Below are 105,073 nucleotides of genomic sequence, written 5' to 3'. Positions count from 1 at the left end.
CTCCTCTCTCCATGGAATTGCTCCTCTCTCTCTTGCTCCTCTCTCCAGGCAAGAATACTAGAGTGGGTTGCCATTTCCTTCTCCAGGGGAACTTCCCGACCTAGGGATCAAACCCTGGTCTCCTGTGCTGCAGGTGGTCTCCTGCATTGCAGGTGGATTGGATTGTTTACAAACTGAGTCACCAGGGAAGCCCTCCTGGGGATGGGGGAGGGGTAATAAGAAAAGAACTCTGAAAGGAATGTCAGTGTGGAGGGCTGTAGGAGGGGCAGAGGTCTTGAAGGATGAATAGGAGTTTTCTGAGCAGAGGAATGGAAGAAGAACTTTCTATGCAGAGAAGTCTTCAGCCCTCAAAAGAGATTAGAATCACCTAAGGAGGTTATTAAATATTGACATAAAGTGTTAATGCCAAAGTTCCATCTTCAGAAATTCTGCTATATTGGTCTGGGCACTTGGAACTTTTAAAAGCTCCCCAAGTGATTCCAATGTGTAGGTATGGTTGAGAGTTACTGGATTAAGTGGGGTTAGATCACTGACAAAAAAAGTGATTTAAAATCACTGATGTGAAATACAGGCTGTGCTAAAAATGTGGACGTGTGTGTGTGTGTAAATATACAAGCAAATAATTGTGATACCATCAGATGACTGTATGAATGTATACACACATATGAGTGACAAGAAGTTCCATGTTTTTCTTTTCTAGCTTCTCTCCCAATACAGCAGCTTTGATTCTTTTGCATGCACGCGCGCACACACACACACACACACTCCTTCTTGAACGCACATGCATGCCCAGATATCCACCGTGTACATCCCCAGGGAAGAAAAATCCATTTCCCATGGATTCACATTTCATTGGCAGCCTTCTCAACAGTTTGTGTAAATAACCATGCAAAAAGACCCTCACCAAAATAAAAGTGATAAAGAGCTGCCTTCCTGGAGCCTTGAGAGCACTTGTCCTGTTTCAGCTGAGAGTGTGGTCACAGGGCCCCTGCAGATTCGTTTACACACATACCCTCCATGCTCCGTTGTTTGCTCTGGGTCCTGGCTCCACACACTGGGGGTGGCTCAGTCACGGCGGGCGTGTACCCATGTAGGAGGCCATGTGTGTACACACCATGTCCATGTGTGTACCTCTGGTTCATGCTTGGTTCCTGCAGCACGCGTGCTTCTTGCTCTCCAAAGGGCAAAACCACAAAGAAGAGCTCTGGAAGTCGGAGATCCCCCCAAGCTCAAGGCTGAGCGTCAGCAGGCTCTTCAAAAACAACATGCACACAGGCTGCATGCTCCTTCTTGGTTCCGACCTCAGATGGTCCCAGAAGAGAGGTGTAAATTCTGGGGAAGGGTTCTACAAGTCCCTGGGCCACTTTCTGGGGTCATAGCATGGCCAGGGCCCCTGTGGATTCCATCTCCCCACACCGTCCTTCCTCCCATCCCTATGGCCCACCACGTGGTCCTGGACCTCCCCAAATCCCCTCCACTTCATCATGTCCCATTTCTTTCCTGATTAACCCTCCCACTCGTCTCCCCTTCCTCACAAGTCAGTGAGATACAAGAGCTAGTAGGTCCCAGGGGCAGGGAACTGGGTAGCAGAGCTATGAGCAGGGACTGCCTAGGGAGCAAAGGTGCAGACAGGGCTCCTTTGTGCCCAAGATATGGGGCAGAGAGTTGGGTACTACTAACTGGGCTGAGCTGGGGCTATACTGGGGCTTCCCTGGTGCCTCAGACAGTAAAGAATCTGCCTCCAATGCGAGAGACCTGGATTTGATTCCTGGGTCAGGAAGATCCCCTGGAGAATGGAATGGCAACCCACTCTGGCATTTTTGCCCAGAGAATCCCATGGACAGAGGAGCCTGGCAGGATATACTCCATGGGGTCAGAAAGAGTGACTTTGTGTCCACTTAGTCAGACACAACTGAGTGGCTAACACACAACACCACAAGGGCTGTACTGGGTGGGGGGGGGTCAGTCGGGGGGCCCACTAGGGAGCTAGAGTAAATTGCCTCCCACCTTCCACTTGGCTTCCTGAGCTACAAAGTGGCTATTGCCAAGCAGCCCAAGTGACAAATAACCTAGCCCTCTCAAAGCAAGACTCTGACATCTCCAAGTGTGTCTTTCAGCAGATTCATGTAGCCTTCTGACTCTCTGCCACCTACACAGATGCTTGCTGTTTTCAGGCTCCAGGAGGACAGGGAGGCTGGAGGGGGCCCCACCTGAGCGAGGTGGGGAGGGGAGGGAGTGGCTGGCTTTGCCCTTTGCCCCAAGGATCCTACCTTCTCACAGTCTCCTCTGGTCTCCTGGACCCCAGACAAGCTGTGTCTGCCTCCCTGAAGCCAGGGACCCCAAGGAACCTGGCTTAATAAATAACGACTTTGTTTTGCAACTATTTGGGCATATGTCTAATCTGCACATGGCACTGTGAATTCCTAGAGGGCAGAGATTAGGTCAATCACGTCTCCAAATCCTTGAAAAGGCTTTGTACAATGTATATATTGGTTTCTTTGTTGAATGAATGGATAAAATATGAAAAATATGGTAATTCACGCGTTTATTTTCCTCCTTCCACAAATAACTACCAAGCAGCTAATTTGTTAAGACCCAAGAGAACAGGGCACAGGCCTTTACCAAGGACTCAAAGAAGCTCAGGAAGCTTCCCTGGTGGCTCAGATGGTAAAGAATCTGCTGCAGTAGAGGAGACCCTGGTTCAATCCCTAGGTTGGCCCTGGAGAAGGATATGGCAACACACTCCACTATTCTTGCCTGGGAAATTCCATGGACAGAGGAGGCTGGCGGGCTACAGTCCATGCAGTAGCAAAGAACAGGACTCGACTGAGCGACTAACACTTTCACTTTTAAACAGGCTCAAAGGGAGAAGCTCCAGAGCAGAGGGGAGCCCAGACTTGAGGCTTTTTACTCTTTCTGTGGCTGAGCCTTTGCACACTCCTACAAAGAGGAGAGCTTCATTGCACATGTGCCTGGCCCTCAGGAGGTGCTGAATAAATGTTTATCAAGGTGTGTGGATGAATGAATGAATGCAGCCCCACCCCCACACCCCTCCTCAGATATCACTAATCAACTGTGGCTCTTTGTCTGGTGGGGCGGTCTGAAGCTGTCCGAGTTCAAGACAGTGCTCCAGGCAGTCACTATTAACCAATTGGAGAGATGTGCTTTCTTGGTCATCCCAGTCTTAGGGCCATTCTGGAGTGAACTATGGGTGGGAACCCCTCAGGCCAGGCTCCTGGGGTACCATTGGGATGACATGATGGAGGACATGTTAGAAGGTCACCTTGGTTATGTCCACGGGGCTATGTGGCCACTCCATGACTGGCCTCCTCTCTCTGATCTGTTCTTTGCTGACCCTTACTCCACTACTGCTAACTGGAGGTGTGTTGCTAAAGTTCCTCCCCTGGTCCCGTCACCTCTAGGCAAAGTCCAGTCTCCTTAGTGGCCCATAGGACTTGTCACAGATGGTCCCATCCCCTCCTCCAGTGACTCCAGTGTCTCCCTAGACTCAGTGACACATAGTTTGGTCATCTGGGAACGTGGCTGAATCCCGTCCCCAGGTGTTAACAGCCCCTCTTTCTTAGCCATGCCTCAGTGCCCTTTCTTCTGGCTGCCCCCAAAACACGATTCTTTCTGGACGCTGCTGTTTACTGCTCTGGAAACTGTTCCTTTTTGTTTGTTTTGGCCGTACCTCGCAGCATGCAGGACCTTAGTTCCCCAACCACGGATTGAACTCATGCTTCCTGAAGTGGAAATGCAGTTTTAACCACTGAACAGCTGGGGAAGTCCCAGAGACAGTTCTTTTTTAATCTAACTTTCTTCTGTATCTAATCCATCAAGACCCCTGATTCCCCAGAAGGAAGTCTAATTCTCTCAACTCCAGAACCTGGGCAGACAGAGAGGCCCTGCTTAACCCAACAGCAATGGCCTGGGTTCGTGTCCCCCCATCCTAAGGCTCATCTTTCCTGTTCATATGTAAATCAGAACATTGCTTTGCTCCATCTATATTAAGAAGCCCATTATTGCTCCAGATCTCTGAGGATTCTCAAAGAGCTTACATCCCCATGGTTATCTCTTGAGAACTGAGAGTTATCTTTGTTATTTGCCCAGTTGTGTCTGACTCTTTGTGACCCCCATGGATTGTAGCCTGCCAGGCTCCTCTGTCTGTGGAATTCTCCAGGCAAGAATACTGGAGTGGGTAGCCATGTCCTTCTCCAGGGGATCGTCCCAGAGATCGAACCCAGGTCTCCTGCATTGCAGGCAGATTCTTCACCAACTGAGCCACTAGGGAAACCCATGTTTCTGTCTCTCCAATCTAATTATCTCTCTCTCAATCACTTCCTATGGCTGATCCCTTCTCTCTATACTGCTTCAGTTTAGGGAACTCAGGCACTTTCCCTTGATCTCCCCAAAACATCACTCACACAAGGCAGTTGTGTATAGAGGAATTATTAATATTTTTCTCTCTCCTGATGATTTTTTAAAAAATGTTTACACTCCCAGAAAACCAAACAAGACCTTGCCTATTTCTCCCCAATTTCTTTAGCTGATTGCATGTATTTTTGACAGGTTCATCATGTTTCCAGCAGTTATAAATATTTTCCCCTCTGGCTTCTCTCTCTGACACCACATTTCTGCTCTGTGACTCACTGAAGTTGTCCCACAGCTGGGGCTTGAATCCAGTCTTTTTTCTTCAATTTAACATCTCCCTACCCGACCCCAGGTCACCACCAAATCCCAGCCTGAAAACAGGAGACTATAAAATACGATGCCCAGTGGAAAGGTCATACGCAAATACGACAGCTGGCCGGGCCTCTCACCCACACTCAGCTGAGCAGGCATCCAGGTCTTGCCTCTGGGAGAAGTGATGCAGGGCCTAGACCAGCCACATTCCTCTCCCTAGGCTCTCCTATAACCGAGGCTTGTCCAGAGGCAGCTGACTGGCAGCACCATGGGGAGGAGGGGACAGGACAGAGCCTGCCCCTGCCCCAAGAGGCAAGTGGAGCCCTGAGTTTAGCCGGGTGCCAAGGCTATACCCCAAACCACCTTCAAAGACATCTGGTCCACAGACAACATGCGTTCCTCCTCTGGGATTTCATTTCCACAACCAGAAGTTTCTAGAATTTTCCTCTTGCATGCACACATATGTATGCAACTCACACCCCCCCCTTTTTTTTTTTAATTTTAAGTAAAGAACTCAAAATCCTTCCAAGTCCCAGGAAATAAATCACCATTTTTGGAGAAAATAGAAGAAAGTTTGGTACACAGTGGGATAGCTATGCTGACCTTTATTTTCTAAATAAAAATCAGGGTAAGGGGTTTAACAAAAACTTTAGTGCCTCTTCCAGGTGTGAGAGGCAGCCAAGGAAGTCAAATGCTATAATTTGGGGTCAGCCCCAAGATGAACAGGACTAGGATTTTTAAGAACAAAGAGTTCAATGATCCTCTCCACTGGGAACTGTAGCTAATATTTCCCCATCATAAAGGCTCTGAAAAGTCCTGCGAGGTCCCATTTAAAAAAAAAATTTTTTTTTTTTTTTTTTTTTTGCTCTGCTGAGTCTTTGGTGCTGTGCAGGCTTTTGCAATGAGTAGGGGCTACTCTTCAGTTGCGCATGGGCGTCTCATTGTGGTGGCTTCTCCTGTTGGGAGCACGGGTTCTAGGGCACGCAGGCTTCAGTAGTTTCGGCATGTGGGCTCAGTAGTTGTAGCTCCCAGGCTCAGTAGTTGTGCCCCATTGGCTTAGTTGCTCTGTGGCACGTGCGATCTTCCTGGACCAATGATCAAACATGTGTCTCTGTTGGCAGGTGGATTCTTTACCACTGAGCCACCAGGGAGTCCTAAATTTATTTTTATTGAATGAAATATTCTTTAAATTCTATAGCACATTACAATTTTCAGAAGTTTTACATACATGATTTCATTAATCCCATACGAACCCTTTAAAAATAATTTAATTAAATTTTTATTTAAAAATAAATAAAAATTTAAATTTAAAAGGTTTTTAATTTAAAAATTTAATCCCACACCCCTATACTGCCCTTCTATTTATTTGGTTTTTTTTTTCTTTTTTGTCCCCTGCATTTAAATTTGAGAACTCAGTGTCTCCCAAACTTGTTTGAGCAGTACATTAAAAAAAAATTTTATTGCCATAAAATATGTATAACATAATATTTATCATTTAAATCATTTGAAGTGCCCTAAATAAGATATGATGCTGTGAAACCGTAACCACTAACTGTATTGCAGATTTTTTCATCATCTCTAAGAAAAACTCTGTACCCATTAAATAATAACTTCCCTCTTCCCACCTCCTCTGACCCCCACCCCTTGCAACCTCTATCCTACTTTCTATCTCTATAAATTTGCCTATTCCTCATTTAAGTGGAATACAATATTTGTCCTTTCTGGTTGGGCTTATTTCAATAAACATAAATTTTCAAAGTCTGTCCATATTGGGACTTCCCTAGTAGTCCAATGGCTGAGACTCTGCGCTCCCAATGCAGGGGACCCAGGTTTGATCACTGATTAAGGAATTAGATCCTGCATGCCACAATGAAGATCAAAGATCCTACATGCTACAACTAAGACCTGGTGCAGTCAAATAAATAAAAATAAATATTAAAAACCAGATCTATCCATGTTGAGCATGTTCCTATTTATGGCTATATAATGTTCCACTATACATGTATGCTACATTTCGTTTCTCCGTTCATCTGCTGATAGACTGCATTTATTCTTTATTTCATGCCCCTCTCACAGGATGAGCTTCCCCCTGCTCTGCCCCCAGTGGCTCAGTGGTAAAGAATCTGCCTGCAATGCAGGAGACACAAGAGATGCAGGTTTGATCCCTGGATCTGGAAGATCCCCTGGAAAAGGAAATGGCAACCCACTCCAGTATTCTTGCCTGGGAAATCCCATGGACAGAGGAGCCTGGCGGGCTACTGTCCATGGGTTCACAAAGCACTGGACACGACTGAGCACTCACACATGCATCTCACTGGACACCACCGGCAGGCCGAGGGCCATGGAACACAGTTTGGAGACTGCTGGTATCAGGGCCACTAGAACGTTCGGCTTTGGGATAAGCTAGGATTTGCTTACCCATGTGGTTGCCCCAGGCACTGCCAGAGGGTCTCTGACCAGCTGAGTCTCCAAACTGAAGGCAGAGGCTACAGCCATGAGAGGACTTAGGAGAGGGGGCTCAGCCGTCAGCTCTCAGGGGGTTACACACTGGAGAGCCTTGTTCTCCAGCCCTCACAGGACGGTGGAGGGGGTGCTGTGGGGACCTGCTGGGATGACTGACAGCTCCGTGCTGGTGACATCTGTCAGGGCGGCCTCCCTTGGCTTTGATGACAGGACTGGATGGGAGCCAAGCTTGAGGGGAGCAGTTGCCTGAGAGGCCCCAGCCCCCTTTTGGCAGCCTCATAGGTGCACCCTGTCCTGCTCCTCAGGGAGCTTGGACGGACTGTTCCGAACCATTGCCCCTCTCGTCAGCACTTCCCACAGGCAGACCCGCTGGGCTCAACCCCCCTTTCCAGTGGGCTTTCTCCTGTGCTCTCCTCTCCCAAGCACAGGGATGTGGGAAAAGCAAGTAAGGAACTGCCCAGAACCAAGTGCCCTGTAACTGAGGGAGAACATGGCCCTCTGGGAACCCAGAGGCCTGGGGTCCAGCTTGGCCAGACCCTCAGCTCCCTGAGTGACCCGTCTTGAGTACAAGTAGACAGTGGCTCTGTGACCTCCAAGGTTGCTCGCAGCCCATTTCCAACCTGGGCCCCAAACTGCCTGCATGCCTGAATTCAAGGCTCAGATTACAGCCCACATGGGCTTTCCCACCACATGGAGCCTGAGGTCTTGCCTCCTTCTTGCTAGAAAAGCTTTATTTCTCCTCCTGAGGGATTCTTTTGAACCAGGGAATAACTGGAAGAAGCCGATAGCTTCCACAGTCATTAATCAAAACAAACACCAACAGAGCATCTTTAGAGAAATTACAAATAAATGAGTGGCTGTCCTTTTGATCTGAGTAGAGGTCACCTCCCCTGACTCTTGACCTGCCCCTCAGCGAAAGGTCCTTTCACCTTTATCCAGATTCCACATGCCTTGCCTTGGGCCTGTTGGGACACCTCCTTGTCCCCTCGTGGCTCTGTGGCTTGTCCCTCCAACCATCTTGCTGGCTCGACTGTGGGCTCCTGGAAGGCAGAGAATAGGTCTGTCTGTCACCACATTGCAGGACAGTCCTAGGCCCTGAGGCCTCAATGTACAGCCTGGGTTGGGAGGGCTCCTTGGGGTCTCTTTGCCCTGGTGAGAAGCTACCGGGTGAGCCCCAAGGGCCCTGCCCATTCCACTCCAGCCCAGGATGTCTGGCAGACCCCCACAGAGATGCAGGCCAGGGAGGAAGTCTTAACACCGTGCGAGTTCTTAGCAGGAAATGAATAATGAGCGGGAGCCGGATGGAACCCACAGGGAAGGGAAACTGAGGATCTGAGTTCAGTTCAGAGGGTTTAAGTGAAATGGTCACACCCACAGGCCAAGGTGCGGGCTTTCGTTCCTCCCAGGGCCTGTGTGCCGCTTCCTCCAGGTCCTGAGCCCACTGAGACCCACGCTCTCAGACCTCAAGGCCCCTCCCCATGATCAGGAGGAGTCTACTCTGCCAGAAGCCAGGCCTCTCTCTCCTGTGAGAGCCCACTGGCTTCTGGTGTCTCCTGCTTTCCCCTCCCCAGCCTGGTTTCCTCAGTCCGTGGATTCAGGAGGCAGCGCCGTTTCCCAGGCACCCCCTCGGCACGCACAGGTGCCAGGGGTCCTGATGCTACTTCTCAGCCCTGCTGCTCACTGGATGCTTGACCCATGGCAAACACCTCCCACTGTCTGAGCCTCAGTTCCTCCATTTATAAAATACGTGGTTCATGGACATGATGACTTAGGCCTCTTCCAGCTAGATAATTCTCTGTCCAGAAAATGTCACTCAGCCCCAGGGTGAGCTGAAAATCTGTTTCATTTCTGTTTGAAATTCACCATTTTTAGCCTGCCCTGTCCCTCCAGGCATCACCCACAGCAGGAAGGAAGAGGCATTTCATAGCATCTGCTTTTCTCACTCAGGACAGACCTCCGCTGGCCTCTCCCCAGCAACCCCCGTCCCACCCACCCCCACCACCCCGGCTCCTCACAGGGCTGTGGCCTTCCTCTGGCCTGGCCCTCGTCAGGGACTCATTTCCTCCTCCCTGCCTTAGCACTTTTCCGAGGAGCCAACACCAGTCCCAGCGTCCTGGAAGCTTCCTCAGAGGCAGGACTGAGATCAGGCCCCACCCGGCAGCTTGGCAAGCACCGACTTGCTGTTGATGGGACTTAATTAACGCAGGGATCCGCTTTCCTCCTAGCCGCCCAGCCCTGGGTGAGAGGCGGCCTCCTTGGAACTCAAGGACACAGGGCCCTCTATTGTTCTCCAGAGACAGCCAGCTGCTCCATGCAACGGCTTGTCGGGCTCATCAGCTGCTGTCCTCCGGGTTCTCTTTGCTCTTGTGGTTCTTTCCACTTCCCTGCCCGAGGGGCTTGTACGAGTGCCCACCCTCCGTGACAGAAGTCCTCGGCCAGGGTTGGGCCAGCCCATCTCCTTCAGGATGTTGGTCCTTAGTTCTCATCAGACTTGACCTGTCAGCCAGCACACTGGACACAGCCCATCCGTCCCCCTGTGAAACACAGCCAAATCTCCCTGGGTTGCCCCCTACCTCTCTGGCTACTCCTCCTTAGCCTCCTTTGCTGGTTGGGATGCCCTGGGGTCTGGTCCTCAGTTCCTGTTATCTCCCTCCCTCCCACCCTCAAGACTGCATGACCCTTGTAGGTTGTTGACTTCCTAATTCTTGTTTGCATCCCCGAGATGGCAAGATCCCACTCAGAGTGAAGCCAGGTCCTTGCAGTGACCTCCAACTGGCCCACCTGCCCCATTACCTCCCTGACTTCACTCTGCTTCTCTGACACAACGGACCCTGTCTGCCCCTTGGCCTTGGCATCAGCTGTTTCCTTACCTGGAATGCTCCACTCCTAAATAGCCCCATGACTTGTTTCCTCCCCTTCTTCAGTTCTTTGATCAAATGCCACCTTCTCAGTGAGGCCTTCCCTGATTGTTCTAATTCAAAGTGAAATAGAACCCTTCCCCCACCCCCCACACACTCTACTTCCCCTGGCATTTTCTCCGTCTTTCTTCCCTGTTGTGTTTTTCTCCATGCTACGTCTTTTAAGTGTATCTGGGGGGGGGGGGGGGTTGGTTTCCTTTGTTTTTTATTATCTCCTCCCTCTGAAAGGTAAACTCCATGGAATCAGGGATTTTTTTTGTTTTAGTCACTATATTCCTGTGTTTGGCACATAGTAGTTAATCAACAAATATTCATTGAATAAATGAGTGGGTATTTCATTAGATGTCCTTGTATGTATGTCTTCGTGTTCTGTGTTTTGTTTTTTTTTAAACTTTTATAGAGAAGGTCCTGGAAGTAGGGTTGTTCTGACAAATGTACACACAGAGTATTTTTAATTTTCATAAACAACTCTAGATTACTTTCCCAAGAGGCCATAGCAGTTTAAGCCCATTGCACTTGACTTCATGCCAGTATGCTGAGGGAGGGGAAAATCACCTCATTGTTTTAATTTTCATTTTCCTGGCTGATTAGAGAAGAACATGCTTCTTAATTATTTACTTGTGAATTTTCTTGTTTATAACCTTTGCCCTTGTTTTGTTGTTGTTGTTGGAGGTGGGGGAGATTTACCTTTTCTAATGAGTTTGCAGAGGGAACTCTCATTTCTTAAAAGAAAATCCCATACAATTCTGATACTTATGGAAGTGTTGGAGCAATTGTTCTAGAGTGACCATCCTCCTGGTTTGCCACTCCCTGACACACAGCACAGTTCCCCTGTGCATTTTGGAATTAAAGATGTTTTAAAGATTTTTTTTTTTCTTGTTGATTTTTTTTTGTCTCTTCTACAATGTACTTGTGTTAGTTTAAAAAAAGATATTAACAAAGGATCATAGGAAAATCCTTGTGTTGTAATGCCAAGTGGAAAAAACATTTACAATTAGGATGTACTTTTGATGGCAGCTACAAAAAAAGGCTCTCTGTATATAGAAACTGTAGCAGTGAATCAGCCAAAGTGAAAAGGGTGGGATTATGAATAATTTTTCCCTACTATGGGAGACAGGCAAGTGAGGGGAAACGGGGTGGTAGTGAGTCCCTAGCGGAGAAGAATAAGCTGTTGAAATCATGGTACTTGGTTTACAGCACTCTCCCCTGGGCCTTGGGAGACATCACTAATCATTGCTTCAGTGGTTCTTCCCAAGCCCAGACTCAGCCTTAGAACTTTTCTCAGTGCAAGAGTCCAGGGAGGGACTAGTCGTAGATCAGAGCTTGCAGGCAGATTAAACCCACTTGCCCATCCTTGTCCAGTGCCGTCAGCATCAGCCCTGCAAAGGCGCTCTTGCTGGGGCAGTAACATGCTCCCCCGTGTCCTCCTGGTTCCATCATGGCTGCAGTCTGGTTGGCTGTACCTCTTCAAAAATGTCCTGAATGAGGTTCCTGGGGTCTTTACAACTTGAACTGGTTTTCAACCCATCACTGATACCAAGCATCACTTTCTGAAATCTCTTTTCCCCTTGTTCCCTTGGACTCATTGGAACTGTGAACACTGTCCTCAGCATGGACACTTAGATGCTTTGCCCACATCCTGGCACATCCCCTTGGGCACCACACCTTGGCTGCTTCCACTTTTGGACTGACTCTTTGTTTTGACTTCTGTTCTAAAGGCATGCCCCCCACCCCCTACTCAGCTGCGATTTCCAGCCCTGGTACTATGACGACTGGCCCATCCTCACTGTCTAACCAGACCTCTGGCCCTGCCCTCCTGCTACCCTGTGCTTGGCTTGCCTCTGATCTGATAGATTACCCAGCAAGTCTCATTGCAGGACACCCAGGAATTTCTCACCAACATTCTTTCTAGACCAGCTTGGGGAGGTGAGTTGATTAGAAAGGATAGGAAGAAATACTGTGTATGGTTTTTTTTTTTCCTTTTTCTGTTTGGGGAAAAACAGTAAATGATATAGAAAAATGACAGAAATGTATGAAATGACTACCAGTAATTCAATCACCTGGAGAAAACCACAATGACTGGGCTGGCAAATATCCTTTCAATCACCTCTCAGCCTCCGCGCCCATTAAGATCTGTGTCTATCAACTGTCTTGAATGAATTCATGCTGTTATTCGACCTGTGTTTTTCACTCATCCATCTGTCATGAGCATTTTCAAGGATGCCAATGATGAGAAACATGTTTTCCTTTTTCCAAGAACGTAAATTATATTCCACAGCATTCTTTTTTCCCCACCAGCGTATCTGTGCATTTGCTTCTTTGGAGGCAGAAACTTTACTCCTGCACCATTTCCCTCCCATAGTAACAGACCACCCATTTTTGGTTGGATGTCCAGCCACTACAACAAAAACGATACATCCCAGCTCCCCTTGACTGTGTGTGGTCATGTGACTGAGTTCTAGCCAACAGGGGGTGAGGAGAAGAGGAATATGTGCAACTTTCTGGATGTGTCCTGTGGCAGTTTTACATGTGTTCACAAATTCTTTCACATTCATTTCATTAAGGTGAAGCCTAATTCCCACCCCTCCCTTAGATATATGCTACACTTAGGAACTTGTGTCTTTTTTTCCCTAAAAAATTTTTTAATTGAATGGAAGATTGTTTGAATTCTATAGTGCTTTACAATTTTCAAAAGTTTCACACACATGATTTCATATAATCCCATAATAACCCTTTTTCCCCCTACCCCTATACTGCCCTTCTCCTCTTCTTTTCCCCACTGGTAACCACTAATTTGTTCTCTACATTTGTGAGTCTGCTTCCTTTTTGTTATATTTATCAGTTTGTCATATTTTTTAGTTTCTACATATAAGCAATATCATATAGTATTCATGTCTTTCTGTGTCTGACTTGTTCCACTTAGCAAAAGGCCTTCCAAGTCCATCTGTGTTGCTGCAAATGGCAAAATTTCACCCTTTTTTTATGGTTGAGTGTGTGTCCTATCTGTGTGTGCATATATATATATATATATATATATATAAATATATATATATATATAAAACACACACATATATATTCACTGCATTTTAGATTTATTTTATTTTTTGTTATTGAAGTACAATAAAGAAATTTCTTTATTGATTTATAATGTCCCAGTCTCTGCTGTACTGCAAATTGACTCAGTTATACACTTACAGATGTTCTTTTCTTAATATTCTTTTCCATGTGGTTTATCTCCGGAGACTTTGATATAGCTCCCTGTGCTATACGGTAGGACCTGGTTGTTTATCTATTCTAAATGTAATAATAAACATCTACCAACCCCAAACTCCCAGTCCCTCCTTCTCCCTCCCCCCGCTCCCCCTTGGCAACCACAAATCTGATCTCTGTGTGTTTGTTTCTGTTTTGTAGATAGGTTCACTTGCACCATAGTTTAGATTCCACGTATGTGTGATGTGATATAGTGTTTGTCTTGCTCTTTCTGACTTAATTCACTGAGTATGGTAATCTCTGGGTCCGTCCACATTGCTGCAAATGGCATTTGCTCTTCTTTTTTTTTTATGGCTGAGTTCCCTGGTGGCTCAAACAGAAAAGAATCCACCTACAATGCAGGAAACCTGTGTCCAATCCCTGGGTTGGGAGAATTCCCTGCAGAATGGAATGGCAACCCACCCCAATATTCTTGCCTGGAGAATCCCATGGACAGAGGAGCCTGGTGAGCTACAAAGCCTGGGTGGCAAAGAGTTGGACACGACTGAGCAACTAATAATTTCACTTTCAACAATCTATTGTACACATGTACCACATCTTCTTTATCCATTCATCTGTTGATGGACATTTGGATTGCTTCCACACCTTGGCAATTGTAAGTATTGCTTCTATGAATAATGGGGGGCAGATATCTTTTTGAATTAGTGACTTGCTTCTAAAGGGTAGAATATGGCAGAAGTTGTTGTGTGTGACATATGAGTTGAGGAGGCAGAGGGCTTCCTCCTTGTTCTCTCTTGTAATAAGTGCAATGGGGAAGCCAACTGCCAAATCGTGAGGACAATCAAGAAGCACTATGGAACTTTCCTGGTGGTCTAATAGTTAAGAATCTGCCTTCCAATGCAAGGGGCATGAGTTCCATCCCTGGTCCCCACATGCTCAGGGCAGCTAAGCCCGCACTCTAGAAAGCTCGCATTGCAACAACTGCTGAGCCTATGCACCCTACAGACCGTGCTCTGTAACAAGAGAAACCACCACAATGAGAACCCTGCGCACCGCAACTAGAGAGTGGCCCCCACTTGCTGCAACCAGAGAATGCCCATACGCAACGATGAAGACTCAGTATAGCCAAAAATCAATTTTAGAAAAAGAAGCCCTATGGAGTGGCCCATGTGGCAAGCACCAGAGGCTTCCTGCCAACAGTCATATGCCGGAACCGTTTTGGAAGTGAATCCTTAAGCCTCGGTCTAGCTGGCATTCGGAGGACCTTGGTCTTGGCCAGTGCCTCGACTGCATCCTCTGATCTGACTTGCTGAAACTGAGATAATACATGCTTGTTGCTTTAATTAATTAAGTTCTGTGGTAATTTGTTATGCAGCAACTAACACACCCTTAAGAGGATGGCCTCTGCTTCCCCTTCACCCTCTCTCTAGATGGAAGGTGGGTGTGGGGTGTGCCATCCTGGATCTTTCAGATGAGGGCAGTGTGTTAAGGATGGAGGAGCAACAATACAGATGGGGTCCAGGCCTTTGATGGCTTCATAGAGCAAGAGTCAGCATAACAACTCACTCTTCAATCTGACAGGGAAGTGAATGTCTACCTTAATAAACTCAAAGCTTCCCCATCAAAGTTGGGCCTCCCTGGTATGTGGGTACCAGGTGTGTGAAGCTACTGATGATCTCCATCCTTGGTCCAGTGGAGCTATATACTGGGCTGGCCAAAAAGTTCATTCAGATTTTTCCACACAGCTTACGGGAAAAATCCAAATGGACTTTTTCACCAACCCAATAACTGTTGTCATTTTCCCTGAGTGCCAGGATGGGAATACAATCGAGAAAGCTTTGGATCTTGATCATAACAGCTGAATTTGATCCTAAAGAAGACTCTGCAAAGTGAGCTGATACTTTGACACGTGCTTCTCTCCTTGATGGGCTCCTGGGTAGCTCAGGCGATAAAGAATCCACCAGCAATGCAGGAGACTCCGCTTTGATCCTGGGTTGGGACAATCCCCTGGAGAAGGGATAGGCTCCAGTCTTCCAGGATACTCCAGTATTCCTGGGCTTCTCTGGTGGCTCAGATGGTAAAGAATCCACCTGCAATGCAGGACACCTGGGTTCAATCCCTGGGTTGGGAAGATCCCCTGGAGAAGAGAACCCACTCCAGTATTCTTGCCTGGAGAATTCCATGGACAGAGGAGCCTGGCAGGCTAAAGTCCATGGAGTCGCAAAGAGTTGGACACAAATGAGCAACTTTCGCTTTCTCTTTGATAAGCCTCACCTCCCTGAGTGGTCATGCCCTGACGGGGTCTCTCAGACCTTGGCAGGAGAGAGCTGGCCCCACATCTGCGCAGGGGGCCGGCTCGGCAAACAGGAATGTCCTCCCTTCCCCGCCTCAGAGAACCGCTCTCAGGTGACTTGACTCCTCCCCTCTCCCCACTGAGCAGTCTCCACACCCCAACCTGACTTCTCTTCAGGCTCAGCTTTTCTCTTTCCTGCATCCTTCTTTTATTTGTCCTTTGTGTGGTGTCTGTCATCAAGTACTGACTGGCAAGGTGCTTCATCCTGTTCTCCTGGATGAGAAGGGGAGCTCCCAGGCTGGAGTCTGAACTGGGAAGATATGTCTCATGGAGTAGTGCCATGAGAAGACTCTCTCTTTGGTGACGGGTCAGAAACGCTCACTGTTACCCTCCACTCCCACATTTTGTAAGCCTGCCTAACATCATGCTTTGGTTTTTTTTTCAATATGGCTTCACATTGCTTATTTGATTTAATTCAAACTCTATGATGTAGGCTGGGTGTCAGTAACCCCTTCTCACTCCGAGGAAGCTCAGGCCCAGGGAGGTGATGAGTCTTGCCTGCCCAGGAGGTCAGTGATGTCATTGAGACTGGATGGAGGCACCAAATCCAGGAATTCTATGACCTCATCAGGTGTCTTGAAGGTATCAAAGGTTTCAGGCTCCCTTGTTGCATCGTCCTGCCTCCTCCTGCCATGAGGGGATTGGATAGAAAGATTAGGTTTAGAGAGCATGGACAAATGGGGAAGAATGAACAGCTCTTCCCATTCCTCAGCTTGTGGCAACTCCAACCTTCTTTTGAGCTACCATTAGGGTGAGTCTGGCGCCCTCAAGAGGCCAGGGTGGGAAAATAGGCTGCGTCGCCTTCTGGGCTGCTGCTGCTGCTAAGTCGCTTCAGTCGTGTCCGACTCTGTGCGACCCCGTAGACGGCAGCCCACTAGGCTCCCCCGTCCCTGGGATTCTCCAGGCAAGAACACTGAAGTGGGTTGCCATTTCCTTCTCCAATGCATGAAAGTGAAAAGTGAAAGTGAAGTCGCTTAGTCGTGTTCGACTCTTCGCGACCCCATGGACTGCAGCCTACCAGGCTCCTCCGTCCGTGGGATTTTCTGGGCAAGAGTACCGGAGTGGGGTGCCATTGCCTTCTCTGCGCCTTCTGGGAACTTAAACCTAAAGCCATGGGGCTCAGGAAATGTGCATCAAATTTTATTTTCTAGGTACTTCAGAGAGGAGCTAAAGCGAGGATATGGGGGGAAGGCCTGTTCAGGGAAGGCCCCATTGGGTCCTGCTCAAGTACATATCCAGTAGCCAGATGTGCCTAACAAGCAACTTAAACGTGGCCATCCAAATGAAGGGGCTTCCCAGGTGGTGCTAGTGGTAAAGGACCTGCCCAGAAGATGCAGGTTCAATCCTTGGGTTGGCAAGATGCCCTGGAAGAAGGAATGGCCACCCACTCCAGTATTCTTGCCTGGAGAATCACCATAGACAGAGAAGATTTAAAAGTCTTAAATCATGACTTGATTTTTGTATCTTTAAAGTAAAATATCATTAATGCATTTTTATATGTTAATATTCTTATTGTCTTTCAGTGAAAACATGCCTAATTTTAATATAGTCAAATTAGAATCTTTTTCTCTATGACTTTGTTTTTGGCATGTTGTTTAAGGAATCCTACCCTGTCTAGAAAATAGACATATTTTCCTATAGCATCTTCTATGATTTAGTTTTGGCACTTATATATATATATTTAAAAAAAATTTTAATTGGAAGATCATTAACTCATTTTATATTGATTACATGTTGAAGTAATGATATATTGGATATCTTGGATTAAATAAAATTGAAAAAGAATAAAGCTATAGGTCTGGAATCCTTCTTCTTACCTGTGTAGCTTGCTTTCCTACAGGAAGTGCCAGTAACTGCAACCTTTTCTGAGAAGGTTTCATGCTCATGGTTGAAACATGATGTGATACAAAGAGAATGCAAGGAAAAATCTTTTCTCACTGCTGTCACCAGAAGCTGGTTCCTTTCTTAGAGGCATCAATATTTTCTACTTTTGTATATCTTTTCTGAAAATGTTTTATATATATGTGCAAATACATATATTCACATATGTGTGCATGCATACATATGTATATGTAAATATATCTTTGCTTCTTGTTTTATTTCACAAATAATAGCATATTATACATACTGCTCTGTGGCTTGCCCTTCTCCACACTCCCACAATATTTCAGAGTAATAATAATAAATATTTTTTAAGCAGTTACCATGAACTGGATACTGTCCTAAGAACTTGATATCTATTAATTGTCTTAATTTATTTAATCCTCACAAAAACCCCATGAGGTAACGTTATTATTTTTTCAACCCTACACATAATGGAAACCATGCTAACTAAAAAACACTGAGATAGTATTTTTCCTTCATCATGCTATTAAAGATCAAAAAGCTTGCTAACATACCATGTGGGAAAGGGTGTGGGGAAATTGCCAGCCCATAGATTGTTGGCAGGAAATTTAGTAATATTATTCAAAATTATAAAGGCTCATATCTTTGGCCCAGCAATTCCACTTCTAGGAATTTTCCCTGCAGATACACTTCACCAAGGCTGAATGACTTGGGCACAAATTGTTCATATAGCATTGTTTGTGAAAGTTTGGAAACAGCTTAAATGCACATCAGTAGGGACTGGCTAAATAATTATGATATATTGCCATCCATTGAGTGAAATACTAGGTAGTGATTTTAAAAGTGAGCAAACTTAGCTCCCCTGGTGGCTCAGTGGTAAAGACTCCGCCTGCTAGTGCAGGAGACAGGGGTTCCATTACTGATATAGGAAGATCCCACAAGCCGCAGAGCAGCTAAGCCTGTGCACAGCAACTCCTGAACCTGTGTTCTGGAGCCTGGCAGCCTCAGCTACTGAGTCCATGTGCTGCACCTACTGAGGCCTGCACCCTGAGAGCCTGTGCTCTGCAACAAGAGAAGCCACTGTAATGAGAAGCCCGTGCACTGCAACCAGGGAAAAGCCCTTGGAGCAATGAAGATCCAGTATAGACAAAAAAAAAAAAGTGTAAAAGGCATCAAAGTGGACTCTACTTATTAAAAAAAAAAAAACGAGCAAACTCTTTATGCATAGAGGTGGGTTTCTCCCCAAGAGGGAGAGTGTTTTAGTCTGTTGGGGCTGCTACAACAGGATACCACAAACTAGGTAGATTGTAAACAACAGAAATTTATTTCTCACACTGCTAGAGGCTGAAAAGTTCAAGATCAAGAAGCAGGCAGCTTCACTGTCTGGTGAGAGCCTGCTTACAGTTTGATAGGTGGCTGTTTTTCCCCTGTGTTCTCACAAGGCAGAAGGGACTAGAGAGCTCTCTGGGCCCCTTTCATAATGGCACTAATCCCACTCATGAGGGCTTCAGCATCATGACCTAATCACCTCCCAAAGGCCTCAGTTTGAAATACCTTGGCACTGGGGATTAAGTGTCAACAATTGCATTCACAGAGAGGAGGGGCACAAACATTCAGTCTGTAGCAGAGGGGCAAGGCAGTGCAACATAATGGTTAAAAATCCATCTATGAGCTAGGCTCCTAGGTTTTCATTCTGGCTCTGCTTCTTATCAACTGTTCAAACTTAGACTGTCACTTTACCTCTCTTCACCTCTGGTCTGAAAAGTGAATAACAACTTGTGAATAACAACTTGTGATACCCCCAGCCTACTCAAAGACAAATGATGAATAAGTTGTTCAGTTGCTCAGTTATGTCTGACTCTTTGTGACCCCATGGACTGCAGCACGCCAGGCTTCCCTATCCTTCACTATTTCCCAGAGTTTGCTCAAACTCACGTCCATTGAGTTGGTAATGTCATCCAACAATCTCATCCTCTGTCCTCCCCTTCTCCTCCTGCCTTCAGTTTTTCCCAGTATCAGGGTCTTTTCAGCTCTTCCCTTCAGGTGGCCAAAGTATTGGAGCTTAAGCTTCAGCATCAGTCCTTCTAATGAATATTCAGGGTTGATTACCTTTAGGATTGACTGGTTTGATTTCCTTGCTGTCCAAGGGACTCTCAAGAGTCTTCTCCAGCACCATAGTTCAAAGGCATCAGTTCTTTGGTGCTTAGCCTTTTTTTTTTTTTAATTGTCCAACTCTCACATCAGTACATGACTACTGGAAAAACTATAGCTGTGACTATACGGACCTTTGTCAGCAGAGTAATGCCTCTGCTTTTTAATATGCTGTCTAGGTTTGTCATAGATGAATAAGTACTTACAGTTATATGCCACTGGGATTTTGTGGGTGTTTGTTACACAGCATGATTGCAGTAACAGCTAACTGATACAAGCACATGGTGGGTGCTCATTAAATATGCTTAGTAGGAAACCAAGCAGAGAAGGCAATGGCACCCCACTCCAGTACTCTTACCTGGAAAATCCCATGGACGGAGGAGCCTGTTGGGCTGAAGTCCATGGGGTTGCTAAGAGTTGGACACAACTGAGCGACTTCACTTTCACTTTTACTTTCATGCATTGGAGAAGGAACTGGCAACGCATTCCATTGTTCTTGCCTGGAGAATCCCAGGGACGGGAGAGTATGGTGGGCTGCTGTCTATGGGGTTGCACAGAGTCGGACACGACTGAAGCAACTTAGCAGCAGCAGGAAACCAAGCAAGCCCTTTCCTCAGAATGGGGAACTTCACAGTTTACCTGAAGAGTGGCTCCACACAAGACCCAAAGAGGAAGCTCGCAGTTAATATCCAAAGTATCACCAAAGCACTGAGGTTTTATTTATTCAACAGGCTGTGTTTTGAGTACTAGCCACTCTGGAAGCTAAGGTACATACAAATAGAGTAAGGACTGGCCCTTGTTCTCAGAGCTCACAATCTCTGGAAGGAAAGATTTGCAAACAAGTAATTATAAGGGGAAGAGCACTTGCTATAACAAAAGTGTGGACAAAGAATGCAAAAGAGAGAAAAAGCACATTAGACCAAGGTGAATGGAAGGGTGGTGGTGGCAGAGGCGGCTTAGGAGGGGGATGGTGCCTGGTAAGGAGCGAAGGGATTTAAAGCTGCAAAGGTAAACTGAATCTAGGGTGGGAAGGACCTTGAGGGCTCTGGAAGAGCATCTGAGTGCCATTCTCAGGGTCCGAGAGAAGGCGGTAGGTTCTGGGGCAGAGTAGTGCCATGCTCAGGTTTGTGTTTTGGGGACGGTAACCCTGGAGTGGGTGTGAAGGGGCACCCCTGGATGTGGGGTGCTTAAATCTTCCTGTTGCAGTCGGAACTGACTGGGGACAACTTCTGGGGACTGGATTGATCTGGGGCCATGTAACCTCAGGTGAGGAAAGGGGAGGAACGCAGGGGTTGATAACCAGAAAAAGTCCTTTCTTCCAACTCCCCTGCTAGGAACTGTACAGATAGGAAGGTACAGGGCTGCAAGGAGCAGGAACCCTGGTTATAGAGGTTTACACACACAGGGGGTCTTTTTCTCATAATAAGAAACCAGGAGAAAGAAATCAGAAATCAGCGATAACATTGCTGTTGTAGCTCAACCATTCTGAGGTTTCTTCTGGCCTTAATTATTTGTTTAATTGATTTACAATGCTTAAGGTGTACTGTAAAGTGATTCAGTTAAATATATGGTTACGTCTTTTTCATATTCTTTTCCAATATAGGTTTTTATAAGATATTGAATATAGTTCCCTGTGCTATACAGTAGGGCCTTGCTGTTTATCTATTTTTATATATAGTAGTGTGTAACTGTTAACTCCATATTCCCAACTACCCCTCCCTGCTCCCTTTCCCCTTTGGTAACCATAAGCTTGTTCTCTAAGTCTATGAGTCCGTTTCCATTTTGTATATAAGTTCATTTGTATCCTTTTATTGAGTCCACATTTAAGTGACATCATATGATGTCTTTCTCTGTCTGAGTGACTTAGTTCACTTAGTATGTCCATCCATGTTGCTGCAAATGGCATTATTTCATTCTTTTTTTATGGTTGAGTAATTTTCTCTTGAATATGTATTCTCATATATACCATATCGTCTTTATCCATTCACCTGTCGATGGACACTTAATTTGCTTCCATATCCTGGCTACTGTGAACAGTGCTGCCATGAACATTGGGGTGCATGTATCTTTCCAAGTTAGCCTTTTCATTTTTTTTCTGTATATTTGCCCAGGAATGGGATTACTGGATCATATGGTAACTCTGTTTTTAGTTTTTTTTTTTCAAGGAACCACCATACTGTTCTCCATAATGGCTGCACCAACTTACTTTCCCACCAACAGTGTACGAGAGTTTCTTCTGGCCTTTTCTTTGTGGTCTTAGATGACTGGTATAGCACCATTTCCCTCTCCAGGGAATCTTCCTGACCCAGGGATCAAACCGGGGTCTCCTCCATTGCAGGTGGATTCTTAATCTACTGAGCCACCAGGGGAGCACCCTAGGTATCATGCCCACATTCAAAACAAAACAGACAGAAAGATGAAAAGAGAGAGGTCACACCAGCGGAATCTGGCCCCTTTTATTAAGAAAGCAGAAACTCCTGGACTTGACACTGTGAAATCCACCGTGTCTTCCCACTTCTACTCCAGAGACTCGCTGCAGTGGGTCCCAGCTTGTCCCTATCTCCCCTTAGAGGGGCCCTTAGAAGTAGATCCAGCTGCTGTGTGACTTGTGCTAAGCAGCGTGGGGAGGGCTCCCTGGGTCACGTGACACAGGTGCTGAATACCCCGTGGGCCTTTTCCAAGCTGAGCTGGTGCAGAGGGCCTGGGGACTGCTGCCATTCAGAGTCCAGTTTCCTAGGAGCAGAGAGTTCTAGTAGCAATATGCTCTGGGGGCTGTATTGTCCATATAAGTCTATGGCTTGTCTCCTTTCCTGGCAAGTCCATTGTGCCCTTATGCTGAAGTGAGGGGCCCTCCAAAGTCCGACTTGGTGGCTGTATCAGTCAGGAGAGGATGAGTTAGGTTGTGGTAACAAATGCCCTTAAAAGTGTAATGGCTTAGGGACTTGCCTGGAGGTCTGGGGGTTAAAATTCTCCACTGCCAATGCAGGAGGCATGGGTTCTATCCCTGGTCGGGAACTAAGACCTCACATGCTACAAGGCTCAGCCAAAAACAATTGAAAAAAAAAAAAAAAAGATACATTAAAAAAAAAAGTGTAATGGCTTAAACACAAAGATTTATCTTGTTCATTCTATAAGTCCATCATGAATCCACTCAGAGCTCTGTTCTATTTCTCCCCACTCTGGGATGCAAGGAAATCCAACCAGTCCATCCTAAAGGAGATCAGTCCTGAGTGTTCATTGGAAGGACTAATGTTGAAGCTGAAACTCCAATACTTTGGCCACCTGATGCAAAGAGCTGACTCATTTGAAAAGACCCTGATGGTGGGAAAGATTGAAGGCAGGAAGAGAAGGGAAGAACAGAGGATGGGATGGTTGGATGGCATCACCAACTTGATGGACATGATTTTGAGTAAACTCCAGGAGCTGGTGATGGGCAGGGAGGCCTGGTGCATTGCAGTCCATGGGGTCGCAAAGAGTCGGACACAACTGAGCGACTGAACTGAACTGAACTGGGATGCAGGCTAATGAATGGCCACCATTTTGAACTTGCTGGTTGCTGGAACAGAGAGAGAGGAAAGATCTGGAGGGTCCTGAATTGGCATTTGAATACTTTGACTTGGAATAGACTCATATAATTTTAACTCACAACTCACTGGCTGGGACCAGTCACATAAGTCAGTTCAGTTGCTCAGTCGTGTCCGACTCTTTACGACGACCCCATGGACTGCAGCATGCCAGGCTTCCCTATCCATCACCAACTCCTTGAGTTTACTCAAACTCATGTCCATTGAGTCAGTGATGCCATCCCAACCATCTCATCCTCTGTCATCCCCTTCTCCTCCTGCCTTCAATCTTTCCCACCATCAGGGTCTTTTCCAGTGAGTCAGCTCTTTACATCAGGTGACCAAAATATTGGAGCTTCAGCTTCAGCATCAGTCCTTTCAATGAATATTCAGGATTGATTTCCTTTAGGATGGACTGGTTGGATCTCCTCTCAGTCCAAGGGACTGTCAAGAGTCTTCTCCAACACCACAGTTCAAAAGCATCAATTCTTTGGCATTCAGCTTTCTTTACAGTCCAACTCTCACATCCATACATGACTGCTGGAAAAACCATAGCTTTAACTAGATGGACCTTTGTTGGCAAAATAATGTCTCTGCTTCTTAATATGCTATGTAGGTTGGTCATAGTTTTTCTTCCAAGGAGCATCTTTTAATTTCGTGGTTGCATTCACCATCTGCAGTGATGGCCCCACCCAACTACAGAGGGACCCCTGAGGTGTGATCCTACCACATGCCTGGAAGAGAGAGTGGAAATGGCCAGTGAACAGCACTCATGATCAACATAGTAATTTGGGGAAAGCTGTCTAATTTCTCCAAGCTTTCTTTACTTCGTCTAAAAATGGAGCTCCTAAGGCAGAAACTGTGTGTGTGCTCAGTCGCTCAATCATGTCCAACTCTTTGTGACCCCATGGACCATAGCCCGCCAAGCTCCCTCTGTCCATGCGATTTTCCAGGCAAGAATAGTGGAGTGGATTGCCATTTCCTTGTCCAGGGCATCTTCCCCACCCAGGGACTGAACCCGTGTCTCCACAGACTAAGATTGTTTTTGTGTGTGTGTGTGTGTGTAATAAAGTTTTATTAAAGTATAAAGGAGATAGAGAAAGCTTCTGACATAGGCATCAGAAGGGGGTAGAAAGAGTACCCCCAGACTAAGATCGTTAAGTGTCAGTTCAAGTCACCAAATGAGTTCTGTTCAGCTCAAATGCAGCCCTGAACATCACACATGTGAGAGAGGGAACTGCAGAGCAGAGACTGTGGAGGACAAGCTGAAATCCTCCATGCACAGATACCCATGTGACCCGGGCTGTGTCCACAACAGATTGCTGTGCTCAGGGTGCGAGTGACCCCTGGAAGGCCCCTGACTATGAAGGGTCCTCAGGGATCTCTTTCTGGCCATGAGACATACTCCCCACCCCCCCAACCCCCCCGCCCAGTGTCACAGCCCCTGGGGATGGGGATCAGACCTCTCTTCCTCAAACGGGCACCCAGCCTGTAGCCCAGGCAGCTCACAATCTCCTGGGACCCTAAGATGCTGGGGCTGGGGCTGGCAGAAGCCTGAGATGGAGCCACACCAGCTCCTTTTCACAGGTGAGGGAACTGAGGCCCAGTGAGGGTGAGTGAGTTGTATAGACACACACAGCCAGTGAGGGAAAGAGACTGAATGATTTCAGACTAAGGTGGAGGTGCTTGGGGGCAGATATAAAAGCAGGGATTGGACAAGGCTCCCCGCCCCCGCCCCGGGTACAGCCTGGACCAGCCCCTCAGTCACGGGGAGCCCTCCCCACCCCCATGAAATGAGAGAGGTTTCCAGCTCATAATTTCTTCCTCCAGGCACCGTGGGAGGGGTGGGGGGCGGTGAAGCTGTGGGTCACGAAGGCAGTCGGCCCTCGCCTCCCGCCATCAGCGCCCCACACCAGGGCTGGGGGGTGCTGGGGGAGGCTCGGCGGCCCGGGCATGGGCGCCCTCTGCCCCCCAGGGACCCCCGCGGGCGCCCCAGCCCTGTGTGGGCTGCTTTGACTCTGCGCCGGGAGCCGAGCTTAGGCAAACCACGCCGCACTGGACGCCATTCAAGCTTTTACAGGCCCTCAAATTGGGGCTGGAGCCGGAGAGGAAATACTAAAATCCTGTGTACACAACTTCTGTCTGCGCGCGCCGGGCCCAGGCGCGGGACACATTTGCACTGTTTTAAGGGTTCCACGCCTTTCCCCCTGTCCTGCTTTGAACAGGGAGCGGCTGATGTGTAGCCTAAAACCTAGATTACTAGGCATGGACCTGGGGAGGGGTCTGCGGGGTGGAGGTGGGGGTGGGGCGCGGGCGGAGAGGGGCGGAAGGGAGCGGGGAACTGAACTTTTTCTCCTACTCTTGCATTCAGGCCCACAAAGCTGGGCTCAGAATCCCAGGATCTATGAGCCACAGAGACCATGGCCCAGGACCTTTCTCTGTCAGCGGAAAGAGATGGTGGCTTAGAAGGTCCCTAGAACCAGGCAGGTGGGGGAGGGATGAGGAGATATGGGCCGAGTGTTCTGGGCAGGGGTGTGGAGCCAGGCTCATTACTTTGCTGCTCTGTGACTGTGACCATCTTTCCCCATCTGTAAAATGGGTGCAGGCATGGTACGGTGATAGTACCTCTGAGGTTTCCTGTGAAGGTTAAAGCGTAGAAGATAGGGAAACAGCTCAGAGTCTGGAGCATCGTATTGCTGCCCAAATAGCTATTGCTATTATTTATATGCTGTAATAGGCATTTGCTAAGTGCTGCACACAGTTGAATTTATTTCATGCTCACAGTAGCCGTCATACTTGAACAACATTTTAGGTGAGAAACTAGAACACCAAGGAACCCGATGACTCACCCAAGGTCACACAGCTAGTGATTGGCTGGGTTGGGACTTGAACCCAGGCAGTCTGGTTCAGAGTCTTAGGTGCTCTGCTGCCCTCCTGAAGTGCTGGTCAGCTGTATGTGCCTGTGGCATCCCCAGCCTGACATGTAGCTCCCCACACTTGCCCCCTGCCCGCCTTCCCTATTTCATCCCTGACAAGCGCCTTCGAACATTCCCCACCACCACACGTTCTCCTGATTCTGAACCCGGGCCACTCCTCCCACCTCTCCGCCTGGGCTCAGCCCCTCTCCCAGCGCAAGGCTCTGTCTGCTGATCATCAGTCAAGGTGTTAGGTCCTCCCGGGCCCTCCCCGCCAGACAGGGTACCCCAACACTCTCCTCACCTTCAGGTCTCCCATCCCCTTGGCCTTGGGTCACCTTGAGCTGTGAATGTGTTCATTTCCCTCATCAAAACCCCTGCACGTCTGACCCAGTCTCTTGTGCAGACAGGGTTTCCCATTTGGGGAATTGAATTTTCACTGATGGTAAATCTGGGCTGCTGGTTGACGTCACATTGGTGACCTCCGAAAGGGAAACAGAAAAGGGCCCGAGCCAGTTTGCTCGGAGGAGATGGGGGACAAGGTGGGCGCCAACTGCCTGTTGCTGCCATCAGTTGCCAACCCAGGATCAGGACAGTGAGAGTGTGGCCTGGGCTCCCCTGCCCACCCCTGCCTTTAATTTCCCTAATTGTCCTGTCATCAGGGCCTCCCAGGAGCCCTGCTCAGCCTCAGGGAAGGACAGACACCTCACAGGGTCTGAGCTGCTTCTGACGGGGCTGCCCCAAACAAGCTGCCTACAGTGGGCATCTGATCTCCAGGCCCGTCCGTGCTCCACATGACGCCAACCTCAGCTTGAGCTATGCCAGCCTGTACCTGCACAGTGCACCTTCTAGACCTCTGCTAGGCAACTAGAACCCCCGCCATCCTGCTTCCCCCAAACAGCCCAACCCCCCAGGACCATGTTCAGGAGACTCAACTCTGTTGTGGAAATCACGTGGCCTTTGGAATCCAAAGAGGTCTGGGTTTCAGTGCAGTTCCATGAGGTCTTGGCAAGTCACTTTGCCTCTCCTGTGTCAGTTTCCCCACAGGGTGATGGTCTGTATCTCCTTTCTTTGAGATTAAGTGACATGAGGGGTCCGAGCGGGCCTGGCATACTATGGGAGTGGAATTGATGGTGGGGTTAAGAGGAGTCACACGGTTGCGGTGACCTGGATCCCCCAGAGAGTCTGGAAGCTGGCCTGAGTGGAGACCCAGTGACCCGGTCCAGGGGATGAGACAGCGCCTCTGAAAGGGGGATGGATGCTGGATAGCACATCTGCTTCCTGCAGCTGTGAGGGCTGGGGGCCTCCTAGAGGTGAGCTGCCAGTCCTGCAGGCTGAGGCAGGAACAGTCTGCACGGCATGGCAGTGCCCTCTGCTGGCCAGGCTGGGCTGGCACCGGCTGCTCCTCGGTACAGAGAGTGACTCTGTACCACCTGCAGGGCCTCCAAACCCTGGACTGGGCAGGCGGGCCAGACCCCGGCTTGGAAGGGACCCTGGTAGGTGTGAAACCCATTTCCAGGCGAAGTGAGGTAAGTTGCTGTCAAATGGCTGAGCCAGACCTGCCCTGCAGTGCTCTTGTTCTATTGGTGGTTCAGGAATAGAATTCTCAACTCCCACCCTGCAGTGCTCTTCCTCCTACTCCAGGAACAATCATTTAATGTAAATATCACAGGACTCAAATACTGGAAATAGTGCCCTTCCCTATTTCGTTAAAATCAAATTAGACCTGGGGTGGGGGAAGGATAAATTAGGAGGTTGCGATTAACATATACACATTACTATATATAAAATAGATAGCCAACAAGGACCTACTGTATAGCATAAGGAACTATACTCAATATTTTGTAATTACCTATAAGCAAAAAGAGGGACTCCCCAGGTGGCTCAGTGGTAAAGATCCGGCTGCAGTGCAGGAGGCTCAGGTTTGATCCCTTGGTCGGGAAGATCCCTTGAAGAAGGAAATGGCAACCCGCCCCAGTATTCTTGCATGGTGAATTCCACGCACAGAGGAGCCTGGTGGGCTACAATCTATCTGGTTGCAAAGAGTCGGACACGACTTAGTGACTGGACACACATGCACACATAAGCAAAAGGTCTTGGAGAAAGAATATATACATGAGAATATATATATATATATATATTTTTTTTTTTTTTTTTGCGACCCCATGGACTGTAGCTCCTTAGGCTCCTTTGTCCATGGGATTCTCCAAGCAAGAGTACTGGAGTCGGTGGCCATTTCCTCCTCCAGGGGATCTTCCCAAACCTAGGGATTGAACCCGGGTCTCCTCCACTGCAGGCAGATTCTTTACCATCAGAGACACCAGATTGTAAATCAGCTATACTTCAATTAAAAAAAAAAAAATTAAGTTAGATCTGACTTCACCTTGCCAGGGCTGAAGAAGCATTCACTGTTACTTGTTTTTGGAGGTGGGGTTCCTCCTTCCTAGGCCTGTGCAAGCACCCAGGAGCCTAACGGGATGCAAGAAAAAAGGGGAAGGGGAGGCAAGGGAAATATTCAGTGTGTTGGAGCCACTGTGAGAGCTTCACATGTAAGCCTTCAGGAGTTTCTGCTGCTTCCTCGCCAAGATCAGCAGCCCCAGGGCCTGGACCCACACCCACGTGCTCCCCGGACGTCCCACACAGCTTACCCTTCCAACCTGAGGCTCTGTCCCTTCTGGTGGGCACTGCTACTCTGGACCACCACTCTCCCCAAACCACCTCTTTCTCCTATCCCTAAACCCCTAGACCACTTCCCTTAAATTGTTCAAGATCCTGAAAATAAAAGCAGGAAAGGTAGGTTGAATACAGGGAGGAAAACAGATTAAGAACAAAGGGTAAATGATTATCTCGGGAAAAACTCCTGCCCCTCTAAACTCTGCCGGGCAGCAACTTGTGCCTGTGGGAAAATGCTATGTACTTGAGTGACCTTTTTGCTGCAGTTGAAGCCAACAAGACGTGGCTCCATCAGTGAGCAGGTTCTGTTGTGTTGTTAGTCCCTCAGTTGTGTCCGACACTTTGCAACCCCATGGACTGTAGCCCGCCAGGTTCCTAGGTCCATGGAATTCTCCAGGCAAGAATACTGGCTGCTGCTGCTGCTAAGTCGCTTCAGTCGTGTCCGACTCTTTGCGACCCCATGGACTGCAGCCCACCAGGCTCCTCTGTTCATGGGATTTTCCAGGCAAGAGTACTGGAGTGGGGTGCCATCGCCTTCTCCAGGGGATCTTCCTGACCCATGGTTGAACCTGGGTCTTCTGCACTGCAGAAGAAGATTTTTGAGAGTCCCTTAGACTGCAAGGAGATCAAACCAGTCAATCCTAAAGGAAATCAGTCCTGAATATTCATTGGAAGGACTGATGCTGAAGCTGAAGCTCCAATACTTGGGCCACCTGATGAGAAGAACTGACTCATTGGAAAAGACTCTGATGCTGGTGAAGATTGAAGGCAGGAGGAGAAGGGGACAGCAGAGGATGAGATGGTTGGATGGCATCACGAACACTATGGACATGAGTTTGAGCAAGCTCCAGGAGTTGGTGGACTACAGGGAAGCCTGGCATGCTGCAGTTCATGGGAATGGGGTCACAAAGAGTCAGACACAATTGAGGGACTGAACTGAACTTCTGCATTGCAGAACTTTTACATTTGAGCCACCAGGGAAGTGGGTGAGCAGGTTGATTGAATCCAACTGAAGAAGCCTGGGGGAGGGAGGGACTTCCTTGGTGGACCAGTGGGTAAGACTCCATGCTCCCAATGCAGGGAGCCCGGGTTCCATCCCTGGTTAGGGAACTAGGTCTCACATGCTGCAACTAAAGAGCCCACGTGGTACAACTCAGACCTGGCAGAGCCAAATGAATACTAAAAAAGAAGAAGAAGAAGAAGCCTGATGGAGGGGTCATGAGGAATGGAGCATGTTAACTCATGTTCCAATTAAGCCAATAAAAGTGAAAAACGAGGTTATGGAAAACTGGGTAAAGGGTTAAATGCCTAATGAGCCTAGGTTGCAAAGCCATTTCTATCTGAAAGGGATGAACTTGGGGGCCTCTACTTGTCATCTCAGGGCTTCCCTTGTGGCTCAGGAGGTAAAGAAGCCACCTGCAATGTGGGTTTGATCCCTGGGTCAGGAAAATCCCCTGGAGAAGGAAATGGCAACCCACTCCAGTATTCTTGCCTAGAGAATTCCATAGACAGAGGAGCCTGGCGGGCTACAGTGCATGGGGTCACAAAGAGTTGGACACGACTGAGTGACAAACACTTGTCATCTCAAAATATACAAAGAGCCTGGTGGATCCAAACTGCAGCCTTTTGGACTCTGTAGCTTCTAGATCCACAATTCTGTCTTGAAGTTCTGACCAAAAAACATCCACCACTTGGCCATACACTATCAGCCATGTTACCAGTTCCCTGAGGATGGTGCCCTTGGCCTGCTGGAAGCAGTGCATTCGATTCTTCAAGGGCCCTTTTCCAACCTGGGAAAGTTTAGGTTTAAACATGAAGATGATAAGATAAAGTAAACCCTAAGGATCAAACTATTAAGTTTAGGAGTAACCCTTGTATTTATTGTAGCCCACGAGACTCCTCTGTCCATGGGATTTCCCAGGCAAGAATACTGGAGTAGGTTGCTGTTTCCTTCTCCAGGGGATCTTCCCAACATAAGGATGAAATCCATGTCTCCTGCATTGCAGACAGATTCCTAACCACTGAGCCACCAGGGAAGCCCAACCCTTGTATCGTGGTTTCTTTAAAGTATTATATTAGTTAAGAGATTCTAGCACATTGAAGACTGATAGATCAGCCTGATGCATTTTAAATATGTAATAGTATTTAGACTTTTGAGTTTCAGTTGGAAAGGGAAAGAAAATTTGATTCCATTTTTGTGAATATTATGAGATTTTAAAGAAAGCTGGTGCTTCACTATATTAATACATCTTATTTCTTAGGCCTATAAGAATTTGTTACTTGGAGATATTTTGCTTTGTTAGAGAACCAAAGCAGAACTGAATTCTCCAGGCAAGAATACTGGAGCAAGTAGCCATTCTCTTCTCCATGGGATCTTCCAGACCCAGGGATTGAACCTGGGTCTCCCACACTTCAAGCAGATTCTTTGTCATCTGAGCCACTAGGGAAGCACCATGATAATTTATTACTTGGAGATATTTTGCTTTGTTAGGCCACCAAAGTGTTTACAAAGAAAATACAATGTATTAAATTTATGAATGCAGTTCAAAGTGTTTAGGGGAATTTAATTAAGTTTGTAAATGAATTTTCAAAAGAGCTTAGTGTCCTCAAGTTAACAGATCATTAATCAAATAGAATTGAAAGACACTAGACTCATGTTGCCATATTTATAAACAGAATAACAAGATTTATAAACTGAACATAACAGCTTGAGGATAACTAGGTAATTTCTATGTTATGAAGGGAATATTAATTTAAAATCTAAGTAGTCCTTTGTGGTCTACTGTCAGACTTAAAAAAATAATTCACAGAGATGGCTATTAATGCTAACAGCTAATATTTATGGAGCACTTTATGCAAATGATCTCATTCCATCTTCTATTCCAGATGTTGTTGTTATCAGTCACTCAGTCCTGTCCAACTCTTTATGATCCTAAGGACTGCAGCACTCCAGGTTTCCTGTCCTTCACCATCTCCCGGAGTTTACTCAAACTCATGTCTATTGAGTTGGTGACGCTATCTGTCATCCCCTTCTCCTCCTGCCCTCAATCTTTCCTAGCATCAGGGTCTTTTCCACTGAGTTGGTTCTTCACATTGGGTGGCCTAAGTAATGGAGCTTCAGCTTCAGCATCAGTCCTTCCAATGAATATTCAGGGTTGATTTCCTTTAGGATTGACTGGTTTGATCTCCTTGCTGTCCAAGGGACTCTCTAGAGTCTTTTCCAGCTTCACAGTTCAAAAGCACGAGACCATGGGAGGTCAGGAACTTGCTCAAAGCCACACGTCTAGGAGGCTGTACAGGTTGGACTTGAGTTGTTTCTTCCAGAGGCTACACTGTTAACCACAGTGCTGGATGATCTCTGGGGCCTGGGTTTCCAGGGTCTGCACTGAGGTTCCTGGGGAATGGCTCACACTTCACTAACCTTTATATCAGTGAATGAGAGCTTGTCTGCACCCCCACCTGCCCCACTGCCTTGGTGCTCAGCACAAATAGGGAAGGGGTTTCTTTTTTTTTTTTTTAAACATCTATTATTTTTTTTATACATTTACTTCAAGTCCAATTTTCCCTTCAAATGTATGTCTTCAGGATTCTTTTTTAAAGATATTGAGATATAGTTGATGAACAGCATTCTTGCCTTGAGAACCCAGTAACAGTATGAAAAGGCAAAAGGTATGACACTGAAAGATGAATCCCCAGGTCAGTAGGTGTCCAATATACTATTGGAGAAGAGCAGAGAAATAGCTCCAGAAGGAATGAAGAGGCTAAGCCAAAGCCTAAATGATACCCAGCTGTAGATGTGTCTGGTGGTGAAAGTAAAGTCCAGTGTTGTAAAGAACAATATTGCACAGGATCCTGGAATATTAGGTCCATGAATCAAGGTACACTGGAAATGGTCAAACAGGAGATGGCAAGAGTGAACATCAACATTTTTGGAATTAGTGAACTAAAATGGATGGGAATGGGTGAATTTAATTCAGGTGATCATTGTATCTACTACTGTGGGCAAGAATCCCTTAGAAGAAATGGAGTAGCCATCATAGTCAACATAAGAGTCCAAAATGCAGTACTTGGGTGCAGCCTTAAATGTAACAGAATGATCTCAGTTCATTCCCAAGACAAAACATTCAACATCAGAGTAATCCAAGTCTATGCCCCAACCACTAATGCTAAAGAAACTGAAGTTTAATGGTTCTACGAAGACCTACAAGACCTTCTAGAACTAACACCAAAAAAAAAAAGATATCCTTTTCATCATAGGAAACTGGAATGCAAAAGTAGCAAGTCAAGAGATACATGAAGTAACAGGAAAATTTGGCCTTCAAGTACAAAATAAGCAGGGCAAAGTCTAACAGGGTTTTGGGAAGAGAACACACTGGTCATAGCAAACACCCTCCTCCAACAACACAAGAGAAGATTCTACACATGCACATCACCAGACGGTCAATACTGAAATCAGATTGATTATATTCTTTGCAGCCAAAGATGGAGAAGCTCTATATAGTCAGCAAAAACAAGACAGGGAGCTGACTGTGGCTCAGATCTTGAATTCCTTATTGCAAAATTCAGACTTAAATTGAAGAAAGTAAGGAAAACTGCTCGGTCATTCAGGTATGACCTAAATCAAATTCCTTATGATTATACAGTCAAAGTGACAAATAAATTCAAGGGATGAGACCTGATAGAGTGCCAGAAGAACTAGGGATGGAGGTTTGTAACATTGTATAGGAGGCTGTGATCAAAATCATCCCCAAGATAAAGAAAGGCAAAATGCTTATCTGAGAAGCCCTTTCAAATAGCTGAGAAAAGAAGAGAAGTGAAAGGCAAAGGAGAAAAGGAAAGATAGACCCATCTGAACACAGAGTTCCAAAGACTGGCAAAGAGAGGTAAGAAAGCCTTAAGTGATCAACGCAAAGAAATAGAGGAAAAAAATAGAATGGAAAAGACTAGAGATCACTTCAAGAAAATTAGAGATACCAAGGGAATATTTCATGCAAAGAGGGGCACAATAAAGGACAGAAATGGTATGGACCTAACAGAAGCAGAAGATATTAAGAAGTGGCAAGAATACACAGAAGAACTATATAAAAAAGGCCTTAATGACCCAGATAACCATAGTGGTGTGATCACTCACCTAAAGACACACATCCTAGAGTGTCAAGTCAAATGGGCCTTAGGAAACATTACAACGAACAAAGCTAGTGGAGGTGATGGAATTCCAGTTGAGCTATTTCAAACCCTGAAATATGATGCTGTGAAAGTGCTGCACTCAATATGCCAACAAATTTGGAAAACTCAGTAGTGGCCACAGGACTGGAAAAAGCCAGTTTTCATTCCAATCCGAAAGAAGATTAATGCCAAAGAATGTTCAGATTACTGCACAATTGCACTCATTTCACATCCTAGAAGGTTAATGCTCAAAATCCTTCAAGCTAGGCTTCAACAGTATGTGAACTGAGAAATTCCAGATGTTCAAGCTGGTTTTAGAAAAGGCAGATGAACCAGAGATCAAACTGCCAACATCCATTGGGTCACAGAAAAAGCAATAGAACTCCAGAAAAATATCTATTTCTGCTTCATTGACTATGTTAAAGACTTTGACTGTATAGATCACAACACACTATGGAAAATTCTTAAGTAGACTATTCTACTTAAGTACTATTCTTAAGTAGAATACCAGACCACTTTACCTGCCTCCTGAGAAACCAGGACAAGAAGCAACAGTTAGAACCAGACATGGAACAATGGACTGGTTCCAAATTGGGAAAGGAGTACATCAAGGCTGTATATGGTCACCCTGTTTATTTAACTTATATTCAGAGAACATCATGGGAAATGCCAGGTGAAACTCAGCTGGAATCAAGATTGCCAGGAGAAATATCAACAATCTTAGATAAGCAGATGACACCACCCCAATGGCAGAAAGCAAAGAGGAACTGAAGAGCCTCTTGATGAAGGTGAAAGAGCAGAGTGGAAAAGCTGGCTTAAAACTCAACATTCAAAAAATTAAGATCATGGCATCCAGTCCCATCGCTTCACTGCAAATAGATGGGAAAACAATGGAAATAGTGACAGACTTTATTTTCTTGGGCTCCAAATTCACTGTGGACGGTGACTGCAGCCACGAAATTAAAAGATGCTTGCTCCCTGGAAAAAAGCTATGACAAAACTTGACAGCATACTAAAACACAGAGACATCACTTGGCCGACAAAAGTCTGTATAGTCATAGCTCTGGTTTTTCCAGTAGTCATGTACAGATGTGAGAATTGGACCATAAAGAGGGCTGAGTGCTGAAGAACTGATGCTTTTGAACTGTGGTGCTAGAAGACTCTGGAGAGTCCCTTGAACAGCAAGTAGATTAAACCAGCCAATCCTAAAGGAAATCAACCCTGAATATTAATTTGAAAGATTGATGCTGAAGCTGAAGTTCCAATACTTTGGCCACCTGATGCAAAGAGGGACTCATTGGAAAAGACCCCGATGCTGGGAAAGATTGAAGGCAGGAGGAGAAAAGGAAGACAGAGGATGAGATGGTTGGATGGCATCACTGATTCAGTGGATAAGAGTTTGAGCAAACTCCAGGAGATAGTGAAGGACAGGGAAACCTGGTGTGCTGCAGTCCATAGGATAGCAAAGAGTTGGACAGGACTGACTGAACAACAACCTCAGCACTGAACCCATGCGCCTAGAGCCTGTGCTCTGCAGCAAGAAGCCTGTACACCACAACTGGAGAGGAGCCCACACACAGCAACGAAGACCCAGGGCAACCAAACAAAAAAATTTTTTTAATAAACACATTAATTTTAAAAATGTGCCTAAAATAAGAAATGATGATATCAGCATAACAGTATTGTTTCTTTTTTTCTTTATAATACAATGAGCATCCATGTACTTTAAATTTTTAAAAATTAACTAATGTATTTGACTGTGCTAGGTCGTAGCTGGGGCATGCTAGACATTCTACCTTCCTTGTGGCATGCTGGATCTTTAGTTGCAGCCTGTAAACTCTTAGTTGTGGCATGTGGGATCTAGTTTCCCAACCAGGGATTGAACCCAGGCCCCCTGCATGGGGAGTTAGCCACTAGACCACCAGGGAAGCCCCTCCAGGATTGTTTCTAGGTAACAGATAATTCAGGTCGGATTGGTGATTGAACTAGAAGAGAAATTAACGTTGCCCAGAGATGGAGGCAGTGACTAGGGGAAACTGGTTTCTAATATTTTGTGGACAGAGTGAGTGTGTCCACAAAAGTGTGATGATGGTTGCCTCCTGCTGTCAGGGTGTCATGATCACTGCCACTCAGAAGTTTAAATATGGGTTGTACTGGGCTTCCTTCATAGCTCTGTTGGTAAAGAATCTGCCTGCAATGCAGGAGATCCAGGTGTGATTTCTGGGTCAGGAAGATGCCCTAGAGAAGGAAATGGCAACCAACTCCAGTATTCTTGCCTGGGAAATTCCACAGATAGAGGAGCCTGGCAGGCTACAGTCCATGAACTCGCAAGAGTCGGACATGACTTAGCAACTAAATCAATCAATCATGGATGCTGAGGAGCAAAGAGGTGGGCTATGCTGGGTCACGTGCATTGTCTCCTGATTGCTTGTCAAGACCATCATCTCCACTGCAGGGTCTGGAAATCCAAAAACCGTAGTCCCTGACTCTCCTGCCTTTCTACCTGTGAGGTTCTGGTGATGACGGGAGGCAATGGAGGGAGACTAGAAGGGGAAGATGGGAAAAGCTTTTTGGTGGGGTGGGGGAGCTACTGGGAGCAGCTCTCCAGGGGGCAGTGGTGGTGGTTCTTGTAACACTGTTGCTCTTGCTTCCTGCAGGCATGAATCTGTAAGTAGCTTTAACCTCCACTTTGTTCCTATAGCAATCCAACCCCTTTATCACTAATGCTTTGTGTTCAAGCCCCTCTGTTTAAAATATTTCCAGTGCTTTCCATTTTGCCCATTGGATTGACAAAGGTCTCGTTCTTTGCTTTTTGTGCTCAGCTCTTTGATTTGAAGTTAGATCCATCTTGTAGCATCTACATCAGGTCTGGTTGCCTCTAACTGCTATGTGGTACTTCGTGGGGTGTACATGGACCACACTGGACCCATCTGCTCCTCCAGGGTGGACACCTAGATTGCATCCACCAACATGCTATGATACATATTTTTATACATGTTTATAAATGATATACAAATGTATAAATGATATACATTTTTATACATGTTTCCTTTTTGGACCTGTGTGAGAATTTATCAGCAATTAAATTATATACCCAGGATTGAAATTGCTTTGTCATAGATCAAAGGTCTCTGCTACTTTTGACTAAGCATTATAAGATCATGATCTTGAGTAGCACACTTCCCTATTAGATAATATTAGATAATTAGAATATTAGATAATGCTACAGATGTTGCTGTTTAGTTGCTAAGTCGCGTCTGACTCTTGTGACCCCACGGACTGTAGCCCACCAGGCTCCTCTGTGCACGGAATTTCCCAGGCAAGAATACTGGAGTGGGTTGCCATTCCCTTCTCCAGGGGATTGTCCCGATCCAGGGATTGAACCCAGGTTTCCTGCATTGGAGGCAGATTCTTTACCATCGGAGCTGCCAGGAATTTGTTACCTGTGAGATGTTGCCTATCAGTTGCCTAAACTGAGTCGTTTAGTGGAAGAGCCCTGGAATTTTCTGCATTTGGAGTCTGAGATCCAGACTAGCTGGGGAGGAGGTAATATCCAGCAGGAGACAGACATGCTAGGCTGTGGCTCTGAAGACTTGATGGGGAGGCCCCACTGCAGACCTGGGTGTGGGAGAAAAGAGAGCCAGTGTGACCTGTGAGAGAGGATGATTTCTCAGGAAGAGATTACAATCGAAGGGGAAAAGAAGAGAAGATCAAGAGCAGAGACTTGGAAGGGGGAAGGTGAACCCAAGGAGAAGTGGTCAGAGATAGTGCAGGAAGGAGGGAAGTAACCCCAGCTGAAGAAGAGGCCTGACCTGCACAGGAAGGGGGCCAACCAGGAAGGAGGGAAGTAACCCCAGCTGAAGAAGAGGCCTGACCTGCACAGGAAAGGGGCCGACTCCCTGCTCTGGAAGCCCAGTGCTCTGAGAGCTGCCATACACCATATAGACACAAGGTGGCGAGGTGGCGCTGCGGCCCATTCTACCAGCCACTCCTTTTAGTGTTGGGATTTTCTCCCTGTTGGGCTTCCAAGGTGGTGCAGTGGTAAAGAATCCGCCTGCCAAGGCAGGAGGAGACACAGGTTCAAGCCCTGGATTGAGAGGATCCCCTGGAGAAGGAAAATGGAAACCCACTGCAGTATTCTTACCTGAAAAATTCCATGGACCGAGGAGCCTCGGAGGCTACCATCCATGGTGTCACAAAGAGTTGGACGCAACTGAGCAACCACCCACAATTTCTTCCAGGCTACAATCCGTGGAGTTGCAAAGCACTGGAAGTGACTGAGCGACTAACACTTTCAAAGGGAAATTAATGTGTGCTGCCCTCCCCACAACCCTCCCTCCCCATGCCCTCCCCACAACCCGCCCTCCCCATGCCCTCTTTTTTGTTGTTCAGTTGCTCAGTCATGTCCAACTGCAGCACGCCAGGCTTCCCTGTCCATCACTAGCTCCCGGAGCTTGCTCAAACTCGTGTCCATCAAGTCGGTGATGCCATCCAACCATCTCATCCTCTGTTGTTGCCTTCTCCTGCCTTCAATCATCCCCTGCATCAGGGTCTTTTCCAGGAGTCAGTTCTTTGCATCAGGTGACCAAAGTACTGGAGCTTCAGATTCAGCATCAGTCCTTCCAATGAATATTCAGGACTGACTTCCTTTAGGATTGACTGGTTTGATCTCCTTGCAGTCCAAGGGACTCTCAAGAGTCTCCTCCAATGCCACAGTTCAAAAGCATCCTTTCTTCGGCGCTCAGCCTTCTTTATGGTCCAACTCTCACATCCATACATGATGACTGGAAAAACCATAGGTTTGACTAGACGGACCTTTGTCAGCAATGTTTCTGCTTTTTAATATGCTGTCTAGCTTGGTCATAGCTTTTCTTCTAAGGAGCAAGCGTCTTTTGATTTCATGGCTGCAGTCACCATCTGCAGTGACTTTGGAGCCCAAGAGAATTAAGTCTGTCACTGTTTCCGTTGTTTCCCCATCTATTTGCCATGAAATGATGGGACCAGATTCCATGATTTTAGTTTTTTGAGTGTTGAGTTTTAAGCCAGATTTTTCACTCTCCTCTTTCACTCTCATCAAGAGGCTCTTCAGTTCCTCTTTGCTTTTTGCCTAAGGGTGGTGTCATCTGCATATCTGAAGTTATTGATATTTCTCCCACCAATCTTGATTCCAGCTTATGCTTCATCCAGGCTGACATTTCGCATGATGTGTACTCTGCATAATAGTTAAATAAGCAGGGTGACAAGATGCAGCCTTGACATACTCCTTTCCCAATTTGGAACCAGTCCATTGTTCCATGTCTGGTTCTAACTGTTGGTTCTTGACCTGCATACAGGTTTCTCAGGAGGCAGGTAAAGTGGTCTGGTATTCCCATCTATTTAAGAATTTTCCACAGTGTGTTGTGATCCACAGTCAAAGTCTTTAGCATAGTCAATGAAGCAGAGGTAGATGTTTTTCTGAAGTTCTCTTGCTTTTTCTATGATCCAATGGATGTTGGCAATTTGATCTCTGGCTCCTCTGCCTTTTCTAAATCCAGCCTGAACATATTTAACAGATGAGAAACCCAGAAAAGGATGTAGTTTGTCCCAAAGCATACAGGGGTGTCACGGCCAAAGTAGGGCCGAGTTACTCACCAGACCCAACTCTCCAGCACCACCTACTTTTCAGTCTTACCAGCAGTGAAATCACCTTTCTCGGTTTTTCCCATCCTTTCTGTTTCAGGGTTCCCCACCCAACCCACCTCCATTATCCTTCTACCTGCAGCCAGCCTCTAAGATATGCTTCAGTATAAACTGAAGCAGGTTGAACACACCACGAATACCCTCTGGTGGTTCCATCTCACCCTGATATTCATCCTACCCTGGCCCACAGGGCTTCCTGCCTCTGGAAGCTTGAGCCTGAGTCTATCGATGCTTGCCTTTTGGCTTTGTTCTGATAAAGCTGGTCGTGCGGTGCCACCTCCATCAGTCTGTTTGCTCTGTTTCCTGGCTCTTCCCCTCTCCCCCACCGACCCCTTTGGTCTCAGGCTGACTCCCTGGGCATCCCCTACATTCTCCACAATGCCCTCTCCTCTGCTCTACTGCCTGTGTCGTCATGTTCGGGTCTTTAACGTTTCTTTCCCCTCTAGACTCAACAGTGGGGCGGGAGGCCAGGGTCCATTCTGCAGCCTGCCCGTCAGGGTCCAGTCATGGTGCTAGGAAGGCTGTTGCACTAAGGGTGACTGTGCTGGCAAAGCAGAGATGGCTGGCACCAGGTGTCACAGGACAGGATCGTCAGGGGCCAGCCCACTGAGTACTAAGATACAGCCAAGAGCATCTGTCTGGAACCATGAGCAGAGCATCAGCTGTTTTCAGCATTTGACCAAATGGTGTTCAGTACAGAACAGTCTTCCAGAGTGGTTAGCCAGAGCCACAGAATCAAGTCGGCAGAACGACCCCTCACTGTTGGTCTCACTTTGGTATTCTAGGAGCTGGTATATTTCAGTGTGTATGAAAAACAAACAAACAAACTGAAACTTGGTTTCAATCCCAAGTTTTGGAGAATTTGGGGCTGCACCTGGAGCAGGTAGGAGTCAACATGGCCTTTGTTCTGACTTGGTCAGACCCTCTCCCAGAGATGGAGACAACAGACCCTTGACCCAGACAATGACGATAATGTGAAAGCATGCCATTGCTTGTGGACACACCAACTTTGGTCTGTTGGCCCATAGGATCAACACTTCAAAATATTTCCCTCTTCTTCCTCTCATACAACAAGGCTGGGAACTTTCCTGGTGGTCCAATGGTTAAGAATCTGGCTTCCAATGCAGGGGATGCAGGTTTGATCCCTGGTCAGGGAACTAAGATCCCACATGCCTCGGCGCAATTAAGCCTGAATTGCACAGCTAGAGAAATCCCACACACTGCAACCAAGACCCAGTGCAGCATCGCCCCTCCCTCTGCCACCAAAAAATAAAAATAAAAGAGCTGTATCAATGTGTGTTAATAGAGGTTTTACATTTCCTTAGTGCATAAGCCAGACAGCTGCAGGGTTACCACAACACAAGTTTGTTATGCAAAGGTCATACACAGAGACTTCAAAAAGGCCAAGGAAATAAAAAATGATCTAAATTAGCTTTTCTTCTATTTCATATCTCAATGCTAAATGATATTTAACATTGTTTTTTTATTCTTCCAGAAGTATCCAAAATTGGACAACATAAATCAGACAGTCCTTTGTTTCTACAGGAAGTTTTGACATTTGACAAACAGAAACAAGTCTGTGGTTTTTAAATCTGGCTCCCCACTCCAGGCCAGAAACTCCTCAGTTGTCAGCCCAATTCTGCCAGCTTCCTGAAGAGGAAGGATTCTTTCTAGTTGGAGAGATGCTAAATCAATGTTCAGTACAGGATGTGAACAGGAGGTGGGGTGGGCAGAGGAAAGGGAAGACAGGAAGAAAATCAGGACGAGCTCTTTATAGAGAGAGGATTGGGGAAAATTCTGGAAAGACTTTGAAGCAGCTGCAGGCTGAGATGCAAGGGTCAGGAGAACCCTCTCTGAAAGTTACTCCAAATGTCTTGGCATCAGTACTTTGTGTGTGTGTATGCTTAGTCACTCAGTTGTATCCAACTCTTTGCAACCCATGGACTCTTGCCCACCAGGCTCCTCTGTCCATGGAATTTTCCAGGTAAGCTACTAGAGCCAGTTGCTGTTTCCTATTCCAGGGGATCTTCCCAACCCAGGGATCAAACCCAAATCTCTTGCATCTCCTACACTGGCAGGCAGACTCTTAACCACTGCACCACCGGGAAGCCCCATAAATACTTTTTAAAAAACAAAAAATAGGTCACAAGAAATAAGTATATAAAACAATGAGTATGGTGATTATACTGTTTAAAGTCAAAATCAGGATATTTGATCTGCTAATTGGACAGTGTAATTGGAACTGAGACTGACCACCCCTTCCAGATGGGGGGCTCCAGGCTGGCATGCATGCATGAACCGGAAATGTTTGGCTGTACAGCAAAAGGTCAACCAGATGGTTTCCTGTTCCTGATTAGGCTTCCAGATCATGCATGGTGGTGGTGGTGAGAGCAGGAGAGGTTAGTAAGAGGACAGAGGGTCTGTCCTGACTTCTCCTCAGCCCACCCGTCAGGACCACAGTGCACAGTGTCCCTAAATTTAGGTCAAATTTGCTAAGAAAAGTGACAAAAATGAGCCATGGGCAAGACAGTGAGGAAAAGACCGCTGTTGGGACATTCCTCTCAATCTTTTGTTTTGGGACAAGACTTTTGGTTTACACTGGAATCTACAGTTTTGCTTGTTTGGAGTATGTGTATGCATGTGTAATCTGAATCTCACTCACTCTTTATACTGAAAGAGGAAGCAGCTCCAGAACAAGACCTGAGTTAGAAAGCAGGTTTGTTTTTCTTTTTTTTTGGCTGCCCCTCATGACTTGTGGGATTTTAGTTTCCTGATCAGGGATTGAGCCTGGGCCCCAGCAGTAAAAGCGCTGAGTCCTAACCACTGGACAAACAGGGAATTCCTGTGTCCCCCATTATTTTAAAGACTGCCCAGTTCAAAATGCGTCGTATCTTTCGCAATTTTCTTTTTTGTATATATTTATTCATTTGTCTGCCTCCAGTCTTACTTGTGACATGCCGGATCATCATTATGTCATGAAGGATCTTTCACTGCAGTGCAAGGACTCTCTAGTTGTGGTGTGTGGACTCAGTAATTGTTGCTTGCTGGTTTAGTTGCCCCATGGCATGTGGGATCTTAGTTCCCCAACCAGGAATCAAACCTAAGTCCCCTGCCTTCCAAGGCAGATTCTTAACCACTGGACCACCGGAAGTCACTATCATCTTTTAAAAATAATCTTTATCGAGTAAACCATATATAGTTTTTTTTTTTTTTTTTTAAGACAAATGTGTAGGTAAAATAGAGATGTATTATCTTGGTTTCCAATTTCCATACAATAAACTCATTAAGATTGCCTTGACTGCAAATCATAGAACTTTTGATTCAGAAATTCCTGTTAAGAGTCAGAAACCCCAACCCACACTGTGATACATACCTCTCAGTGGGTCTTTGAAAAGATAAGTTACACAGATTAAACTTCTATTTTAGAAACTTCTGCAATAAATTGGTTTTCAAAAACATATGGACATGATACAGCCATTAAACAGACCTAATAAGCTTTTACATGTTCTTTAAAATATCATTTAAATCGTTAGGATAATTATATAAAGAAAAAGTGATATTATAGAACTCATGTCCAGCTGTTTGATGCTCAAAAATCAATATATGAGGACTTCCCTGGTGGTCCAGTGGAAAAGAATCTGCTCACCAATGCAGGGGACACGGGTTCAATTCCTGATCTGGGAAGATTCCACATGCCACAGGACAACTAACCTGTGCTCCACAACTACTGAGCCCATGCTCCAAAACAAGAGCAGCCACCACAGTGAGAAGTCTGAGCATCACAACAAAGAGCAGCCCTTGCTCACCGCAGCTAGAGAAAGTTCAAGAACAGCAACAAAGACCCAGCATAGCCAAAAATAGATATTTTAAAAAATCAATAGGCAAGACAGAGTCAAGTGTTGGTAGAAAGGAAAGTTACTTTTAGTTAGAGTGCCAGCCGTCTGGGGAGATGTTGGACTCAATTCCACCCCCCAAACCATCTCCAAATGTTATGCTTGGCCCTGAAAGTTTTTAAAGGGAAAAAGGGAAAGTAATCTCAGTTAATCACTAAGATAGGGGGTCAGAGTCCTTGCCATCCCCCACGGTGTACAGCCTTGTTGACTTCTTGTGATTTTTCTTTAGGTGCTCTCTTGTTCACACAGTCTGTTCTCAAGATTTCTGCTTCTTTGATCAACAGAAAGAACCAACATGTTAGGTTGATCAAAAGAACTGAAAGGTGTGTGAGGGCTTGAGGTGAGAAGAGCATGGGTGGCGCCTGGTTTAAAGTTATTGCCAAGGCACCTCCTGCAGAGAGCTCTTTCCTGCCCAAAGCGCTTACTGTGACCACATTTATTTCATTAATCACCTGTATTTCCCTTCTTTTCAGCATAAAAGACTTCCTTAACCCAGCTTATAGACCGAAGAGTTCACCGTTAACAATCTTAAACCATCAGCTGTCTTCAAATTCCATCAAAGATATCAAATAAAATCAAACGTATTTGGACTTCTCTGTGGCCACTTGACAGTGCAGGGGACATCGGTTCAATTCCTGGTCTGGGAAGGTTCCACGTGCCTCAGAACAACTAAGCCCGTGCCCAACAACTACTGTGCCTATGCTCTAGAGCCCTCGTGTTGCAACTGCTGAAGCCCATGTGCCTAGAACTCCACAAGAGAAGCTACCGCAATGAAAAGCCTGAGCATCACAACAAAGAGTAGCCTTTGCTAGCTGTAGCTAGAGAAAGCCCGTGTGCAGCAATGAAGATCCAGTGCAGCCATAAGAAAGAAAGAAAAATCTTAAAACATCAAACATATTTAATGCCTACAATAGGCAAGGTCTTCTTATGGGTGCTACGGTTTAGTCGCTAAGTCATGTCCAACTCTTGAGACCCCATGGACTGTAACTTGCCAGGCTCTTCTGCCCATGGGATTCTCCAGGCAAGAATACTGGAGTGGGTTGCCATTTCCTTCTCCAGGGAATCTTCCCAACCCAGGAATTGAACCCGGGTCTCTTGCATTGCAGGCAGATTCTTTACTGACTGAGCTATGAGGGAAGCCCATTGAGCTATGTGGGTGCTATAGATGGAATAAAGTATAAAATTCTGTCACTAGAGAGTTTATAACTTAGTTCCAGATGTACTCTCAAATTCTCATTGCTTTAGGACTGATAGTCAATTTCTTCCCACCCCAAATGAGTCATCCTGAGAGGATATCTGGATATGTTATAGGTAACAAAATGAAACTACTTTTGAGTTTGACTTTAGTCATTAATTGCTCTTATCTGCACATTCTATCTCTGCTAATTTGTTACCATCTGGTAGTTTAGAGAGGTATTTCATATCAAGGACCTAACCAACATTTTATGGGCTTCCCAGATGGCTCAGTGATAAAAAGAATCTGCCTTCCCATGCAGGAGACTTGGGTTCCATCCCTGGGTTGGGAAGATCCCCTGGAGAAGGAAATCGCAACCCACTCCAGTATTCTTGCCTGAGAAATTCCATGGACAGAAGAACCTGGCAGGCTACAGTCCATGGGGTCGCAAAAAGAGTCAGACAGGACTTAGCACACTAAACAACAACAAACCAATATTTTAAATGAACTCATTGTCTTTATTGTTTGTTTCGGCCATGCCTCAAGGCTTGCAGGATCTTAGTTTCCGACCAAGGATTGAACTATCACCCTTGGCAGTGAAAGTTCCGAGTCCTAACCACTGGACAGCTGGGGAATTCCCTCTTTGTCTTTAAAACCGATTTTCTTCGCTAAATATATACATTTATAAATTATATATATGTGTGTGTGTGTGTGTGTGTTTTGGTTGTAGGTAAATACAGATAAATTCCCTGTTCTGTGAACACAAAAACAGGCTAGCATGGCCTTGGGATGTAGGAAAGAAGAGAAATAGACTGAGAAATTTGGGTCAGGGTGTCTGGCCCTCCAGGGAAGGGCAAGAAGTGCATTGTGTCCTCAGTCCCTTCCCCTGGTGGTCTGTGCTTTAGTTCAAGAGTGGAGCATGTGGTCCTTCTTGAGGGTCAGCATCTGGGAAGCGGGTGTCGGTCCCACAAGCAGCTACCCAGGGACCTTCATTTGTTGTTGTTTGGTCACTAAGTCGTGTCTGACTCTTTGCGATCCCATATACTGCAGCTTGCCAGGCTTCTCTGTCCTTTACCATCACCCGGAGTTTGCTCAAACTCATGTCCATTGAGTCAGTGATGCCATCCAACAATCTCATTCTCTGTCGCCCCCTTCTCCTCCTGCCTTCAATCTTTCCCAGCATTAGGGTCTTTTCCAATGAGTCGGCTCTTTGCATCAGGTGGTCAAAGTATTGGAGCTTCAGCTTCAGCATCAGTCCTTCCAGTGAATATTCAGGGTTGATTTCCTTTAGGATTAACTGGTTTGATCTCCTAGCAGTCCAAGGGACTCTTAAGAAGTCCGTGGCTTGTCAGGAACTGGGCTGCACACAGGAGATGAGCAGCGGGTGGTTGAGCGAAGCTTCATCTATACTTATGGCTGCTCCCCATCACTTGCATCCCCCTGATCCATAGAAAAACTGCCTTCCACGAAATCAGCCCCTGGTGCCTAAACGGTTGGGGACCACTGATTTAGAGCACGTACTGCCTGCTAGAAATGAAAAGTTGAGAGGCACAGACCCAGGGCTGACATTCGCTGAAATGAAAGCTGGAAAGTGCTGGACAGACTGCTTCCCAACGCTGGTGCAAGGCAGGGGCACAGGAGATCACACACACCCATAAGGTGGTGCACACAATACTTGGAAAGCTGTCTGAGTGTTAGGCCCTAGCTGCTTCTTGTCTTCTTATATAAACATCTGGGCTGCTTTAGTTTCCCAGCTGGCTCAGAGGTGAAGAATCACTTGCCATTGCAGCAGACACAGGAGATGCGGGTTCAATCCCTGGGTTGGGAAGATTCCCTGGAGAAATGGCAACCCACTCCAGTATTCTTGCCTGGAGAATTCCCTGTGTGTGTGTGTGGCTGTTGCTGAGTCTTTGCAGTATCGCAGGCTTTTCTCTAGCTGAGGCGAGTGGGGGCTACCCCATAGTTGCAGTGCTCAGGCTTCTCACTGCAGTAGCTTCGCTTATGGGCTCTAGGCGTGCGGGTTTCAGTACTTGCAGTGCTCTGGGCTCTAGAGTGCAGACTCAATAGTTGTGGCACATGGGCTTAGTTGCTCCAAGGCATGTGGCATCTTCCCAGACCCGGGACCAAACCTATGTCTCTTTCATTGGCAGGTGCATTCTTAACCATGGAGCCACCAGGGAAGCACTTAAGTCTCACCATCTAAGGGGTGAGATGTGTCTTAAAGAGTAGAAAGCAAAATCCATAGAAAAATTTTAAGACACAAAATCAGAGAAATGCTATTTTGCTACTCGGGCCCTTCTGAGCTTGGCCCCAGGACCCTGGAGATCTGAGGGACTTGTTCAGGGCTATGATCCAGCTCTTTGCCTGGCCCAGGCCGAGGAGCTGGCAGATGTGGGAGCCACTGGCCTTGGCTGGGGGTCAGAGCTGCACCAGGGCTGTGGGTGACATGAGAATTGCAGGGGGAGGGGGCAGCAGTACCCAGGGAGCTGGAGAAGAGAGAGACGCAGGGGTAGCGGGAGGTCCCTTCCTCCCCTCTCCTCTGTCCCTATGGTGAGGTCCTGCCCGGCAGCAGCATCCAAGAAGGACATTTTACTACACTTATAAACTTCTTTTCTTAAAAAAAAAATTCAAATTAACTAGCTCGTAAGAGTTCCTCAAAAGCTTTTATTCTTTTTTTTGACCGGCACACTGCCTGGTACACACTGCCAAATAGGCATTCAAGAAAAAATTTTTTTTAAATAGGCAACTTATAACACTGGGAAGACTTCATTTCAGTGTTTCGGAAAACATTCCTAGAAAGAGTGTACTCCCCTATGACTCTGGAGAACAGAGGTTTTGTCCTAATTTTTATAAGCCACCTCAGAGAAGACTGTGGAATAATTTGGATGAACACTTAAGTGTTTGGAAGGGCAAGTTAAAAACTCCCAGAAATCTAAGAGTTATCTTAATTGCAGGGAAGATCGTGGCTTCTGCCACCCAAGGCAGCTTTGCAGAACTCAGAGGACACAGAGAGTGTCTCAGTGTCCCACCCTGACCAGGGGCCTCCAGTATATTTCTCCTGCTTGCTTCCTCTAAGACTTCTGGCGGAAGGCAGATCAAGAGAGAGGGACCATGAATTCTCCAAGTGGCCCAGGCCTCACGCACTAGCTTGGCCCAACCAGTGGTTTAACTACCGAGCATGTCACCCTGAAAGTGCGTCCGACATTCGTCCCACCAAATAGACTAACAGAACCAGAATCAGGCATTCGGGACTGTCATCAAAGGAGTCACCTCCCTTCTTCCACTTAATGACCTGGGATTCTGTGTGCAGTAGACAGGAACAGAGCTTTTACAAATTAAATAACTTCCTTACCATACAATAAAACATCATGACATACAATTCTCTTTGCAAAGTCTTTCCCATTCTCAAAATTAACTTACAAAATTTTGTGCAAAAACACTGGCCTCAAATAAATAGGGGGAGAAAGTGGGAAAAGCAGAACTTTTGTGGTTGCTTTTGTTTTTTAAATTAAAAGTTAAAAAACACTGGCTGCACTTCAAAGTACTTGCAGGATGAGATTCATCAAGAAGGCTGTGAAAAACAGCCCTCTGGGTCAGAGCTGCATTTTTTTCTTTTTTGGCTGTGCCTCACAGTATGCGGGATCTTAGTTCCCAGAATGGGGACTGAACCCGGGCCCCCAGCATTGGAAGCACAGAGTCTTAACCACTGGATGGCCAGGGAAATCCCCCGGAGCTGCATTTTCAAGTGAGGTTTTTTGGGTTCAAAATTCACTATGGATGCCTCCGCTGAGATCTCTCACCACGCCCTCTCGGACCAGCTTCAGAAGGAAATTGGTCTCTGTGGTCACATTGTGCATGGTCTGAAAGTTCATGGCAGCCATGCAGAGATTGTCGAAGTAGTGCAAAGGGGTTCTGGGTTGGTTGAGGGCGTAGCTGAAGCCCGCCAAACTGACTTCATCGCACAGATGTGTGGCTAAGACGACGGCAATGACACCAATCGTGGGGACATTCTGCAAAGGAGAAGAGACAAAGAAAAAAGGTCTTAGCACAAGTCATTGCTTTCCAGGTTCGCTACATGCTATGCAAAGTAATGCAAATATGTACTCAGGACTGCAACTTTATATATCACACCATTTTACAGATCACCCAATTCTAAAGTCTGACCTGCCATCCAAGTCAGGAATCTGGACTCTAAAACATGGTCTGTGATGTGAATTCTTCTTTTCTAAAGTATTTATTTATTTGGCTGCACTAGGTCTTAGTTGCAGCATGTAGGATCTAGTTCCCTGACCAGGGATTGAACCTGGGTCCCTGCATGGACTTCCATGGTGGCTTAGATGGTAAAACATCTGTCTACAATGCGGGAGACCTGGGTTCGATCCCTGGGTTGGGAAGATCCCCTGGAGAAGGAAATGGCAATCCACTCCAGTACTATTGCCTGGAAAATCCCATGGACAGAGGAGCCTGGTGCGCTACAGTCCATGGGGTCACAAAGAGTCGGACACGACTGAGCGACTTCACTTTCCCCTGCATTAGGAGCATGGAGTCTTAACCACTGGACCCCCCAAGGAAGTCCCGATGTAAATTCTTTGAACATATCAGCGAAAGGCAGCCTGGCAGGTCCTTTAAGCACCAAGCTAAAAGGTATTCTTTCTAAAACCTTCACCCACCAGCCCTACAAAGGATGACCATAATGGCAAATCAACCTCATGTCCTCTCTTACATGAGAAAAGTCCACATGGGCTGCTCTGGGATAAGTAGCCATAGCCCTTCTTGGGACATGGATTTTGGAGCCCATCCTGTCCTGACTGGCTCCTGGCTCCATACAGCCTCTGCCTGAGAACAGAGGGGACTCAGAACCTGCCCTGTGAAGACTGTGTTCACCCCTTACCTGCAGGTTAAGGCCCCCATCTGTTTTCCCGGCAAATAACGTCCCTAGGTCATTTTCACATGTCCTGTTGCTCAGTCAATTTCTGCTTACTCTCTGATCAAGCAAGTACATTTTTAACCTCAAATTATGGGCTTTCACATTTGGGTTTTTTCCCCCTCAAATGTACCCTTACTGGCTTTGGGCTAGAATGCCAAATGTCCAATTCTGAATTCTGACTGTATCGCAGTTCCCTCTTCATGTCCGACATCTTGCCGCTAGTACACCTGGAAGCGTGCTCTCTGAATTTCCAATGCAGTTTGTAGATAAAGGTAACACACAGGGTGGCAGACAGGAATACAGAGAGCCCTCCTGGAGGCTACTGCCCATCTACTATTTGATATTCTTTTGCATCTACTAACATATTCATCTGAGCGGAGTCTGTGGCTTCTACAAGCAACTGTCCTTTTCTGTCAACCAGGACAACAGGGAACCCTTCAGAGTTCACAGATGAAGGTGGGATTCGGAAACATCCAGGGAGCCCACCATTCGGTAAAAACCGCTTCCTGGTCCCCAGTGTGCCGTGTCGACCTCTCAAGTCAGCCTCCCTTATTATAAAGGAACTCAACAGTCATTTTGCAGGTTTGCAAACAGAAACCAAGGGAAATTGATCCATAGAAAGCCTGCCTCTGGCTTGGGCTTAGGACTCTCAGGTGGTGTCCTGTCCTCTCCAACTGCGGCCAGCGCACACCCAGCAGGTCAAGAATTTGTTGTTGTTCGGTCACAGTCGCTAAGTTGTGTCCAGCTCTTTCGACCCCATGGACTGCAGCACACCGTGCTCCTCTATTCACTATCTCCTGGAGTTTGCCAAATTCAAGTCTACTGAGTCAGTGATGCTATCTTAACTATCTCATTCTCTACTGTCCCCTTCTCCTCCTGTCTTCATTCTTTTCCAGCATCAGTTATCTTTTCCAATGAGTCAGCTCTTTGCCATCAGGTGGCAAAAGTATTGGAACTTCAGCGTTAGTCCTTCCAATGAATATTCAGTGTTGATTTCCTTTAGGATTGACTGGTTTGATCTCCTTGCAGTCCAAGGGACTCTCAAGAGTCCTCTCTAGCACTACAATTAGAAAGCATCAATTTCAATAGGCTATATTAATCCTTGGCTATTTGACCTTGGCTATGATGAACCACCTAGAATAGCCTTGCAGATTATCTCTAATTTCCTTATAATAAAAATTTTAGAGTCCTTCCTAATTTCCCTATTCATATTTTAAATTGATACATACATTGCCAAACTACCCTCCAGAAAAAGTGCCAACTTAAATTCTACCTACATTCCTGCCAAACAAGGACATTATCAAGCGTTTAAATCTCTGCTAAGAAAACATGCAAAAAATGTCATTGTAGCTTTAATTCCCTTTTATTTGATTACTGGTGAAATTGAACATTTTATCATCTATTCCTTGGCTAAATTAATTTCTTTTGTGAATGTCTGTTCAAATTCCTTTCCCATTTCTTTTTTGGCTCATTGTTCTCTTTTTGATTTAATAAAATCTTCCCTGGTGGCTCAGATGGTAAAGCGTCTGCCTGTAATGTGGGAGACCCAGGTTTGATTGCTGGGTCAGGAAGATCCCCTGGAGAAGGAAATGCAACCCATTCTAGTACTCTTGCCTGGAAAATTCCATGGATGGTGGAGCCTGGTAGGCTACAGCCAATGGGGTTGCAAAGACTTGGACACGACTGAGCAACTTCACTTTCACTTAATGTTTTGAGAGTATTTATTCCATTGTTTTTATGATAAATTTCCCCCCACTAACTTTGTTTCTGATACCCCTTTCTATTAGCAATTTCATATTTTATGTAATTAAATTTTTAAAGGTTATTTTTTAAATAAAATCGACCTGAAAACCAACAAATGAGCATTTGCCTGTGCTTAAAAAATACTATGGAGTAAAATAAAGTAAAAATACTCTATTAATACTATCTAATAAAGAAACCAGGCCATTTAAAAGATACAGAAATCTAGGTATATTTATAGTGAAATCTCTTATAACTTAGTTTAAGAGTCTTGCTGCAGTATGTTATCTTTTTTTAGAATAATTGTTTTGTTAAAAGTGATGCCAACAGGTTAAAAATTATAAGCCCACATTCTGGGGGACCGCACGTGCTCTGCATAGGGGAAGCCAGCTAGAGCCAGAGACCTGACAGTCACTGGTAGGGGATGGGGCTGCTTTCCTCTGAGAGGGAAAAGGCACCACGGATCTTGACCATGTTTCTGCAATGGCAGGAATCACATGGCCCTCCTGGGCTCCCCGTGGATGGAGGGCACAGCCCCCAAGGAAAACGGCGGCCTGTGAAGGGAACCACTTCCACCACGTGAACTGTTTCACCTGAGCTGGGTACCCAAGCCCGAGGCTGGAGCCAGAGTCAGATTCAGCTCTTACTGAAGATCCCCCCGAGAAGGAAATGGCTCCCCACTCCAGTATTCTCTCCTGGGAAATCCCATGGACAAAGGGAGGCTGTAGGCTACAGTCCATGAGATCATAAAGAGTCAAACACAACTTAGCAACTAAACAACAACATTCAGATACTTACTTTCCTTAACAACCACAGAATTCTTAATTTAAAATTTACAAAGTTGTGTTAAATCATCTTTTTATTTAGAATTTGCTTCAAAGGGCAAATGGAAGCTGCTCATCTGTCTATTGGATGAGGACCCTCCGGGTCCAGTTCAGTGTTGCAAATTCCCTCCTGGATCAGTCCCAGCTCCTAGGAGGTATCTCAGGCCCCTGGTGTGGGTAGCAGAACCTCACATTAAAAAATTCCTTGCTCTCCCTTATATATAAATGCTTTGCTTAAAATTCTATTTAAAAATGATTTCCACTGCTTTTACAAAAGTTTTCTTTAGAGACACAGGAGGTGGCCCTAGTGGTAAAGAACCCACCTGCCAGTACAGGAAACCTAAGAGATGCAGGTTCGATCCTTGGGTTGGGAAGATCCTCTGGACAAGGAAATGGCAACCCATGCCAGTATTCTTGCCTGGAGAATCCCATGGACAGAGGAGCCTGGTGGGCTACAGTCCCTGGGGTCGCAAAGAGTGGGACATGACTGAGGCTACTTAGGACGGATAGTTCTTTAGATTATGAAGAAACAGGTGATAAAGGCATCTCTGACCAGAGCCACACAAGCTGACTGCAGGTAAAGAATCTACTGCAGTGAACCATCTGCAGCACAAAGGTTCTCAGAGTGGGCTGCAAAACAAAACTACCCAGGGAACTTTGAAAATCCCAGTGTACAGACGACAGCACAGACAGATGAATCGGAATGTTTGGGGTGTGGGACTCAGGCAGCAATGGAAAAGCACTGCTCGAGAGCAGGGTTCCCCAAGCTTTTTGGCACCAGGGACCGGTTTTGTGGAAGACAGTTTTTCTATGAACCTGGGGGCTGGGGATGGTTTCGGGATGATTCAAGCATGTTACATTTATTGTGCACTTTATTTCTATTATTATTATACCGGCTCTACCTCAGATCATCAGGCATTAGATTCTGGAGGTTGTGGACCCCTGATCTACAGAAATTGCCTATTTGCCATCACCTATGTATGTGTGCATGTGCATGCTGTCGTGTCCAACTCTTTGTGACCCTACAGACTGCAGCCCATGAGGGTCCTCGAGAGTGATGATAAACGTCAATTTTCTCTTAAGTGGCCTGTAGTGCTAAAATGTAGACAACTTTTCTGGAGTCTTGGAGTAACTTTTTATGGATTCCTGGAATAAGAATACCTTAAATAACATCTCAGTGATCAAAGTGCTAACTATACTAAAGAGATGAACCACTGGGGGTGAAAGGATTAAACAATGGGGAGCCTCTAAGGTCAAGATGTCGAGAGGTAAACATACACAGAACACAATGAGGTGTCATTTCTGGAAGATCCTCCTGGGTCTACAGCTGAGCCTAACTGAAAGGCGTATAGGCGGCTCCTTCCCAACACAAAGAGGAACAGTTAGGTATCAGCAGTGACAAAAATACCTTATCGCGGCCCCAGAACCTCGACTGAGGCTCTGAGTATTGAAGGATATCAAAGGCAGTCTCTTTGATAATAACTGGATTCAAAATCCTGAACTGTTTCGGCTGTAGTGGGATTTTTTCCGCCACCTGCTTCCAAAAGAAGAGCCGCACCCAAAATGGCTAAGGAAAGAGAGCAAGCAATCATTAGGGGGAGTTAATCAAGTTATCAGAGGAGGGGGAGAATGTGGCCCCTGCTAATGAGGGCAAAGCTGTGGGTGTGGCCCCACATGGGTTTGTGTTCTGCATTCTGTGGCAAAATCACAGAGCCATGCAATGGTAAGGATCTGATTCAGGAAGGTGGCACTGGACAAGGAAAGGAACTGCAGAAGCAACTCATCAGTTTGGGGAAAGAAGTTCTTAAGGTAATAGCCTCAGATGGTAGGTCTTTTCAGGATCCAAAGCCATCATTTCGTCCAGGGAAGATCAAGCAAATAGATTCAGTTTGAGGCCCACTTGTGCTCAGGCCCCACCACGCCCCTGCCCCCAGCCACTTACTCCACTTCCTGTCTGGTGATATCTCTTGTCTGACTATAAATCATTTCATATGTGCTCCATCTTTCAACTAGAAAAACTACCCAGAGGAAATCCAGAGGACCCCAATAAATTTTGGAGACACAAATTCTCCATCATGTGAAGCTTCTCTAAAGAGTTTGATATGTCCTATTAATTTTACAGTCAGCCAGATTGTACAAGTGCATATAAATGCACACACACTCCTTAAAAGTTGACCTCTAAAATTTATTTCAACATAATGGAGGGGGCCTCATAAAGTAGGGTGATAAATTACTGTAAAGAAAAACAAAAGGAATACGGAGCCAGGGCCATCTCATCCACATCTGCCCTTTTGAAACGCTGTGAATTGACTCCAACAAGAGAACCACCAATCAAAGCACTTTTGGAGACTCTCTTTGAAAAGACCCCTCAGAGAATTTATGGATATTCTTCTGAGCAGCCTTGATAATAATTTATACTCATGCACATAAGTCTAATTTCTGACAACAGCCAGAAGCCATGTAAATTCAAGTCTGGTAAATCAGCTGGGTGGTCAACCTCAATCATAGCAATTTTGGTCCCATGCTTTTCATTTCCACTAAGTAATGATACCGGTTTCCATGTGTGACTTGGGTTCTGAAAGCAATTTCCCAAGGGGAGTTCTGAGGGGCTTCAACAAAAGGAGTAGCTATTTGAAAGACAACACAAAAGCATGAATGTTAACTTAAAATCATTTTAAGTTAAACAAAAAACAAAAAAACAAAAAACCCTATAATTCCAGTTAGAGAGTCCTTCACTTTTTACAAAGGCACATCCAATGGATGAATTTCTAGTGCTTACCAGGGTTTCATTTTTGACCATTGCCTGAAGCCAGTTGAAGTCAACACTCTTAAATAAAACAGTAACAAACAAGTCACTGGAATAATATTCAAGGTCAGATAGAGGTGCACCTTCTGGATAAGTCATCCTTATAGTGGTTTTATTGCCAACATGCTCTGAATATCCTTCAACTGGTGCGTTGTTTAACCTATTAAAGTAAAAAGGACAAAGATAAACTGACATTAACCGCTTAATCACGTGCAAAATTCCTGCAGCATGTTTTCCACATTTTTCAAGGACTGGGAATGAGGGTATGGCTGGGGGTAGGGTGCCTCCCCTCCAGCAGCCCCATCATCCCTCAGCTCTACCCTTTCCAGGTGTTGATGAGCGAAGTCTTCAGTCTGTGAACTAGCAACATCTGCCCGGATCCAATCTATGAATGACAAGCAATTCCATCCAGTCCTGCCATGTCAAGCCAACCTAAACACATTACACCGTGTGTGTTCTCTGGGCACTAGTAATGTTTCCTTGAAAGCTTTCCATTGTGCTTGGATATTAGTGGTCCTTGCCAGAATTTCAAAAAGATAATCAGAAAAGAAAACCTAGAAACCGCAGCAAAGCAGACACAAACCATAGTTACACAGACAGGGCTGGGCCCAAGGAGGGCACTGGGCCCAAGTGCAAAGTGAAGTGAAAGTCGTTCAGTTGTGTCCAACTCTTTGCAACCCCATGGACTATAGCCTATCAGGCTCCTCTGTCCAGGGTATTCTCCAAGCAAGAATACTGGAGTGGGTTGCCATTCCCTTCTCCAGGGGATCTTCCTAACCGAGAGATTGAACTAGGGTCTCCTGCATGACAGGCAGATTCTTTACTGGCTAAGCTACCAGGGTGCAACCTGGTCTTAAATTAAAGCAGGAATTTGGGGTACTGACCACTGTTACATCGATGGAGGCTTTGCCAGTGTGGACGGTCTGGGGGAAACATTAAGAATTCTTTTTAAAGCAGTATCACTCACCCAGGTACATAGTTTTGAAATCTCAAGAAAAGTCTGTTTGGTCTTTTCCCTGTATTATCACATCTGTATAAAGCTTTCTTTTCCATTCTACTTCTACTTCCTCTTCTAGATCTCAGATACCTAAGTCCTGGATTATTAAAAGATATTATTAGACATGACAACTAAATGCAGAGTATGATCCTGGACCAGTTATATTCTTTTTCTTTTCCTTTATTTAAAAAAAATTTTTGGCTGTACTGTGAGGCATGTGGGATCTTAGTTCCCCAACCTGGGACTGAACCCGTGTCCCCTGCAGTGGAAGTGTAGAGTCTTAACAACTGGACTGCCAGGGAAACCCCTCCTTTCTTTTTAAATAATGGACACTACTGGAATAACTGGTGAAATCTGAATAAGGATTGTAAATAAGTCTCTCCTGCATCAGTGTTAATCTCCTTATTCTGAATATCATCTTGTAGTTCTATAACAGAATGTCCTTGTTCTCAGGAAATGCACACTGAAGTATTTAGGTGTAAAGAAGGAGCTTGAAATTTGCAACTAACTCTCAAAGGGTTCAGAAAAGAATAACAAAATATAAAGAGAGAAAATTATAAAGCCAGTGTGATCAAGTGTTATCAGCTGGGGAATCTGGGAAAAGGGGAGTTCTTTGTATGACTCTGGCAACTTTTCTGTTAATTGTAGAACTGCTTTAAACCTGAAAGTTACCCACCAAACATTTGTCAACTGATTTCCGTTACAATCGGCTAAGTCTCCATCCTTAGTCCCCAGCGCTCCATGGCTTCCAGTGCCTACGCATGACGTCCATGCCTCCCAGTCTGGCCCCACCACCACTGGTCATCGAGCCAGCCCCTGTCCCCTCTTGCACTCTCCTCCTGCCAGGCAGGGCTCCTCACCCAGATTTCCCTGCCCCCCTTTCTTCAAGGTCAAATCCCATCTTTCTTTTAGGGGCTGTGAACAATGTTGGGGTGAGAGGCGATGAAACTGCTGTTTCTAGGTGCTTCCTGTGAGCCAGACACTGTCACATGCTCTGAATATTCTCATTTTTTGTTTCTTTTTAAAATTTTTTAATTAATTAATTTTTACTTATTTATTGGGCTGCGCCAGGTCTTAGCTGCGACATGTAGGATCTAGTTCCCTGACCAGGGAGCAAACCTGGGACCCCCGGATTCGAAGTGCAGAGTCTCAGCCACTGGACCACCAGGGAAGTCCCTGAAGAGTCTCATTCTTTGCTGAAGCCGTCTCATTAGCCAAATCCCACCTTTCCTCAAGGTCAGCTCAAGGCCGCCCTTCTCTTTCACAGTATCTCTCCCCTGGCCAGAGAGTATACCCCAGTTTCTCACTTTGTCTCCTCCCATATCCCACTCGTGTACCGTTAAGATGGGCACAGGGTCCCGTCTACCTCCTCCAGTGCTGCCTGTGCACATCGCTCAGCTGCTCACACAGAGCTGGGGCTGAGGTTCTGGAAGCCTCAACACTCTGCGTTTGGAGTGTCAGGGTCTGGTCCGAACTCCATGCCCTGTGGTGCCTCCGTGTCCTCATCTCTGACACTAGCTAACAGGATGGCTTCTCCAAGGCTTGAGACACACCAGAGCCCGTGACAGCATCTGGCACACAGGAAGCCCTCACAGGAAGGAAGCAGTTACACCCTGCTTCACCTCAACAACTTCCCCACCCCTGAAGCCCTGACCCCACTCCCATACTTCATACATTTTGCCTTAAAACTTGTTCTTTGTTTCTTCTCTCTCTTGGCCCTTACAAAAAAGTCTGGTTCTTTCCTAGAAACCTCTTATACCCCCTCCCCTTTCTTCCATAGCTCCTCCTCCTTCCTATACATTTTCCAAACATCACTCCTAACAGCACTCTAGTGTTCTTGTTTGGAGAAGGAGGGGCTTCCCTGGCAGTCCAGTGGTTAAGACTCTACACTTCCACTCCATGGACAGAGTAGCCTGGCGGGCTACCGTCCATGTGGTCTCAACGAGTCGGACATGACTGTGTAACTAACACTTTCATTTTTCACTGAGCATCTACTATAAGTCTGACACTGTTCCACATGCTTTACACCTGTTAACTCATTTTGTCTTCACAGTAACCCTATGAGCTCTGTGCCATTATGGCCTCCATTTACAGATGAGGAAATCAAGGCACAGGACAGAAAGGAAACTTGCCCCAAATCACAGCTATTGGTGACAAAGGCATTATGTGGACATATCACCACTTTCAGGCTCAAAATGTCTGAGATGGATCTTGTCATCCTTCGTCACTAGCTAGAGATTTTCCTCAACTATCCCAGTGGTTCCACTAATACCTTAGACCTCAGACTGGAAATCCTGGTGTTTCCTAACATGACTGTCAAACTATCAGCAATGTAATTGCTATCACCCTGTAATTCAGGGTGACTGCCTATTGCCTGTAGTGAGTGTGATTAGTTGCTTCAGCCATAGTTGATTCTTTGCAACCCTATGGATTGTTGTCCACCAGGCTCCTCTGTCCATGGGATTCTCCAGGTAAGAATACTGGAGTGGGCTGCCAAGCCCTCCTCCAGGGGTCTGGTGTTTAAATGCTTCTGTGTGTTTTCTGGTCCCAGCCAGGGCCACCTCCCAGGTCCACCCACCCCAAGTCCCACTCCTAGAAGCCAGGTGTCCCCTGACTCAAGTATGTCCCCCTTCCCCACACCCTCCTCCGGGCCCTGCCTAGCACAGCCTTCCTCCTTTGCTGGCTTATCTGAATCTACCCATCTTTCCAACCCTCAACTCCACTGAAAAGGTTTTTACCAAAATGAGGGTCAGTACCGCACAGTTTGGAGCATCCAATCATTTCATGTCTTTGTTTCAACTTCTCAAAACATGAGTCCCCGGAAAGCAGGGACATGTGGGGTTGTTCTGGGTGCTTCCCGTTTGTGGTGCTGCCCTGACCCACGGCAGTGAGCTACAGCCTAGAGGACAGAGGCTGGTCTTCAAGCCACCGTACCGTATCACGACATCAAACTGGTTCAGGGCATGGCCCAGCTCCAGTCCGTGGAGGATCCCGCCACTTCCGATGACCACACAATGCTTGCAGCTCTTGGCTCTCAAGTGTTCAGGAAAGTCATGCTCTGGCAAGAGTTCCAAGAGGGTCTGGACTTTCCCAGAGAACTTGCGGAATCCGAAAGGAGGGTCGTACTTGTACTCGGCCTCACTCTCTGCGGGGACCTTCGTCACGAACGGTGGCAGGTCCAAGCTGTACCTGCTCCCAAAGAGCTGTGCCATCGACCTCTTGGCAAACTGGGGCCGGCACTCCTTCTGCAGGACTTGCTGGGCGTACTGCTGGGCTCTCTGGAATGAAGCACACAGACCTGCGTGTCAAAGGCTTCAGGCATTAGAAGTGCACTCTGACAGTGACACTGAGCCCCCTGCTGTTGGACATGGCTCCCTTGTGGATGACTGACTTGTAACACAAAACAACTGTATTTAAGAGTTAATTGATGGGCCTTTCCTGGTGGCCCAGTGGTTAAGAATCCTCCTGCCAATGCAGGAGATGAGGGTTTGATCCCTAGTCCAGGAAAATTTCACTTGTCAAGGGGCAATGAAGCATGTGAGCCACGACTACTGAGCCCATGCTCTAGAGCCCATGAGCTACAACTATGGAGCCTAAGCGCTGTAACTACTGAAGCCCGTGTGCCTAGAGCCTGTGCTCTGTAACAAGAGAAACCACCGCAATGAGAAGCTCTCGCATGGCAACTAGAGAGAAGTCCCCACTCTCTATGGTAGAGAGAGCCCATGTGCAGCAACAAAGATCCAGCAAAGCCAAAAATAAATAAACTTTTAAAAATACTTAAAAAAGAGTCAATTTATGCTAGATGTTTGAGAGGAAAATCTAGGAGAACCACATGAAAAGGAGATAAACTCAATTAAGATGTTTCATTGCATGAGTGAAACAGGAAGGCCCTCACCTCCCACCCTTCCGGCCTAGATCATTTAAATAAATCCGGGTTTCAAAAAGGTGTTTAAGATATCATTTTTAAAAAATCTTCTCAGAAGATTTCATGGTTCATAACATCCTGACACATGCTATATAACACAGATGAAACTCAAAGATATACTCATCTAAATAAGCCAGTTACAAAAAGACAAGTACTGTAGAACTCCACTTATAGAGAGTATCTAATGTAGTCAAATTCACAGAAATAGAACAGACCGGTGATTACTATGGGCTGGGGGGGGTGGATAGTTTCAGTTTAGCAAGATGGAAATGTTCCAGTGTGAATATATTTAACAGGACTAAACTACATTTAAAAATAATAAATACGGTAAATTTTAAATTAAATTTAAATTTTATGGTGTTTTTTTAAACCACAGTTTAAAAGAAAAAAGATTCCCAGGGACTTCTCTGGTGGTCCAGTGGTTAAGACTCCACGCTCCCAGTGCAGGGGGCCCGGGTTTAGTTTCTGGTTGGGGAACTAAGATCCCACATGCTGTATAGCATAGCCAAAAGAGAGAGAGAGAGAAAAAAAAAAAGATTTCCTATTTCAGGTTCCTGTCTAGTGGGATGAAAACAGGATTATCAGTTAGGGTAACGATCTTCACAGCCTGGAATGGAAACTAGGTGTAACCTGCAACTTTGTCCTGTCAACAAAAAACTGCCTTGGTTTTGTATACAATTTTCACTGCAATGTTAATGTTTTGCATCAACAAGAAATGACTGCTGAAGGCCAAGTTCACTAGCCTGGCTGAAGGCAGCGGGACACGGACAAACATGGAATAAATGGCCACTCACCCCACAGTCTGCCCTTTGGCTCAGTCTGGCCAAATGCTGCCTTGGGACCGTCTGGCAGGAAGTTCTCCTTCATTGCTGTGCTCTACGTCCTCATCACTACATGCCACAGCCTTGGCCTTGCCTTATCCCTCCTTCCATCAAACTGTATGTGCGTGTGTGTGTGTATGTGTGTGTGTGTGGGTGTGTGGTCCTCTATTTGCTGGGATATTTATTTTTAGTATTGAACATGTCTTTTGAACCGTGTCAGTACTATTACGAGGATTATTATTGCTGTATACAGTTCTAACAGAGAAGGCAATGGCACCCCACTCCAGTACTCTTACCTGGAAAATCCCATGGACGGAGGAGCCTGGTAGGCTGCAGTCTATGGGGTCGCACAGAGTCAGACACGACTAAAGTGACTTAGCAGCAGCAGCAGCATACAGTTCTAAATATTTGCCTCAATTATGTTTTTTTCTCAAAGTCCTGTCTGATTTTTACATGATAAAATTTTTGTAGAAACAACAATTCTCTGAATATAGCAGAACCCCCTCCCTATTTTTAAAATCACAGTTTCAAAAAGTTATTAGTACTGGAAAGAGCACATCATTTATATCTTTTATGTCTTGAGGATCTGGCCCCACGCCTGGAGAAGGGAAGTGATGTTCTTGGAGCCTCGGACAACGCTGCAGATATGGTCACAGTCTCAGGTCACCAGCATGACATCTAGGACAGCTGGCAAGACTGTCCTATCTTCACTTTGTGGGCTCAGGGTGGTTCACCCAGAAGGACACAACTGAGCTGGCAGGTCACCTAGTCTGATCGCCTCCCAGGCTCCTATGATCCTAGCCTCTGCCCACAGAGAGCAGCTGACAATCACCATTGAGAGCAAGAGTTTGAACTGGCATCTTTGCAAGGAATCAGTGAGAAAGCCAAGCAAGAAGCCAGCTGTGACCCAAGAAGACCCTGAATGGAGGCTTCACCATGACCAGGCCTCCAAGTTCAGTGACACTCTGCAACCACTGGCACTTAACACCGGACTGCACGGGCAGGGCACGCACAGGGACCACATGTGCTGTACACACTTGTCTCTAGACCCCAGGCCTGAGGGTTATTAATAACAGTTTTTAGAGGACAAAAGGTCTAACTCCTCACTACGGAAGCATATCCCGAGCATCTTGTTTTACAAATCTCCTGGGATTAAAAAGAACATCGGAAAAGTACTAGGAGACGGAAGCCTTATGACTGACTCAGGACCGGAAAGAGAGGTTAGGTGATGGAGTCGGAGACCGGAGCATGACTCTTCTGGCCGCCGGATTTTCTCTTTAATTTGAAAGGAGTGAAATTTCCATTCTGGCAGAGAGTCCCATCTCAGGCTTCAAAGTGAATTTTCTAGACCTTGAGGAGAGCACCTTCTGATGGTGACCCCTCCTGTTCCTCATTCATAGCAGGTGCAATAAATCCATCCCAGTGACAGTGTTCTCAGTGCCACTGGAAATAGCCAAACAACAGCAATCCCTTTTCCTTTTTTGTTTCAATTTGTTGAAACGTGTTGTAAAATACCCCATGTTACACGTGTCATTGAACCGTGTCAGTACTATTTCGAGGATTATTATTGCTGCATACAGTTCTAAATGTTTGCCTCAACTATGTTTTTTTCTCAAAGTCCTGTCTCGTTTCTGCATGATAATACTTTTGTAGAAACAACAATTCTCTGAATATAGCAGAACCCCCTCCCTATTTTTAAAATCACAGTTTCAAAAAGTTATTAGTACTGGAAAGAGCACATCATTTATATCTTTTATATCTTATGATGGTGACGCTTCCTGTCCCTCATTCATAGCAGGTGCAATGAATCCATCCCAGTGACACGGTTAGCCTCCCTCCTTCCTCTTCCCGGCTTGAAACCTCAGAAGAAAAATGCCCGGGGAGGACAGCTTGCCTTGCAGAGCTGTAGTCCAGACCGGAAGCATCACAACCTTCCTCTTCTCTGCTGCAGACAGTGCCAAAGCTGGGAGCCAGAGCAGGCTGGTGAGGAAGGACACGGTGAGTCTGGCTGACATCCATTCTGAGTGAGGACCACCGCCAAACAGAGGACTATGGACTCTCTCAAAGACAGAGGAAGCCCCTTTGCTCCTGAATCGACACAGGGACACAGGAGATTCAGTTTCTGAAAGACTTCCAGGCTGAGTTTGATGACTGCCCATGACTGAGAATAAATAGACATCAGGCAGCTTCAGTTGTCAATGACATAGCCATTTGCCATGGAAAACCACAAAGTGAGAATCCACAGAGGGGTATTAAAAAATGAATTTTCTTCAGTAGAATCTCCATGTTCAGTTCTACCCCATAATTTTTAGGACAGTCCTTCTCAGAGATATAGGTAAGTGGCATAATTCTGAGTAAAAGGCAATGTTTTATTTATCGATTTAAACCCAGGACAGGGAACAGCATTTGGGTTGGAGGGGGGTCTGAGGTCTGGAGCTGACCGGAAATGTGTAGGAACCCAACTCGGCCACAGACCACATGAACCAAAGGTATGGGTTACGTTATGAAACTTTCACTTCCATGTTTGTAAACTCTGGCTTAACTCCCATGGGTAAGCTGTCTATAGCTTTTACCTGGTTAAAGGCAGAAAAATCTGAATAACCAAGTCACAGAGAGAGTAGCATGATAAAATCTCAACCACCCAGTGGTTGCCTGGGGCTGGTAGTTGAGGGTAGGGACTGGCCACAGAAGGGGTGAGAGGCAATTAACATGTGATGAAATGTTCTCAATGGGATTGTGGTGATGGAGGTATAACTATAAACTTACTAGATGCTCCTTCTAGAACTAACACTCAGAAAAGATGCCCTTTTCATCATATGGACTGGAATGCAAAAGTAGGAAGTCAAGAGACACCTGGAGTAACAGGCAAATTTGGCCTTGGAGTACAAAATGAAGCAGGGCAAAGGCTAATAGAGTTTTGCCAAGAGAATGCACTGGTCATAGCAAACACCCTCTTCCAACAAAACAAGAGAAGACTCTACACATGGACATCACCAGATGGTCAATACTGAAATCAGATTACATTCTTTGTAGCCAAAGATGGAGAAGCTCTACACAGTCAGCAAAAACAAGACTGGGAGCTGACTGTGGCTCAGATCATGAACTCCTTATTGCAAAATTCAGACTTAAATTGAAGAAAATAGGGAAAATCACTAGACCATTCAGGTATGACCTAAATCAAATCCCTTACAATCATACAGTGACAGTGACAAATAGATTCAAGGGATTAGGTCTGACAGACAGAGTGCCTGAAGAACTATGGATAGAGGTTTGTGGCATTGTACAGGACCATTCCCAAGAAAAGAAATGCAAAAAGGCAAAATGGTTGTGTGAGGAGGCCTTACAAATAGCTGAGAAAAGAAGAGAAGTGAAAAGCAAAGGAGAAAAGAAAAAATAGACCCATTTGAATGCAGAGTTCCAAAAAATAACAAGGAGAGATAAGAAAGCCTTCCTCAGCGATCAATGCAAAGAAATATAGAAAAACAACAGAATGGGAAAGACTAGAGATCTCTTCAAAAAAATTAGAGATACCAAGGGAACATTTCATGCAAAGATGGGTACAATAAAGGACAGAAATGGTACGGACCTAACAGAAGCAGAAGATATTAACGAATCACCAGTCCAGGTTCGATGCAGGATACAGGATGCTTGGCGCTGGTGCACTGGGATGACCCAGAGGGATGGTACGGGGAGGGGGGTGGGAGGGGGGTTCAGGATTGGGACACGTGTACACCTGTGGCGGATTCATGTTGATGTATGGCAAAACCAATACAATATTGTAAAGTAATTAGCCTCCAATTAAAATAAATAAATTTAAATTAAAAAAAAAAGAAGAGGTGGCAAGAATACACAGAAGAACTATACAAAAAAGACCTTCAGTTCAGTTCAGTTGCTCAGTCGTGTCTGATTCTTTGTGACTCCATGAATCGCAGCACGCCAGGCCTCCCTGTCCATCACCAACTCCCGGAGTTTACCCAAACTCACGTCCATCGAGTCGGTGATACCATCCAGCCATCTCAGCCTCTGTCATCCCCTTCTCCTCCTGCCTCCAATCCCTCCCGGCATCAGGGAGTCAACTTTAATGACTCAGATTACCACGATGGTGTGATCACTTACCTAGAGCCAGACATCCTGGAATGTGAAGTCAGGTGGGCCTTAGCATCACTACGAATAAAGCTAGCGGAGGTGATGGAATTCCAGTTGAGCTATTTCAAATCCTAAGAGATGATGCTGTGAAAGTGCTACACTCAATATGCCAGCAAATTTGGAAAACTCAGCAGTGGCCACAGGACTGGAAAAGGTCAGTTTTCATTCCAATGTTAAAGAACATTCAAACTACCACACAAGTGCACTCATTTCACATGCTAGCAAAGTAATGCTCAAAATTCTCCAAGCTAGGCTTCAACAGTACATAAACTGTGAACTTCCAGATGTTCAAGCTGGATTTAGAAAAGGCAGAGGAACCAGAGATCAAATTGCCAACATCCACTGGATCATTGAAAAAGCACAGAATTCCATAAAAATATCTACTTCTGCTTTATTGACTATGTCAAAGCCTTTGTATGGGTCACAACAAACTGTGGAAAATTCTTCAAGAGATGGGAATACCAGACCTGCCTCCTAAGAAATCTGTACACAGGTCAAGAAGCAACAGTTAGAACCAGACATGGAACAATGAACTGGTTCCAAATTGGGAAAGGAGTACGTGAAGGCTGTATATTGTCACCCTGCTTATTTAACTTATATGCAGAGTACATTATGAGAAATGCTGGGCTGAATGAAGCACAAGCTGGAATCAAGACTGCCGGGAGAAATATCCAATATCAGTAACACTCCTCCAACTGGGTGCTTAAAAGGAGAAGGAGTAAGTCTTATGGCATGTATACTTTACCAAAAGACACTGTTAGGAAGAAAACAATCAGACAATCTGGATCTAGACCCAGCTCCAGATCTCTTTATCACAGTGTTGTTGCTCAGTTGCTGAGTTGTGTTCGACTCTTTGAAGCATGCCAGGCTTCCCTGTCCTTTACCATCTCCCTGAATTTGCTCAAACTCATGTAAGTGATGCCATCCAACCATTTCATCCTCTGTCGCCCCCTTCTCTTGATCTCAGTCTTCCCCAGCATCAGGGTCTTTTCCAGTGAGTTAGCTCTTCACATCAGGTGGCCAAAGAATTGGAGCTTCAGCTTCAGCATCAGTCCTTCCAATGAATATTCAGGACCGATTTCCTTTAGGATTGACTGGTTGGATCTCCCTGCTATCGTAGTGTAAACTTGGTTAAAGCATTAGCCCAAGGTCTAGGCTTCAGTTTCCTCACCTCTATGAGACTACTGAAGGATGGTCAAGGGAAAAATAAGGACGCCAGGGAGAGAAGGATCAGTTTGGAGGTGTGAATGCCTGGACTGATTCAAAACTCAGCCCAGGGTTACTCTGCTTACTTCATTTTTTATTTATTTTTTGGCTGCACTGTGTGGCATTTAAGATCTTAGTTTCCTGTCAAGGGATCAAACCCAGGCCCTCTGCAGTGGAATCATGGAGTCCTAACCACTGGACCACCAGGGAATACTCTGCTTACTTTAGATATGTGAGTGTGGGTCTATGGAGTCAGAGCAAAGATATAAACTTGGCCTTGATGAACAGCCCAGAATGCAGCCCTCAGGGTGATGATGTGTGGTCTTTAGTTCCCAAGAGAAGGCCAAGCTCAAAATGGTGCTACCATGTGGCCCCAACCTAAATTGATGTGACTATGACCTTGTCTCTCTTCAAATATCTCTTAAGCGCGACTTGGCACCTGCACTACACTCAAACTGTCGTAGCAACCCTGCAGAGACCACCGTCAGTCTTTTTGCACAAGCTGCATATTAAGGGACATCTTTAAATAGAAAATACAAAACCCACAGCAAACACTTGGCCAGATGTTTTTACACACTTCTGCTGTACTCACACTGGCAGAATGTAACCGGATGTTCAGAGTCCAACAGGGCTGCTGGCCTTGCAAGCTGCTGAATGTCGTCAACAAAGCTAACAGGGCCCCACCCACATGACTCTGAGATCTTCTGCTGATATACAACCATAATCATCAGATTCTTCCAAGGGCTCTTGGTAGGATGGGTCAGTCTCCACCAAAGCCTGGACACAGAGATTTCTCTGTAGGGAGCTCATACTGAATACTACCTCCCAGCCGTTCACACCACCTCCCAGCCATTCACAACACCTCCCAGCCATTCACACCAGCCAGTTTCCCATCCACTTCCTCTGTAATGGGGACTTAGAGGGTTTCTCTTCCTGCTTAGTGATGTGGGACCAGATATTAAATTTAGGAGCTGCTCAGAGTCTAGTCAAAGCTATGGTTTTTCCCATAGTCATGCATGGATGTGAGAGTTGGACCATAAAGAAGACTGAGGGCTGAAGAATGGGTGTTTTCGAACTGTGGTGCTGGAGAAGACTCGTGAGAGTCCCTTGGACAGCAAGGAGATCAAACCAATCAATCCTAAAGGAAATCAACCTGAATATTCATTGGAAAGACTGATGGCTGAAGCTGAAGCTCTAATACTTTGGCCACCTGAGGTGAAGAGCCAGCTCACTGGAAAAGACCCTGATGTTGGGAAAGATTGAGGGCAGGAGAATAAGGGGGCAACAGAGGATGAGATAGTTGGCTGGCATCATCAACGCAATGGACATGAGTTTGAGCAAACACTGGGAAATACTGACGGTCAGGGAAGCCTGGCACACTGAAGTCCATGGGGTCACAAAGAGTCAGACAGGACTGAGAGACTGAACAACAAGAATGGAATTCAAGGTTTTTCATGCTCTGGTCCTGTCTCCTTTCAGTCTCATATTCTGCTATTCCCCACCCGACATCCTTAGCAGCATGTAACTCTTGCTATTTCTCTCCTTGGCCATACTCACTGAGACACATGCTTTGTGGTACAGTCATGACCACCGTGAGAAGTAGGGCATTTTGACAGAGTCAACAGCGCTAACGTTTTTAAAAGTGTCAAGTAATAGAATAAAAGACACCCCTCATCTCACCATGATTAGAGCAGGTTTTCACTTTCTTACTTTATTAATTTCCAAACTGAGACTTGAACAAACCCATTTGACTTACACAACCACATCCCCATTCCTTCTCCTTTCCACACAATTATGGGGCACTTTCTAATTGGAAAAGATAATGATCTTTTAGAAGTCTTTCAGAACTGGGTTGATGTGGCTGGCCCCTTGGGCTGCCTCCTGCGTCTCCATTTCCTGTCCCTTCTTCATCGGTGTCATCATCCCTTCTCCAGCAGGCAGTGGGGCTTGGGAAGCTGACCCTGCCCATTAGGTACCCCGCCCCCTTCACCTCTGCTCAAGGACTAGTCAGGAATCCTTACTGAAGCCAACTGGGGCAGGGCATTAGCAACCATGAGAGGCTGTTACTGGTTCAACAGTGAACTTCAGTTTAAAACTGGCCCCACCAGCCTAAAGGGGGAATTCATGTTGCATGGCTTAGAGGGAAGAGGAGGGAGAGCTTTTTTCCTGTCTACTGGGAATTATGAAGTCAAAGAGGAGGCATCTGTCTTATTCCTCAAAGGAATATTAAATATAATGTATATTACTGTAGGGGCTTCCTAGGTGGCGATAGTGGTAAATGACCTGCCCACCAATGCCTGAGACGTTAAAGATGCGATTTCTGGGTTGGGAAGATCCCCTGGAGGAGAACATGGCAATCCATTCCAGTATCCTTGCCTGGATAATCCCATGGACAGAGGAACCTGGCAGGATACAGTCCATAGGGTCGTAGAGTCGGACACGACTGAAGAGACTTGGCACACACACACACGCATATTACTGTTAAGTCCTCAAAGAATTGCCTGTTAAAACTTAATCATGGATTTTCTGTACAATCTGGAGTTCAAAGAGGAGACGTTGCACTGTGGTTCATGTAACCTCTCTCCTTCCTCTGGAATTTAACACAGCTCAGTAATAAAAAGACAAATAACCCAGATAAAAACCGGGTGGGGAATTTGAATAGGCTTTTCTCCTTAGAAGATCTACAACTTAATTGTGGATTAAAGGGTTTTTTTGTGCCTGATACAGGCAGGGCTGACACAGGGGCTGAAGAGACTGGCAGGAACCAAGTCATGCTGCCGGGATGAATGGAGTCGGCAAATGTCTGAGGACAGAAACAGCAGGAAAGAAAGGCCCCGTGATTAGCAAGACTCCTGAGACACAAGGGTTCTCCACAAGCCATGTGTGCATTTATTAACTACGCTCTTTTCACGTATGTGTTTATACCTGTTTGTCCCACAAAAAAATATGAGGCATTTCCAAGCATATACAGATTAGAAACACATGAGTAAAAACCAGAACTGGAAAAGGGGCTCTGTGCCTGTTATCTTACTAGACTCTGATTACTCCATTTCACAGATGATGTTATCAGTGCCCCACAGCTGAGAAAATGGGGACTCTGGGGTTCAATCTCTGGGTTGGGAAGATCCCCTGGAGGAGGGCATGGCAGCCGATTCCCATATTCTTGCCTGGAGAATCCCATGGACAGAGAAGCCTGGTGGGCTGCAATGGTCCAAGGGGTCACAAAGAGTTGGACATGACTGAAGCAACTTAGCAGGCATGCACACCAAACAATTAAGTCACTTGCCCAAGGTCTACTGTAATTGAGTGGCATTTAGATTTGAAACCAGGTCAAAGTTGAAGCTCTATGCTCTCTGCATCACACTACCTATAACTTCTGGCTTCTTCTTTGTGGACACTCTACCCAGGCAAGGAGCAGAGTCATCAGGAGTCTGCACTCTGAAAACACACTGCTGGGTCCAAGCCCTGACTTGAGCACTCAGGTAACCTTAGACTTCATCTGTAAGATGCAAAGAACACTGCATGACAATTAAATATAATTTAATTTATAAAGATAATATATGTAAAGCACCCATATGTGTCAGTCATCATTAATACCGTGCTACTTTACTTAAAATCATCTCATCTTTTGTCCAGGGCTGAACATTATCAGATAATTTGCAACTCAATCAGTGGAATTACCATTTAATATGACAACTGATTAAAAAATTAAATACACATTGAAGGAAAAATCCTGAAATACAATGTGAAATCATTAAAACAAAAAAATTAAACACAGAAATGACAAACAATAGGAAAAGAATTTCTTTCTGATCTGCTTTAAGAACATTTATGTTGATAGGATCACAGCATATTAACTTCACGAACCCCCAGGCCATAGGCCAATACCAGTCCATGATCTGTTAGAACTGGGCCACACTGCCAGAGGTAAGCAGCTGGCAAGCAAACAAAGCTTCATTTCTATTTACAGACGCTTCCCACTGCTCGCCTTACTGCTTGAGCTCCGCCTCTGTCAGATCAGCAGTGATATTATAAATGTAATATGCTTGAATCATCCCAAAACTATCCCCATTCCCACCCCAGGCCATGGAAAAACTGTCTTCCACAAAACCCATCCCTGGTGCTCAAAACCTCACCCCATGACTTCAGTGAATGAAGGAAGAACAATGAGGGCAAGGTGGGTGCTTTGAAGTGCAAAGGTTAAATGATTTCCCTTCTGCTTATAACTTTCATGAACATTTACTTATAACACTTTAGAGACGATATTACTATTTCAGTATACACTTGGAAATATTCTAATTTAAACCACACTGATAGAATAGCTAACCTTTATGCGATCAGGATCCATGTAAGGCATTCTTTTCATGTCACATTCTTCAGTAGTATGATTTAGCTTGAGGATATAAAAAAGGATCCACACTCCAAAAAGAAGCAGGGTACACCTAGAAAAAAGATTAATGAGGCACAATGATGCTGTCATGGAATAATCAAGAGAGAACATGTGAAATAACTGAAAACCTAATCCAAATTGAGTTTGTCTGACGCGTGGCAAGAAAGTACAGCCTTTATGATGACCTCGTAGGGCGGCATTTCTTATTTTCCTAACAAGATAAATGAGTCACTTATGACTGTCTTTGTTATAAACAAGTAAAAAATTTTCTTCTGCAAAGGCACCACAGTAAAATCTGAATCACAATAAAGATTATTGGACTTCAAAGAAAATACTGAATTTTGAGCTACAGAATCTCAGCTTTGTTTGCTACTCTAAAATAGCCCTTCAAATTCTGTAAGATTCCACTTACATGAGATGCACCTAGTCAAAATTACAGAAACAGAACCTAAAATGTTGGTTGCCAGGGGCTAGAGGAAGCGGAGGAGGGGGTAGTGTTTAATGGGTACAAAGGATCCAGAGTTGTGGAGGTGGACAGTGCGATGTCTAACAGTGTGAATGTGTTCAATGCCGATGAAACTGTACACTTAGAAATGGTTAGGACCGTAATTCTAAGATATTTTACCATAATAAAAAAAACTGGGAGAAAATACTGTGAGCTCTTCCATACAAAAAGAAAACAAAATAAATAATCTACTTATTATTCTTCTAAAAAATTATACCCAGAAACGAGACAGAATGAACTAAGGCAGTATCACCAGTCACCTTGAAGACCACCTGTGAAAACAATTTTTAAAACTCTGATAAATTTTTTTTTAAAGACTGATAAATTAAAACTATTCCACAGTTTAAAACACACACACACACACACACACACACACTGGGAGAAAAGAACTGAGTTTAGTCCTGGTTCTAGAAATCTCATTCTTTTTGGCCAGGCCATGAGGCTTATGAGATTTTAGTTCCCCAGCCAGGGACTGAACTTGGGGCCAGGCCGTGAAATGACGAGTCCTAACTGCTGGACTGCCAGGGAAGTCCTAAGAAAGCTCGTTTTACTAAGCTCCCCAAGGGTTACTGACAAAGTAAAGGTTAAAAAAATTTAAATCAAGTTTAAGAAACACTCCTTTAAATAATTTGTGCTATTGAAAAAACAAAGTGAAGGAATAACCTTAAGGGGAAAATAATCTATTTTTTAAAGAAAGGGACAGTTTAAAAAATACAGCATCTAGCATAGTATACTGTACACAATAGTGTGAAGTATTTCCTAGTATCTGAGGATTATGATGCAAGAAAGTATCACTAGGAAGTGGGAGGTGATATACGTATAATTATGGCTGATTTGCACTATTGTATGGCAGAAACCAACACGACATTGTAAAGCAATTTTCCTCCAATTTAAAAACAAATTAAAAAAAAGACTTCTTGATTCTCATTTCAACAGAGTCCACCATGAAACCTGAACAAGTATCTTAATTCTTCTGTGGGATCAAATACAGAAGTGAGTGGGATGCAACCATTTGTGTAAAAGTGAGCGGGGTGACTCATTTGTGTAAAAATGAGTGAGTGGGATGCACCCATTTGTGTAAAGAGGGGTAAGTGAGTGGGATGCAACCATTTGTGTAAAAAACTGAAGGTGTGGGGAGGGAAATACACACACAGAGTATCTGTTGCACACACAAGACTGGTGATAGCAGTCATCCTCAAGTGGAAAGAGGAAGTGTGGGCAGCAGAGATTCAGATCGGTTTCGAATCTTGTGAAGGCAGTTATTACCTATTCCTTTCTTCAGCCCTCAGTAAAGATATTATATTGAGTGCATTAATAATTCCCTTATTTTGATTAGAAAAGAAAAAAAGGGGGGAATTTCCTAGCAGTCCAGTGGTTAGGACTTGAAGCTTCCAATGCAGGGGATCAGGGGAACTAAGATCCCGTAAGTCATGCAGCATGGACAAAAAAAAAAAAGGAAAGAAGAAAAGGTTAATAGCAGGTTCAGTGTCTACAGCACTGATTTTGCTGCACTGTAATTCCTGGCTGTGAGTCTGTCCCATCCACATTGTATGGGGTTCTGGTCCTAGGTCTATCTCCCACTTGGCCAGTACCCAGCACAGGGCCAGGCATGTGGAAGCCTTGATAATCATGGTGACTGCAGCCATGAAATTAAAAGATGCTTACTCCTTGGAAGGAAAGTTATGACCAACCTAGATAGCATATTCAAAAGCAGAGACATTACTTTGCCAACAAAGGTCCGTCTAGTCAAGGCTATGGTTTTTCCTGTGGTCATGTATGGATGTGAGAGTTGGAATGTGAAGAAAGCTGAGTGCCAAAGAATTGATGCTTTTGAACTGTGGTGTTGGAGAAGACTTTTGAGAGTCCCTTGGACTACAAGGAGATCCAACCAGTCCATTCTGAAGGAGATCAGCCCTGGGATTTCTTTGGAAGGACTGATGCTAAAGCTGAAACTCCAGTACTTTGGCCACCTCATGCGAAGAGTTGACTCATTGGAAAAGACTCTGATGCTGGGAGGGATTGGGGGCAGGAGGAGAAGGGGACGACAGAGGATGAGATGGCTGGATGGCATCACGGACTCGATGGACGTGAGTCTGAGTGAACTCCAGGAGTTGGTGATGGACAGGGAGGCCTGGCGTGCTGCGATTCATGGGGTCGCAAAGAGTCGGACACGACTGAGCGACTGAACAGAACTGATGATAAAAGGAGATGTTTATTGATATAAACTTTCTTTTCTACCCATCTCCTTCCCAAATTAGTAAAATGAGGTGAGAGACTAGATTTCAGGGTTGGATTTCTACCCAGAGACATGAAAAAAAAAGGGTAATTTACCACCTGGTTTCGCTGCTATCAAATAAAACCAACAAGATCCCCCCTTTAACAATTCTTTCTCTTATTAATGACTTCCCAGGTGCCTCAGTGGTAAAGAATCTTCCTGCAGGCAGGAGCCCTGGGTTCAATTCCTGGGTTGGGAAGATCCCCTGGAAGAGGGAATGGCAACCCACTCCAGTACTCTTGCCAAGAAAATCCCAAGGACAGAGGAGCCTGAAGGGCTACAGTCCATGGGTTTGCAAAGAGTCAGTCACATGACTGAATGCGCATGCTCACACTCACATCTCTTATTAGGATGGAAGGGTAACCTGGCTGGAACATACTTCTCATGCTTTTTAGTGTTTAATGTTAAATGTTATTCAAATGCCTGTAGGGAATTTTAATTAACCGCATTTTTAGACTCACTGGAAATGGCGAAGGGGAAGCCCTCTTTTGTTGGACAGCAGTGGGAAGGGCTGTGACCTGGAAGCTGCAGGGCCTGGAGACCCCTAGGCCAGCACTGCACTGCCACCAAGGACGACCTGATGCAGGCACCTGGGGCACATGTGCTCTGAACCCTGACTCAGACATGCCTTTAAACGACCGTGACCAAGTGTGGCCAAGGGGCTCTCACTGAATTTTTCTCCCAGTTCTGCCCAAATCAGAGGCATCTTGTGGCCCGAGGCCCCAGTCTTACTTGAGGATGTCTTTTAGCAACAAGTTGGGTCTTCGCATCTTGTTCTGAGCTCTGGTGTACCATTGCAGGGAGGGCCGTGAGCAATCCCTTCTCAGTTTCATGCGGCTGTGGTCACTTGGCATTGCTGTGAAGAGAGGAGAGGGAGGAGGAGGGGAAGAGGCAAGTAAGTTTGGTAGATGATGCTTTTAAAGAAACTTTTTTCACAGGGGTGGGGTTGGGAGGCACATTGTGTGGCTTGCAGAATTTTAGTTCCCTGACCAGGGATTGAACCTGGGGCCTCAGCAGTGAAAGCACAGAGTCCTAACCACTGGACCACCAGGAATTCCCTAAGGAGCCTTGATGTTGTACGGCCGTACCATGTAATACTACTCAGCCAGAAAGAGGAGTGACGGATTGATAGACACAGTAACTGGACGAATCTCGAGCTGAGCCAACACTAAAAGGTACGCACTATAGGATTCGATTTACATAATGTTCTTGAAATGACAAAATTACAGAAATGTAAACGGATCAGTAGTGGTCAGGAGTACGGGAAGGAAAGGTGGAAGTGGCTGTGGGAAGGCAACATGAGGGGTCCATGTGGGGATAGAAATATTCTGTTTCTTGACTATATGCCTGCCAATATCCCAGCTTCAATAGCCTACAGTTTTGCTGCCGTTAGGGGGAAGGGCTTCCCAGGTGGCTCTCTGGTAAAGAATATGCCCGCCAACGCAGGGGATGTAGGAGACGTGGGTCTGATTCCTGGATTGGGAAGATCTCCAGGAGCAGCAAGTGGCAACACGCTCCAATCCATTCTTGCTTGGGAAATCCCATGGACAGAGGAGCCTGGAGGGCTACCGTCCATAGGGTCAGAAAGAGTTGGACACGACTGAGCACACACAGACACACACCACTACGGGGGAAAGGAGTAATTTGAGTTATATCTTACAACTGCATGTGACTCTACAACTATCCCCAAATTAGGTCTAATTTTTTTTTTTTTTGAGCCTTTACCTTTTAGAGATACATATGGAACTATTTACAGACAAACAGGAGACCTGAAAACCGCTTCAAAAAACAGGAAGGGGATAAGTGTGTGTGGGAATAGCTGAAACAAGATGAACCTTAAATTGCTATTGAATCTAGGCAATGGGTACACAGGGCTCACTGTACAATTCTCAATGATATTTGAAATTTTCTACCATAAAAATTTAAAAAGAAAGTGTACATAAAAAAGAAAAGGAATGTACACAGAGGAAGAGGGTTACACTAAGGAAAAAAGAAAACATGCTAATTTTAAAAGAAGTTTTTCTTTAAAAAATATATATGTTCTCGGGCACATAATTTTTTGAATTAATTTTATTCTCAGATTCTCAATTTTTAAGTAATATTCTAATGGGTATTGTAGACATCAAAACATCTCCCCCATATCAGTTTCCCCCCTCCTCTCAGTTGAACAGAACTCTGGATTTTTAGCTGGGCACATGGCCTCCCAGAATAAAGACTACATTTCCCAGCCTCCCTAGGGGCTCAGTACAGTCTCATGGCTAAGTTCTAGTCAGTGGGAAACAAGCAGAAGTGACTTGTACAACTTGAGGGTGCATCTCTTGGTGTACTCCCCTCTCTCTTTTATCCCTCTTCCTGATGGCTGAAATACTGACACCTGATGAGCCGCTCTGGACCACACAGCACATCACCCAAGAGATGGAGGAGCAATGAGAGAGAAGAGACCTGGGTCTTTGGACCACCCCTACGGACAGAGCCACCAATCCACCTTGGACCACCTGTCTCTGGACTCTTGCATGACAGAAATAAACTTCTGTCTCATTTAAGCAACTGTTACTTAAATCTCAACTAGTACAGGCACCTATAGCATTATGGTATGTTTATATATTAATTTAGGAAATCATATCTTTACTATACTTAGTCTTGTAGCAGGAAGAAGTAACGTCTCATTATTCATTTCCCCCATTAGTGTTGTGACATTTTCTTTGAAAAAAAACTTCTGAAACTGACATTCAAGTACTGATGTTTTGCTACCATTAACACTCTCCCCAATTCTAACCGTGCAGCACTAGAATGTAAGAATTTTCATAGACCTGCTTCACTCCATTTGAATATTAAAAAAAAAAAAAACATGCCAAGGGCTTCATGAGCAAACTTCTGCTGAAGAATCTATTGAATTCTTTTTAAAGGAGAAATGAGATCAACTGAGACCGTGAAAGGTTTTCAACCACCATAACTCTGTGATCACTTGGACACACAGTCAGCCAAGCAGAGGGTCCCAAGGGGCTGCTTATGATCAAGACATTTATAAAGTGGAAGTTTCTATGATGCCTGTGTTTTTATGACCAGAATGACACTTCACGCCTGAGTGGACCCCTCGAGAACAAAGCAGACGGCGCTATTAGAATCTGGATTCTGCCCTTGCCTTTGGCTGGCACCCTGGACAGGGCTGTGGGCTCTGGCCTCTACTCTCCCACTCCTCTTTCTCATCCTCTCTGCAACTGAGACTGAAACCTGCAAACTGCATTCCCAGACTCTCCACTGTGCCACCCGGCTTCCTGCTGAGTTGTGACTGTGGACCATCTAGGTGGAAGCTTGGAAGGCAAGGACAGGGGGCGGCAGCCCTTTCTTTTCCCTGACTCCATGACATAGGAGCAGAAGAGATGGAGTTGCCCAAAGGTAACTCCAGCAGCAGCTGGGGCTGCCAGCATCCTAGGTTTCTACCCAACAGAGGGGATGGCACCTCTAGTTCTGTGACAAGTACAAGCTTCGGCACAGGGTGACAATGGCCCCCTGGTCGCTGGCCCCTGCCCTTGCCTTCCAGGCTTCCACCCCAATGGTTGAGGGTTTAGGTAACCTGCATCCTTTAGGCACTCTGGTTTCTGGCCACAGCTTTCCAATCCAACCCCATCAGAAGCCTTTCTTAAATCCTGTCCATGTTCCTTCCTGGGGTCTCTGGACAGCAGCATCTTCTGGAAGCCCCTTCTGTGCTTGCCCTGTCAGTTTCTGGTCAGGCTCTCTCTCCTGAAAGTGAAAGTGAAGTCGCTCAGTCGTGTCCTACTCTTTGCGACCCCATGGACTGTAGGCTCCTCTGTCCATGGGATTCTCCAGGTAAGAATACTGGAGTGAGTTGCCATTTCCTTCTCCAGGGGATCTTCCCAACCCAGGGTTCGAACCCAGGTCTCCTGCATTGCAGGCAGACGCTTTATCCTCTGAGCCAAATGCCCAGCTTCCTTCATAGGTCTCTCCTCCCCACCGTGACGGCCCAGCTACTCCTTCACTCAGTCTGCAGACCACATTGGGTGCCTTGGAATCACACCTCCATTCCCACCTCTGCAATCATCAACTCCCCCATGCAAGGCACAGGACTCCAGGGTCCCGGTCCCCATTCTCTGCACCATTTTCTCCTTGCAAAAGTGGAAGTGCTACTCACTCAGTCATGTCCGACTCTGCAACCCTGTGGACTGCTGCCCACCAGGCACTTCTGTCCATGGGATTCTCCAGGCAAGAATACTGGAGTGGGTTGCCATTCCCTTCTTCAGTGGATCTTCCCGAATCAGGGATTGAACCTGGATCTTCCACATTGCAGGCAGATTCTTTATTGTCTGAGCCACCAGGGAAGCTCCTTCATCCTTAAACCCTCTCCTTCTCTGTGAAGCTCATTTTAAATACCATAATCACCCCTGGGCACTCCCCTATCTCTGTTTACCATTATGAACTGAAATTTCCTGTGTACATTTTAGGTTTCCTCTACCCTTTTGCCTGGATGACTGAGTTGCAGGGGTAGGACCTGGCACAGAATAGGACCTTAAGAAACATTCCAGGGATATCCCTGGAGGTCCAGTGGTCAAGAATCTGGCTTCCAACAGAGGGGATGCGGGTTTGATCCTTGGTTTGGGAAGTGATACCCCACATGATGTGGAGCAACTAGGCCCATGTGCCACAACTAGAAAACCTGAATGCTGAAATTTGAAAAGCCTGCATGCCACAACAAAGATCCAGCACAGCCAAAAAAGAAAGAAAGAAACATTCCACATGGAATGAATGTGTTATATGCCTATAGTCTGTCATCAAACATGATAAATTCCCCACCACCAAAATGTACTTTCCCAATGATATTTAAGATTCAAACTAAAACTGAATGTGAACAGGAATTATAAGAGCAAAGAGTAAATTGTAATTTCTACTGAACTATCTAACATGCCTGCATGCATCCATCCAAGTCACTTCAGTAGTGTCCAACTCTTTGTGACCCCATGGACTGTAGCCCACCAGTCTCCTCTGTCCATGGGATTCTTCAGGCAAGAATATTGAAGTGAGTTGCCATTTCCTTCTCCAGGGGATCTTCCAACCCAGGGATCGAATCTGTGTCTTTTAGGTCTCCTGCATTGGCAAACAGGTTCTTTACCTTTTAGTAAAGCACCACCTGGGAAGCCCTTCTAACATGCCTCAGTTCAGTTCAATTCAGTTCAGTCGCTCAGTCGTGTCCAACTCTTTGCGACCCCATGAATCGCAGCACGCCAGGCCTCCCTGTCCATCACCAACTCCCGGAGTTCACTCAGACTCACGTCCATTGAGTCAGTGATGCCATCCAGCCATCTCATCCTCTGTCGTCCCCTTCTCCTCCTGCCCCCAATCCCTCCCAGCATCAGGGTCTTTTCCAATGAGTCGTTCTTTGCATGAGGTGGCCAAAGTACTGGAGTTTCAGCTTTAGCATCATTCCTTCCAAAGAAATCCCAGGGCTAATCTCCTTCAGAATGGACTGGTTGGATCTCCTTGCAGTCCAAGGGATTCTCAAGAGTCTTCTCCAACACCACAGTTCAGAAGCATCACTTCTTTGGCACTCAGCTTTCTTCACAGTCCAGCTCTTGCATCCATACATGACCACTGGAAAAACCATAGCCTTGACTAGATGGACCTTTGTTGGCAAAGTAATGTCTCTGCTTTTGAATATGCTATCTAGGTTGGTCATAACTTTCCTTCCAAGGAGTAAGCGTCTTTTAATTTCATGGCCTAGCAACAGGTAATTTGTTGGTAACTTGTGGTATAAATCATATGGAACATTCCCCGTGGCTGTTAAAGCCTTGATATATGAAGCAGAATCTGTGACCACAGCCTCTGCTGAGAAGAGGTTAGACATGTGAAATCTCGGAACTGCTCACCACCCCACACTCCTGCTGAATCATGGGATTCATATAAACATTTAGTTTGAGAAGCTCTCGCTTAAAGTATTCAGTGCCTACATTTATTGACACAGAAAGATACTGTAAGAAAAAAAGCTGGTTTGTAAAATCATATGTATATATACGTGTAGTCATGTTCTGGGGTATATGCATTCAAACCAGGAGAATTTGATTTCCCATATGAAGTTTCACTTGGGCTGGAATATCTTCTTTCAACTTAGAAGGGACCATTTGGATTCCATGTTCCTCCACACAACAAAAGGAGGGCCAACCTACCCGAGTTGTCTTCACACACTTACAGCTGACATACAGCTAAGTGGGGCTAAGGTGCTCCTTTGGAGAACCCAGGAGTTTATAGTCATGCTCATCTCTATACCATCTGCACTGTGTCCACTCAATTCCTTTGTCTTTAATGTTCTATTTGGGACTTCCCCGTGATCCAGTGGGTTAATAATTCTACATGTTGTGAGGCAACTAAGTTGTGTGCACCACAACTACTGAGCCCACGTGCCACAACTATTGAAGCCTGTGCACCCTAGAGTGTGTGCAACCAGAAAAGCCACTGCAATGAGAAGCTCATGAACTGCAAGTAGAGAGGAGCCTCTGCTCTCTGCAACTAGAGAAAAGCCTGCACATGGCAACAAAGACATATAAATGAATTTCTAAAAATGTTCTCTTTGGCGGAAGATGGCAAGCAATTGAAGGTTCCATTAGAACACTTACCATGAGACAAGTTACTCATAATTTTTTCTTTTGAATAGACATTTCTCTCTTGTCTTCCCCACTAGAATACAGATTCCAAGAAAGTGTGTGTCTTTGCTCACCACTGAGTTCACAGTGCCTAGGATGGTAAGAGGCACATAATAGGCAACTAATACCTATTTACTGAATAAATATTCCATTTCTTACGAGGTTTCAGAGGTGATGGTAGGTTTAGGCATTCCTCCAAGGACGTAGGTTGGCAGGCCACCACCATCTGCCCTGTGGCACTTTCCTGGTTCCCAACTTGTCCATCTCCTTCACGGGCAGCTTCTCCCACTCCTTCCAAGTGCTAAGATCCCAGGACTGATGAATATCTCCCTTCTTTCATTCAGACTGCCAGGGTAAGAGCCTCCACTAATCCCTTCTATGCAGAAAAGACCTGGCTTTCAAAATTACATATTTCCAGTCACATATAAAAATATAATAGCTGCTTCTCAAACGTTTATATATTTGATGAGCAAATCACTCTTATTAAAGCCCCGATGAAGAAACATTAGGGCAAGGTCCAGGCTTTCAGTCCACTTGTAGATCTGGCACTAACGGTTTCAAATTAAGAATTAACCAACCAAGATAAGAGTACAACATATGCTGCAAAGCAGTATGTGAAAAATTGTTGACAAACTATACAGGCAATTGCTGTATAGGGCAATTTAGTGCCCTAAAAGAATAGGGCACTAATTTTACTGGGGGGAATAATCCTACACAAGATATCACTAAATCCTAAATCACTAAAACACCTACTTCATTGAACTGCTATCTGCATTTAACCTGATAAATTTAATCTGCTGAAAGTCACACATGGAGAAGTAGGGGGCTGAGAATTCCAACCGTCTTTATCCATGCCCTTCCACGTGGGGGTTGCTTAGGGAGGGTAGGTATCGGAATGGTGGGTAGACCTGTATGTGAAGGGTTTTTTGGGTTTTTGTTTATTTTTTAACAATAAAGGCAGGCTTTCTGGGTGGCTCAGTGGTAAAGAATCTGCCTGCAAGTAGGACATCCAGAAGACACCAGTTTGACCCATGGGTTGGGAAGATCTCCTGGAGAAGGGCATGGCAACCCACTCCAGTATCCTGGAGAATCCCTTGAACAGAGGAGCCTGGCAAGCTATAGCCCATGGGGTCGCAAGGGGTAGGACATGACTGGAGCGACTGACCACGCACACACAAGCAAGATTATTAAAAACAAAAACTCGAAGCTGACGAAGCAGTAAATAAAAAGGAAACGGTTGGTCTGGGAAGATGAGCAGGTACAGCTTAGATATTAACATGGCAGCCAAAAGAGCATGCCCTTCTAGGTGGGAGGTGTCTGAGAAGGACTGTACAGCAGGACAGAAGGAAGCCTCACCAGGCTGCCGGTGGACAGCAGGGCAGGATGCTGGGTGCTTGAGGGGAAGGGTAGCCTGAGGCACATCCGGGTGAGAAAGAAGACAGGACGAAGACAGACATGGATCAAGAAATCACGAAGACCCGCACCGAAAAGACGCAGGCCAAGACCAATTTGGGTCCCAGTTACGGAAAGAAACAGGAATGGAAGTCAACTTTAGTAGTTTAGTGATGATGGCCACAGGACTGGAAAAGGTCAGTTTTCATTTCAATCCCAAAGAAAGTCAATGCCAAAGAATACTCAAACTATTGCACAAGTGCACTCATCTCACACGCTAGTAAAGTAATGCTCAAACTTCTTCAAGCCAGGCTTCAACAGTACGTGAACCGTGAACTTTCAGATGTTCAAGCTGGATTTAGAAAAGGCAGAGGAACCAGAGATCAAATTGCCAACATCCTTTGGATCACTGATAAAGCAAGAGAGTTCCAGAAAAACATCTGTTTCTGCTTTATTGACTATGTCAAAACCTTTGAATGTGTGGATCACAATAAACTATGGAAAATTCTTAAAGAGATGGGAATACCAGACCACCTGACCTGACTCCTGAGAAATCAGTATGCAGGTCAGGAAGCAACAATTAGAACTAGACATACAACAACAGACTGGTTCCAAATCAGGAAAGGACTATGTCAAGGCTGTATACTGTCAGCCTGCTTATTTAACTTATATCCAGAATACATCATGAGAAATGCTGGACTGGATGAAGCACAAGCTGGAATCAAGATTTCCAGGAGAAATATCAATAACCTCAGATATGCAGATGACACCACCCTTATGGCAGAAAGCAAAGAACAACTAAAGAGCCTCTTGATGAAAGTGAAAGAGGAGAGTGAAAAAGTTGGCTTAAAACTCAACATTCAGAAAACTAAGATCATGGCATCTGGTCCCATCACTTCATGGCAAATAGATGGGGAAACAGTGGAAACAGTGACAGATTTTATTTTGGGGGGCTCCAAAATCACTACAGATGGTGACTGCAGCCATGAAATTAAAAAACACTTGCTCCTTGGAAGAAAAGTTATGACCAACCTAGACAGCATATAAAAAGCAGAGACATTACTTTGCTAAAAAGGTCCGTCTAGTTAAAGCTATGGCTTTTCCAGTAGTCATGCATGGATGTGAGAGTTAAGACTATAAAGAAAGCTGAGTGCCATAGAATTGATGTTTTTGAACTGTGGTGTTAAAGACGACTCTTGAGAGTCCCTTGGACTGCAAGGAGATCCAACCAGTCCATTCTAAAGGAAATCAGTCCTGAATATTCATTGGAAGGACTGATGCTGAAGCTGAAACTCCAATACTTTGGCCACCTGATTTGAAGAACTGACTCATTTCAAAAGATGTTGATGCTGGGAAAGATTGAAGGTGGGAAGAAGAGACAACAAAGGATAAGACGGTTGGATAGCATCACTGACTCAATGGTCATGAGTTTGAGTCAACTCCTGGAGTTTGTGATGGACAGGGAGGCCTGGTGTGCTGCAGTCCATGGGATTGCAAAGAGTCAGACACAACCGAGCGACTGAACTGAACTGAACTCATGATGATATGAGGAACTTGAGATGATAAATAACTAGAGCAAGACATCCCAGAGGCAGCTGGAAATGCCCACACACCCCGCCCCGCCCGGTGCCCCCAGGCTCCACAGAATACCCACCCTTCCAGCCAGCCTTTCTCAGCAGGTCTGAGAGTGACACCCTGAGCCACTTCATCAACAAGATGAAGTCAATTCACGTCTTTCCTGTGAACCTCAACTGGTACAAGTCACCCCCATCCACAGGAAAGCAGAGAAGATAATTACTTGAATTGTGCTTGGGGTTTGTGTTTTAGATACTTGATAAAAGAGGACAGGAGGCAAGATAGAAAGCCTGCCCCAGGAGGACACGGCTGCTCTGAAGTGTGAAGAGATTAAACATCCCCTGGTGCCAAGGACAACAAACCCAGCTATAGCAGGAGCAGGGGCAGCTGGGTGAGGAGGGGAGACCCACCCTGTGGGCAGAAGGAGCAAAGCAGAAGTCTGGGGAGCTTGGGGAGCAAGTAAGCTAGGTGCAGCTGAGAAAGTATGGCCTGGGTACGGGCACAGGCAGGAGTTAAGGGCAATACTGTGGGTTTGCTGGACATCCCAGGGCTGGCGCCACATCTCAGCTGCAAGTATTGACACAGAGCACAACCACCCGCTTCTCCATGGATGTGCGCTCTGTCCCCAGGCAATGACTAACGGAGTACAAAAGGCCTGGGATCACTCTGAGCAAGCAATTCAAGCTCCTTGGGGGGACAGCAGAGACCACGATTCCTATTTCAGGCTCTGTCTCTAGGGAACCATGACTCATACAGTAAAGAATCTGCCTGCAGCACAGGATACCAGGGTTTGATCCCTGGGTGGAGAAGATCCCCCTGGAGGAAGACATGGCAACCCACTCCAGTATTCCTGCCTGGAGAATCCCCATGTACAGAGAAGCCTGGAGGGCTATACAGTCCATGAGGTTGCAGAGTCAGACACGACTGAGCAACTAACAGTTTCACTTTCTAGAGAACCTGACCTTAGATAGGCCATTATGTCTGCAGGGTCAATGTATGGATGATGGCAGATGGTCATGGATGATCACAAGAAGAAACCTTGAAGATTTTATTCGGGTGTGGTGGTAGGGGGTCATGATATGTGCACGAGCATCACTGGGGAGGCAGCAGGGATGTGATGGAGGTGGCGAGCCTGAGGCAGGGCTGGCCTCAGCAGCAGACCTTGTGCCCCGGCCGCCATGCTGGTGGCCAGATGGTCAGGAAGGGCTTCCAGCTGCAGAAGAGATGGGCTTGAGGTAGGTCAGATGCGGTGAGCAGGCAGGATGGAAGAGAACTCGAGTGTCAGGGACATCACAAGAAGGACATGTGAGTCCCCAGGGCCTGTGGGCCATCAGGCTGATGGACTCCATGCTTGGAGCCCTGGGGAGGGATCTGAGCTGGAGTTTCAGCCAAGGCTTTCAGCTAAAAGAGTATATCTTTTTTCTTTTGTTTTTTAGTTGCACCTTGAGGCGTATGGGATCTTAGTTCCCTGACTAGGGATCGAACCTGTGCCCCTGCAGTGGAAGCCCACAACCCTAACCACTGAACCCCCAGGGAAGTCCCCGGGGGTGTCTTCTTCTCACAGAATGGGAAGTCCAGGGGCTTCCCAAACAGAGCGGGGCTGGAGCATGGCCTCTCAAAGCCGTTGGTGTTCCTGGCTCCCACCAGTATCTGCTCCAAACTCCAGGCTGGAGGGAGATGAGGGATGAACCAGAGAGGAAGGGAAGGCACCTCCATCAGGGGAGGAAAAACTTCCCTGGAAATCCCTGACAGGCTGCCAGTTCTGTCCCTTTAGCCAGAACTGCCTCATGTGACCACCCCCAGCTGCCAGGAAGGTTTCACATGCTGCTCAGGCTGCTTCCTGCATGGAATGAGAATCCTGCCCGTGAGGAGGGTGGAGACAAGGAATATTTCCGAGTCAGCAGTAGGGCCATCGATGCCTTGATGAGGGCACGGAACTGTTTGGATAAAGGGACAATTAAGGCTGCTCTAAAGAGATTAGATCCCCAAGAGGAAGAACAAAGGGCAGAGCCTTCCAGGGATTGGAGAGAAGAGGAAAATGCTGCTGGAAATCAGATAAGGACACCTTCAGTAAAATCTGTGACTCTGTGTGACAATTTCAAGTCCATAACACTCCAGAAAGTCAACCATTTAAGAAAGGAGTACAACAGTTCCTAAACAAAATGCATTTTGAATTGCTTTAACCCTGACGGAGGAGCTTGGTAGGCTGCAGTCCATGGGGTTGCTAAGAGTCGGACACGACTGAGTGACTTCACTTTCACTTTTCATTTTCATGCACTGGAGAAGGAAATGGCAACCCACTCCAGTGTTCTTGCCTGGAGAATCCCAGGGACTGTGGAGCCTGGTGGGCTGCCATCTATGGGGTTGCACAGAGTCGAACATGACTGAAGCGACTTAGCAGCAGTAGCAGCAACCTAAAAAAGTAATACAAGTGTCCCCACTAAGCTGACTTAAAACTCAACATTCAAAAAACGAACATCATGGCATCCAGTCCCATCACTTCATCGCAAATAGATGGGGAAAAAATGGAAACAGTGACAGACTTTATTTTCTTGGGCTCCAAAATCATTTCAGATGGTGACTGCAGCCATGAAATTAAAAGACCCTTGCTCCATAGAAGAAAAGTTATGACAAATCTAGACAGCATATTTAAAAGCAGGGACATTGCTTTGCTGTCAAAGTTCCATATAGTCAAACCTATAGTTTTTCCAGTAGTCATGTATGGATGTGAGAGCTGGACCATAAAGAAGGCTGAGTGCTGAAGAATTGATGCTTTCGAACTGTAGTGTTGGAGAAGACTCTGGAGAGTCCCTTGGATAGCAAGGAGATCAAACCAGTCAATCTTAAAAGGAAATCAACCCTGAATATTCATTGTAAGGACTGCTGCTGAAGTTGAAGCTCCAATACTTTGGCACCTGATGTGAAGAGTCGACTCATTGGAAAATATCACGATGCTGAGAAACATTGAAGGCAGGAGAAGGGGCTGATAGAGGATGAGACAGTTGGATGGCATCACCAACTCAATGGATATGAGTTTGAGTAAACTCTAGGAGATGGTGAAGGACAAAGGAAGCCTGGCGTGCTGCAGTCCATGGGGTCACAAAGAGTCGGATGTGACTGAGTGACTGAACAATGACAACCACCACTGTACACACAAAAAGGATGACTTCTAATTTCATCAATGCCTCCAATGTGCTCTGGGGGGAGACTGAGATGAAATGAAGGATTGAGGGACTTCCCTGGTGGTCCGGTGGTTAAGACTCTGCTTTCCACTGCAGGGTGCACAGCCTCCATCTCTAACCTGAGAACTAAGATCCCATATTCTGTGCAGTTTTGCCAAAAAAAAAAAAAGAGAGAGAGAAATGAAGGATTGAGATCCCGCTTTGCAGAAACCCAAGGTCCAGGGAAATGACAAGAATGTGACTAAATGGTGTGGGGAAAGTAGTGGGAAGGAGGCTGTTGAGAGGTGTGGTGCCTGACACACAGCACAGACACAGACATGGTGTGGTCTTACCCAAGCCCACCCACGGGCACTGTCACAAAAGCCACGGGGCTGGGATCCAGAAGCTGAGAAGCAGTAGGTGAGACTGAAGCTCTAAACTAAACTTCCTTCTATCCTGACCCGACTGGGAGGGGAAGCTGTGGGAGGAGGGGTAGGTTAAGTTGGAAAAGCTCAAGAGCACACCAGCCAGTGTCTTCGCTGGGGCTCATGGAGTCTTGGTGACTTGTGCCCCTTGTCCAACCAAGCAGAATGCCATCTTCATACAAGCTAGGAGGCTAATTCCAAACAAGTTTCAGCTGTGGAATTTTTTTTTTTTTTTTAAACAGGAATGCTCATTTTGAACCCTAACATATAACACAGATAAGACACTGAGTTGATCTTTTGCAGAGTTTCTCTGGCTCAGCACTGCTGACATTTGAGGCCGGGTAATTCTTTGCTGTCGGCTTCCCTGGTGGCTCAGTCAGTAAAGAATCTGCCGGCAATGTAGGAGACACGGATTCGATCCTTGGATTGGGAAGATCCCCTGGAAAAGGAAATGGTAACCCACTCCAGTATTCTTGCCTGGGAAATTATGGACAGAGGACAGAGAAGCCTGGTGGGACAGTCCATGGGGTCGAAAGAATCGGACACGACTTAACAACTAAACCACCAATTCTTGCTTTAGGTGGCAGGAGGTTGTCTTGTGCACTGTGGGCTGTTTCATAGCATCCCTGGCCTCTACCCACTAGAAGCTGCTAGCATCTCTGGTCCTCCCCTCTCTCCCAGCTGTGACAATCAAAAGTGTTTCCATTGTCTGCTGACTACCCTTTGGGATAAAGTCTCTCTATATATTAAAACCTCAACACTGCTGTATTTGTTATTGTTGTTGTTTGTACTTATTTGTTTTTCGGCTGCTCTGGGTCTTCAGTGCTGCACTCAGGCTTTAGCTAGTTGTGTTGAGTGGGGGCTACTCTCCATTGCCCTGCTCGAGCTTTTCATTGCGGTGGCTTCTCTCGTTGTGGAGCACAGGCTCTAGGCACATGGGCTCCAGTAGTTTCAACATGAGGACTCAGAAGTTGCAGCCCGCAGACTCTAGAGCATGGGCCCAGTAGTTGTGGAGCATGGGCTTAGATGCTCCACATGCATGTGGGATCTTCCTGGACCAGGGATTGAAACCGTGTCCCCTGCACTGGCAGGCAGATTCCTATCCACTGTGCCACCAGGGAAGTCCCAAAACTGCTGTATGTTTGAAGTATTTCAGGTAATGAAGCAATGCAAAATCTGAAGATCAGTATCTAATCGTTTTCTAGATTTGGTTTGGGTTGCATAATCTCAAGAAATCTTAACTCATCAAGGTATGGGGTGCTGTTCTCAGCTGTTTCATGGGACAGGAACCAACTGGCAGGCACAGACAGGCCTGTATTCAGATACCAGCCTGCAGAAGTGGGGTTCACAGGTGTGCGTGGGTTGGTGGGGAGAAGGACTGCTTTCACTCCTGGATCCATGCAACTTAATCATCTCACTGCACTCCTACCAGCAAAGGTGGGAATGGGAAACCTCTGTTTTATGGGACTTTCCTATTTCTGTTGGGTAGGCAGTGGCTCAGTTCTATTTTAGGAATGTGAAACCTAACCCATGAGGTCAAAACCACAACAAACCTGCTGGTGAGAGCATGGATGCTGCAATCATGCTCAATCATCATCCCATATCTTCTAGTCTTCGTTCAATTTAAATGTTCAGTGCCTCCACCCATCTCAGCCTGTGATCCTCCAACCGACCAGTGCAGGAGAACCACTCACTGCTATAACACACACAGATTCCCAGACCTCATCCCCAGACCTTCCTGCCTGGCAGGACCAGGTGAGAATACCAAATGTGCTTTTTAAGCAAGATCCCTCCAGGGTATGAGGATGGGTGCGGCTGTTTGGGAAACTGCTCACCAGCAAGTCTGCACAGCTGTGAATAACAATAGAGTTTAGCCTAAAGAATTTCCAATCTGCCTGCAAACTGTGTAAAAATTATGAGGACCTGTCTTCTAAATAGAAAATAAAAGTGTTGCTCTGTGAATAAGTAGTCTGCATGCGTGTGTGCTCATTCGCTTCAGTCATGTCCAACTCTTTGCAACTCTTTGCAATCCACAGGATTCTCCGGGCAAGAATACTGGAGTGGGTTGCCATGCCATCCTCCAGGGGATCTTCCAGACCCAAAGATCAAACCTGAGTCTCTTATGTCTGCTGCATTGGCAGGTGGGTTCTTTATCACTAGCGCCACCTGGGAAGCCCGAATATGTAGTCTATACACTCTAATTTTGACCACCTACCAAGATGTAAACACTCGCAAGACGATTGAGGTATGCTTTGTAATCTACTTCTAATTAACTGGTATACTTCAATGATGAGAATACATGACGACTATCATTTAATTGCCTGCTTTCTATAGGTTTAAAAGCATTAAAGGAAGTTAAGTCTGAGCCCTTGGACTACATAAACATTTTCCAAAATGAGAACATGCCTGGAAACTTCAGATGTTGTTCCTTCAAGGTTTCACTGAAGTGACAAAGATGTTAAGAAGACAGCAACTCTTGCAGGGACAAATCCATGGCCCTCCTGCACCATCTTTATCCTGGTTTTTATTCAAAAGTTGCCTCCTTGATCACCCTCTGTAGCATTGCATTCCCACCCTAAGCCCATTGATTCACTTTTCTGCTTCATAAACTCATCACAACTCATCCATATTTGCCTACTTTCTGCTTTCCCCACTAAAACATAAGATTCCTAGAGAAGGGACTGTCAATGTTGTTCATTGCTGTAACCTCAGATTCTAAAACAGTGCCTAGCATCACTTTTCACTTTCATGCATTGGAGAAGGAAATGGCAACCCACTCCAGTGTTCTTGCCTGGAGAATCCCAGGGATGGGGGAGCCTGGTAGGTTGCTGTCTATGGGGTCGCACAGAGTCAGACATGACTGAAATGACTTAGCAGCAGCATGTAAAAGGCACTTACTCACTGAATTGATGAATACTTCATACACTTATCAGGATTCATCCGTGTTCGCCTACTTTCTGCTTTCCCCACTGAAGCACAAAATTCCAAGGGACTGTCAATGTTGTTCACTGCAGTCACCTCAAATCCTGAAACAGTACCTAGCATGTAAAAGGCCCTTAAATATTTGTTGAACCAATGAGCCACTGAATACCTGAATGCGCTGATCAGCGCCCTGCAGCCAGATCTACACAGAAAAACTAACCCAAACTCAGCAAGATCCTAACAAGAGGCAGACATGAAGATCAGATCCTTCCATGAGGTTGGCTGTGCAGTGTCCAGAGCACATGGAGAACACTGATGGGAATTCTTTTTCCATCAAGAATCTCTGTGTGTGTATGGTGAGGAAGAGGGATACACATAACCCAATGACTGTCCCACCCACCAACACGGAAATAAAAGAGCAACTGGAATCCCACATACAGGTGAACTCTAAAAAAGCAGGATTCACAGAAACAGAGAGTAGAGCGGATGTTACCGGGGCTGGGGAGTGGCAGCAATGTGGAGGTGTCAGTCCCCAGTTGTAAGTTCTGGGGATCTATTGCACAGCATGATGGTTATAGTTAATAACAGTGTATTGCACACTTGAAAGTTGCTAAGAGAATAAATTTTCAGTGTTTTAACCCCCGCCCCCCCCCCCCCACACAAAAGATGATAATTATGTGATGTAATGGAGGTTTAAGCTAAGGCTATGGTGGTAATTATTTTGCAGCAAATAACTGTATCAAGTCAATATGTACACCTTCGATTTATACATGTTACATGTCAATTCTATCCCAATAAAGCTGAGGGGGAAAAACAACTTAAAAAAAAAAAAAAAAAGCAACTGGTTCTGTTTTTCAAGAAAAAAGAGAGAAAATACCTAACTGTTTGGCTGTTGCCTGTTACATGGTGGCCAAGTCAGCTCTCTGAAGATGTTTGCTAGTATGTTCAAAGCAGGTTGGGTGATAAAGTGAAGTTACACTCTGCCTAGGAAGTCTCCTTGGCAGGAACAGCTGTAGGTCTAGTCTCAACCAGGCAAATGTGTGGATTGGAGCTGGCTGACCAGATACGCAGGGGAGAACAGCAGGCATGATGCCTTCTGGGACAGCAGTGGTGATGACAGCAACAGGAAGTGAGGGAAAGAACTTCCTGTCAGGTGAAGCCACACTGAGTGGTCTCCAACCCATCTTCTACAAAACCAGTTCTGAAGAGAGCTCAGTGTTGCTGGAAATGGTTTCAGCAGTGACCCTGGAAAGGACAGTCACCAAGAGCCCTGGCCTCTGATGCTACAGTGGCTGCAACACCACGACCCGGAGGTTTTCAAGCTTTTAAACTTTATTTTTTGACATAACCTCAAACACACAAACAGACTGCAAAAAGAGTACAAAGAATTTGCCTCGCTCAGACAACCTGCTTGTTACCATTCTACCACATTGGTTTGGTGATTCTATTTTATGATATCCATACTACATTTTTTAACCACTTGAAAGTAAGCTGAGGACACAGTGACATGCACCCCTAAATATTTTAGTATTTCCTAAAAAGGACACTCCCAGACACACCGAAGTATGATGATAAAAATCAGGAAATTATTATTGTTTTAATACTATTCTCTACTCTGAAGACGTCAGACAAATCTCTTTAGCAGTCCCAATAATGGCTTCAGAGCAAAAACAGGAACACACGTCCAGAACCGCATGTGACATTCAGCTGTCATATCTTTTTAGCCTCCTTTAATCAGAAACAGTTCCTTTATCTTTCGTGACCTTGGCATTTTTTGAAAAGTACAGCCTTGTTGTTTTGAAGAATGTCCCTCAGTGGAGATCTGTCCATTTCTTCATGATTAGATTCAAGGTACACATTTCAGGCAGGAATTTCCCAGAAGTGGTGCTGGTCCGTCCAGGTGTGTTTTCTCAGGAGACCCCTGACATTGCTTTGTCCCAATACCACTGATGTTAAATCAGTTGGTCAAAGTTGTGTAAGGCAAGTTTATCCACTATCAAGTTACTATTTTCCCTTTGTAGTTAATAAGTAACTTGATGGGAGATACTTAGAGACTAAGTAATTACCCTGTTCCTCATCCCATCTACTGATTTCAGCACCCAGCATATGGATAAAATTCTGTGTGAGGTCAAGTAAGGTCAAACTTCAGAGAGAGAAAAAAAAAAAACAAAACAGAGCTGGTTGAAGCAACAGCTGATGAGCCAGAACAAGCATTGAGAGTCTTGTCTCAGACTTAATTTGAATAACGCCAGGGTATGTTCAGTCCTAAAGGAAATCAATCCTGAATATTCACTGGAAGGACTGAAGCTGAAGCTCCAATACTTTGGCCATCTGATTTGAAGAGATGACTCATCGAGTCATCGAAAAAGACCCTGATGATGGGAAAGACTGAAGGCAAAAGGAGAAAGGGGTGGTAAAGGATAAGATGGTTAGATAGCATCACCAACTCAATGGACATGAATCTGAACAAATTTCGGAAAGTACTGAAGGACAGAAGAGCCTGGGGTGCTATAGTCCATGAGGTCATGAAGAGTCAGACACAATTTAGTGACTGAACAGCAACTAATGTTCACTCTTAGCTGTTAAGAAAAATTAGCTCTAGATTTGCTTTTGAAAGTATTCTATAAGTACCCATTACTATGCTAGTTTCTCTTACGGCGAATCATGCCTGCTTGACACGGCCCTTCATTTACAAAGTGCATAGTGGCAACACCCAAGTTCAGAGGTCTGACAGCTAGTCACCCTCACTCAGAGGCCTGGCTCTCCAGGGACATGGCTAAAGGGTCAGTTCAGGGATCCACTATTGGTGGATTGGTTCACTACTGGTGCGTGTGTGCTAAGTCGCTTCAGTTGTGTCTGACTCTGTGCAACGCTATGGACTGTAGTCCACCAGGCTCCTCTGTCCTGGGGATTCTCCAGGCAAGAATACTGGAATGGGTTGTGAATAAGCCAAACTGGAGCTCCTAAACCTGGCCGTGCCTTACTACAAGGCAAGGCAAACTCGGGATTTTGTTTTTAAATGTAGTTCCCATGGTAGACCTATATTTAAAAACAAAGCCCTAACTCTCCATTAAGCTGAAGCTCTAATACTTTGACCACCTGATGCGAAGAACTGACTCATTGGAATAGATGCTGGGAAAGACTAAAGGCAGGAGAAGGGGACAACAGAGGATGAGATGGTTGGATGGCATCACCGACTCAATGGACATGAGTTTGAGTAAGCTCCAGGAGTCGGTGATGGACAGGGAAGCCTGGTGTGCTACAGCCCATGGGGTCCAAAAGAGTGGGGCATAACTGAGCGACTGAACTGAACTCTCCATTGCCTTATAGTAAGGCACAGCCAGGTTTAGGACCTCCAATTTGGCTTATTCAAAAACCTTTTTTAAACTCTGTTACCATAAAGTTAAACACTTGAGAAAGAACATATTAAAATCACACACTGGTTGTTACACTACAACACAGTGATGTCCACCTCTAACACTATGCTCTGTATTGCATCTGCCTTTCCTCTTGGCATATGTCTATTTTATCAGGATTGGGATCATATTACTTATACTAGACATCTTCAGGCTGGGTTCCACTAGAGATTAAGCCCTACAGAAAAGGATTTATGTGTCTATTTTCCTTTTTTTAAAAATTTTAATTTTATATTGGAGTATAGCCAATTAACAATGTTTCGATAGTTTCAGGTGAACAGCAAAGGGCCTCAGTCACATATACACATGTATTCATTTTCCCTTAAACTCCTCTCCCATTCAGCTGCCACACAACATTGAGCAGAGTTCTCCATGCTATACAATAGGATTGAGTGTCTATTTTAATTTTCTCAAGGATGGTCTATAATTCAAATCACTCCAGAAGCATGGGAGAGAAGTTAATTCATAATATATTGGGGTTGGCCAAAAAGTTTGTTTGGGCTTTTCTGTAAGATATAATTGGAAATCCCAAATGAACTTTTTGGTCAACCCAATATCATGGTGGCCTTAGAGCATTCAGGCTTAATCCTCTTGTAGAGCCCCAGCTGAGGAGGGCTGGTCTGTACTGTTGTATAATTTGCTTTGTTCACCTAATGATCCTTTAAACAGACATGTAATAAGCATATATCAGGCACTGGGAATATAAAGAAAACTAAGACATAGCCTTTCTCTTGAAACGAAAAATCCAGCCAGGGAAAACAAAAATACCTAAATATTCAAAATGCCAAAAAGCAGAGGCGTGGCAGTGACATTAGATGAAATGTCACTGCCTGGGGTGTCCCAGGCAACGGAACACTAGTGACATTAGATGAAATCAGAGAAGCCTCCTTGAGGAGACAAAGTGTAAATGGGTCCTTTAAGGATAGACTGGACCTCAGAGACACAAAGGAGAGAGACAGCAGGTATTCCGGATGGGAGGACGGGCATGCCAAGATTCCCAGGGATGGCTGCTCCAGCCAGGTCACAGGGGATCTGGAGGAAAGTGGGAGAAGATGTAGCAAAGAAGGAATCATTAGACTTCCATGGTGGTCCAGGGGCTAAGACTCTGTGCTCCCAATGCAGGAGGCCCAGGGTCAATCCCTGGTCAGGGAACTAGATCCCACGTGCTGCAACTAAGAGTTCACAAGCCAGCTAAATATCCTTCGTGCTGCACCTGAGACCTGGCACAGTCAAATAAATAAATAAATAAACATCAACAATTTTAGAAAAGAAGGAATGAGGGCCTCCAAACTGGCCCCAGAGGAGGAGGTGACCCTAAGTGGTCCTTAGGCAGGAGGGATGTAAGAGGCCACCGGAGGGATGGTCAAGGGGCTCTGATGACCACCGCAGCCAGGGCTGATGGAGCAGGGGAGACGGAGAGGGACAGAGACACGGGGGCCGACAACAGTGGTGAAGGAAGAGGCCACAGAACTTGGTGACTGAGCTGGCAGCGGCTGTTCTTTTAGCACCCAGCCTGCTGAGATCCAACCTGCATAACAAATTCAGGCTGCTAATAGGAAAAAAAAAAAAGCAAAGCATGCAAGAAGGCCCCACCAGCTGCCACCGTTCCACTATGCACTGAGATGATTTCACGGCCGAGGTAGGGGTAACAAAGGGGGATAAGAGGAGGAGGCCAGAAGGGATACGACAGGACACTGGAGTAAACTGAGGTAACTGCCTGGAGAACTGCCCAGGTTCCCTCCAAGCTCTAACAAAACATCTTATGTAATATCTCTTGGGCAGTGGGCCCCCATGTGACAGCAAATTAGACATGCAGAAGATGCTACAGCAGAACACATCTGTGGCACTCTCCTGAATGCCACAAATAAAGCAAAATCTAAAAGCTTCCTTTTCAGTGGAGGATCTCCCTCTTCATCTAAAGGGAATACAAGTAGTCAGGCTGCATAAATAATACTGAATAGGAAAAAGTGAAAGTCAGTAGAATGAACAGTTAACAACAGCAACTCTGGGACTCAATATGAACAAGCTCCAACATGGGGATCTTTCCCTAAACTGGAGTATAATGGGCGAGTGAGTGTGCAAATTCTAAAATAACCAAGATCCCACCTCCCAAAGAAAGAGTCAGGGTATGGGTTCTTATGCTTTGAGATTATGAAGAGACGTCACCAAATAGGACCTTAGCAATATTCCTCAGGGAGCAGATAGCTGCTAAGTGGGGAAGGGAAGGTGGAGGATTTGGTAAGCAGTTTATGTAGTAATCTGGTATAGTGGTCCCTTGATATCTACAGGAAATTGGTTCCAGGACCACCACCACTTCTTGGATACCAAAATCCATGGATGCTCAAGTCTTTTATATTAAATGATGCAGTATTTGCATATAATCTACGTACATCTTCCCGTATACATTTTAAATCAGCTCTAGATTACTTTTAATACCTAATACAACATAAATGCTATGTACATAGCTGCTGGCACGCAGAAAACTCAAGTTTTGTTTTCTGGAACTTTCAGGAAATGTTCCTTTTTGAATATTTTTGATCTGCAGTTGGTCAACATGGAGGGCTGACTATATTCAATAACACTTTTTGTCCTTAGGAACAGAAGAACCAAAATAGTCATATAAAATGACAAATCAGAAAGTGATAACGACCCCAGAAAAGGAACTGGAGGAAAAGTGACTGGGAACAACCCAAAGGTTGAGAGGCCCTGGCTGTTGAGAGCCTGAAAGAGAGGGAAAAACCAAAGGAGACAAAGGAAAGTTTTGTTTGAGTCGTTTTAAGCTCAGAACAAGTTAAACGTGTTTGAAAACCGACAACATGTATTCAGGTCTGTGAGAGGCATCACTAAAACATACAATTTCCTTTTATGCCTAAATCACACGTCCCTTTTACTCTCTGCTCCAAAAATTTGGAAAACCAGCTCCTGGGCAGAATCCCAAACAGGCATACTGTCATTCACATAACCTCATTTTTAATTAGGCAGGGAGTATGTGCCTGGGGGTACAGCAAGAAGCAACACAGATATAGCCTCTTCTTCAAAGAGCTCTCATCTCATTTTTAAAATTAGACGAGTAGATCCATCACCAATGTTAATATTTTCCTCATTTTTCTTGTTAACTTATTCTACATTGGATATGAGGGCAGTGTTAGGAGATATTTTACATTTGGGGGACATGGGTGTACTGTGTGTTTGGGAAGGAGCTTAGAAAAGCCTCCCCCCACTTCTGGAAGGAATAATGGATAGGACTTGGTGGGGGTTGGGAAAGCAGGTGCCCCTGAGCAGGGACACTTGGCACTGAAGTGAGTGTTTGAAGGTCCAGCCCTGGAGGGAACAACATACCAAGAGGCTGCAAAAGGAAGCAGACCATGCCATGGTGGGTTGGCATTTCATCCTAAGACAAAAGAAGCCAACTGTGGGAGGGAGATTTAAACTGGAACTGGATTTTGGAGAGACCTCTCTTGAGGTAGGACTGGAGATGGGGAAGTCCTATTGTGAGGCAGGACCAGTGAGGAAGTTGCCATGGAGACCCGGCAGAGTGAGGATACTGTGCCTAGAAATGCAGGAACTTGGACCAGGGACCACCTCAGATCATTCTCTCAGGAATTTTGATGGGAGCTCTTCTGATGGGTGGGGTGTGAACGTGCAGAGTGCTACAAAGACAGAGATGCATTTGTCTCATCCACCACCTCCAGGTCAGTTTGCCTGAGTCTGAATCCCTGCTCTGTCCCCTACAGTTTCTTGACCTCCCTGAGCCTCAATGTCCTAAAAACATATTTGAAAAGTTAAATTTGAAAGTATTTAGATTTGAATGATCAACAAGTAAGAGCAATGAAAAAAGATATGTCAAAATTTGTAGAATGAATTGTACACCTGAAGCTTGCGGGTTGCAACTAAATTAGGTAAGGGAAATATGTGGTCTTAAGAGCTTCACGACCCAGATAATCATGATGGTGTGATCACTCACCTAGAGCCAGACATCCTGGAATGTGAAGTCAAGTGGGCCTTAGAAAGCATCACTACAAACAAAGCTAGTGGAGGTGATGGAATTCCAGTGGAGCTATTTCAAATCCTGAAAGATGATGCTGTTAAAGTGCTGCACTCAATATGCCAGCAAATTTGGAAAACTCAGCAGTGGCCACAGGACTGGAAAAGGTCAGTTTTCATTCCAATCCCAAAGAAAGGCAATGCCAAAGAATGCTCAAACTACCACACAATTGCACTCATCTCACACGCCAGTAAAGTAATGCTCAAAATTCTCCAAGCCAGGCTTCAGCAATATGTGAACCGTGAACTTCCTGATGTTCAAGCTGGTTTTAGAAAAGGCAGAGGAACCAGAGATCAAATTGCCAACATCCGCTGGATCATGGAAAAAGCAAGAGAGTTCCAGAAAAACATCTATTTCTGCTTTATTGACTATGCCAAAGCCTTTGACTGTGTGGATCACAAGAAACTGTGGAAAATTCTGAAAGAGATGGGAATACCAGACCACCTGATCTGCCTCTTGAGAAATTTGTATGCAGGTCAGGAAGCAACAGTTAGAACTGGACATGGAACAACAGACTGGTTCCAAATAGGAAAAGGAGTACGTCGAGGCTGTATATTGTCACCCTGCTTATTTAACTTATATGCAGAGGACATCATGAGAAATGCTGGACTGGAAGAAACACAAGCTGGAATCAAGATTTCCGGGAGAAATATCAATCACCTCAGATATGCAGATGACACCATCCTTATGGCAGAAAGTGAAGAGGAACTAAAAAGCCTCTTGATGAAAGTGAAAGTGGAGAGTGAAAAAGTTGGCTTAAAGCTCAACATTCAGAAAACGAAGATCATGGCATCCGGTCCCATCACTTCATGGGAAATAGATGGGGAAACAGTGGAAACAGTGTCAGACTTTATTTTTCTGGGCTCCAAAATCACTACAGATGGTGACTGCAGCCATGAAATTAAAAGACGCTTACTCCTTGGAAGGAAAGTTATGACCAACCTAGATAGCATATTCAAAAGCAGAGACATTACTTTGCCAACAAAGGTCCGTCTAGTCAAGGCTATGGTTTTTCCTGTGGTCATGTATGGATGTGAAAGTTGGACTGTGAAAAAGGCTGAGCGCCAAAAAATTGATGCTTTTGAACTGTGGTGTTGGAGAAGACTCTTGAGAGTCCCTTGGACTGCAAGGAGATCCAACCAGTCCATTCTGAAGGAGATTAGCCCTGGGATTTCTTTGGAAGGAATGATGCTAGAGCTGAAACTCCAGTACTTTGGCCACCTCATGCGAAGAGTTGACTCATTGGAAAAGACTCTGATGCTGGGAGGGATTGGGGGCAGGAGGAGAAGGGGACGACAGAGGATGAGATGGCTGGATGGCATCACGGACTCGATGGACGTGAGTCCGAGATAAACTCATATGGGTCTGTGAACATTAAAAGACATACATACATATATGTCGATATACACATAATATAACATGTATGTGCCTGGGGGCATAGAAAGCAGCAACTCATGACCTATACTTATACATATATAACATGTATATAATATGGTCTATACATATATATATATAATATGTCTAAAACAGGTAAGGATATAGTGAGTCAGTACATCATTTATCTTTATTTCTGTCCTATATTTTATAGTATGTGGGTTTGTTATAGAGAGTAGTATATAAGATTTTCAAAAAGAGTCACCCTCTGCAAACCACAAAACACTCTTAGATTCTCATGAATCTCGATTCTCTTGGCAGATAATTGAACCCCTTTACTGTTAGCTCTGAATGCCCTCTTTATCACCATAAATACCTTCAATGTTTATAGGAGGCAAAGATACCATGAGCCACATGTGGCTGCTGAGTAATTCAAATATGGCCCGTCCAAACTGAGATATGTTCTCATGTAAGATACACACAAGGCTTTGAAGAATTAAGTTTGACCAGAAGAATGTAAAATAGCTCAAAAACAACTTTTATATTAATTTAATAATATTTTATACATATTGGTTTAATGAAAATAAATTATTAAAATTAATTCACCTGTCTAAAAAAAAAATCCTTCTAATCTCTTGGGTTTAATTGCTAAGTTCCTAACTTCTTAATTTAGTTGACTGGGTTATTAATTTTTGCCTGTTTTCTTGCAAATATGAGTCATTAAGACCACATATTTCCCCTACCTTATTTAGTTGCAACCCACAAGCTTTAGGTGTACAATTCATTCTACAAATTTTGACATATCTTTTTTCATTGCTATTACTTCTTGATCATTCAAATCTAAATACTTTCAAATTTAACTTTTTAAATATGCTTTTAAATTATATTTTAAAACTGATACATAATTTAGCTTCACTGCATTCAGAGAACTTGGTCAATATGATACTCGTTATTTTAAATATGTTAGAACTTACTTTATGACCTGGTGTATGTTCAATTTTTGTAAAAGTATACTCTTTACTTGCTGGAACTATGTATTCTATTTAATTGGTTTGATCAAGCTTATTAATTGCTTTGCTTCTTAATCCCTTACTGGTTTTTTGTTAGCTTGTTCCATCAGTTACTGAAATAGATATGCTAAAATCTCTCATTATGTTGTCACATTTGTCAACTTTTTTTTGTCATTCTGTCACTTTTTACTTTGTATAGTTTGGAGCTGTATTTTTAGGTGCATACAAGTTTAGTTTAGTCCTGTTTTGTTTTGTTTTAATTTTCCTGGGAAACCAAAACTTTGATATTATATATATATGGCTTGGGTTATAGTTCTACTGGACTGAGCCACTCCAAAGGAAGAATAAACAAGAAAACCAGATACCAAATCCTGGGTGACTAAGGACTTGATTGCAGAAAATGACAAGCAAAGCACAGAGAGTATTGGTAGCCCTATTTGAAAAAAAAATAAGTACCACTACTCTGGCTTCCTCTTTTGCTGCTGGAGTCTAGATTGGAAATGAAAACAAGATGTTTGTGAAAAGCAGAAATGATATAGAGAACAAGATAGAAGAGAATATAAAAGTAGAAGCTGAGGGGAGAGAAAGGACTAGAGAAGAAGGAACACTACATGAATAACAGAAAAACTGCTTCTGCTTTGAACTCAACACATGTAAGCCTTTAATTATGAAAATGACACCTCGTCTTAAAGGCAGACTTCATGTTCAAAAGACAACGTCCTATTCCATCAAAACAGACTTTTCAAATGTGTTATTTGTATCAATTTTTTCCTCTTTAATCATATCACATCACATGAAACAGAACCATTAATTCCAGATATTTAAAACTTGAAAAGGGGAAGAATTCATGGGTATAAGGAGGTGATGAACCATCCAATATTACTTAATTCTGTATATTTTTCCACACGCTAAAGGGGAACAAAAATGTCTTGCATGGCCTCTAAAGATCAAACAAGAAATAAGCTTTTCCTCTAGGACGTGGGGGAATTCTTCAGTAGAAACCCAGAGGTACAGGGAACACAAGTCACATAACTAAAAACAAAGCAGAGAAAGTGCAGTGTTAGAAAAGGTAAGGAGACGTTCCCAGGGGTGTCTGTGGCAGTCTGGAAGAGACAACCACTCCCTGACCACAGAGGCTCATGGAGCTGAAGTGCTCCTCAGGGTCAGCCTGTCCTGCTGCCTGACCTGGGGCGGCCGTGGCCTAGAGGTGACCGCACTAGCTGAGAATCTATAGCGCACAGCCACGTGGTAACTCATCGTGGCTCCTGGCACAAGTCCTTCCTCGGTCTCCCCGGTTCAAAGCCATTGTTGAGCTAATCAGTTAGTAGTAAGGAACTACCCATGCAAAGCTGAACATACACATACCCATGACCCAGCAATCTCACCCCTACCTAGACTGTCATCAGAAATGCACATACAGGGGCTTCCCAGGTGGCATTAGTGGTAAAGAATCTGTATGCCAACATAGGGGATACAAGAGACACAGGTTCGATCTCTGGGTCTGAAGATACCCTGGAGTAGGAAGTGGCAACCCACTCTAGAATTCTTTCCTGGAGAATTCTATGGATAGAGGAGCCTGGTGGGCTACAGTCTATAGGGCCATAAAGAGTTGGACACGACTGAGTGACTGAGCGACTGAGCACACAGATGGTCCAGTGGTCAAGACTCCATGCTCCCAATGCAGGGGCCCTGGATTCAATCCCTGGCCAGGGAACCAGAACCCAAATGCCATAATAAATTAAAAAATTAAATAAATATAATATTTTAAAAAGCTGTTAAAAAGAGAAATATGCGTGCACCCACACACACACACACAAGCCAGGTATGAAAACAGTCATGGCATCACTAACTGTAATAGCCAAACCTGCCACCTGCCCAAGTGTCCATCAACAGTGCACAGACAAAGATATAGTATATTTTTCACCCACAGGCCCAATCAGCAATGAGTGAGCACCCTACAGCGAGAGGCAGCATCTGGAGTGAGTCTCAGAAACCCAAGTCCGAAGGAAAGAAGACAGACACTGCAGAATTCCAGTGATACAAGCTCGAGAGTCAGCAGGGGTTCTCTTCCAGGATGCAGTGACTCAAAGGGGACCCACGGGTGCTCCTGCTTCTTGATCTGAGAGCATGGTATGCTGAATTTGTAAAATCTGTTGGACAGTAATCCACTTATGCCTACTTTCCTAGCATGTATGCTATACTTAGAAAAACAAGATAACGCTCTTCTAAGTAAGACAAGCCTGGTCATGTCCTTGTACCTCTCTAACCTCATTTTTCTTCTGCTCGCTACATCTTCCTTGCTCCCCCTCTGCACGTGTGCTCAAGCTGGGTCTCTCTTCCTGCTGCTGCTGCTGCTAAGTCGCTTCAGTCGTGTCCGACTCTGTGCGACCCCATAGACAGCAGCCCACTAGGCTCCTCTGTCCCTGGGATTCTCCAGGCAAGAATACCGGAGTGGGTTGCCATTTCCTTCTCCAATGTATGAAAGGGAAAAGTGAAAGTGAAGTCGCTCAGTCGTGCCCGACTCTTAGCAACCCCATGGACTGCAGCCTACCAGGCTCCTCTGTCCATGGGATTTTCCAAGCAAGAGTACTGGAGTGGGGTACCATTGCCTTCTCCAGGGTCTCTCTCCCTAATGGCCTGCATGTCACCATCCACAGTGATGGTTTCCTCCCACAATAAGCCAGTGATTCACCCACTTCTGGATGCCTTTGCTAACACCCCTCATACTGATCCAGCACCTTGCTGCTGCTTCTCGGCAGTTAGGGAGTGCGTACCATTGTTAATGTGTGTATACTTCCAGTTGCTTTAATTCTGCCAAGGCTTCCCAGATGAACCAAAAACACAGAGCATGCCCTCTGGGAGCGTCTCCACAGGCAATTCAGATTAAATTGATTAAACCGCTTCTCAGGAACTAGAAGAGTGTGCAAAGGGAGCCGTGACCCTTCTTCCAAGACTCTCCCTTCTGCCCCCAGCACCTGGATGAACTCCCATAGAGGACTTGAAACCTCTTCTATTGTCTCTTTCACCTCCCAAGAGCCAACCTGCTAGACAAACTCCTGCCAAACAGACCAGCAGGGCAAATAGGGGAGGACTGGAGGAGACACATCAAAGAACAAAGGGTTTTTTCTTATCCTGCCTTGAACATAGTCTTAAAATTCAACACTATTACTCAGCCAGAAAAAACCAAAATAATGCCATTTACAGCAACATAAATGGACCTAGAGATTGTAATACTGAGTGAAGCAAGTCAAAGACAAATATCATAGGATATCGCTTTTATGTGGAATCTAAAAAAATAGTACAAATGAACTTATTTACAAAACAGAAATAGAATCACAGATGTAGAAAATAAACTTATGGTTACCAAGGGGGAAAGAAGAGGGAAGGGTTACTTGGGAGACTGGGATTGACATAGACACACTACTATATATAAGACAGATAAACAAGAAGAACTACTGTATAGCACAGGGAACTCTGTTCAGTACTGTATAATGAATGGCCTATATGGAAAAAGAATCTAAAAAAAAAAAAAATAAAATATATATATATATATATATATATGGCTTCCCCAGTGGCTCCACGGTAAAGAATCTGCCTGCAATGCAGGAGATGTAAGTTCAGTCCCTCGGTTGGGAAGATCCCTTGGAGAAGGAAATGGCAACCCACTCCAGTATTCTTGCCTGGGAAATCCCATGGACAGAGGACCCTGGCAGTCTACAGTCTAGCATGTATGCAAAAGAGTCGAACACGACTTAGTGACTAAACAACAACAAATACATATTTATATATAACTGATTCACTTGGCTGTACAGCAGAAACTAACACGACATTGTAAACCAACTATATTCAAATAAAAACTAATAAATTAATTCCAAAAAATTCAATACTAACCTATCATGGTAATATGAAACAATCTGGCAGTTTAAGCCAAAATTATAAGCATTTTCAAAATAGGCAGTCATTAATGTGCATGTTTATCATTGATGCCTGTCAGCTCTCTCCCTCTCTCTTCCACAAACACCTTCATGCCTTCCCACCTCACCCATTTTTTTTCTCACCTAGAGAAAGACCCAACAACTAATCATAACCAAGATTCATTTTATCTCACAGAAATAGCGGCCCTCAGACAACAGACAGACCTATGAAGAGGTTCACTATACTCTGGTCACAGGGCTCTGCCAGTTTACATCAGTCTCTCCTCGTCCAAGCCCTGGCTGGAATTCAGGTGATTCCTGGCTCTACGACTAGAAATGTAAGACATTCTGCTAACCTGTCAAGCTTTCAGAATTAGGTGAATGAAACCACAACCCATCCTGACAGTTTCTGCCTCTGTGCCCCTTCACTCAGCAGACAGGATTCCTCCCCAAGGTTCCTCTCTTCTGTGGAAGCAGATTACCAACAGCAGGGCTCAGCTTAACACCAGAGGGCAGGAGCCACATCTCCTTCCTCTTTGTAATCCCAAAGTCAGATCCATGCTTGGCCTGATGAGCAGGTAAACCAAAGGGGCTGGCAGGTAAAAACCATTTTCCCTTTTAAACAGACTGATACTTAATGAAGCAAAGGCCACAGACATGAACTAAGATATGAGGACATAAAATGTCTTTCCAGTGAGTTAGTGATTCTGCAGGACCCTCTTCATTGGTGAACACATTTGCCATCAGAACCACAGAACCAGGGGCCTGAAAGGGATCTTGGCCATCTGCAGGTCAAGCCTCCCACTACAGATCAGGAGATGGAGTCTTACAGGGGGATCAGCGTTGGCCAAGGTCACCCACCTCTTGTGGGGTTGGGCAGGACCTAGCTTCTTTCTATTCGAAGATGCTCTCAGAAAATCTTGTATTACTTAACACACTAAAGGAGCATATAAAATCCATGCCCATGTCAAGCCACTCCTTACAACTCAGGAAACACCAAAGGTCACCACAAAACGTGTCTCTTCCGCAGGGCTGGCCGCACAGAGTGGGCACGAAAGGTCACTGGCGAATTTCTACCTGCAGACACTGCACATCACGCCTTCCCGATGGATGCGAAAGACAGCCGCCGGAGCTGCTAGTCACCGAGGGTCCTTCCATCCTGTCCCGGGGAAATGAGTTAACTGGGCTCTTCTGGCTCGGAAGCTTCGAGCAATGAATTAAACCCCAAGTCGCTGCGGAACACATAAGGGAAAGGGACACCGCGCCTGGAGCGCACATCCCGGCCGTTCACCCCTCCGTCTCCACCGCGTCCACACTTGCGCGGGCCGCGGCGTACCCAGCCGGTCCGCTGCGCGCGAGGCCACGACTCCCAGCCCGCGCCCCCGCCAGGCGCATCTGGGGGAGCCGTGCCCTGGGCGCTGCCCGTAGGAAGCTGGGGCGGAGCCGCCGGGCCCAGCCACGCGGGGGCAGGGACCGATCGCCGCCGCCGCCCCCGGCCAGCGGCCCCGTTACGCCGAGGAGGGGGCTGCGCCACGTACCTCGGCCGGCAGGTGCTGCCGCCGCCGCCTCGGTTCGCGGCTTCAGGGGACGCCGCTCCGCGCCACCCGCCGCCTTCTTTCGCATATTAGGGAGCGGGCGCCAGCCTGCCTCTAGTCCCGGGCCCCGCGCCCCGGCCCGCCCCCAGCGCTGCGCTAGCGCCCATTCAGTCCCGGACCGAGCGCTCCCCGGCTCGGATGCGGAGGAGGGGCGTGGGGCGGGGCCTGGAGTCACGAGGACACGAGAACCAATCAGAGCGCGCGAGGGCTCCCGAGGCTGCCTCGCTCCCTGGACTCGCAACCCTCCCCACCCAGCGGGCCTAGGGGAGCCGGGCGCCCCCAGCTGGACGCGCGTCGTACTGTGTGCTGGCGCTGGCGGGGTCTGGGGCACTCACAGCCCTCTAGA

General features: G+C 45.6%; 1 protein-coding gene and 1 non-coding gene across 6 annotated transcripts; both read right to left on the bottom strand.

Moving 5' to 3' along the window:
* Positions 1–47,336: 47,336 nt before the first annotated feature.
* ST3GAL5 (ST3 beta-galactoside alpha-2,3-sialyltransferase 5) lies at positions 47,337–104,870 on the bottom strand. Of its 5 annotated transcripts, none has more exons than XM_027555524.1 (7): positions 104,671–104,870; positions 73,981–74,104; positions 70,406–70,520; positions 58,915–59,258; positions 54,957–55,143; positions 53,586–53,744; positions 47,337–48,696 (listed from the first exon to the last, which is right to left on the bottom strand). In XM_027555524.1, exons 1-7 carry the CDS (start codon positions 104,753–104,755, stop codon positions 48,448–48,450), a joined length of 1,263 nt encoding a protein of 420 aa, XP_027411325.1. In that variant the 5' UTR covers positions 104,756–104,870; the 3' UTR covers positions 47,337–48,447. The 5 variants fall into 5 exon arrangements, with proteins under 5 accessions (XP_027411325.1, XP_027411328.1, XP_027411329.1 ...); XM_027555525.1 differs by lacking the exon at positions 104,671–104,870 and adding an exon at positions 104,210–104,492 and having other exon boundaries at positions 48,299–48,696; XM_027555527.1 differs by lacking the exons at positions 73,981–74,104; positions 104,671–104,870 and adding an exon at positions 62,621–62,814 and having other exon boundaries at positions 48,213–48,696.
* Positions 74,230–74,302, bottom strand: TRNAE-UUC. Its single transcript has one exon. It is a non-coding gene; the product is annotated as a tRNA-Glu (tRNA).
* Positions 104,871–105,073: the final 203 nt, after the last annotated feature.

This window comes from Bos indicus x Bos taurus, chromosome 11, assembly GCF_003369695.1.
Source record: "Bos indicus x Bos taurus breed Angus x Brahman F1 hybrid chromosome 11, Bos_hybrid_MaternalHap_v2.0, whole genome shotgun sequence".
NCBI classification, from domain to species: Eukaryota; Metazoa; Chordata; class Mammalia; order Artiodactyla; family Bovidae; genus Bos; species Bos indicus x Bos taurus.
This window is presented reverse-complemented; position numbering and strand designations above follow the sequence as displayed.

Excerpts from the sequence above, each read along its gene's own strand:
- ST3GAL5 (XM_027555524.1), bottom strand. The coding sequence starts at position 104,755 with ATGCGAAAGAAGGCGGCGGGTGGCGCGGAGCGGCGTCCCCTGAAGCCG. Across the intron at positions 70,521-73,980 it reads TTGCTAAAAGACATCCTCAA|GTGTACCCTGCTTCTTTTTG; the intron begins GTAAGACTGGGG and ends TCTTTTTTCTAG. Across the intron at positions 48,697-53,585 it reads GGTTCTGGGGCCGCGATAAG|AATGTCCCCACGATTGGTGT; the intron begins GTATTTTTGTCA and ends TCTCCTTTGCAG.